Source organism: Cupressus sempervirens, chromosome 1, assembly GCF_028749045.1.
Source record: "Cupressus sempervirens isolate cs-2001-9-10 chromosome 1, ASM2874904v1, whole genome shotgun sequence".
Lineage (NCBI taxonomy): Eukaryota > Viridiplantae > Streptophyta > Pinopsida > Cupressales > Cupressaceae > Cupressus > Cupressus sempervirens.
This window is the reverse complement of record NC_143118.1, coordinates 628,883,576-629,027,754: the sequence shown is the minus strand read 5'-3', so window position 1 is coordinate 629,027,754 and position 144,179 is coordinate 628,883,576. Positions and strand designations below refer to the sequence as shown.

Genomic DNA, 144,179 nt, shown 5'->3' with positions numbered 1-144,179 from the left:
TGTTCTTAAAGTTAAGCTCATAGGCCACCAAGGTGCAACTGATATAATATGTGGCTCTTTCTTTCCCATTTTCATCATATTGTGCCAATAAAGCTCCTAGAGAATTTTTTGTAGCTGAGATAGAGGGGATTAAAGGTTTCCCTTGAATCAGAGATATGAGAATAGGAGGCTTTGCTAGATACTCCTTGATTTGAACCAAGCTTTTCTCACATTATTCATACTTCCATATACATGAAGTACCCTTATGTAGATTCTTATTAAAAGGTTGTGACCTATCAACAACTTGAGAGATGAACCTCCAGATTGATTGAAGGCTTCCTTATAGACTCCTTAGTTTACTAATGTTTCTAGGAGGTGGCATGTCTATGATAACTTGTACCTTTTCAAGATCTACCTCTGTGCCCTTAGCCAAATTATTTACCCTATAAATTTTCCCGATGTGATGCCAAAAGCACATTTTTTTGGATTAAGCCTAAGTTGAAATTTTTCCATATGATCTAGTATCAAACTCAGGTCTAACAAGTGAGAGCTCCTTTGTTTAGATTTTTCTAGGGTGTCATCAACAAAATATTCCATCTATTTTTGCATCATGTCATGAAAGACAGTGGTCATATCCTTTTGATAGGTAGCGCCAACATTTTAAAGCCCAATGGCATTACATTCTAGCAAAAGTTTCCCTACACACAAGTAAAAACCATTTTCTCTTGGTCTTCTAGAGCTATCTTGACTTGATTATACCCAAAGAAACCATCCATTAGGGAGTATGTTTCATAACCCATAGTCATGTCCACTATCATGTTGATGTTAGGTAATATAAATTCATCCTTTGGGCACGCTTTATTAAGATCCCTAAAATCAGTGTGTACACTGATGGATTTGTCATGTTTTGAAATGGGCACAATATTGGAAATCCATTCTGCATAGTCAATAACTTGAATAAATTTGTCACTTAATAATTTCTCGAGATCGGCTTTAACTAACAATGCCACATGAGGGTGTATTTTTCTCAACTTTTGTTTGACTGGATTGACACCAAGAGATATGGAGAGATGGTGCATGATGAGTTATGTATCTAGACTAGGCATATCAGCATAAGTCCATGCAAAATTGATATTATTTTCCTTAAATAACTCTGTGAATTATTCCTCTCTTCTATTGATAAGGATTGAGCCACATGTATTATCTTAGGAGACTCCTTAGTACCTAGATTTATTGGTTACGTTGGTTCTATAAAAAATGATGACCTGTCTTGAAAATAGCTTGGGAGACTACCAAGCACCTCATCCTTAGGCATGTTGAAGTGGTTTTGACCTTCGGATGCATTTTTATTTTTACTAGTTTTAGGTTTAGATACCGCCACAAAGTGGTTTTCACCATCTAAATGCTTGTTTTTTATTCTTATTTTTATTTTATGACTGAGGTACTTGATATATGTCTCTATCATATTAGTCATTGGTTCATTGGTGGAAGACACCATGGGTTCAATAGCATTTAAATAACAGATGATCTCATAATCATTTTGGGAGGATGGTAGCTCCGATCTTTGATGTTGAACAGACCAATCTATGAGATTGAGGTGTGGGAGTGAAAGGGAGGTGGAAGCTTCAAGATTGTTGACACAAAAGGAATCATATCTAGTGATGAGAGAGTTTGAGCCCATATAGAAAGATAGAAAGGAATCTAAATCAAGAGGATGCCTAGAGAGATCAATGTGATCCGCTAAAGAAAATTGTGAGCCGACACTAGACTCATCAACTACATTGGGTTGGGTGACATAGGCATGTATTATATCCACTCCCAATTCACAAGAAGCATCTGAAAGATGCTCCCATTCATAGTCATCAGAATCAATACTTTAGTTTTGGGCTATTAGATGAGCAATATTTTCTCTAATTCAACCTCTATTAGGATCTTTACTATCAGATTCGTTAGATTCATTTTGTCTAGATGTAGAGGCTTCAATATCATTGGTGGTAATCATTGGTTCTTATCCCCAAAGGAGGAAACTAGAGGGCATGAAGTCTTCTTCTTATGTAGTGGAGGTAGCAAAGTGTTGATCATCATCTTCTGATTCACTAGCCACATGGGCCTTTCTATTGAGCCTTGGAAATTCATCATTTACCCCAACGCCTAAACCAATAGTATCCTTGATTTTCCATCCCTTAGTCTAACTTAGAGGTTCCACAGGAGCCTTTTTATCACCATTCAAGGATCCTTGACCATGATAGCCCATTTTCTTCAAAAACTGATAGCCTTTACAGTATTGTTTGGGAGAAATAAGAGTAGTAATAGTAATTTCCTCAAAATATTCTTCCTCACCATAGATCCAGTCTCTTATAGCTTGGTCTTCCTTCTCTTCTTCTAAAGAGATGGATGAGAAAACAAGGTACCAAAGATAGTCATAGTAGAATTTGAGGGCTTCATTTTCACATAAGGTTTCCCATGAGATCATGGAGAAACTAGCAATATAGCAATAGATTTTAAAGTGTACTCTCCCATACTAATACTCATCACTTTTAGTTTTTGTTCCCATTTTCTAAGGGATGGTTTGATCTCACAAGAAGAGTGATTATGTGGCACTAGTGTTTCTGTAGGAGTAAGCATGTTCATGGACATTGAGTTATCTCCTGGAATGACAATCTTTGCACTGTTGAATGAGAACTACATGTATTGATGGTATGTTGATGGTACAACTTGCATTTCATGGATCCATGGTCTTCCTAGCAACAAATTATATGTAAGTGGGATATCTAGGACTTGAAAGACCACATCCTTCTCTACAGGACCCACTCAGATAGGTAGCATAATTAGGCCTTTAGAAGAACATTCAACTTCATCATATGCATTGATAGTGATTTTTCATCTAAGATCAATGGCGAATTCAGATATTCCAAGTTGTTAGATTAAATTGAAGGAAATAATGTTTAGCCCAACACCATTATCTATCCAAACTCAGTGAACTTGAGTGTGAAATATTTGGACTTCAATATGTAGGGCTAGATTATGTGGACAACTAAGAGACTTGTCATCTTCTTCAAAAAAAGTGAGATAATGAGGTGAGGAGATGTGGTTGACCATAGCTTGGAACCTCTTGGCATTAATATTTCTGGGAACCTTGGTTGTTCATAAATCCTTTTCAAGAATCTTCTTGTGCAAAGGAGACAACTCTAGCAACTCAAAAATAGAGATTTGTGCAAGGGTTCGCTACAATTGACTAACAAGGTCAAAACTAGATATGGTCGGTGCAGCCACCTGTTTGGAATTAGAGGCATTCTTGGGATCATTTTCTACTTTGAGAACAACTTTAGATTTCTCCCTAGTGATAATGTTTAAAGTCTCACCATGTAAAGAGGAATATTCTGCCACCTTAAACATCACCCTAGGCCTAGTATCTCTATAGTTTTGCTACAAGTTGCATGTTTGCAAGATTACTTTAGGCCTCTCATTATTAATATCATAGTCTAGTTCCTTGTCAAATTTAGGACCCATCATGTAGATGCTTTCAACGAGTTCCAACATGTTGATGACATTATTTGTGTTGGTGTAAGTATAGTTGATCTTAGCATCATGATTCTTTTTATTAGCTTGAGATGAATCCCCTTTTTCATACTCAGGCAATGGTTGCTTAAATGCTTTGTGATCAAAATTCTTGACTAAGTCATATGTAACAACCTTTCCTCCATCAATGAAGTCTTGGATGACATCCGTAAGCTTGTAGCAACTATCAGTTTTGTGTCCCTTACTACTATGATAGTTGCAAAAGTAATCATCTCTCCGCCAATTAGTCTTGATAGGTGGGTCATAGGATTGGAAATTATCGGGTAGTGTGATAAGCTTGTTGGCAAGAAAGGTCTTTAGGAATACATCATATGAATCAACCATTGGTGTGTAGGCATATCTTGGCTTAGAAGACTTTTTAGTCTTGTGAAAGGATTGAGACTTTGAAGTCTCTTTTGTTTAGCAACATAAATAGCATTAGACAAATGGAAGGTTGGATCTTTCATCTTAGAATTATCTATGACTCCATCATTGGCTATGTATTTATTCTTATTCCAAGGTTTTCCTTTATCCTTTCCATTTCCATCGTCATTCTTGTCTTTGTTGAGCATGATGTCACCCTTCTTGATGGCAACATCCTCAATGCGAAAAGCACTCTCAACCATGTCATTGAAGGAGGCAAACAATTATTTTATAAGATCATAATATAGCTTAAGCACAAGTATGTTAAAAAAGATGTCAATTTTCTCAGTTTCAAGAATCTGCCGAGGGTAGCTAGAGTGCAATGATCTCTGACATTGTAGGTATGTAGCAAAGGGTCCACCCTATTGTTTTTTAATATTGCAAAAGTCTAACATAGTGATGGGATGTTCTATGTTGTAAGAGTATTTTTAATGAAGCGTTGTGAAAGATCATCAAATTACTTGAGGGGGGGAGGGGGGGGGGGGGGGGGGGTGGGTGACAATTTAGTGAATCATTCCATAGCTTGTCCCCTCAAGCTTCTAGTAAACAGTCTCATAAGATAAGTATCTACGTGCATAAAATCCATGCTAAGAGAATATAAGTGTTGTACATGATCATGTGGATCACCATTTACATCATATCTATCATTTTGAGAAACCTCTATATCCCTAGGAAATGGGACCATGTAGAGACTCCTATCGAATGGAAGAGCACATATAGATTCAACAAAAGAAGTCTTAGGTTTCTCTTTGGCTACTTGTAGTTGAGCAAGTTCATTTTTGAGCTCTTGCATCTCTTTCCTCAAGATTTCAGCCTTAGTGGGTTCTCTCTTTTGTATGATCCTCTAAACATCATAGTCACGGGGGAGTTTCCATCCCTTAGAGATCATGTCTTGGAAATATTGGTTGTCATTTTTTTCTAAGGCTTTGAGCATGAGTTTTTAAAGTATTTCATCTTGTTGGAACCTCATGAGGTCTTCACTAGTAACTTCTTCCTCTACCTCACTTTCATGATGTGATTGTGAGTGGTTAAGTGGAGAGGGAAATGATTTTGTGTGTATTCTTAGAGATCTCGGTGGTATATTATTTCCATTATTGTCACCAGATGGGTTGTTCATGAAGGGATTGTTGTAGTGACCATGAGAATTTCTATTCTTAAATTTTTGTGCACAAGTGCTATTCTCAATATGTTGATAAGATGTCTCTCTAGTAGCCATGTGTCTAGCTTCTTCTAATATTTCTCTATCTAAATGTTCTTGTTCCTCCTTTTGTGAAAAGAGTGCCTCTAGGTGGTGATTCCTCTCTTCAGGATGCATGGTGAGTGAAATGTTGTCTATAGCCCTAGGGGTGTGAAAGGGAGTATCATAGTAGTTATTAAAGCTATAGAGTGGATTATGCCAAGTGTTAGCCTCTTCTTTCCTATTAGGGGTAGGTTCTTCATCATAGGTTTGCCTATGAAGACGTCTAGTTGGAGTTGTCAATTATTCAAAAGTGAATGAGGGAAAACTTGACCAACTTGGAGCCTATTCACAACTGACATGTAAGGTTTAGTCTTTAGCATAGCAAGAATAATAGAGCCTTTTAGGGGAAATTTTTATTGTCACAATGATCACTTGTCAAAAGATAATATAGAGCAAGAGGCTTGTCAAGAGTTCTCAAGAATTTATAACACTAATGATTCCACCGAAGAATAGAGAAAGAATCTCAATAGAATTTAGCTAAGAAAACAAGGTAACTAGATTTTTGACAAGTGAATGAGAGTGACGTTAAGTTTCCATCCAAGAGACTAAACCATCTTTTTGGCTTTAGGCTATACCAAACATGAAGATTTTACTCCATACCATGGTAAGACTAGGTAAAAGCTCCCCTAATTCAACTAAGACACAATTTAAACTAAGTTTTGGCAGCAATGAGAACTAGGCAATATTTCAAAGTAAAGTGTATGATACTTGTTTAGCTAATAATGTTGTATGATATTTCTCTCAGTAGTCAGGCGATACTTCTTGGACATACGATACTTTTAGACAAAGGGTGCGATAGACCTCTTAACTAGTGTGTGATAGAGTTTTGTACTGACATGCGATACTTTCTTAGGTGTGAAGTATCACATAATATTTCTCAGGAGGCCATGTGATGTAAAAAGTAACTTAATGACTAGAATGCCTATATTTTAGTTTGACTTTTTTTTGGGTGTTTCAGACCAGAATATAGTAATGAAAAAATAGAAATTCACTTTGCAATAGTAAACACAATGGTTTAAAAATAGTAGAGGAAATAAACATGTCTCAAATAGTTGAACAAGGGACAAAGAAACCTTACCAACACAAGCAATTGTGATATCAAAAATAAAATCCTACAAATATTACCACCATGTTTGATGTTTGAGAGTGTTTAAAAAAGTCTTTTCACATTTGAAAACACATCCAAGAATAACTACCTAAGGTCACAACTCATTACTCAAAAACTTGGCCCATGCGTGATGCCCCCTCGCCTCACACAAAGTGGTTTCCTGCAATAGATGTTGGCTTTTCCATGGAGGTATCATTGGCACAACCAAAGGGACACAAATGGCGAGTGTAAAATCTTGGGGTGACCTGGGTACCAAGATGTTGAGTGGATAAATAAGGCAGCTTCTATTCCTATGGTTTTTAGAAAGAATCCCATTTGCAACACTCCTCTTGCACCTATGAATAGGATACCTATCTTGCAGTAGGTAATGGACCTCACGACCACAAGATTTCCTTAAGCATTCTTCCTTAGTATTTTCCTCATGGTCCCAATCCCACAAGTACTTCTACTAAGAGAAGATAACTGCTACACCCCCTGAGACTTTGGCCTTTATTAAGGGGTTTATGATTATAATGGGTCAGATTAGTTGGGTCTTGCTTGTTCCCACTTTAGGTCATTCCTATTGGTATCTTTCCACCAACAACAAACCCTCTAAAGGTATTATCTCTCTAGGACATAATCAATGTATTATTTCTTCATAGTGGAAGCATCCCCATACTGATCCTTAATAAAATCAAGAGTGGAAACCAAACTTTTTCCTCCTTTCATCTCACCTTTACCAATTTTATGTTTCTTCTTGGTCGGCTGGGCAATCTCGCTAATACCCTCTTTCTAAATATCCACGTCCATTTCATCCCCATCCTCCTCATACTCATTGAACAAAATGACAACCTTTTCTTTTTTCTTGCACACAGGGGTCCTACTATACTTCAAGGTATGCATTGCCTTCATCTTCTTGTCCACCCCCTTACCTTTATTTTTCTTACTGTAGCTAGCCTCCTCATTAGTATCCATGGAATCCTCTTCATAAAAATCATCATCTAACTCCACTATTTTCTTTTTCTCAAAAATCACATTTTTTTTTCAAAGTTTTGACAAGGGTTTTACAAACAAAACCCTTAACCTTTCCCTTGGATTTTGGCACCTTCTCCTTATTCTCCAAATGTAAACCTTCACTTTCTCCAGTGTCAAAAAGGCCCCAAGACTCCTTTGACTCACTCTCTTCCACATCCTCCATCTCTCTCACCTCAAGGAATATGCCAATAGAATGAGCTTCAATGTACACATTAATGAGCAACATTAAGCCCTCATGGAGTGGAGGGTTAGCCAGAGTTTTCTCCCTTACCCCATTAATACTAGCAGTCATAGAAGATAAAAGATAAAATGAAATTGAAACTTTAATATCATGCCTAAAATGATTCAATAGAACAAAATGGTGCAAACATATCCTTGAAAATTTACCATCCAGAGTCACATAGTAAATAATAGCCCATAGGATAAATTGTCATAACAATTTGATGCATTCAAGTTGGAAGTGTGTCTTACCTTCTCGCTTCATCAAAACCTCACTCTCACCTAACTCCTTAGGAAATTCAAAAATGGTTACACCCTAGAATTTTAAATCTCTATAAAAATTTAGCCAACCATTGAAATTCCTATCACCCTAGTGATAAGATCCTTAGTTATACTGTTTTTCCCGTCATCTAAGTCTAGAGCACCATCATTCCTCTTATGCAAAAATAGTTAGGTGGCATTTGGATTTCCACCATGAAGTCTCACCATGAAAGTGGTAAGGCCTCCTATCTCCAAAAATTTCCACACCTTTCTGTGCCTCTTCCATTTGTCACAATTTGATGGTTCACGATGCTTATTTTGTCCCCCCATGGTCTTACTGTAATTATTGAAAGCCAAAGATAAATCATAGAGAAACCTTACAAAAAAAAGAAAAGAAAGATGAATGACAATGGTCCTCAAAATAACCTAAAAAGCGTGCGAAAAAAGGAGTCATTAACACAAGTGTCATCGTTTCTCTCTTCCTTACATCTCAAAATGAAAAAAACAACATGACTTCTAAATGTGCCCATTTTTCCTAAGAATTATGTCATAATCGATATAGGATATGATATTTATTGGTAGGCTATCATCACCCTACCAAGTCATTTTCTCTTCACACCTCACTACCACATTAGCTATCGTGTTAGCCACCGTATTAGACTCACAATATACATGGGTTATATAGTAGCTCTCCATAGCATTTAAAATATCAATAGTTTCCTTAATTATATTTTCAATGTTCCAAGAGGGTTTAGAAACACCATTTAAACAATAGACAATATTCATAGAGTTGGCTTCCAACCATAATTTAGAAATCCCCTCATCTTTACCCAATTTAGTTATTTGGAGGGTGGCAATTGCCTCAACAAAATGGTTAGTCTATATTCCCAAGGGGAGAAACACCATTGCAATACAATGACAATGATGATTCCTTATCACTCCCCAACACCCTACCAACCCAAGATTTTCCTTATCTACCCCATCAAAGTTGGCCTTCCACCAATCCTCCAGGGAGAAAGTGCATTTGCTTTCTAGTCTTCTCTTGTCAATGGAGTTCTCTGAAAACATATTTTCAATAGTCCTCTTCAAATTATTCCCTGAGCCTTTAATATTGAGATTCTCAGCTAAAGAATTTTATAATATTTGAATATACCATTGTAGGGGGTACCTTCTTATCTCTAAAAGTTCAATTGTTCCTCTCTTTCTAGATGCCCCAAAACTATGAGGCAATGACAGATCCCACAAGCATTTAAACTCCTTGGAAGAAAGAAAAGATGAAGAGTGTTGAGAGAATCAATCAAAGATGGAAGCAGGAAAAACTCAGGATATATTAAGCTTGCTTAGAAAGAAAGACCAAATATCTCTAGCAAAGGGGCAGTGCAAAAAAAGATGATGCATAGTCTCAGCCTTCAAACAATAGAGAATGCACATGTTGGGAATTTGGAAGCCTTGTTTGCAAAGATTTTCAATATTCATAATTCTATTTTGAAGGAGAATCTAGAAGAAAATATTAATTTTAGGAATTAAGGTCAGAATCTAGGCCCTCTCCCAACAAGGTGGATCAATAGAGTCTTCTGCCATGACCTGGCAGTAAGAAGATTCATGGTTGTCATCTAGTAAAATAGAAGATAATAGTAACATTAAAGGTCAAAGAGTAGGGAAGACACCTTAGTTAACCCAACTAATTTCCCTCCAATAATTAACCACTCTAACTATAAACCATGCAACACACTGATCCTTCTAGTCTTTATACATGTCAATATACTCCAAAGATTCTGGAGGGAGCCAATGATCTTCCCAAAACCAAATAGAATTCCCATTTCTTGGATTCCATCTAACTTTCATCGCCACAACCTATCTAGCCTTTAGAAACCCATTGCAAATATAAGAGACCTTAGGAATGTCCTCAAATATCAAAAAATCTTGAAAAGAGGCATGATTGAACATGTATTTGGAAAGCAAGATATTGCTTCAGGCCCTAATGCTTTGATAAATTCTCCAAAATTAGTTAACCAACAAGGCCAAATTGAATACCTAGATCTTCCTCAACCCTGTCCCCCCAAACTTCTTAGGAAGGAAAACCTTATCCCACAAAATAAGGAAGATTTTTATGATCTTCAGCCCCAGATAACCAAAGAAATCTTATTCGAATCCTTTCAATTGCCTTCGCAAATTTGGAAGGAATTTGAAATAGATTGAGAGCATAGATGGGAAGGTTTTGGAGAGTAGATATAAAAAAATTGAACCTTTCTTGCTTAATTGAGAATGGTCCCTTTCCAACCTACCAGATTTCTATTAAATTTATCCACCAGACCATTCCAATAAGACTGGTAGTTTTAAGCCAAGAAGAATACTTAGGTAGGTGGAAGGCAATTCCACAATATCACGACCATGAATACCCGCAATCCTATGTTGTCTATCCTTAGGGGTGTTAACAAAAAATAGAGAGCTCTTGTTCTAGCTCGTGAGTCAGCTTGTCACATGACAATGACAATTCAAGATTTCCTTCATGTTTTTTGCTTCCTTAATGGTGGCCACTCCTCGAGGAATGGTGTCATCAAAAAATTGTTGATGGGAGAAAGTTTCATTATTTGAAGATAGTTTAATGCCTTCCAATAGCTTAAAATTAATTCCAGATGAAATCAATCTCCCTAGACATTTTGCATCAATAATAATGACTAGAGAGAGGGGGTCTCCTTGACTCGGGCCTCTAGATGGTTTGAAGAAAGATAATGTGGCACCATTCACCATAACTATTAGGAATAAACCACAGATAGAAATAACAATTACATGCAAATATAACCAATATAAAAAAAAATAGATCACACATAAAAGAACACAAGACACCAAGATTTAACGTGGTTCACCCAATCCCTAGGCTACATCCACCAAACATCAAGTCCGATATTATTACGATCCAGTGATTACAACCTGATTACAATCTGTAATCCCTTACGGCTCAATACTGTCACAAGAAGCAATTTTCACATCACAACTATGAAATAATCCCTAACCCTAAGCTCTTTTATACAATTATTTTTACTGCTTTAGGGTTATAATTAATAATCACATGTCAGTCCAAAATCCCAATAAATTAGGTCCCAATTTTTTTTTTTGAGCCCCAACTAATTTATGAAGTATTTATAGTACTTTCCTGATCAGTCACCACAATCTAACAATCTCCCACTTGGGGACTGATCAGGCTCCACACTAAACAATAATAACCACCAAAGAATCTATGGAGACCAGTTGGGATATAAGTTTAGAAACCTTGTTATCAAAACCAAAATCCACAAGGATCCTTAGAAGTAAGTTCCAATCCACTCTGTCATAAGCTTTGGAAAGGTCAAGTTTAAGCATCATGTAAATAGTATAATGTTCCTCTCTCCATCACCTAAATATATTTTACCATAACAAATATTATCTTTATCGATGGCATTAGCAGGGTTGCATCACATGTCTCATCTTAGCTCTAACACATTCATGTTGTATTAAGTCAAGTTTTGATATAACAAGCTTAACAAACATGAAATGAACTTACAAATTAATTTAAACATGTTCCTTTGCATCTCATTTTCTCCCTATCTTGTAACTATTAAATTATTTAATGGTACATTTGATACCAAAAAATATGTCAATTTTTCAAAAATCTCAAGGACACATCCTCTCTAATGTGCCTCTTACCCCAATATTTGATGTCTAAAAAAACAGAAGATTATAATTTTTATTAATCCATGCTAAAGTCACAATTTTTTCTCCAATAAATCCCAAAACAAGGTAGATCATGCAAAATACTTATTTGGTAAAAATTACACCAAAAAGATTGTTCCATCACAAAATACAAAGACATGACACCTAGATTTACAATAATGTGAGTGAATTGGAAGGAAGCTTAGAGAAAACCTAAGTATTCCAAGAGGCACTCTAGGTAGGCTATTAAGAGGAATAAATTATAGAACACTAAGTATTTCCAAAATAAATTCTTGAAGAAGGAATAATTGGCCTACACAATGTCCATTACGTTATAGGATAAGGGAGTGATGCATGAAGTTCTTACAGCCGCCCTAGTCCAATAGATCAAAAGAACTAAGATTGGATGCACTAATCAACCTCTCTAAAATATAGTCTATGAAAGGCCTAGATCACCAAGGTGGTGATTACATGTCAATCCATTTTCCACTAGTAGAAATGGTTCCAAATCTATTGAGCTACTTAGCTACCCTTTTATCTCAAATTTTACTTGTGAAATGAAATCAATGAGGCATCTATGTCTTCTTAGTGAAAAACATAAAAAATTTAACCTAGTGGAATTCCCATCAGAGTTGTCACCTTTGAACATGAAAAAAGACTTATGTTTTTCCTAGATATCAAAATTTATTCCTTTTGATTCCCAATTTGGTTAGTCACAACATCGGGAGTTTGTTTCTATGAATACCCCTCCATATAAAATTATTTTGTCAAATGTATCTAAAACACATGAAAGACCCATTAGACCTTAACATTCATGTTATTGTGTACTCTCCAAGATATTCCAAAATTCAAGAAGCAATACCAAAATTGTCATATAAAAGCATACATAATGGGTATAAAGGAAGTTCTTTCTTTAAAAAAAGATGAAGACATTGCTAAAATATCTCCTAAGCCCTTCAAGAGGATTATTGGTGTCATACTATTATCTTCCTAGAATATCAATCAATTTGTTTCAATAGTTCATCAGTGACATACTCATAGCCTTTGACATGAATAAGATTTTCAAGCTAGGAAAATGGGATTCCCTAAGCATAAAACAAAATGTCAATGAATTAGTTACACACTTTGTCACATGTTAGATACAAGTTCTCTACTTGTCAACAAGTGAACCTCACATGGTTGTTCTTGAATTATTTATCATCCTCCTATATGCCATTAATAGGAACAAAGAAAAAGGATGTCCAAATTTTACCCTACAAGCCTTATGAAGAGGCTTAATATGAAAGCATGCTAAGAATTAATCGAATTTCCATTAATAGAAGGAGAAAGTTGTATAACCAAAAGGCTTATCACACAAATTTGGTTGTGAAAAACAATAAGAATAATGGAAACAATATATTATATATATATATTATAAGGATAACAAAAATATGGCAACATGTGGTTCATGGACATTCCCCTCTTACAAAATAAAAATTAGGGGCAAGATAAAAACTATTGAAAGAATAAATGTCTTATAAAAAATAATGCAAGCATTAATATTATAGATTATCCTTGCAACAAAAATAGTTTTTACCGAATGAATTGTCAACAACAAGAGAATCGTCAATTTAAGCATGTGTATATTGTTGCCCTTATGACCCTAGCAAATATTATATGTGTGATAAGGAGACTGATACAAAGACATGTTAATTATAATTACAAAAAAACCATCTTGAAATTCATAAGGAAATATACAAACTACTCATGAAAACCCTTATATTTAGGTGATAAAGAACAAAGGCTAGCTAATTATCAACAAAATCAAATTTGACACATTTTTGGTTAGTGTAGAAGTATAAAAGATGCTAGTATACATCACCCCTAATCAATTAGATATCTCTCAATTATCTCTTAGTCATTCTTACAATGTCTCTCTTCCATTCTCAATAATTTTTAATGGGTTAATTAGAGTACACTTGAGATGGCTCATTGATCTTTCTTTTTCAGTTTATGAGTGATTGATGACGGTGAATGAAAAAGGTATTATTTCTCAAACTATCACTTTTTACATTAACATATTATATTTGATAAACCAGTTCATCTTTTAGCTCCAAATGTGGGACAATAATAAAGATACATGAAGTATGGATCCCACAAATATTACCTAACTCCCATGTAGACAATTTAACTAAAGGGGTAAAATATGTAAGCATCCAAAATCATACAAGCCAACATGATAGTTTAACATTAACCTAATGGTCTAGCACGTGATCTATATGGAAATAAATACGACTTTTTCAATATTTTTTAATGTACTTTCTAGCCTTATTTTTTCCATTTCCTATCCTTTCTTCACTCCCATTTTTTCACATAGAATTAGGAGCATTTTATTGGAACGCGGCTATAAGGTCACTTTGGTGACTAAGTTTTAGTTATAGGGTCACTTGATTGACTTTGCCTGGCAAAGGGAGCTTCTTGAACCCTCAAAAGGGTTGACCTTATTATTTCTGGACGATGCATGGTTTCTTCATTTCCAACCATTTCTCTATTTTCTTCTTCTTTTAATTACGAGTTGATCCCAATATTGATTAAACCACTTCTTTGCCTGATAGAATCTCATTTCCTCTTAATTCATAAACTTGCATCTTCTCCCAATCATTCCTCTTGTTTGTATAATCCCCTTGTTTCAAGAATCAATGAGATTTATTTATGCATTCTTCACTTTTTCTCTACAAGAAACTACTACTTCCTTTCTATCAAGTGGATTGTGAATCACCTTTAAGACTCTTAGGCTAACCTTGCCTTTAGTGAACTTGAAAATCACATTTGTGGTCATTACAAGATGTATAAGATAAGATAAATTTATTAATTTCCAACAGGAGACCAACGAGGGTCTAAGGGATTGGAAACTACTATTTACCTTATATTTTCTTAGTTTTCCATACTTAAGCCTCAAAGCTACTATTTACCTTCTAGGTAATTTTCCAATTTTCCTAAACCCAAAGGGTCCATGTTTCGACATTGTCATCAAGTATAAGCAATCATTATTATAGAAGAAGGCATAAGCATTGGACAATACGTACACCAACAAAAAGATTATTCAAAACTTCTACATTCTTATAGGTTGTTTGGTTCTAGACTTGACTTTTTTTTTGCAATAGCTTTTTTTTGGGATAACTATTAATTCCCTTGAGAATTAATATTCATTTTTATATTATTGGATTGGATTTTCAACATTTTATTCTTTTAGTATAATAAGATTTAGAATAATTTCTTTGCATTATTCTTAAATTATAGAGCAAATTTGAAAATTGAGAGATTTCATTATTTTTTCAACCTAGCAAACACATCTAGAGATCCTTCCACTTCACAGGAAAACACAAAAATATAGCAAGTGCATTTAGAAAGCTTCATTTAGTTGCATTCATTGGAAAACTCAAAAATAGTTTATTTTTCTAGTAGATCACATTCAATTTCTACAAAATACAAAAAAGTGTATAAATTTACTTTGCAATCTAGATTAGTTCATTAGACAAATCATCATCAAACTAAGAAAACACAACAAAATAAAAACAAACTAAAGCCCTTGATAACACTATGGGAACCCAATGAGCATCTAATTGAGTTAACCAAATCAAACACCCCTTTAAGTATTCCTTTTATCTCTTAGCATCTCACACTTGTACCAAAATCAAGAAAAAATAGATTGAGATTATGATGAATGAAACTAGAGAAAATTTCTCAATTCAAGAAATAACCACTAAAGGGAAAGCTTGAGGACAACAAGAATCTTAAGGGAGATCCAATGAGCCAATGTAAATTATGCAATGAAAGAGTTTTGTGCAAGAGAACTTGCACTCTTAGAGGAGTGAAGGCTCAATTCCTTCCATTTCTTTATGACAAACGAACTTAATAGAATTATAGTTATAACGCACTAGTCACATTAGACAACTCTTATTCACACTTCAACAAGCAAACATTATATATGTTTAATGACCACAAACGCCTCCCTTATGAAATGAAAAAAATCTATAAATATAGCTTCCACTCCACAAATAATTTCACTATTGTTTGTAATCTTTTTTTCAACATAAAGAGATTTAAAGAGATTGAGTAATATCCCCCTAGGATATTTTCTCCAGATTCAACAAATGTTGCATAGAAATTTAAGTAAACAATATTCGTGCAAACTTATTTCACTTTGTCCAACAAATTATATGAAAATCATATAAAATAAAACTTTAAATAAGATCTAATATTTACCATGATGATGAATCATTATAGCTTAATTTTTAATAAGTGTGAAATACCTCTATCACACATTTTGCCCAATTGTGAACTCCATGGTGAATCCACCTTCAAAGAAGGATTGGGTTTCCATCTAATCCATCAAAATTTCATAAAGCTTTAGTTACTTAAGTTTTCAAAATAGAAAGCCACAACTTCCCATAATTATCCAAGAAAAAACAATAATCAAACATAAACTAGGCATAATGAAAATGAACCTCTAATGTCATTTTAAAGTACATCCCTATGATTTCATTTTTCATATACATATCTCTTCGTATTGTTTTTTCTTGTCACTTTATTTCCCCCTTTAAATTAAAATAACTTAAATAATGTTTAGAGAGTTCCATTAAATTCATTTTAATACTTAATTAAAAATAAAATAAGTCATCATTAAATTCGATAAAATTCGACGACTTAAATTTTAGCTATTTAATTGACTTCTAATGTTCTAAAAAGGGGTATTACAAAATAATTCACTAGCTCCTTCATCAATATTTCCATTAAAGTAACAACTTGATTGACACCATTAACAAGGTTGCAATGTATGCACCATCTTAGACCTAGCTCGTTCATATTGCATTGAGCCAATTTGAGATATCAAAGGAATTCATGCACCATCCTAGACCTAACTCGGTCATATTGCATTGAGCCATGAGCTGTGATTCATGAGCCATGAGCTATGAGTTGTGAGCTATGGTTGTGAGTCATTGCAGAGAGTTGTGATTTGTTGCAGCGGAGGACTGGTGGTCTTGTGATTAAAACAGAGAGCTTGCCCTAGCCATTGTTGACCCATCAATGGTGCCCTTGCCGCTACCTTTGTAGAATTCTGCTCACATGACATATCCAGATGGTTACTTACATCTCATGACAACTAGGGACAATTTGGAGGCTTTTGATTTGGTACTCCATCATTAGCTGCAAGTGCACAGGCCAAGGAAAATTCTTTGTTGTATACGAGCACGGTTGGAAGGATCTTTAGAGGAACGATTGGCTATCTTTGCTCCATCTATCTTGAGAAAATACAAGGTATCACTCCTTCAGAGTTGTTCTTCTAGGGTTCTCTCATCAACTATTTAATAGAATGAGGAGTGTTGTGAGTTGAGGTGCCTTGGGGAAATAGTCTACAGTAGTTGCCGCGTCACTTCCAAGACCAGACAACTCTCTGCAACTACGATTGGAAGGGGCATTGCATCTAGTTTTCGACAATGTCCCAAGCTTCAAGTGAAGAAATTTTATAAACATGAGGGTAGCTAGGGTTTTCTCATCAACTGTTTGATGAAATGAATCCCCCACTTGATCCAATCGCATTTCAACAGATTGTTGACCGTGTAGCAAAAGTGGAGAAGGATAATATAGCACTAAAAGGTATAGTTGTCTCTTTATCCAACCTCTCTCAAAAATTAATTGATTGGGTGTTTAAGCTTGAATCCATTAACATAGTGCTCGCACTCACTGAAACTATTGTTGAATTGAAAACCCAGGTTGATTCATTCTTGGCCACTCTCATTTCGGACATTGTTGTCATCAAGACTCAGCTTGACACAATCATAGAACAACTTGGGGACTTGGACACCTTCAAGGAACAACAGAGCGATCTAGTGGCTAAGCACACTTCTCTTCTATTTGAGACCGAACAGAAGGCCAAGTTATGGGAGTCAGTGTGCACCACTCCCGATTCTACCCCTCTTGCGATTATGGAAAAGATTGTCAGGGGGTAGCTCACCGAGGAGCGCTGGAGACAGGCCCATGAGCTCAACCTCAGAGTTCATCATCTCCCTAGTTTTACCACTGATCCTTTGATAGGTGGGCAATCTTCTCATGGAGTAGCTAGGCATCGTAGATATCACCTTGGATAGTTGTTAGGTGGGACCATATGGGTCTCTTTGTCTACAATTCATCTCTCTTAGATAGATTATGGGCTCTTTGCTTGAAAAGGAAGCTTTTTCCTCTCCCTTCAAATATTTTTTTGGACAAGGATCTTACTACAGCACAAATGGAAGAGCTAAGACATTCTAGGGGGTTAGTTGCAGAGGCTAGATGAGTTGAGAAGTGGGTAGTGATTTGAAACCTCGAGGCTATCATTCAGGATCCCCCCCACCCCCAATGGATGGGAACAGAGACAAGCTCCTCTTGCCAAATGACAATCACTCTAGAAGTCACATGGGAGAGAACCTTGCCCCGCTTCTCTCCATGTCAACTGTTGGAATAGTAATGGTACTCTTTGGTCATTACCTGGCCTACTCTCAAATGTACTTGGCTCAACAAATATTTTGGTGGTTATGGAGACTCATGAGAGTCTAGTCTGCCCTCTCCCAGGGTTCTTGAGCTATCAGTGACTATCTACTTGTAGAGAGGAGGTTCATACATTAGGTGGTGTCCGGGGCTTCAGGGGTGTTGCCTATTTGATTCAAGATAACCTTGCTAGCATCACGACAGTGGTCCCTTCTGACACTATAGCTAGGTTTATGGGGATCCAAATCAACCATACTAGTCATATTGGTCACCATCTTAGAGACATGTTTATTGTAGTTTTCTATTTCCCTCGGGCCACCTCTACTTATGCCATATAGAGCCCGATTGATGGAGACCCCTTCTCTGATTTGTACAAGTATATCATCAAGTTTTGGGGATTTGGTGGCATCATCATCCTAGGAGACTTCAATGGACATACTAGAGATCTTCAAACCCCTCTCCATGACTGTTCCTTGGACTTGACTTGCACTTAGGAAACTGATCCAACAACCATTGGTCTTCAGAGACACTCTCAGGTTGGGCATCTCTCATGCTATGGCCACCATCTCCTCTAGCTTTGTGAGTCAATTGATTTCCTGATCCTGAATGGCCTCTCCTGCTTCCTAGACTCTGAGCTCTTCACCTGTTGGCCTCATTATGGGGGTGCGAGTGTGGTCAACTACACTCTTGTATCAGCTTCCCTACTCCCCTTGATCAACAACTTCATTTTTACCCACCTCCCTTTGGCCGACCATTCCATCCTCAATCTCCTAGCTTGCTTCCCCACCCCCCACTTCACCCCCAATCCTCATCCTTAGGCCCCCATTCCACTTTCTGCTTCTTGAATTGCGACTGCTACCTCTTCACCCTCCACCTTAGATGACTTCTCCCCTTCGACCACTTGTCAGTTATCTCCCATGCTCCTTCCCTTTTCGACCTCATTGCCTCTACTTTATGGGAAGATACCCTCCTCTCCATCCACCATCACATTTCCTCCCACCGCAACCCCACTAGCCAAAAATATTGCCCCATGAATCAATGGTTCAATGAGGATTGTAAATCCTTCCACCACTACCTATGTACTTCCTTTGTGGCACACTCCTCCTCTTACACTCAATTGTTTTCTTCTTACTACAACCTTCTTTGCTTCAAGAAGTGTGTTTTTGTGGCCTCGCAGTGCAGATCTCTTTGCGACACTCTCGCTCATGACCCAAAAACCTTCTAGCGTACCTTGTTCCCCTGCCACCCTCCCCCGCCTTCTACCCTTGACTAGCACTCATTAGTTTTCCATACCTCCACCCTTTATGATATCCCTGGCCAGGTGCCCACTCACCCTCCTATTCCCCCACACTACCAGCTTTTCACCTCCTCCACCATTGGTGAAGCCATTAGACTCATAAGATGCAACAGGGCTGCTGATGATGAAGGTTTTTAGGCATAGCTCTTCAAGCTCGGTACTCTAATCCTTTGTTCTTATCTTCTGACACTCTTCAATAGAATGGTTTGCATTGAATTTTCCTAACTCCTGGTTGAGACACATGGTTTATCCCATCTATAAATTCGGGATGGTTTTAGACCCGACAACTACAGGACCATCATGATTGGACATACCTTTGCCAAGCTCTATGCCACAGTTTTGTATACTGTATTGTCTAGATATCTCGATAGGGGGTACCATGCTAGAGGACATATCACGTTTCTTACCAATTATTAGACTATGGATAACATCTTGACATTGTGGGCTATCATCAAGGAGTTGCGGCATCGACTGCGAAAATCTATTGTTATTTCATAGACTTTCGTAAGGCTTTCAACTATGTTCCTTGTGGAGCCCTTTTCCAACAACTTAGAGAATTTAGTGTTTTAGACATTCTTTTAACAATGGTCATGAGATAATGGTGGACAGATTTTAGACTCCTGAGGATTTTTCCGATCTAATTCACAGTACCATTGGGGTGAAGCAGGGTTGCCCTCTCTCCCCCACTTCATTCGATACACACATTGATGAGCTTGAGACCTTCCTCAGGGAGACTTCACTCCCCAGAGATAGTTGCTACTTACACTAGGTTCTTAACTCCATTCTCCTCTTTGTTGATGATGTGGTTCTCCTTGCCTCCTCTCCTAAGGGGCTCCAGAGACTTATTGATGGATTAGCCTCTTTCTGTGTCTGTCACCAGCTCATTGTGAACCTAAGCAAGACTCAGGTCATGGTCTTCAATTGCTTGAAGACTTCTTATCTTCACTTTACCTTTCAGGATCAGGAGATTAAGATTGTCTCATCATACACTTACCTTGGGGTTAAGTTCTCTAGAGCATGAGGCTAGCTTGTTTGCCTAGGGTTTCCAAGGGGATGAGCTCCCTCGCCCTATTGGAGAGATAGCGCTTCTGGCATCACTTTTAGGACACTGAGTCCAAGTTATCACTTTTGGACTCTCTGGTCAAACTGATAGTTCTTTATGGCTCAGTGGTTTTGGGACCTTCACTTTTGTACTCTGACTGGGCCTCAGTCGAGTGGGTCCACACCCTTCTCCTGCATTAGATCATTAGATGTCACCGGTGCACCTCACATAGTATTATCTTGGCTGAGTTCAGGGCCCATACCTTCAGGCTTAGTGTTATCTTCGACTTGATTTGGTATCTCCACTACCTTAGAGGCTTTGCTGACTCTGCAAATGACCACCAAAAATAGTCCTACCTCGCCTACTGCTCCTCTGTTGATATCACTGGCTCTAATTTGAAACCCAGAGCTCATGGTTGGTATGCCTAGGCCACCGCCTTACTTAGCTTGATAGGGATCAATATTGATCGTCTCCCTCCTTACCATTTCTCACCAAATGCTCTCGCTCATCTACTCCCCTCACATGGTGAGTTGAATGGGCATGTCAGACTCAACATTTACAAATAGTACATCAGCACGACCTGGGTTAACCCACATGGGGGTCTATGCCCGCAGATGGTCTCCTACTTGGAGCATTTTCTTGAGATCCATGAGGGAATTATTGTGCACCCTTTCTACTTGAGCCGATGTTGGAGACACACCCTTTGTATATCCCTGGGGTCCTTCAGAGTGGGTTCACATAGGGTGCGTTGTCAAACATATCACCACTTGGTCAGAGACAATCGGATTTGCCGCCTTTGTACTCTAGCTAAGACAGACACTGAGATCCATTTCATCTTTAGATGCCCCATCTACTATGAGATCAGAGGTAGGTTTCACTGCCTATTCAGAGACTGCAGATCTCTATCAACCTTCTTCAGCTACCCCGACCAGCAGTGTTTAGCCCTCTACCTCCATGAGACTTCACAACATTGTGACCACACTTTATAGCTCATGTTTCCTCAGAGTCAAGCCTTAGATCAGCTCATCATTGCCTTCTTCCCCCTTGTCACCCTCTAGGGCAGGAAGCGATTTCCAAATACATCCGCATTGGGACACAACAGATCTATTCGACCACATCACAAATTCATCAAGCAACAACATTCTAGTCCAAGTGCTACTCGGATTCGAGCTCGGGCTCTTGGTCTCCCCGGGTCTTATACCTTAGTGATAGATTTTTTTGCATCGAGAAAGGATATTTAGTCCTCCTCGTCCATTCATTCTCGTTTCCTCTCTTTGTTTTGTTGCTCGTTTGTTTTCAAACACCATTTGATGCTCTCGTTGGGTTTCTTTTCTGCCCTGTTGTATCTTCCAGTACCTTGGACCCTTCGTTGGTCTTTTGTCAGAAATTAATAGCATTATCTTATCTTATCTAATGAAATATTGATGCAACTATTTTTAAGTGTTTCATCAAGGTATTTGTGTTATCATATATTTGTTAAGAAAAATAAATACCAAATGTATTAAAGAGGAACCACTTCATTCAAATTCCCAAATTTTCAAATTTGTATTTAATGTATTATATCTTCCTCAATTGTTATGTAAATTGTCATAAAATTGTTTCCACAACAAGTCTATTTCATTTTATTAAATGAACAAATATTAGTATTGTTGTGGTTTCACAACACGCACCCCATTTCTCCTAGAAATGGGAACCCCCTTGCATTATTTTTGTATCCCAAACTCCTAGTCCAAGGCCTGGGTCATTTTGGAACTCTTCACAAGTCTGGGTCAAGTCTCAGTCTTTGACTGAGAAAGTTTGGGGTGTCAGACCTGGGGAGAAATTGGAGATTTTTAAGTGAATTAGTGCATAAATGTGCACTATTGCGCATGCGCACCTTATCTAGTTGTGCAGGTGCATAGGTGCACTCAATGCACACTTATCTCCGAAGATGCACACTTATCTCCCTTCGGAGACGCGCACTTGCGCATGTGCACACCTTTGAAGGGTGTGCACCCCGGGCTTCGAGTCTATATAAACTTAGGACCCCTCCCCCTCTACTCACTTGTCTCCTCGTGCTCCCAAGTAACCGCACCTCTGCACATCATCCACTGCGCTCGCTCCCTACAAAACACAAACAACACAGACAATGTAAGAGACTAAAGGTGCGCACATGTGCACCTTTATTCACCTTTGAAAACCTAGAAAACATAATAAAACCTAAGGCAAAGAACACATTAGAAGGTGCACACATGCACACCTCCTCAACACCTAACTAACTAAAGAAAAAACAATCTAAGGGAAGGTGTGCATGTGCGCACCTCCCTAAGGTGTGCACATGCGCACCTTTTTTCATGCTTTTCAAGATATATAAGGGTGCGCACAAGGTATGCATATACACACCCTTTGTGCACAATCAAAAGCATAAAACTTAGTTTTTTTTCCCTAAAGCACTGCCACAAGCCCATGTGTGCACCTCACTTAGGTGTACATGTGCACAACTGTGCCAAAATGGTCATAGAGGGACCATTTAAGCGCACATGTAAGTTTGCACTAGGTGTACTTTTCTACATATTAGGACTTGTGGGGGAAATTTTAGCGCTTCTGATTGTTTTGGGGCATTTTGCTAGGTTTTTTGTCTGTTAGGGTTTGTGTTTAGGTTTGATTTTTAGCATTATGGACAAATGTCTCCTCTTTCGTGCAAATAAAATGGCATCATCCTCATCTTCAATGGCTAGAAAGATTTCTCCCTAACCTGTAGTTTTCAAATACCAAGGTACACCTAGAAAACCTTGTTTCCAAGATAGACATGTCGAAATCAGACACCAAGCTTGGACAAATTGATTGGAATGCCTTCCTCATTATATGTAGCAAGCCTAAGGAAAGGTCCGCTATGGTATCTACACTCATGTGGTCCAGCCTAGTCAATGTAGCCTCACAGTCGATTTCAGTACAATCTTCAGAGTTGATCATGACCTTAGCGAAACACACTGTCTCTGAAGAAAAGGTTGTCAAGAGTGTCACTAGAGAAATAGTTCTCAACCTCCAACCTCGGAATATTGAGAAGGTTTTCCATCTCCCAAGGAAAGACCAATACCTACAGATCACATATGAAGGAGCTAAGAGGTAGTACTGGGAGAATGAGAAGGAAGCCAAAGAGATAATTCAATCATCCTTGTTGATTGATAGAACATTGGTAGGCCGCAGATTCAATAAAGTGGACATGACCCGAGGGTACATAAAGGATGATATTGGCTATGTGATTGTGCTTCTTAGCAGAGAAATGGGACTCCCGGTGGCTGGACATCTTCAAACTTGGATGGTCCACTTTATAGAGACAATCATAATGACAAGAATACCAATTGATTGGATTGCAATTCCAATTGATAACCTGGATGAACAGTTGGTAGCTGTCAAGGCTGGCCCCAAATTCTATATGACATCACTTTTAGTGTACTTATTGGCAGTCCGAACAATAGACTACCCAAGACTTTAAAAGAAGAGGAAAGAAGAAAAAGCTCTACCACAACTCCTCTAGCCATTACAAAAGAGTCTATTCAGGTTTCCACTTCGGAGGATGAGCAACAATAGTGGATTGCCAACATGGAGGGGCAAGAAACAGACATCTTTGAACTCTTTGATTTCGACTTTATGCTAGTGGGCACTGAGATAGTGGGTGAAAAGATAAGGGACACGCCTACCAATGAATCCTTAGGAGAGGATTGGAATCAATTGCCATCTCCACTTCAAGGACCATTGGGTATACCACCACCACCATTTTAGGATTTGTCATTTTTGGACAAAGGCTTAGTCACTCCACTTCCTTCCGTCTCACAAATAGAAGAACATGCAGCAGAGGAGGAAGAGCCCAAACAACTACAAGTTGATGAAGTATTAGACGAGGGTCAAATACCTGAAGAACCCCAACAAACTCCTCGTGATACAAAGGCTAGGACCTTGGCCATAACAGATACAGACTCTAAATGTAGATCTTTCTCAAATGGAGAAGACTCTAGAGAGGAATGATAAGGGGAAGGGGCCTATAGTTAAAACCACCTCTTCAGTGAAATATATGTCTCCATTGGGCACCACACCAACATGGTTGAAGAGGGAGGTAATGTTCCGGCAAAAGAAGCAATTGGACCTAATTGTCAATGGGGGAATGATAGAGTTAATTAAAGCTATCAAGAAGCCTAAGCCACCTATGGGTGATGAACACCAATTGGCCTTCATTATGAAGAATCAAGATCAGGACTTGCTTGCACACATAGCTATCCCTCCTCCACATGCGGACACCGAGGAATTGACTCCTAAGGATTGCCAAATCAAGGAGGTCATGTTAGAAAGGCCCACAATAGATACTATGAAAGTAATGATTACTACAGGCATGAAGGAGGTGTTCAAGCATATGGACAGAGATGAGTCTAAATTGTTTATGCTATGAAAAAAAATGAGCTCCTAAGAAGCTATTTGCATGGAGTTGTGGGCCCAATAGACCTGGATCATCCAGAGATCACTCTTGCTACATCATTAGAGAGAAGAGAAAAGGGCAATGTCCAAGTGGATGCATTTTTTGGAGCATGTCAGCAATTGCGTGACAAATTTGAGGAAAATGGTGTACAAATAATATAGGGCAATTTGAACCTATTACACCATATTCAATCGAGTGCGGATAAGTTGGTGTCCATAGTGAACCAAGATTTTGGTTTCATGGATGAGGTACATACCTAGGCAAAAGACCTTCAAGCTTTGACATCAATGAAAGGTCAAAGGTGTCGTATGCTCATGGAGGTATATACTACAGAGGAGCTGGACAAGCTCAATGACTGGATAGAGAAAATATCTGTTGAGAATAAAGTTATGCAAGAACTACATGAGGATATACAGAGATTGAGGGATCAAACTCAAGAATAGATTTTGGAAGCAAAGAGGTATTACAACGTTGTCGCCCTTGACATTTTTGAAGATGAATAAAAAACCAAGCTCAATTCAATACAATCAATAGTTCAACAATTTCGAAGAACTTTTGAGGATGCTTCAACAAATGAAAATATCAGGAAAGCATTTAAGACTAAAGAGGTATTGCTGGAACTGGACACTAAACTTGAGGATTTTGCGAAAACTCATATAGAGATTAGCAATTACTGACAAACAGTGAAGAATAAGTATGGGGCTTTGGATTTGCTTGAAGTTCCCAAATAACGTAGCTCATAGATAAATTTGAGAATAAGCATCCAAACATTGTTTTGGGATAAAGAAGGAAAAAACCCAAATTTTGGAAATTCAATTTTGACACTTGGGTAAATTTTGAATTTTTGGAACTCGCCATCAAGGTGTGCAGGTGAGCTATTTTCGGATGTGCACCAACAATTTTGAAGTAGTAGTGCACCGACAGTTAACTGCCAGTTGCTATTTTAAGAGCATTCCATGCACTAGAAACACATTTTGACAATAGTTCAACTCCCATAAACATTCAGAGAAGGCCAAGCTTCTATTTTTAGAGCTTCCAGTGACGCTCAGATCTTCTTGCAGCTTCTTTCTTCTTATCTACTTTTTCTTTCATTGTTTTAAGTCATGTAAAGGCCCATGCACCCATTAATTGATATAAACAAGGGTGGAGACCTACTTAGCACTGTTTAGAGAGTCAGTTTGTATATAATTAGATTTGGTTTATTAGTTTTAGCATGAGTTGCATTTTTAGAGCTCTCACTCCTAACACAAAGGGAGGAGATGATTTCTTATAAATACATGGATGTAATATGTACTCCATGCCATTATTTTGATGCAATAATATATGCTATTGGTGCTCTCATTTTGAGTGTAGCTATTCTTGCTGGAGTGTGTTATTCTTGCTAGAGTGTGTTATTTTTGTGAATGCATGTACATGAATAATAATAGAGCCAATGGTTTTATTGTATTGTTATGACTGTGCGACCTTTTAGTTATGGTGTTAAACTCGTGTTAACGAATTCTGTTGACATGTCGAGTTGGACCAAAAATCACCTATTGTTCCTACATAGCTTCTTGTCTCGCATGAATGCTCTTTCCATGGCCTTGTGATTTGATGAGAAGTGAAACATCTTTCTATTATTATTATTTTCCCATCAACGATTGCATCAATGGAATTGAGGAAGCGTTGCTCCTATTTTCATTGGATTCCTACCTGATCTTTTTGACAATCTAACTCGCAAACGTGTTGTTACCGTAGTTTATGTCCGTTAGGAATTTCCCTTTCAAGTTATTTGTTTTAATCTCTTGTTACCTTATCTTTTTTATTCAGTTTGCTCACACTTGGTTAAAATAGGAATTCATATAGTTGCATCGATAAATTGCATTCATCATAAAACAAAAAATACCAAAAATATATCTCTTTTTTCGTTACTTTTTCAAAATAGTAGATCAAACATCTTGTCCGAAATTGGTTGGAACCAGCAAAGGCCTTCTTGTGAACATACACATTTATCTTCAATTGAGCGGATTCCAATATGTCGCAAGATCGCTTGGAACCTTGGAGTTGATCCTAGAGTAGTTTTTCAAGAGAGGAGTTTGAAAGAATTCCTACCATTAAGCATCATGCAAAATAACAGCTCAACAAGTATTAAAGAAATCGAATAATCAATTTGCATATTCGAGTTGGAAAAATAGAAAATTACTAAAACTGAAAGGTGACTCTACTATTTCCAATTGAGTTGCTTGCCTTATTGGAAAAAGTTATATTCCTACTAATCTTTTATGTCATGTTAATTATGATAACATTTTTCAATCATGTAAAAGAATGGTGTTGAAGGCTTGCTCATTTTGCTCAAGATAGTTGAAAAATGTGAAGCTTGTATATTATGACTTGTTCATTCATATTTGAGTGGGTCCTTACTAATAAGGTTTGCTCGAGGATGTAACTATCTTTTGTTTTTCACTAACAATCATATTCGAATGACGTGGATTTCTTTCTTGCAAAAGATATTTGAAGCTTTTGAAACTTAAAGAAGTTTCACATTTAAGGTTGCAAATGAAGCTCAACCTTGAATTGGTACACTTCAACCAAACAAGGCTTGAGAACTTATCTCAAAAGTTTTTGAGGATTATCTCCATCAACATAGTTTTGAGCATTATCTCACTGTTCTAGAACTGCCAAATGAAAATGGTGTCAGTTGAAAAAATGAAAAAAGACCTATCACGCATGTATTTCGGGTCTTTGGGGGCAGAATCAGTGAAAAGCAGCAGTTAATCTGCGCAGCTGATCTTCTCCCTCTACTCTTCGTCATTTCCTGCGCAGCTGATCTTCTCCCTCTACTCTTCGTCATTTCCTCTTAGTTGCTTTTGGCAGTTATGCTGTTCCTTGACTGCCCATAAGTGAGAACGTAAATTCTTATTTCTTCAATAATAAAAGCTAGACCATTATATCCTACTTTTACATCCTGGCCAGAAAACAGTGGATGAAATTAATTCCACTTTCCACTTTTTAAATGTATATCTTATAGCAAGCCAAAGAAACAACATTATGACATCATCTAGAAATCACAATCGCAAGAAATTCCTCTTCTTCAGAATTGAAGAAAAGACATCTGTGCATTCTTGATTAATTTTACAACTCTAAATTGTCAAGGCCATCGGTCTAGGCAGTCCCAATATTTTATTTTATTTTGCAGGGACACGGTCTTCACTTTGCACCTTAATAGCTTTATTGTGCATTTTGAACTTAGTTAATTTCATCTTCTAATTGATATTTATGCCCAGCTTAATGTTAACTGTTATAATGCAGTTTCTTTTGGATATCGGAAGCAGTGACAACTAAAAATGTGTGTCATGTCTTATCCGAGCATAACAACTGCAGATGCGAAATCACATATCTTTAGGGCCTTCAAATGTAATGAATTTTGATCACCATCTTGAAGCAGTTTGGAGCTTGAATTAATTGTACAAGGAATTGCTCCTCTACTATCTTCTTATAATCTCAAGATACACTCATTCAATATAAACCTTGCCATCCATAAAACCCAAGTATGCTTTCAGATCAAGTAGCCGGTTGCATGCTTCCTTCAGATGTTAGCCTAACTTCATACAAATTTTCTCCACCTTCTCCTGCACTCAAAAAAATTCATGAACATATAGGTTGAATGTAGATCATATAATTAACAATCAATGCATAGATTTTGATCAACCAAGCTTACAAAATTGTCAATAGATGCATAGATATTCATACCTATGCAAAATATAGAACCATCATGTTTTTTACTACATTCAAGTTTTCACTAACATTCTCGTTGTTCAATTATATAAAATGAACTAAGAAATATTCTAAAATTTTGTGTTCCATCGAACTTTTGGAAATCTAGCTCATGCAGAAAGGGAATTAGCAAATATACCAACTTGCGCAGTGATGCCAGGCCCAAAAAAGGATGCAAATTTGGCCTGCAGAAACCATTTTTGTTCAGAACAGAAATTGATTTTCTAAAATCCAAAGTAAGATCTTTACTGGAAGTTAATGTATTCCCAAGGGCATCTTAAAACTCAAAGACAGATGCCATGTTGAAAAAAACCTAAACTATGTATACTACACACAAAATCACAAAATAATATATTAAATTCTTCTGGTGACAAAAGCATGCCTGTCTTTGCTCAAAATCTGTCAGCTGCAATGGCTTAGACTCAAACACTAATACCAGAGAGTACTTTCCTTCTGCGGTCACCTGTGACACTGAAATATCCAGTCAGCAATCTCACATTCAATTAATAGTAAAGCAAACATGTTGATAGAAAAGCTAATAAACCCGATGGTATCCAGGGAACAATAGTTAGAATGGCTAGGACTCATATCTTCTAAATATACATTTTTCAATATTTGTAAGTCTCAATCAAGAGAAAATTAAAACCTAATATATTTGACCTAATAATGTATATGCTAATAGCGTCCAAATTCAACAGCTCAGAATTGTAAAAGGGGTCACTCAGCAAATGATTTTGACAACATCCTGAAATATCAAAGAAATTACAGTAATACAATGGATTGTGGAAATTTGATCTCTTTAATATCAAAGAAATGACAGAACTTTTGGATAAGATGAATGATTAATTTGATACAATAAAGAAGATTTTAAATTGTGCAAGTCTCTCTTCATAATTGCTGCAATAACCTCAAAAATCCTAAGAATTGATGGGACTGGGTGGCTGCCAAACTCAGAATGTTTGTTATTGTAATAAGACAATTTCAGTTTTCTTGTCCACTCTTAGGACTGTTATCTGAGTTTCTGCATAAGAGCTGCAACATGTTAAATGTCTACTATTTCTGATTCAAAGCATTCTTCACATGGGATTCTTTTGTTCTCAGAAATGATCTTTTCCAATCCATAACACTGAAAGCACCTTTTAAAATTTCCTATTAAACTGAATACCAAACCCCAGAGAACTGTTTCTGAAGATCCTTCACCCTCTCAAATTTGTACTGATTTCTCAAGCTCTGACAGTTAGCCTAACTGATGTGAACTAATACTTCCACCAGTGATAAGAGAATCTTTACTCATTTGAAAGGGAAGACAATAAAAAAGGGAATAAATCAATTTATTGTACTAGTAGTTACAACTGTCAAATTCATGTGCATGATGAACCTACATATAGACATCCCTGTGGTCAAGATGAAAAAAGGAGAACACGTATGATTATGTAAACAGCTCAGATTTTATACACGTCCAGCTAAGACATCATCGTGCAAGATTCCCATAGCTATTTCATTATGCAATGTGGCCTCAGATCCAATTTCTTCATTCAAATTGTAAACGAATCAGATACAAACCTTCGAGTAATGGAAAATTAAGATCATTTGGCCAGTATTTTGTATTAATATTCCATATTGGAGGAGTTGCTATAAGTTAGAAACTTTATTGGCCATTGGGCCACAAAGTTGGTGAACTCTATGTAATGTGTCACCACATTTGCATTGATGATCTATTTGTGCACAAAACCGCAAGCTCAGTCTTGAAGAATCTTTCTAGGATTGCACTCTTTCAATGCACAAGTCATACAGAAAGCTGAAAATGGCATTAATCTGCATATCTATAAAATTATGCAACCTTGCAGTACAGTTAAGAGTCAGTAAGGTCATCAGCATGCAAACATAAATTACACTTTCTGAATTTATGAGCACAAAAGTAACAAAGTAGCACACAGAAGCACAATTAATTGGATTTGCAGTCAACGCATTAAAAAAGCACAGAAAGCTACACAATGAGGCCATAAGTTCTAGTCAAGTGGCTTCTGAACAAAAATGGTTTCTCCCATATCATTTTACAGTGCTACAAATTTTGCTTTCATCCATCTCAATGTATTTCACTGAGCATGGAAGGGTACTGATTAGACTTCATCCACAAGAAACAGTGATACCTTTGAGAACAAGCGCACTTACCTGCATTCCATTGAACCTACGTTGCCTCAAGTTCCTGGAATGGGGAAGGCAAGGGATGGGGAGACATTTCAGAATCCTCAATTTTTAGAGGAATTTTCAGGGATGGTTAGTGTTGTGAGGTCTTCGCACCATCAGCCCATTGCAAATGAGGACCCCTGCTTTTCGCTTTAGCAGCTAGTAGTTCAGTGGTCTTAGTGGCAGTGTAGCAACTTTTCGAGGTGATAGATCCAAGTCTTGGTTAAGGTCAAAGTGAAGTGTTTGACTTGGGTGAGTAAAAACCTTGTTGGAGGTAAGAGTTTACAATTGGAGATCAAATTCCAAATCCTTAGTTAAGGCTCTTGAATTAGAGAGGGCAAGAACATGAAGTGTTTGGAAAAATGTGAGTGATCTCACGAATTGATCCAACCACCATGAGGGATATCAAGTTTCCAATCAATACCACACTGTCACATCCCCGTCAGTTCAACCTTTGCTGAACCATGTAAGTGTGAAAATAATTGTAAATAAAATATTGAAAAACCTTGCTACAAGGAAGAACAGGACACATGGTGCCAATACGGGCACCATGTTAAGGCATGGACACCCGTTGTTTGGAAAAGACAAGCAACAGAGGATAGCATGGGAAGCCTTCACCATGGTGAATGAAATGAGGTTTCAGAATTTGCAATAATTGCAGGATTCACACAAAATGGATTTGTTGAGAATCTTAGAAATTTCCAAGTGAATGCACTTAGCAATGATTTGGCCTCAATAACTAATCATCTTGTAATCAATGTTATTAGATCTATTAATTAGGAGAAGAGTATTATATAATTGTCCCTTACATAATTAACTAAGAAATATATTCACATGTACATTGTATCCTGCAACCGATGAAGTGGTAGCTTTTAAGTATTATTACTTGATTCTGTTTATGTTGAAAGGGAAAAAAAGTAGGATTTACTCATAAAAGTAGATTCCTCATGTATGGTGTCTTTAAATTTTAAATACTTATTTAGATTGTTAAGAAAATAATTCCATTAAGAATCTCGGTCATGATGAACATGCATCCATAGCCATATTCTTGGATGCCATTTATAAATCCTTTATTGACCACCCTCTTTCATATTATGGGTGCTTAGTATATCATGTCATAATTAACTCAAAATATTCTAGCCAAATGGGGCTTAAGATGTTTGTGTAAAATCATATTATTAGCCCATGACTAAGTGTATTGGACTTTAACCACTAGCATGAAATTAGTTTATCATGTTGTGAGCAGATCCTAGTTGGCTTGGCCTTAACTGAAATGTTATTTAGGATTATGATACCCTTATATTATAAACAAATCAGTCCCAAAAAGCTATTATTCACCTATCCTAAGATTGGTATCATTGTGGCATCTAATTTAGAGAAAAATATGATGAGGCTTTGAATACTTGTAATATAACAAATACTAACTGTAGAATACTGTTGATATAATGGCAAGATGCACATTGTGATGAAAGAATTTAGGAATAGTATTGGTTTACCTATAAGGCTAATACAGTGTTAGATTCTATCAACATTTGAGAATTAGTAGAAGGGATGCTATTGGGTAAAAAGGAAACTTTGACTTTTATTTAAAAGATTGGATATGAAGTGGCTATTAATGTAAGTCAAATTGTGATGTGAATATCAGGATTTAACTGTGTGATTTTTGAGTCAAACTCGATGACCCATGTTTCATGAGTAGTGATTCAACATGAATCCATCTCTCATGATAATAAATGGAACACTTAGCACTCATTGGATCTAGGTGATGCTCACAGGGGTGAAGCACCGGGACTTCCCGGGAGGTCACCCATCCCAGTACTACTCCAGCCTGAGCGCGCTTAACTACGGAGTTTCCTCCACAGTTAAACCCAAAGCTTGCAACCCCATTTGCTAAGTGAGCATCCAATGAGTGCTAAGTGTTCCATTTATTATCATGAGAGATGGATTCATGTTGAATCACTACTCATGAAACATGGGTCATCGAGTTTGACTCAAAAATCACACAGTTAAATCCTGATATTCACATCACAATTTGACTAGCTGTGGAAATCATCTCCTACTTATCAATGTAAGTCAAGTTAAATGTATATGTGATCCTCGATCTTATTGACCTCAAAAGATGATACAAATTGCAACTTGTGTTGGCATTAATGGTTGTAGTATCTTATCTCTTGTGGGAAACTCTAGTTGATTGTGTGCAAGCACATTGTGATATATTCGATTACTAAACATTTCAAGTGTGACATTATTAGATGTAGTTACATGGGACACTAGGCATGGGAAAATCTATTGTAGTGGCAAAAGGTGCAATAAGTTCCTTTAATGTCATGTTATCCTTTTTGTTTAGTAGTATAATATTTTGTGCTACATAAACATGAATGGTATCTGGGAAAAGGGGTAAAATCTTTTATACAACTTATGAGATGCATGGACCCCTTCGTAAAAGAACCTCAATATACTTCAATATTAAATCTATTAGATAAATTTGTAAAGAAGTGTTTCCATATGGGTTTGATAGTTGAGTTAGATGATGTACTAAAAGCTATTTTAGTATACTCATGTTAGATTGTGAATAATTAAGTTAGTGGAGTGTAGACAAACATCTTACTATCCTTAGATGGAATTATTATTTGTTGAAGGGTATCATTTGAATATCTTGTGTATAAGTGTTGGAGTTGAGGAAAGCCAACTCCGAAGACGCCAAGATCACCTGCATGCTAACCTGTCAAAGAGAAGCCATAGAAGGGGAGGAGCATGGAGCACGGGCAAAAACCCTAAACGGACATGAGAGCAAAAAATGCAAACACAATAAGAAATGTATTTACAATAAGAAATGGCTTCGTCGATGTTACAATAAGAGAGAGCCCGAATATAAAGAGCTCATGGAAGCTTGTAGAACAAGCTGGAAGGAGGTAGAAGATAAGATTGACAACTCAGCACACATCCACAAAAAGTGGAATATGCTAAAAAAGGAACAAACTCCCGAGTTGTCAACAACTAACCACTACATGCATTAAATATGAAATATTAAATAAATGCATGACCTAAGTAAACTTAAGCAATAGAATAAATAATTAAATATTAATTATTTACTCTAACAATAAGAACATTTGGGTACGTGTTCCTTGAGTAACCCTGTGAGGAGAACTACGTGTGACTTTGACCCATTTGGAAGCGGGAACTTATGCGGCACTTGGGTGAAGGATACCTATGTGACCTCAAGTCCATAGGGGAGGGTTTATTGAGGGGATAACTCTAGGGATCTAGGTTATTCCTTGTTGAACCTTCCTCTTTAGTAGGCTTTAGATGAGGTTGAACATGTAATAAATGTTAGGAAAAGTCAAGAAAATAAGTTATATTATATACATAATGTGCTTGAATAGAACGTCAAGGAAATGAATTGGGTTGTCTTTTGTACAGTCGATATCAGCTTATGGTTGCATGTTGAGTCAAGACCATAATGTATTGGTTCTATGTAATTATTATGTGTTTGAGATATGTAATTCTAGACAACGATTTGAGTAGGTACTCCTTGATAGTTTGATTGCTATCTACTTGTTTTGAGTTAGGAACCTCTTCCAATTACAATGCTAAGCCAAGTACAGGTTTTGACTTTTACGACTACAAATGGAGTTGGGACCTTACAAGGGCATAGATAGAGATATGCATTCCTCTAGCACGTAGACTAGTCTTCTCTATTTGAGGTGATCACTGAATGATAAATCCTATGACCCGCTAAAGGTAAGCTTATCCACTCAAGATTAACAATAGTCAAGGAGCATACTAAGCTAGTAGATTGCCAAGTGTATCCCCTAGTTAGTCGATGGTTACTACCAATTGCATGCAGGCGAAGGATACCCACATTGATCTAGGGAATTTAATTAATTCTGCCAGAAGCATTTGGTTATGGGGGCCAATTTATGCCGAGGATGGATGGCCTAATTGCTTAGCACCAAAGAGAAATTCTAATGACAAAAAGGTAGGTGATAATTGGACCAGCCTCATGGTATGACTTTGGGCTTAGTTTGATGTGAAATGGTATACTTCCCCTTGTTGGATTGAGGACAGAACCTTGGTGCAATATGGAATGCACCAAATCCTCTTCCCAAATATTTGCTAGTGCAAAAGACTAGGAAGAGGAATGAGATCCACAGTGTAGTGCGCAATATATCGATATTACTTCTCTTTGGGATACAATATGGTAAATGTCACCTCTTTTTTATTTGGTACCCTTACACACATGCCCTTATTTAATTAATGCCCTAGATGAGATTACTATTTCTTTAATGGTTTTGTACTTGTGCCCTAGCGGGAAAGATCTAACCTAAACGGTGGTTTTATTGCCCTATATGGTTTTTGAATATTATTAAACAGTGGATTTGTTTCCCTAAATGGTTTTTGAATATTATTAAACCGTGGTATAACTTTTGTGCCCTAGACGGTATATATGGACTAATAGTGGTTTTGCAAACTTAGCCCTAGGCGGATTCCGATTTCAGAATTTATGGTATTTCTGTTCAAGACTCTTAATTTTGATTGAATTGGTTATACTTAAAATCATGGTTAAAATTATTGGTTAGTGCATTGATTTAACTTAATATTAATAAGAGTTTACTGACATGTTAATATAATCATTGATGAAGGTCTTGCTACTTAAATCGAAAATCAAGGTTTAACCACTTGTTTGGATTGGATGCAAGAAGAACGTGAAACAGGCCCGAAGGGGGAGGAGGCAACACTAGGAAAGGGGATGTGGGATGATCAAGTTCCAAATCCTGGAAATGGAAAGACTTGGAAAATTACACCTAGATGGACATGGTGACTTAATTTGGAGGGACTCACCATCTCATGTTATATAGATCAATGACAATTATTATCCCAAACTAATCTTATCCAATTCAAAGTCATGGGGACCGACTAGTAATCTACCCTATAGTCATTCCAACTCCTCCAATCATGGGGATTTTCTCACTAACATGATTTTAATTAAATTGGACGAAGTCTTAAGGTAGTGGAAACATTAGAGAATTATATTAAACCTACACCAACTTGGCTAGATCCTTATTTCACCATTATCCCTATCATGGAAATTATTTTCCTATTGATATGTTTCCTTCGTTTAATCATTTAATAATTTTCTATATTGATTCCAACTTAAACGTTGGACTTAAGGCTTTCGGCAAACATCTCATTCATTATAAATTCCACCGATCATTATAAATTTCAAGATGTATACAATCAGAGGCAGGGAAGTATTCCATACGTGAACATTAGAATATGGTTTCATAAAACAAAGCCTTAATCAGTTGAAGCCTTGCACGATGGAGATGGCAAGGAATAGAGCCACGTAAAACCTTAGTTACCGATTCTTTGCTGAAATGGCCAGATGCTGGTTTCGATGCGTTCGGATGCTTGGGTGCGTTAGGATGCTGCACGGATTCTCCCTGAAAGCACATCCTGGGACTGTGGGTTCTTGGTGGATGCACTGCAGTGCATCCAGCAAGAATTCACAGGTCCAGGATGTGCTTCCTAGGAGAATCCGGAAGCATCTGGGCCCATCTAGAAAGCACCCGCAGCCAAAACGCCTTTTAGATGTCAATTTTAGGATGTATTTAATTGATGATGATGGGAATGTCGATTTTTTTTTAGAATGCTTATGATTCCGAATGACTGAATTTGATTAGTGAATTTGAAGTTGAACTATCAATGGTGAAGCATCATGCTATGGAATGGTTTATTTTTGTATATTTCTTGCATTTCTTTGCATACATAAATTTTAGTACATATATATTATTATGTCTGTGTGTGTGTGTGTGGACGCACCCAAACACATCCAAAATCCCCAAAAAAAAAAAAAAGTTCTGCGGATCAGCACCCTGCACCCGCATCAGCATCAGAATCAGCATCGGTAACTTAGCGTAAAACAATGGATGGTCAAGCCTATTAGGGGTTCCTAGTTGTTCGAAGGGAGGGAAAGGAGCAGAAGTAAAACCAAACTTAGTGTGTTTGTTGTCATTCACCACCTCTAAACGTCAGAGGAAAACAGTTACACACAATTTCTTGAACGGTATAGCAGATAGGAAAACAGGCTGCCTAGAAAGTAAGAAGACTTCTACAAAACAACTGGAAGAGGGAGGCATCAGTGATAGCTACAGCTATTTCTGAGAAGACACTCGAACAGTCAGGGAATATTACATTAACTTGCAGCTTGCTTTTATGCGTTGCAATGAACTCTTCCTTCCACCTTAGGTGCTAGTTCAAAGAAATGAATGTGTTCAAGCATTTTCACTCCTAACTACCAGATCTGCACTTCTTGTTTGGGAAGAAACCTATGTAAACTTACCATAAAACAGTAGTAATGAAATTATTGTTCTTGGGTGTCTTTTCTTTTGTCAGAGCTTCTTTTTATCTTATTAAGGCCTCAAAAGTTTCGATATAACCTTCAGCTCCTGTGTCTTCTATACTGGTTCTTGCTACACAGTTGATAAAAACTTGGTAAACTTTTCTCATCAAGATGACTCTAACTGCTTGTAGAGAAAGAAAGAACTAACCAGGCCAACCTAGAACAGTAAGGAGGACATGGGAGTAACAATGGACCACCTCATAGTAGGGAATTGCCAACATAAACTCATCTTGAACTGATACTCCAGAAACTTGCAAGTCTCGAAAAGAACAGACTGTTTAAAACCTTTCAAACTTATCAGGAACAGTCATTTTCCAAAAGACCTGGGTTACTAATTCCTTAAGAAACATTCGGAACTAAATCTCTAAGTGACTCAGTCACTGAAAAGTAATAGTATTGCCAAGTGGGCAGCTAATCGAAAGAGTTTTTACAATATGGCTGATAGTAAATCTGAGACATTGTACTCATCAAATAGCATGAAAATATTTCCAGCTTCATTTGTCACCACTCCGACGTCATAGGAAATAATGCTTACAAATTGAGGTTAGCTGAACCATGGTAAAGAGCATACTCCTAGCAAGACTTAGTGACTGTCATAAGGAAAATGTTAACCGAATGTAACCCTGCCACAATCCCACATCTGAACTATACAGCAGACCAACTGACTAGGAAAGAGACTCAATTTCAAATCTAATCAATAACGAAGATTAACTCAAACCCTTAATTAATCGGGAAGGTGAGAAGTTGAGTCCAGATTTTTGATTAATCTAAATCCTTGTCCAAGGTAAGTCTATCAGACGTCAGAATAGTGACACTAGATACATCTGTGACAGAAGTTGTACCAAAGTAGCTGCTGGTTACGGAGTGCGACTGATCATGATGTAAGTGTCCCTACACCAGATTCCCAAGAACTATTGACTTGATCATCCACCATCCCTTGCGGAGGGCCGGGTCTGCTTGGATTTCAAGCAGCCTAGGAGGGGTCAACTTCAATCCATGGTTGGGTGGTTAAACGCCCCAGTTCCCTCTTTTGGTTTCGCAAGCCAAAGACTTGAGTACATTGCCTTTGCAGAGTCATCCCAGACAAACTCAACTTCGTTACATACAAAGTAAGTAATTTAATGTTTGCAGCAAATTTACTTTATAGTGTAGAAGAGAAATAATGTCTTGTAGGAAAATTTCTATATTCTTTCTTGCTTTTTCAGCCAGCACTTGTTGAAAGTGCTTCTTCCATAATACCGGGCATGCAATTTGATTGTAATGAGTTTCCCTTATGCGACGAAGGCTCCCGCTGCGACAAAGATTAACTCCTGTGACATTACTATCTGTCATTGCGTGATCTCGGGTGCCCTCTCACCATGGCGTTGATTTCCACCTGCATTCATTCGTTCGTGTGCCCTTCTTCCTTTGTCGACCTTCACTTGCCTTCAGTGTTTGGTGTTCTTTCTGTTGGTATTTTCTCTCGTGCTTGCTCAGGCTTCGGACTGGTCTTTTCCGTCAGGATTTGCTTCGAACGGATTATGGGCACTGGTTTTTGTTTATGCTTGAACGACTGTGCATTCCTGCCCTACTTCCATCTAAGATAGGTCGTGGTTTCCCTATCTACCGGCAGTTTCTACCTGAGTTGCACACAGGTTTCTTTCTCAGGTTGCTTACCTTGCTGTGCCTGCTCTTCACGGGGTTTTCTATTGTTCACGAGGCCTTTCCTTGGTCTATCCAGTGGCTCTGCTTTCACAAAAAATTCTGTTAGTCTTACTTGTATCTGTGCTAGGGTTTTTCTCAACTCGTTTTTGATAGACGTTACAATGACCACGGGAGATAGTTGCCCTCCCTAGATTCAAACTCTGACATATCAGAGATTGTGTGATAGAGTGCTCAAGTTGGAGAATGTCAATACCTTGCTGAGAGAACAAGTTGTGACTTTGACAACAGCACTTTCAAACATCAAACAGTCAATTGAATTGAATATCAAACGTTTCTCAGACACCTTCACCTCTCCAATCTCAAGGCTGTTGTTGAACAATTAGACGGGTTGGACATAATCAAGGAACAAAAAACTAAAATGGCTACAATACACTCTTCTCTGATTGCAAAAACCAAACAGAAAGTGAAATCATGGGCTTCGATTTGGTAATAGGAATACTACTACACCTAGGTTGAGTATAGACAAAATTGTCCAGGGTAAGATTGATGATGAATGTGTGTGGCGTGCACATGAGCTGAATCTACGGGTCCGAAGTCTCTTACCCACTCCCAATCCTATGGCTGCAGGGCATTAGTTTCTCTCAGATCACCTTGGTATCTCTGATATTATCTTGGACAGGTGTTGGTTTGGTAGGGGTGGTATCCTTTTCATCAGATTCTTCTCTTTTTCTGATAGGCTTCGTGCACTTAGAGCGAAGAGAAAGTTGTTTTCTCTACCCTCTAAAATTTATTTGGATGAAGATCTTACTAAGGCATAGGTTACAGAACTCAAACATGCTTGGGGAATTGTGGCAGATGGTAGGCGTGCTTGGAAATGGGTTGTTATTAGGAATCTTAGAGCTGTGGTTCGTGATTCTCCTCCTACTAGTTGGGTAGAGAGGACAACCTCCAAATTGACATGACAGTTCCGACAGCAATCTAACAAGAAGAAGCCCCCTTCTCTTCTTGTCAACTGCTAGAATGGTAATGGCTCTTTATGGTCATTACCTGGTCTTCTTCATGATGCGGTGGGGTCCTCAGATATTTTGGCCATTACTAAGACTCACGAGAGCCCCATGTGCCCTCTTCCAAGTATATTGGTTATCAGTGGTTGTCAGTTTGTAGAGATGAGGTCCAGACTTCTGGTGGGGTCCGTGGGTCTAGGGGTGTGGCTTGCTTGATACGTGATGATATTTTCAGCTTCACTTCAGTTGTTCACTCTGATGCCTTTGTTAGATTTATGTGGGTTCAGATTGGTCGGTGAAAATACCAACAGAGAGATTTTTATTGTTGTCTGTTATTTTCCACCGACCTCTCCTTATGCCATTAATGACCCAAAGAATGGAGATCCTTTCTGTGATCTTCAGGAGAGTATTTCACAGTTTGCAGCTTTGGGTGATATTATTATTCTTGGAGACTTCAACGCTTGAACCAAGGATATTCAGACTCCTTTGCATGATCATGGTTCTGATTCAAACTGCACTTTTGAGCTAGACCTGAGTAGTATGGGACTTCAGCGCACCTCGGAGGATGTTCTTGGACCGCTCTCAGGTTATGGCCATCACCTCCTCCAGCACTGTGAGTCTTCTAGGTTGTTGATTCTAAATGGTTTACCCTTCCTAGATCGGACCTCTTTACTTGTTGGCTGCACTGTGGTGGTGTGAGTGTTGTTGACTATGTCATTTCCTCTCCTTCCTTCATTTCTTCCGTTCGCAGTTTCACCATTTCACGTCTCCCCTTGGCTGATCATGCTCTTTTTAGCATTTCCGCTTACATTTCACCCCAACTGTTACACTCTTTCCAGCCTTCTCACTGCCCAACTGATACCATCTCCTTTCCTACTCACTTTCATTACCTCGAGAGCGATGGTGAGCTCTTTACTGTCCACCTTAGGAGACTTCTGACACCTGCTAGTTTTGGTGAGTCGCTTGCGGCCTCTAACATGTTTGATTCACTTGCCTCTCTCATCTAGGATTCTGCTCTTCTTTCTATTCTTCACTACTCCCCTCCGTCTCTCAGAGCTAAGCGTCAGAATACTTGTCCTATGAATAAATGGTTTGATACCGATTGCAATGCTTTCCATCATCCTGTTCGTGTTGCCTTCAAGACTCAGTCTCTAAGCCTTCACCCATTTGTGCTTTTCGTACCTCCATTTTCTTCGCCACAAGAAAGGTTCTTTTGCTTCTTTTTAATGCAGAATCCTTTGCTCCACGCTTATTCAAAATCCCCAGATCTTTTGGCATACCCTTTTTCCTCGATGCTCCCCCTCGTCCTCCAATCTCGACTACCACTCTGTCATGTCCCCTCTTTTAGCTCAGTCTAGCAGAGACATGTGAGTCAGCTTATTATGGGGTCTTGTAGGCTGACAGGGTTGGATAGAGACCCAGTATGGTTATTCAGTGTTGGGGACTTGATATTCTAGCAATTATTGATCAATTGGGAAACGTTCCTTATTTTTAGGAGGCAGTTCCTACTTTTTAGGAGGTATGATCTTGCCCAAGGTTGGGTCTCCATGAGATTACTCTTTGGGTTCAGTTTTAGAGGGATAGGGCTTGTTTCCCAAGTTTTAGGAGCATCCCTAGATTTTAGGGATGAGATTGCCAGTGGATCCTTGATTTTCGACTTCAATCACAGACAAGTGACAGGATGATTTTATGGTTTGTGATGTCAGTTGGGCATTTTGTGGCTATTTGGGTTATATTTTTAATATTTCCTAAGTTAGCGTTTAATAATTAAATAAGGCTAAGTTATTAGCCATTCTGGAGTAATAAGGGGTTTTTGGCCTCATCTGGATGCACATCCTATGGTGTGATAGCTCGTTGGAAAGGTCTCAAAATTCTCTAAATCTTTCTCTTTGGTCTTAGGGCAATTTAGTGAACAAATTTTTGTCTATGAGGAAAAAGGTCATTTTCTAGTAACATGACCACTTTAAAATAAGAAATTATAACACTTTCACTACCCAACACCACTTGGAGACACTTAGGGTTCGATTTGCAATTGAGAGGGGTTATAAGGAGATAGAAGCTTCATTCTAAGATCATCTTTTGCATATTTGACAACTTCTTTATGAATTTTCTCTGAATGGGCAATTTCTAGTTTGGGACGCAAACCCCAGGTTAGTGATTGGCTGGGATGTAGCCCTCAGCAATCTTTGGCACCGAATCTCTTAGGTATTGTGCGTGCTGATTAAGGACAGAGGCATCAATTCTTATTGGGGTTTCAGCATGGCATATCATCTTTCCAGTTGGGACGTGGTTCATTGCAACCTGTGGGATGCCATTTGCAGCAAATACACCACGTGGTGTATAGAGTATTGCTTGTATTCACCTCCAAATGTATGCTAGATTCAAGAACAATCTTCACCTTCCAGTTTGACATCAAATTTGTATGTGAGCTTTGAGAAATGCATTGGATTTATTGCTTGTCTCTATAATTCAAACAAATCTACCTAGTACGGTTTGCAATAATTCTTATTTTTTACTGAATACTTATTTATTTCAGTGTTGTTTCAAGGTTGTTGTTCCCTATTCCTTTCTATGTTATAAAACCATTAAAAACAAACAAACCTTTCTGCACTTCTATCTAGTTTTGCAAGAAAACATAAATAAACAAGAAAACAAATTTAAAAATATAAAATTACAGTAGATCAGCAAAAGAGATCCATCAGGGATCTTTCACACTCTCTGACCTCCCGTATCATTACGCTTTACGACATTCCTGGGCAGCCACCTGTTCACTCCACTCCACCTCCATACTGTCATTTGTTCACCTACTCTAGTATTATTGAGGCCATTAGATCGTTGAGATGCAGCAGAGCAGCAGATGAAGATGATTTCCAAGCAAAACTTTTCAAGCTTGGTGCTTCGGTTCTCGGATCTTACCTTCCTACACTCTTTAATAGAGTGGTTTGCACTAGGTTTCTTGAATCCTGGTCTAGACATGTGGTTTGCCCTATTCACAAATCTGGGCCTGCTTCCGATCTGGGTAACTACAAGACTATTATGATTGGACATACTTTTGCCAAACTTTATGCCACTACTCTGAATACCATGTTATCTAGTGAGCTTGATAGAAGAGGTTGTAGAGCTAAAGGGTAGGTTGGTTTTCGGGCAAACTATCAGACTATGGATCATGTTTTCACGCTGCGGGCTATCATTGAAGAGGCTAGGTACCACTCTCAGGTCTACTGTTGTTTTGTGGACTTCCGTAAGGCTCTCGCTTCTATACCTAGGTTGGCCTTATTTCAAAGACTTCGTGAGATTGGGATCTCAGATATGTTGCAGACTACTATTATGAGGCTTTATGAGAAGGTAACCGGTAGGCTTAGGACTCCGGAAGGCTTTTCTGTTCCGATTCAAAGCGCCATTGGGGTGAAACAGGGTTGTCCTCTTTCTCCTACTCTGTTTGGCTTATATATTGATGAGTTGGAGGATTTCCTTGTGAACTCCTCTCAACCGGATGATGGGTGCTATTTGCATCAAGTTTTGATCTCCATTCTCCTTTTTACTGATGATGTGGTTCTCTTGGCCTCTTCTACCGACAGCTTACAGAGACTCCTTGATGGTCTGGCTTCTTTTTGTGATCAGCGGTAGCTTGTAGTCAATTTGTCTAAGACTCGAGTTATGGTCTTTAACTGTTTAAAGACCTCTTGTCTTCATTTCTTATTTCAGGTCACGAGGTTGAGATTACCCCCTCTTATATGTATCTCGGTGTGAAGTTCTTAGGGTCGCGCTTCAGCTTGAGACCAGCTATTCAGCCCAGAGTTAGTAAGGGCATGGGTTCCCTGACTTTGCTAGAAAGACAATGCTTAAGGCATCACTTCCAAGATATTTCATCCAAGTTGTCCCTTTTTGACTCCTTGGTCCGTCCGACTGTTCTCTATGGCTCAATTGTTTGGGGGCCTTCTCTTATTGCTTCTAATTGGGCTTCTATTAAATAGGTTCAGACGTTGATGTTACGGCATATCATAAGATTTCACAGACTCACCCCTCATAGCATTGTCTTAGCTGAGTTTGGAGCACATCCTCTCAAACTTGCCACCATTTTTTACTTGATTTGGTTTCTTCATTGACTTCATGGTTTTATGGATTCGGGTGTTGACCGGCACAAATACTCTCATCTGGCATATTGTTCTTCTGTTGAGATTATGAGATCCAACACTTCTACGAGGTCTCGTTGTTGGTACACCTAGGCCACTTCTTTGTTGGGTTTGATTGGTATTGAGATAGATTGTCTTCCTCCTTACCAGTTTTCACTTGATGCTCCTGCTCATCTTCTCCCCTCACGTTAGGAGTTGAATGAGCATGTCAAATAGGATATTTATAGACAGTGCATTATCACTACCTGAAGTAATCCCCCAGGAGGGCTGTGACCTAAAATGGCCTTCTATGGTGAGCATTTTCTTAAGATTTAGGGTGGTATTATTGTTTGCCCTACTTATCTCTATCGGCGCTAGAATCATGCCTTACGGTTTTCTTTAAGCTCTTTCAGAGTTGGCTCTCACCGCCTTAGGGCTCGAACCAATCACCATATGGATCGGGCTGATCAAAATTGTCAGTTGTGTACTTTGCAAGAGGTTGAGACTGAGATCCACTTCATTTTTCGATGTCCCCTTTACTATGAGATCAAAGGGAGATTTTACTGCCTTTTCAAAGATTGTTCTTTTTCGATGTTCTTCAGCTATATTGATCAATGGTGTCTTGCACTTTATCTTCAGGAGGCCACCCACCTGCGGGAGATTACCCTACAGTCTTTTATACCTTAGAAGCGTACTTCCGACCAGTTCATTACTGCCTTTTTCTCTCCCTTGTCTCCTTCACGGGGTTTGAAAAGGCCTTCCAGTACTTCTCATTCCAGATCAGTTAGACACTGCACCAGTCTCTTTAGGCAACGACAGTCCTACAGTGGTTCTACACGGCATTCTAAGACTTTGGATCATTCATGGGTTTACCCCTCTATTACTTATTTCTTTGTGGCAAGGAAGGACCCTTAGTCCTTACCTTGTCTTCTCTCTTGTTTTGTTTATTGCTTTTGTTGCTTCTCAGTCACCATTCGGTGCTTCTACTTTGGCCGGCTCTTCTGTTTGTATGGTCAATCCCATAAACCTTATTGGTTTTTAGTGGACTTTGATATTATTATCTTATCTTACCTTATCTTATCTTAGTCGCAAAAGTAATCCTTTTCTAATTCGAAGTAAATTAATGTTGGTTAGTTAAAATTCAATACTTTACCTTGTTAAGAATATTATGGGTTATAGTTCTATGCTTGTACTTTTATATCTTGCGAAACAAAAAAACAAAACTTGTCATAACAAGCATATCTCAGATTTCAACTTTTCTTTTAAATTTTTAGTATGTTATAGTAAAGGGGTGGTTAGCCATTGATTATGAGCCTGTTACAATTTTATTTGTGATGTGGCCAACAAGAGCTAGTCACAATGCTATTCATGATACTTATATGAGCCAATCAATAACTCGTCTTGAGAATCAGTTATGTTCCAATCGTTATCGTCATTGTGATGTATGTTGCAGCTACTCATTGTGTATGTGTTGTATGATAAAGCTATCCATCTTGTATACTTGTGACGTGTATCGGCTAGTCTTCTGTGTATATGTGGTGTATGCTCGAGATCACCAAATGTGTGATTTGCATTATGACCCTTATGAATAGGTGTAAGATGATGCAACTAATGATTGATAATGATGGATATGGAACCAACACTTGATGACAATGAGCATCTTTAATTATAATGGGACTATGTTAAAAAATTACACTTAATTAATAGTCATGGTTAAGAGAGATCATAGATCTCATCAAGAGGAGAGAGTGAGCTCTCTCTAACTATGAACTAGAAAGCCTCTGAATTCCCATGAGAGGATATGTAGGAAGGGTCAGTACAAGTGAACCCTCGAGGCTTAGGTCTAGGTCTAAGGATGACCCTAGTTATGGAAACTAAACACTAACATGAGTAAGCATGAAGTGTGATATCAAGTTGCCACCATGGTGAATAGAGGAGTTAATGATTGATGTTTAAAGAAAAAGAATAGCAACAAAAGGTGGTTGTTACACACACATGGCAGCCAAAGCAAGGTGAAAGGTTAGGGATTAAGAAGTGAGGGGACTTGCACGTAAAGTTAACAAAGTTTGCAATGACACAGATTTGTTACCAAATCTGAGATAAATCAGCCTTCATTATGCTTTGCAATACTCAGATGAATTTCAAACCAACTTCAAAGTCAGAAGCCCAACAAACAAACAAGTTCCACATTGGTGTTTTGAAGGCACCCAAGAGGGTTGTATTTTCCACAGTGCACTTGAAGCCCCACGAGTAAGAAAACTCTGCCCAAGCTAAGGTAAGTCAGCCCAAGGGGAGGGCAATTTCCAAAAAAGTAGAAGCCCAACTCAATGACAATTTCTGAACATGTAGGAGCCCAACTCAATGGCAAAATCCAAAATTGTAGGAGCCCAACAATGAGCAAGCTCCAAATTTTCGAAAACCCCAAGGGCAGTGCAATTTCAACTTTCAATCATTCACAACTAAAATTTGTTAAAAGGGAAGCTAATTAGTTTGATCAAGTAAAGTGCAGAGCAGATTTGGGAAGTGAAAATCAGAAGTGAGGATGCAAACTGAGTGTTTGATGGCTGTCAAGATGGATCGTAATGAAATTAAATAGCTTGTTAGACATGTTCAAGTTGTAAAGTTTTTACAAATTTTGTTATAAATCAGACTTAGATTATACCTTCTTTGTCTTATGCTTGCTGCAGATGATCTTCAATATACAGATTTGAGTGAATTGAGAAATATAATTCTGGAAATGTTTTTATGTTTTCTGCAAGTCGTCTTAGGGCAGTATTGATCAAGGAGCAGACTTATATTTTTGTGTGTCCTTAAACTTCAACCACACCCTATATAAATAAATCATGACCCTTCCTAGGTCAGCCCACTTTGCATTCTCATAATCGGCAATCTAAGAAGGTAATGGTTTGTAGACAAACTTAACTAAGATTAGTTAAGTTGATACTTAAACACAGTTATCTCAAGGAGCCGCTGATCATGTCTAGACAAGAAGCAATAGGCCTTCATAAGGCATTTCATGCAAGATAATACATATGTAATCTGCCCAATCAGACCAGTATGGTGATCAAAGTTACAGATTTAACACTCCCTCTTAACTTGATAGTCATACTAAGAGAACATATCTAGCATCATCAAATATGATGAATAGGCATAGATTGATACTCTATTTCTATCTAAATCTTCTAAGCATGTGGTATCTTTGAACACATGATACTATGTCATATTACTATACCCGTGATATGACTTATCACTGATACTAGTGATAACAGTATTTCAAAGCATACAATATACAGGATAAAATCCGAAGAATGATTAAATTCTTCATTTATCCAAGTTGTGACTCATACGTACTGGCAGTCCTACATCACAACATGATCCTAAGTTTAAGATCTACCAGAACATGGGATAAAATCTCAAAAATAATTAAATTCTTTATTTATCCAATTTGTGACTCATAGACATAGAAATGTCTACATCACAATGTGATCTTGAACTCATCTAGATCTAACAATAGATCTCTACTGTACATCACATTATCTAAGAGATCGTCATCTCTCATAATGTCTTTAATACAAGTGTTCATTATCTCAAAGATCGTCACCTCTTAAATAATGAACACAAATGGTGGAGCCCATAACAGTCAATAGCCTAACAAAATTATTTTATTAATAATTTAAAGATTACAAAATGTTTCATAATTCAACCATACCAAGTCTTTTCCTGAAGTGATCTATTTCACTCAAGAGAGAGGTTTGGTAACAATATCTGTTGTCTGATATACAGTACAAATGTATTCTAATTTTACAGTATTCCTCTCTACCATATCTCTAACATAATGATAAGGAATTTCAATATGCTTGGACATGTCATGGAAAACTGGATTCACAGAAAGCTTGATGGAACTTTGATTATCACAGTGAATAATCGTAGGACTCGTGGCTTGACCAAATAATCCCACAAGTAACTTTCTAAGCCAAATTGCTTCCTGAGAGGCCATTGCTGCTGCAATGTATTCAACTTCTGTGGAACTTTGTGCTACTAATGACTTTTTTCTGCATATTCGTGATATCATCGTTGATCCTAAACTGGAACAGCATCCTGAAGTACTTTTTCTATCCTTAACACTTCCACCCCATCTGAGTTTGTGAATCCATGTAAATCCAAGTCACCTTTCTCATATTTGAGCCCAAGGTTAAGAGTGTCTTGAAAGTATCTCATAATGTATTTGACTACAACTAAGTGAATCTCCTTTGGCTCACACATAAACTGACTTAAGGTGTTAACAGCATAGCAAATATTAGGTCTTGTATTTACCAAGTACATAAGAGACCCAATCATCTATCAGTAGAGAGTAGAATCTATGGAAGGTGATTTTGCTGCTACTTCCTTAAGTTTATGTAGATTAGTCTCCATTACAGAAGAGAGAGATCTGCAGTTCCACATTCCAAATCACTTCAAGATATCTAATGTATACTTTCATTGATTAAGTATGATGCTGTCATAATTTTACCATACTTTCAGTCCTAGGAAGTAATGAAGGATTCCTAAATCTTTCATTTCGAATTCTCTGATTAGATCTTTCTTGCATTGATCTATAAGATGATCATCACCTATTATTAGTAAATCATCAACATACAATATCAAAATTACCATATCATCTTTATCCCATTTATAATATAGATTTGGATCAACTTCATTCTTGGAGAATCCTAAACAGGTGAGATACTTATCAATTCTTTCATACCAAGCTCTTGGAGCTTGTTTAAGCCCGTATAGAACTTTCTTAAGCCTACAAACAAAAACTTTAGGGTTATGAGTTTCAAAGCCTTCGGGTTGCTCTAAATATACCTCTTCTGTAATCTTTTCATTCAGAAATGTTGTTTTTACATCCATCTGATGTACTTTTCATCCCTTTGATGTTGCAATAGCTAGGACTGCTCTTACAAAGGTGTATCAGGCAACAGGAGAAAAGGTTTCTTCATAATCAATTCCTTCTTTCTAAGAGAATCACTTGGCTACAAATCTGGCTTTATATTTTTCAATACTACCGTCAACAGCATATTTAATTTTAAATATCCACTTAGAAGAAACAATGGATTTTCCTTCAGGTCTAGGAACAATTTCCCAAACATCATTCTTAATAGTGGATTGGTATTCTTCTGGCATAGCATCCTTCCAAATTGTATGTTTAATAGCATCTGAAATATTGGTTGGTTCTAATTTAGATAAATCACTCATGTTTGCTACATAACTAGAAAATCTTTTGGGTCTTTTGCTTTCTTTGAAGGTTCTAGATGGTGCAACGAAGTCTTGTGCTTCCTCTACTATCTTACTGGCCCAAAGTGGTCTTTTCTTTGGATTTTGAGTTTCCTCAAGATCAAGATTTTAAATTTCATTTTCAATTTCTTCAATGTTCTCCCTTTGAAACTCAGATTCAATATTTTCTTCAAAACTAAGGGAGAGGGATCTTCAAAACTTAGGGCTCTTTTGAATGCTAAATCTTCTTCAAATATTACATCCCTACTAAGTTCAATGTTTTTCTAACCAGGTATAAAAATCCTATATGCTTTAGATACTTCCCTATACTTGAAAAAAATACCTTTCCTCTCGGAGGTTTCTAACTTGGTTCTCTTTTCTTTAGGAACATGTATATATACAGGGCACCCAAAAATCCTAAGATGACTTATATTAAGTTTAACCTTAGTAAAAACTTCTTCAGAAGTTTTATCTTTAAAGTAGGAGTGAGGACTTTTGTTTTGAGTATAGACAGCAGTATAAGAGGCTTCTAGCCAAAGATAATATTCTAAGTTTTGATCAAATATCATAGCTCTTGCTGCTTCCATAATTGTTCTATTTTTCTTTTCTGCTATCCCATTTTGTTGTGGGTTATAAGGAATGGTATACTCCCTCTTAATTCCTGTTTCTTTACAAAACTCTTTAAACAAATCTCAAGTATATTCCCCTCCATTATCAGTCTTAAAAATTTTAATTTTATGTCCTGATAGGTTTTCAGTTAAGGTTTTGAACTCTTTAAATCTCTTAAGAATTTCTTCTGGTTCTTTACACTTAAAGAAGTAAATCCAAGTTTTCCTAGAGAAATCATCTATAAAGAGTATATAGTACTAGAGTCCTCCAAGAGAAGGAACAAACATAGGTCCACACAAATCTGAGTGGATTAATTCCAAAACATTGTTAGTTTTCCTAGTGCTATCATGAAATGGACTTTTGGTGTTCTTACTCAAAGCGCATCCTTTGCATATGCTTGAATGATCTTTATTTAATTTAAATAAACCAATAACCATCTTCTCCATAGTTGATAAAGTTTTGAAATTTAGATGCCCTAACCTTCTGTGCCATATTTCGTTTATATCAGCAACTTCATGAATTAATGCTTGAATAGGTCGACTAGGTTGTGTATTTAATTCATACAAGTATCCCTTTCTTTGACCAATCAACTTTATTTTCTTAAATGAAGAGTTCTTAGACTAGGTTAATACTTTGTCGTCCATAAAAGCAACAATATGTCCATCATCTTCTAAGTGTTGTAACAGAGATTAGATTCCTTTCTATTCTAGGTACATAGAGTACTATTTTGAGATGTAGAACACTACCCAACTTTAGTTTCAGGGTGCAATCTCCTTTTCCTTTGACAAAATGAGTTGAATTACCACCGATGGTAACTTCACCATCAACTTCTTCTGATATAGAGTCTAGTGCTTCTTTGTATCCTGTAATATGTCGAGATGATCCACTATCAATCACTCATGCCTTGCTTGATACTTCATTTGATAGTGTCGAATACAATACACAATTCTTAGGATCATAGTCATCTTCTTTCCTAGTAAAGTGTGTACAGTTTACGTATTGTTTAGAATTCTTAGGGCAATTAGATCAGTAGTGTCCAAACTTTTTGCATTTGAAGCATTTTAATTTGGATAGATCTTTCTTAGGTTTGTCATTGTTTTGACTACCCTTCTTCTTCTTGAAATGCTTCTTCTTACATTTATAGGAATGTGTTGAGAACATGAAGTTCTTCATCTTCAGTTTTCAACTTTCTCCCTTTCTTAGGTTTTTTGGATTCTTCCTGAAGACAATCTCCCTTAAGTCTATTGAAGTCAAGAAGATTGTCTCTAGCACTTACTCCCTGTGCGAATGTTTCCCATGAATCTGCTATTCCATCTATAGCCATCAGTGTTAGTTCTTTGTCATCAATTATGGTTCCTATACTTGCAAGTTCATCTCTTAGACTGGCAAACTTTAGGAAGTAAGAATTCATCGATTCTCCCTTCTTTATCTGTATATGATTTAGTTGCTTTTTTAGTGCAAGGACTTTGGTTGCATTGTTAACCTCTATGCATTCAATAATGCATTCATCATATTAAATATTGTTTGATGTTTCATTAACATGGGTACTATTTCATTTTTTACTCCACCTAATATGATTTGCATGGCTTTCTTGTTTCCTTTACTCTAGATAGTTTTATTAGGTTCAACAGCAAGTTGTTTGGATGCTGAATCAACAAACTATTTCACATCATTTTCTTCAAGAATAATCATGATTCTGAATTTCCAAGCATCGAAGTGTTCTTTCTCATCACACCTATCCTCAGGTCTGATTGTGTATATCATTGAAAATAGAAGACTGATGCTAGATATATTAAGTTTGATCATTTAATTTGCAGAGCCTAGGTTCGACTACCAGAGCTCTGAGACCATGTAAAGTTTCTACAAATTCTGTTATAAATCAGACTTAGATTATTCCTTCTTTGTCTTATGCTTGTTGCAGATGATCTTCAATATACAAACATGAGTGAATTGAGAAATATAATTCTGGAAATGTTTTTATGTTTTCTGCAAGTCGTCTTAGGGCAGTATTGATCAAGGAGCAGACTTATTATTTTTGTGTCCTTAAACTTCAACCACACGCTATATAAATACATCAACCAAAGGGCAAGTCCCTCTAAGGGACATGACCCTTCCTAGGTCGGCCCACTTTACATTCTCATAATCGGCGATCTAAAAAGGTAATGGTTTGTAGACAAACTTAACTAAGATTAGTTAAGTTGATACTTAAACACAATTATCTCAAGGAGTCGTCAATCATGTCTAGACAAGAAGCAATAAGCTTTCATAAGGCATTTCATGCAAGATAATACATGTGCGATCTGCACAATCAGACCAGTATGGTGATCAAAGTTACAGATTTAACACAAGTGAAAGCCGAATCACTTCAAACTAAGGTAATCAAGAGTTGAGACCAGAATCAAAATTTATTTTCATTAAGTTGAAAAAGTTGGTGGATAATGTGCAAGATGTTTTTTTACTAAGTTGATTTCCCTTTAGAAATTCTGATAATTATTTTCTTATAAAACACGTCTCTTCTCTTGTTTTGTAAGGGTTCATAAATTAAGATGAAGATGACAAGCATGAAAATGGCATGGGTCTTGAGTACAAGTGATGTCCAAGGGTGAGCACCTTAAGACTACCACCTCAAAATTGACAAGGAGCATCAACAATTCACAAGACATTCATTAAATAAGCAAGAGGATCGAGGTCCAAGTTCAATTTAAAGTCCACAAAATGAAATTCAAAGAGCAAGTTGCATATGGAAGGTGAAGATTATCACAATTTTGATTTTCCTTTGGAAATCCAAGATCAACTGGAATCATTATGAAATATCCCAAAACCGGATATTTACTCGATTTTTCTTTAAACAATATATTCAGAACTTAACATAGGCAAATGTATTACAAAACATCAATATAGAAACCAGTAGATTCTCAAATAGTTATTAACCCATTCATTTCAAAGTAATATTCAAGATTCAAGCATATGAAAATGTGTTACGAACCAACAATATTAAACCAATAAACTCTCATACAACTCCTTAAAACATGTTATTGCATTATACAACAGCAATACAATAACCAGCAATCAGAATCCAATCTTAAACACAGTTTTACAATCAAATTGGAACACTAAGGGAAGAACTTGTAAACACATACGAGACACCTAAAGTGATGTCTCTACGAACAATGGGTTTGCGTCCATTATTTGCCGGCATGAGGGGTTGCGTCCTCACACTGGCTAAAAGTTGAAGCTTTCCTAACAACTCTCGCAAGAGAACTGAAATTTGAATCATAATCAAGCATGCCCAAATGAAAGAGTCTCTTCTCCTTTTATTCTCACAACTGTGACTCTTCGACTTCTCTCTTGGCTTTTCGTCTTATCTCCCCTTGTACCTTTTTCCCATTTTATAATATTAAATTGACCTTTTATATTTTGAGTCCACGCTCTCCAAGTCAATTTTAATATTATATAGAATATGCCTTTAACATTTCTAATGTTGCAAAAAAGGGGACATTACAAATCTCCCCTCCTTGAAATTGCTTGTCCTCAAGCAATTAGTACCAGGATCCCATACGAATCTGCAGGTAGCCCTGTAGCCCAATATGAGAACAAGTTCAACCACACTACGAAGCAAGGTGTCACTTTGCAACCCATCCATCAACTAGATCCTCAGGTCCCATATAAATCTATGAAACATAGTTCCAAAAATCGCCATGAAATCGCCGAAATCGCGATAAGATTCATGGCTCCCGATTTTTTTGGAGTCGGAAATCGCTGGTGGCGATTTTTTCTTGTGAATCGCCTGAATCGCCAAAATCGGCGATTCATGGCAAAAATCGCCAAAATCGCCATCGTGAATCTCCAGAAATCGGCCGCAGCAGCAAGGATAGAAAGTTCAATTTAAAAAAAAAAACACATGTTTTATTTTCTTTCTAAGTTGACTTTCCTCTTTGTTATAACCCTAAAGAGCCTTCTATTTGCTTAGTATGAGTAGAAGAGAGGAAGAGTGAGAGAGAAGAAGAGAAAAGAGAATCCATAGGTTTCCAACCGGCAAGAAGGAAGAGCACCAAAGAGATCAGAAGTCCATCTGGGGAGGCCATAAATTGCATTGGGAGCATTAAGGAGTCAATATCAACACTCCTCAACTCATTTGCAAGAGGTAAGTGTTGGTTTTTTTTTTGCATGTTAGTGTAGTATGCATTTTTTGTTAAATTTTTTTAGTGTTCATTTGCAAATCTTGAATGTTTTTTATTTTTACTAAATTGCAAACTAGGGTTTGTTGTTTTGTAGTTTTTGTTTATTAGTTGCAAACTTTGATTTTTTACATGAATTTTTTTATTACAGCAGCCCTTTGCTTTCATTTTCCAATTTCCACAATGGGTAAAAAAGATGAATGCTGGAAATATAATGAAGAGTTTCCTGGGAGAACCAAATATCAAACAAAATGTATATTTTGCAAAGAAAAAATAAATTCGGGAGGTATCTATAGATTGAAATACCACATTGTTGGCATACCTGGCCATGATGTCACAGTTTGCACTCATCAAACCGCTGAGGCAAAACGCTCTTGTTTAGTGGCATTAGAAAAAAATGAACAAGACAAGTTGACTAAGAAAATGCAACTTGAAGGGTTAAGAGGTATTGGCTCCCGTGCTCCCACATCCGCAACCGCATCTACATCTGCATCAGCTTCCGCATCCGTAGGTTGTGTTGGAGAGGGTTCTTCTAGGCCTCCTTTTCATCCTAGTGCTAGTGCTCATGTGAGTGTTAGTGGTAGTCGGTCTCATATTGAGACAGAGTCCAACACCAACCTATTGCGGCCTAGAGTGCGGAAAAACAGAATGGATAGTTACTTTGTGCCTCGCACTACTCCTGGCTCCCAACCCACGCTTGAGGGCATGGGTTTGAACAAGGAGATTCATGATGCTGCCAGAAAAGAGATTTGCAAATTCCGGTACTTTTGCAAAATTCCATTTATTGCAGCCAAGTAATTGATTCTTTTTTCTTTGTTATCTTCAAAGTTAAAGTTAAAGTTAAAAGTAAAATTAAAACTTTAATTATATCTACTTGTTTTATGATTTTAGTTTTTGACATCTAAATTTCTAATCAATATCATTATCTATTTCTGACAGGACTCCTTATTGGCAGAACATGATAGATGCAGTTACCATTTGTGGTCCGGGGTTTAAAGCCCCAACTGAGGCTGAGTTGAGTGGATACCTCCTGGAGGAAATGGTTGAGGATATGAGGCATGAGCTTGAGGACAACCGAAAGGAGTGGATCGAAAAGGGTTGCACCATCATGACTGATGGTTGGACAGATAGGAGGGGAAGAACACTCCTCAATTTTCTTGTATCCTGTGGAGGTGATTGATCATTCTACTTTTCTACATACATAATTTTGAATCGTGATTGACTATTTCAAATTTTGATTTGTTGATTGCTAATAGTAATTATAATTCGTTGTTTTGTTACTTGTAGGATATACCATGTTCCTCAAATCTATTGATGCTTCTGCTCATGTAAAAAACGCCGCATACTTATGTGAGGTTATTGAGGAAGTTATAGCAGAGGTGGGGGAACAACATGTGGTGCAAGTGGTGACGGATAATGCAGCAAGTTATGTTGCTGCAGGTAAACTTTTAACTTTTTAAGTTTTGAAAATAAATTTATTTGAATTTTGAACTTTTTCTAATTCTAACTTAGAATTTCTAAGTTTCCTAAGTTCTAACATGTTTGAAATTTGAATTTCTAATTATCTTAAAATTGTTGTAGGCAAACTTTTGATGGAGAGGCACCCCACCATATTTTGGTCCCCTTGTGCAGCACACTGCCTTGACCTCATGTTGGAGGAAATTGGCAAACTTGAGTGGGTCAAGTCATGTGTGGAAAGGGCAAAAAACATATGCAAGTTTATTTATAATCATTCATTTGTCCTTAGCACAATGAGGAAGTACACAGGAGACAAAGAGTTAGCTCGTCCAGGGATTACGAGGTTTGCCTCGAATTTCATCACCTTGCAGTCCTTGTTGACATCAAGGGATGATTTGAGGAGCATGTTTGTTGGGCGGGAGTGGATTTCATCTTCCTATTCTACGACCACTGCAGGGATAGATGTAGTGGATTGCATATTTGATGATGATGGTTTTTGGAAACCTGCTAGAGAAATCCTTAAGGTAATTTTATTGCAATTTAACATTTAATATTTTACAGTTTACTATGCTAATTGTTTAATGATTTAGTTTTACCTTAAGTTATATTATTGAATTATTCTATGTTTAAGTTTTGACTCAAATTTTTGTTTTACTTTATATGTAAGCCACTGAGCCCCTTGTACCTCTCCTACGAACTGCTGATGGGGAGAAGCCCTCTATGAGCTACATATATGAGGGCATGGATAGGGCCAAGGGCCATTAGAGCTCAATATGCAGGAGTGCAGGAGAAGTATGCCTCTATTTGGGACATCATTGATAGGAGATGACAGAATCAGCTCCACAGACCCATCCATGCAGCAGCTTACTTTTTGAATTCGGCATTTCGTTTCTGTCCTGACTTCAAGGCGGATGAGGAGGTTCTCACCGGATTATATACAGTGATCCAGAGGTTGAGTACTGACGAGGATAGCAGTGCTGCAATTATTGAGCTTGATAAGTTCAATAATAAAGAAGGGCCACTTTTCTCTAGCAGGGTAGCCATAGATGCTCGGGAAACAATACAGCCAAGTAAAAATTAAATAATATATTCAATGTTCATGAATCTAGATTCTAAACTTAAAGTTGATTATGTAATTTTAGAGTTAACTTGTAATTTGTAATTTGTAAATGAGACTAATTATTTTTATTTTCCCTTATTTCAGATAGATGGTGGCAAATGTTTGGGGCCACAACCCCAAAACTTCAAAAAATTGCCATTCGTATTCTGAGTCAGCCAAGCAGCGCTTCTGGAGGTGAGCGCAATTGGTCCATATTCGAGCACATCCACTTGAAGAGGAGAAACAGGTTGACAGTGCAGAGGTTGAATGATCTTGTCTTCGTTCATTACAACCTCCGTCTTAGGATCAGACAGATTTTGGGCACTGACTCCTCTCCGATCATTCTGGAGGAGATTGATCCAGAATCAGAGTGGCTCACAAAGGTTGTAGATCCAGTCTTCACTGAGGAAGACCGTGCGTGGATTGACCAGGTGGATATAAAGGCTGAGGCAGCTAGAGCACGTTCTTCAGGCATTGGTAGACGCACACGTGCACGCACAGACACAGGCCCTAGCGACATTCGTGAGCCCATCTTATATGCGGGAGATATGGCTCGACAGTCCTCTAGGACCTACATTAGACACCTTGCTACTAGGCAGACTGGATACTTAGAGGCTGAGGCTGAGGCTGTAGCCGAGCTTGAGGATGATGTTGAGGATGATGATGACTATGAGCCTGAGGCTTGAGCTGGAGCCTTGTTTTTATATTTTGTTTACAGATATTGATACTGAATCATTGATAGACATATGTTTCAAACTTTCATGGATCTTCATCTTAGATTCTTACATAAATTTATGATTTGATTTCTTATGGATCATCTTACATACATTCTATGATTTAAATCATTATGATCATTTGATTTCTATTTCCTTCAGCTAGCCTACAATTTACATTTTAGATAACATAGTTACGTATGTGATGGATTTTATGTTCCATGTTTATGAATGTTAAGTTTTAACTTCTATTTGATGATGTTATAGTGTGCTTAAGTTATATTCAATAAAGGGTGCATGAAATAAGTTTTAAATTGTTAAAATCTTTAAATTTAAAGGATTTTTTCAAATTTGCCGATTCATCGCCGATTCATTGCCGATTCACGATTCGATTCAGCCTTGCCGATTCTGATCCGATTCCGATTCACATTTCTTTGCTATGAAATATCACTATACCTGTAGACTGTACAACTTTGACTATCCTCGCATGCAGTCTCAAACTGAGTAGAACTATAACCAAAACCTCAATAAGCCATAGATACATACTAACAACACCTGGATCCCAAACCCTGTAGTCATAACCATCTAATATGATGAGGTAGAAATATATCAAGGGGCTGTGTATAACCCAGTAGATGGTGACGACCCGTCCTAAATAGATGATGTAAGAAATGAGCTACTCAAAAGCTGAAAACAACACCCTGGGAGCATCAAATATCATACTGTCATCATCAATCTGGAGAACCTCTGGGTACATAGGTACTATGAATAAGGACATTGAAAAATCGTTCCTTGTGATTGAGCCATAACTCTCATCAATACTACACCAAAATCTATCCAATGGTTGATGTATGCAATCCAACCAACTCTTGTATGGTGTGAAATTGGGAACACTATTTGGACTGATCCAATGACGAGCAACCGTAGTCAATTCACCACTCTCATCCTGTAACCCAGATTCACTGCTAGGAACTGTACCAAAATCAAATATTCTGAAATCAAAACCATCCTCTTCATGCAATCAAAAGGAGTTCCCTCATTTATCACAACAAGGGGATTATCGGAAGTCCAATCAGCATCTACTTCCAACATAGGGTTGTCTACAAGTTGAATGTGATCTAAAGTTTTGGTACTTGATCGTTTGGGGCAGCTATTCAAGTCATACATCTGCTGAATGCTATCAAGTTCATCAATCACTTATTGAAAAAATTCCTGCCTCACTTTACCCTCATGTTCCCGAGAGTGATTCGTGACCCTGATCTGATTTTCTGCTTCCTAAAGAGAAAATTGAGAATCCTCCAATGCCTCACGAGCATACTTAAGCTCCTTGTTGAGCTCCTTAGTCTCATTCCTTTCTCTATTCGACTGATTAGCATATATTTCAGCAACCTTAAGAATATAATCCCTGTCGAAAAGCAAACATAAATAATCTGATTTCATAATTTCAAGAGTTGTTTTGATCACCTGCAAATCAATAACAAGCCAATCTCCTTCCTCCCCCTTTTTAACCTTCCTGTAGACGTCCTCAACCATCTTGTGAGTGTTGTCATAACGTACCAAAGATGCCACAACCATGTCTTGACTAACCTTCAACTGGTTCTTTAAGGTATGCATTTCATTATTGTCATGTTGAAGCGGTTCCTTGTCTTGCAGTGTCATCTTAGATTGCTCCTCTAAATTCATGTCATGTGTATCAGAAATATAAGGTTCATCATACAAAAATTTCAATCTACTATTACCTCGTGTGCAACCGACCACATCAACCTGCTTGTCAAAGCTGACCTCCAAATCACCAACATAGAAACTTACACATGTAACATCTTCCATGTGATCACGGGAAGGCTATAAATCAATGGTAGTTGACTGCTCTTCTTTTTTAAGACCCTCTATTAGATGATTTTGGTCTGCTAGAAATTCTTCATACACATTTTTGCACTAGTCCTTTGCAAGAAGATCCTGAACCAATTCCAAATACTTCTTTTTTGCCATATCAGTCTTATTTTGCTACTCTAGATGAAAATCCATGAAATTATTGAATGACAAATCATTTTGAATTTGGGTAGGGAGTTTTTTATACTCTATAAATGTCAAGTATTTATGCTCTTATATCAAATTCAGAATTCTGGACTAATTGCTCTTGTGGCTTCATAGTACCTTTCTTGATTTTATCGAAATCTTTTCCCTTTGCTGAATGTTGTTATCTTGTTATTGTAAGTCTAACAAATAGCTACATTCTGCCCCAGAATTGTCTTGATGTTCCTGAACCTCTAAGTTTTTTAGATTGGCATTGGGTTATTTGTTTTTGCAACAATTTTTGAATAATTAGGAACTTGCCAATAAGCAACTGCCAATAGACTCAATTCCACAATGTAATTTGTTCTATTCTTCATAATATGAATTCTACAACATAGAGTCACAATGACATTTATGAAATCCCAACACTTACTAACCACCCAAAATTACTTCATGGGCTTTTGAATACTGAATGTCTTCAAAAATTAGGTAGATATAATCTGACTCAGATTATATAGAATAACACTTCTCTGTATGACTTCACGGACTTAAGTAATGACAGACCTATTCAATTTTTGCTAAATGATGTTATCCATGTGATTGTAGGTTGGGAGGTATTGGCATTAATGAGAGACTCCAACTAACTCTGCTGACACTACCTTCAGAGATTTACTGAGAACCATGTCAATATTATAGTCACTCAGTACAAGATTTTGTCCCCTTCAGGAATACAATTTGCTAAAGATAATTTCATAATAGTTCTTTGCTGATCTTGCACTCACTCAGCTATACTAATAACTGTGATGGCCCAAACTTGAAGTCAAAATAGTTTGTAAACTTCTTCAACTCTCGTTCCTGGCATCAAATTTGGTAAACAATTATTTCCCCCAAAGGCTCACCTCTTTCAAAAGCAACTCGTGCCGCCCCAGATATAGCAGAGATTCGACAAGGTTGTATACAAACAATATTTCACTTCACACCACAAGGTGGTTCAATTTCATCTTCCAATATAAACTGAGGTATTTGAGTTATTTTGCCTCAGGCAATTTCATCAAAAACAATCAGTAGCAATGAATTTATTTGTATCGTGTTCGATCCTCACTCCATACTAATAATGCCTTCATCCATTGGGGATATCATTCGACACTTGGTTCATCTATCCTTCACCATGGCCCTTATGGTAAGTAGAAATTCGTTAGCTTAATGTTTCCAAATAGAAGGCAAGGAATGCCTGTTTGTAAAAATGTCTAGACTATATTGAAATCGCAAGTATGTATCAAAGCCTGTATTAAAATTTATATTCTATCCATTTTAAAGTGGAAGTCGTGATATGTATTCTCTATGCATGATTATGAGTCTTTACTTCTGACTTGTCATTCTACAGAGCACCATTATTCTCCACCAGCAATAGACACCACTGATAAGTTTCTTTACCGATTACTATCCCACTCCCATTGACCTCCATGCAGTAGAGAAATCCTTTTTTAAACTTGTCAACTGAATTTGAATTGATAACCAAATCTGGTGAATCACGTCCTTTGCCAAGAACAAACACGTTACCTTGATGTGTCTATAATCAATAATTTTGTCAATACTGCCACATATTTCCTAATTCTGGGTAAAGTAATGCTTCTTGTCAGGTGGGCTCAATATTAAATTTCACAATAGAAGGCTCTGTGAAAACCGTCAATGGTCTAAGATGTAACAACTTGAATTCTTATAGCGATTCCAACCCGTGAATGATGTGACACAAAGGAGATTCAGATACTTTCCCTTGGAATGCTTCATGCACCCAAACGTTACAATAATTCTTACACATTTCTTTTGTCTATTCAGATACCAATAAGAAACGACTATGGCTCAATTGGTTACTCGCCAAGAAAAATAAAGAAATTTTGATAATCCAATACACAGGAGCTCGTACTTGTAGAACTCTCCCTCCAGTCCAATCGAAAAGCTCTAAGGTTTAGAACCCATGCGAATGAAGAGAAAAAACTCTCTATCAAAGAACTTCACTGTCTTTGGTTCTCGTTAATCGGTAACTACTTCCATGTAACTGCTCAAGGAATGAATGTGATTGTCAGGAAAGTGAAACGCCCACCTGTATGAAATTGACTCAAGAGAGTCTACATAGTCCCTTGCACTAGAGATTTTCACCGAAGCTTGTCCTTGATTTATCGGCTCTTGGAGCACAAGTCAATATTCCCACTTATATTGGTGTGCTATTAGAGGATTGTTAGTGTTGGAAATATTAGATAGGCAAGTTTACTAAGAGGGGAGAGGTGAATCAGGAACCAATAAAACATTAACTTATTTCACCAATTAATTCTTCATATAATATTTTGATCTAATTGCATGCATGAAAGAATAAAAGTAGTAAAACATTCATAACACTTTGACACAAGATATGGTGACCCAAAAACCTTCCAAATAGAAAGTAAAACTAGGGTGGGGATGATACCCACAAGCTTTAGTATTGCAGTATAAAGTCGGCCTATCAAGGCTTACAATTAATCACTTCTAATGATCTACCCTGTTAGGAGCAATGAGGACTGCTAGGTCCACCTAGTAAAAGGATTTACAAAACATACAATGAAGTATGCACTCGGTAAAGAGATTTGTCAAAGACTATTAAGCCTACCTTGTTAAAGGATTTAACTGATACACCCGTTAGGATGAATTAGTGGCTGATCTCTGATCTGCAACTTTGATTTGTTGGTTGAGATTCCTTTGAAATGTAAAGATCACCTTGTTGTGATAGATAAATCTTTGTTGTCCCTTATGCTGCTTGTAACCTTCTCAATTTGCACTTCTACCCTTCATATTCACTTCATACATACTTATTTGGATATGATACAATTCATTACATATATACCAATCCAAATCACAATTCATCAAAGTCGGCTACAACATAGGTTTCCATCAAGATCACAAAGTCAGCCCAACTGTTGACACTTGGGTTCAAAAGACAAACTTGGTGATGTTCTGATACTCAGCAACCATTGTCAACACTCAACATCGTCATGCATTTGGTAGACGTAGAAGCTCAATTCATACTAATCACTTCCAAGTAGCTTGAACTCGATTAGCACTTGTGTAAATCGGTGAACACTGCAAAACTCGGTATATAAACTGAATCAGTTGGTTGACACTCTATGGCTTGGTCAACACTAACACTGCGAGCTCAGTATAAACTGAATCACTTGGTTGACACTCCTTGGCTCAGTCAACACTAGATTCTCATCACTAATACTACAAGCTCGGTAGATATTGGAGAGCATGGTTGACATTGTGCAACTTGATTAATACTGTGAAGCTCGGTTAGCGTTGTCACTAAACAACTCGGGTAGATACTGCTCGTCATGAACTGTACAAAGATTTAGGAACTCGGTAGCAACTGTAGAACTCGGTAACAACTATATTATTTGGTAGTAATTGGAGCACTTGGTTAACACTGCAAACTAAAAGATAAGCTTGGTAGCAGCTTAACTAATTGACTCAGTGTGAGTCACTAATAAACAAACTTTGACCTTAATGTCAACAATCTCCCCCTTTGGCATTAGTGACAAAAACACTTATTAGTCCAAAACTGAATGCTCAAAATTTCAAGTCTAAAACATTATTTTATCTCCTTTCTGTGTCTACAACTTAGTAACATACTTTGTTTTTGAGATTTTTCAAAATTGCTTTTATAAAAGATGTTTTCTGATTATTTGCACCTGTATTTGTATAATACTATGTTGCTCCCCCATACATATATCTCATATTATACTTCTCCCCAATACTCTTCATATATACATTCATCTTATATTATACTCTTCCCCCTTTTGACATAAATGCCAAAGGTGTATACTACATGTTAATGCCAAAATGTGACAATAAGTCAGAATGTACTTTTAAAATCAATGCCATTGTCTTGTCCCAATTTTCCTGTAACACCTTGCTTGCATGTAATGCAATCTGCACTTCTGCTGATAACTCCATCATGTGATCAGCTATAGAGAAGTTATTGTCATGGATGAGTGACTTGGCATGTGCAATGTGTTTCTGCAAGCATCCATGTTTGGAAGAATCATGCCTTGGATGTCTACAAGTGTGGCCCTGATTTTGACTTCTTTCCTTAATAATTTTGCTTGCAAATTTGTCAGATATCTGATCATTGAATAGCGAGCAGAACTATAGCTTGGGTCAAGTGACAACTGGTGTGCACTTGCCTTTAGGTCTTCATCTATCTTAGATAATTTTTCTTTGATTCCCTAGGTGAAGATAGATGTATCACACAACTTACTATATAATGAAGTTACATTATTTGCAAATATTTCCAATGAACTAAGAATAGTAGACAATTCTACTTGGTTTATTGCAATTTTTTGTGCCACTTGTTCCAATACTTTGTTTTCAAGTTCTCTCTTTGCTCTTTGTAGCAATTTATCTTATCCATTCAGATCTTCATTGAATTTCTGGACAACTTCTGCTAATTGATTCAAAATAGGTTGTGTACTATAAACCTCAATACTTAGTGCACTTACAAATACGTCCTTTACATCTTCAAGCACTTGGGTTTCCTTCCTTTTCTATTCTCTAAGCATTTGTTGCTTAGCTCTTTTCTACAGTAATTTCCCTAGGATGTTCATCTTATCTGTAGTGAGGGTAGTGATATCCCAGTTTGGAATAACAATATCCTCATCTAAATCTATTTCCTCTTCTTCATCCTTTGTTTTCAAAGTAGGAGAAACAATTTTCTTACCTTTGTCTGATACTTCAGTACTCGGATGAGATTGGTTCTCAACTGTTATTGTACTTGCTATTGACACGTTTGGAATTGTAACAATTGTAGAAATTGAGAGGCTAGCAACAAAAGTAGATATGGCACTGATAGTAGAAATACCTTGTTGCTGCATTGTTAAATCTGATGATGGAGGCACTTGCTGCTTGGTAGATGAAGTGTTGATCACTTCAGTCAATGTAGTACTCAGCTGAATAGGTGAAAAGATTGGTTGGGTGCTTGGTGTTGCAGTGGTTACCACAACCAACTTGATAGCAGCTTTTTCAAAGCTTGATGAGTGAGAAAATGAGGCCATGACTGCTGCTATAATCTTTCAATTTCCTCAATACTTTGAATCTTAGGGAGACTTTCCTCTGTAGCTTCCTGTTCTACCTCCTTATCATCCAGATTTACATCGTTTGTTTCCACATCTTCTTCATCATCATTGTCATCATCTTCCTTGTCATCTTCATCATCTTTGTCACTAACATGAACAACAAAATTACTAGGTTGATGCAAGTTGTATATGTTTTTCCATGTAGTTGTGGCTGCCTTTACTACATATTCAATATCTTTTATCAATATCATGCACGTGTTGAATTTAAGAGTGAGCTTTTCTTCATTTTTCTTCAAAGATTCTTTCACCTCTTTTTCATTTAGACTCGACATGAGTTTCCTCAAAGTCTGTTCAAATATGTCTTTTGTAGTCTCCTTTGCATGCTCCCATCTAGGCTTGATTGCTTGCAAAGCTCATTAGGAATGTGTTGTACAAGCTAATCAGGTGAGTACTTCCATTTTCCCAATTTTGTCATCATCATGTCCTCAATCTGCTTTTTCGCATCTGCATACTTGGTTTCATATTTGAGAAATTTGAAATTTTCCATTCCAGCTCCTCCTAATTCCTTTAATTTTTCTTGGAGTGTAGGTGGAGACATTTTGAAAATAATTTTCTCGTCATCCTCTTCACCTGACTTCAATTTCTTCCTAGATTTTGGTGTCCTCCTTGTGAATACTGCAGTGGATGAATTAGTAGCTATGGTTATGATAACCTTACCTTTCTATCTTATAGGTTCTTCTTCCTCAGATTTGGATTCTTCTGCTTCCATCCTCTGCATTGTCTTCTTCTACATCATCTCATTTTCCCTCTATCAGCAAGAGTGTAGAACTTGCTTGTTTCAATTTTTCTATCCTCTTTCTTCCTTTGTTAACTGCTTGAGGAAGTTTAATTTCAAGTTCTATCCTCGCCTTGGCTTCTTCATAAGTTCCAAAATATGGTACCTTAGGATCCATAGACTCGTTCAGCAAAGCCTCAATGATATCTTTTGTATCATCAATGTTAACCTCATATTCAAGAGGCTTAACACTTGCCACCCTTGGTCTGACTACCTGAATGTACAGTCTATCACAGTCTACCATGAAATAGATATCATCTTTGTAGTCCCCTACAAGTTTCTTTGGTATCCTATATCTATTATTCATCTTTTCTTTGAATGTATCAAAGTAGTTATCCATTATACTATCAAAATTTTCACCCATCTCAGCTATGTATTCCTTAATCTGATATAGAACAAGTACATTTTTTCTCCATACAACTATGCCTTTAGAAGGGAAGAATTTTTGTACAAAGAAAAATAAACAAGTTATGAGTGAACCAAACTTACATGAATTGTTCTTGGAACCTCTGATGCTTTCCATGTTCTTATTGAACTGATACAATAAAAACTTGGCAAGGTCGAATGACATATTGTTTTTCACAACCTTGAGGGCCAAATCTACTACTTCACATGACACACTATTGAGATGACTGGAGCTGTAGATTTTGTGGGCAATCACATGAATTTCAAGTTTCAATTCCATGTTTGTGATTCCACTTATCTTCATTCCCCCTACCATCCCACCAGGCAAGAGTTTTCTTTGCGAGTTCAGCCCGACCTAGGGTTTTGGTTGCCTTAGCTTTGTTTAACATCGGAGGGCCAGTGATTTGGTGAATCATCTTCCTTGTGATCAAAATGGGCTGATCCAACCATAACTTCCCATTGTAAACTCAATTTAGTATGAATCTTATCCATTTTGCCTAAAAATCCCTTGGCATGTGCAAAATATGCATCAAGCCCTTTTCTTCCAAATGTCGATGCTCGGGTTTTAGAGTGCCATTCATACTTAACTCATTCAATGCCTCATGCATTTTATGTGTGCCTAGCTCTTGAATAGAATAGTGATAATACGAGCGTATATTGTGCACGAGTAATACCAAGAAAGGAATTTGTGATTGTGCACCTTCTAGGTCAAGTGATTCGGCAATTGTTGGACTGATTTTGAATGCTGGAAGCTTGCATTATGCTCCTCGAATCAACATTCCTGATCCTTTCTTCATTTTGTTGCTGGAAGAAGCCATGCTCAATAGGGTCTTGTAGTGTTTCGAAAAACTTCGAGAATTCTTCCAACAACAAACACACAGATTGCTTGGAAGCACAGAAATCACTCTCCGCAAATAGCTTTCGAAAATTCACAGTGAAAAATGAATTCAATTTTCTTCCTTTTATCAAATTTTCACTTTTCAATCACCATAAATGCTTTGGTATGACCACTCGCTTGGTGATAGACTGTCTTCCACTCAGTTCTATCTTTTAATACTCGGCAATCTCAACATTTCTTGGTAGAGTCTTCAACAACTCGGTGTCCATACACAATACTTCAATGTCTCCCAACCTTGCTCGGTAGGGTCTTGCGACCCGACCTAGCTCAGTAAGATCTATGATTTTCACAACCACTTGGTGATCCTTATGCATCTTAAATGTTGATATGGATCTTTTCTTCTAGCTAGTTGGAACTAATGAGAGATGTCTGCTTCAGAGTCTCTGTTCCAATTATTCCTATGGGAATTCAAGTTGAGATGATTGGGTCACCCAACTCTTGTGTGACATTAGCTTCATGACTTAGACTTGCATTCTCAAGAGATTTTGGTATCCATTGTTGCTTCATCTGCTTTCTAATATTGTCTGCTTTGGCATTCTTTCCATCTTCAATTCTACCTGTGTTCATAGAGTTCTTGGCAAGGTGTCCAAGTTTTGTACAAATGAAACATCTTCTAGTGGTGTCTCTTTTCCTCGTGATGTTTCACACAATTTGCTCCAATGTGCCCAAATTCTCCATAGTAGTGGCATCTACACCATGTGTTGTAGTCTCATCCAAATATAGCTTTTACAATTTGTTCTGCTGGATTCAATATCTTGGTTTTGCATTCAAAAGATTTTGTGTCCTTGTTTCTTGCAATTGTGACATTTACCTTCAAACTTACGTTTCTCCTTACAGTCACTTGCTCTATGACCATGCTTATTGCAACTGTAGCACTTTCCATTGAATTTTGCTTTACCATTACTGCAACATTTGTTTGATGTATGACCTAACTTATCACAATGATTGCAAGTAGGCCTTTGATTCTTTTGAGCTCCTTGCTTGGATGATTCACCTTCTTCTGTGTATCCTATTCTTGTTTTTCCTTAGTGTTTATACTGACTTTGCTTATTCAATTGATTCATGCTTTCTTGAGATTTCAACATTCTTTCATTGGTTTTTTTTTCAGTGTTTAGATCATTCTGCAATCTTTCAATTTTTGATCTTAGATTCATGAGTTCTTCATTTGCATTAGTGAGCTGATCAATGAAGTTTGCTTGTTGAAGGGATAGATGCTGAATTTCATTGTTCTTTTCTTCTATCTCTTCTTTGGCTTTGTCTTTTTCTTCCATAACTTCACATAATCTTACTGATTGGATCTCTTGTTCTCTTTTTAGTTTTCTAATTTCTTCTTGAAGATTGGAATTCGTTTCTAATAGGTCTTTGATTGCTTCATCAACTTCATCTAAATTTCTTTCTGGACAGATATGTTCAATTCTTTCTTCAGTGTAGAGATTGTCATTTATTTGTACTGCAAGATCTTTCCTTTTTTTCAATGATTGAGAGAATTGTTCCTTTGCCTTCTTCAGTTGACCAATGGCTAATTCAAGATCCAACTTTTCATTGTCAATAGCCTTATCTAGCTTGTATACCTCCATTGCCTCTAATCTTTGCTCAAGCTGCTAAACTTCTTCTACAAGAACCACAATGCTCTGATACTAATTGTTGAAAATATTAGATAGGCAAAGTTACTGAGAGGGGAGGGGTGAATCAGGAACTAATAAAACTTTAACTTATTTCACCAATTAATTCTTCATATAATATTTTGATCTAATTGCATGCATGAAAGAATGAAAGCAGTAAAACATTCATAACACTTTGACACAAGATATGGTGACCCAGAAACCTTCCAAATCGAAAGTAAAATTGGGGTGGGGTTGATACCCACAAGCTTTAGTACGGTAGTATAAAGTTGGCCTATTAAGGCTTACAATTAATCACTTTTGATGATCTGCCGTGTTAGGAGCAATAAGGACTACTAGGTCCACCTTGTAAAAGGATTTACAAAACATACAATGAAGTATGCACTCGGTAAAGATATATGTCAAAGATTGTTAAGTCTACCCTGTTAAAGGATTTAACTAATACACCTGTTAGGATGAACCAGTGGTTGATCTTTGATCTGCAACTCTGATTTGTTGGTTGAGATTCCTTTGAAATGTAAAGATCACCTTGCTGTGATAGATAAATCTTTGTTGTCCCTTATACTTCTTGTAGCCTTCTCAATTCACACTTCTGCTCTTCATATTCGCTTCATACATACTTATTTGGATATGATACAATTAATTACATATATACCAATCCAAATCACAATTCATCAAAGTCGGCTACAACATAGGTTTCCATCAAGATCACAAAGTCGGCCCAACTGCTGACACTCGGGTTCATAAGACAAACTCGGTGATATTCTGATACTTAGCAACCATTGTCAACACTCGGCGTCGTCATGCACTCGGTAGATGTAAAAGCTCAATTCATACTAATCACTTCCAAATAGCTTGAACTCTTTTAGCACTCGTGTGACTCAGTGAACACTACGAAGCTTGGTACATAAACTGAATCACTTGGTTGATACTCCATGGCTCGGTCAACACTAACACTGCATGCTTGGTATAAATTGAATCACTTGGTTCACACTCCTTAGCTCAATCAACACTAGATTCTCATCACTAATACTACAAGCTCGATAGATACTGGAGAGCATGGTTGACACTGTGCAACTCAATTAATACTGTGAAGCTCGATTAGCACCGTCACTGAACAACTCGGTAAATATTGCTCGTCATGAACTGTATAAAGATTCTGGAACTTGATAGAAACTGTAGGACTCGGTAACAACTATATTACTCGGTAGTAACTAAGCACTTAGTTAACACTGCAAACTGAAAGATAAGCTCGGTAGCAACTTAACCAATTGACTAAGTGTGAGTCACCAATAAACAAACTTTGATGTTAATGTCAACAGTTAGAACTTCCAACAATATTCTAGAATGATGCAATACAAGTTGGCTTCCAAAGGCAACCGCCAATACTTCACTTCAAACTGTTGCCACTCCCAAATATTCCAAATAGGGGACTCGGCTTCACTATAGATACACCCTGGATCTCTAATGTGCTTTCATCTGGTGTCATGACAAGCGGTGATCATTTTTTATGAAACAAGCTAATACTTCCAGTGCTAATAACTTTTAGGAGTATTAGCGGCTATTTCTCTCCAATGAAAATTTACTTTATTCATTCCTCAATGTCGTGTAGGTAAACAAAATAGGCCAACCAACCACGGTAGGGCTAAGGGGCCTGTATGTTTGTTAATACTGGAAATCTAATGTTGTGGAAAAACTTTCAACGCCCAGACAAGAAGTATGAAACATCCTCAATATTTGTGCTTCTTTAATATTCTGAAATACCATATTCAAAGTATTATCTATCTCCCTCAATAAACAATATCATACACCTCAATAGAAAATTTTCGAATCAAGTACAAATGCTAATTTTGCATGCAATAGTTTCCTCAAAAGATCACGTTTGATTCAAATATAAAGCAGAAGACTACAAATGCTCCTTAGTTCCATTCCCTTAAAAAAACAATTGTTCCTCTTGAATCAAACTTAGATATGCAAATTTGACCCTTCATAAAATTGTCTCTATTATAACTTCACAGGGTGGTAGGAAAACCAGCTCTAATACCATTGAAATATCCCAAACCGGATATTTACTCGATTTTTCCTTAAACAGTATATTCAGAACTTAACATAGGCAAATGTATTATGAAACATCAATATAGAAACCAGTAGATTCTCAAATAATTATTAACCTGTTTGTTTCAAGGTAATATTCAAGATTCAAGCACATGAAAATGCATTACGAACCAACAATATTAAACCAGTAAATTCTCATACAACTCCTTAAAACATGTTATTGCATTATACAAGAACAATACAATAACCAACAATCAAAATTCAATCTAAACACAGTTTTACAATCGGATTGGGACACTAAGAGAAGAACTTGTAAGTGCATACGAGACACCTGAAGTGACATTTACACAAACAATGGGTTTGCGTCCACTATCTACTAGCACGAGGGGCTACGTCCTCACATTGGCTGAAAGCTGAAGCTTTCCAAATAATTCTCGCAAGAGAGAACTGAAGTCTAAATCATAATCAAGCATGCCCAAATGAAAGAGTCTCTTCTCCTTTTATCCTCACAATTGTGACTCTTCAACTTCTCTCTTGGCTTTTCGTCTTATCTCCCCTTGTCCTTTTTGCCCATTTTATAATAGTAAATTGACCTTTTATGTTTTGAGTCCACGCTCTCCAAGTCAATTTTAATATTATATATAATATGTCTTTAACATTTCTAATGTCGCAAAAAAGGGGACATTACACATTAGCAATATAATCTTCTTACTGGCTCATAAATTGGCGTCCAATTGTAATTGGATGGCATTTAATGCTTGTAGTTGGTAGTTGAATTAGGGCTATGTTGGATCCATCTTGGCCATTGATCTTGAGTCAATCTAGGTCATTCATTATAATTGAGCTCCCTATATAAGGTCAAGCCTTCTCATTTGTAAAGGGAGATTTGAAGAGATTGTTGCTATAAAGTATAATATTCCCAACGTAACTGCAAATTCATTGTTCTTGTTATGGTGAATTAATTGTAGTATTTCAGGATATTGCATGGTTTCTACATTTCCTCACTTAGAGTAGCATTTCATTCATGTGGAATAGAAATATAATTAGATGAATCAACGATGTTGTTGGTGAATTATGGTGAAACTATGTTCATACCTTTTGGTACTAGTTGACTGCAAGTAGCAATGAAAGGTTGGGTCTAAACTCATAGCAAGCATTTAACTTAAATTGAAAATTTTCATTTGGATTGTGCCATCATTGTGATACTTAGTATATTACATCATACAACTAAGTTAGGTCCACAATTAGAAGAAACCTTGGTGTTGTATTAGTTGATCACACAATCATTATACATTGTTTAACATCTTAGCTTCCCTATTCAAGAGAGGATTTGATATTTGGTGTTTCATCTTGGAATACTAAGTGTTTTATCTTGCATGTTGTAGCAGTCACAAAACTCACATCAACAATTAGGAGATGGCAAAGGGGATAGCTATGTAAAAAATAGGGAATACTATAGGTGGGTAGCCCAATTGTGCGGAGATGGGTGGGGCTGATCTTATATCCTCCCACATAAAAAGGTTTAGATAAGTAGCTGGATGGGGATTATAGTTAAAACAAAGTAATTGAAATTCGACATGACAGCATTGGTAATGAATTCATATAGACATTATTGAACGGCAATACATAAATATTTGTGTTGAATTGAGAATTCGCTTGAGAGTCGAACAAATTAGCTAATGAAAAAACTTATTCAAATTGCTTTCAGAATTCATTTTCAATACACATGTGGCATTAAAAAATAGCATACAAGTTGCAAACTTACAACAAAATGCCCAAAAAATACACGCACCACTTTCAATTACAATATGAAAATACAAAAACAAGGACAATTGTTGTTGCTAATTTCCATCACTCGACACTACATCAAAATTGGAGTCCTTTGAGTCACTGCCACTATGAGAATCCACCTTATCCAAAAGAATCCCAACCAATTCCTCTAGTGCCTTTTCCTCATCGGCCGAGGTGACATTTCCAAGATCAATGTCCCACCATAAAACTAGAGTATGTCATCCTCTAGAGTGTGATGATCCTAAAGTCAAAGAGCACTATGCATGACCAATAGCACTAACTTCCTCACTCGTCTAGAATTTAGTCTATAGGAATTTGCAACTTGTGAAAGAAGGCGACTAGCAAGCATCTTCAATTGTGGTATATCCTTCTCGTGTCACATACACCGTCTAATATAGTCAATTTACTAAATGTTGGACCATGAAGATTTGTGAAGGCAAGCCATTGTGTGTGAAGTATTGAAGACTTTTTTGAAAACATCGTTTGAAAGGCCTTCATTAGCCATTCTTTCACCTCTTCCTCATTGCATGGATATAGCCTACCACCCTTTGGTGCATTCTATTTGGGACTTAGAGCAAAGACTTCAATATGAAGTGTGGTGTTCATTATGTTCCACCTCCACAACACATTGGGATTAATAGGTTACTCATATAATCCCAAAGAAGATCCTTAGCCAAAACTGTGTGCTTTACCTTTTCAAGCATGTTGTCAAATGTCCAATATATCTCTCCAAGACTAAGAAATTCCATATTAGCATATCTAATGAAATCTAAAACATGTGAGATGAAAGAGAAAACATATCTGCAGAATGAAAAAAAAAAGTTCAAAAGAGTTAATTGACATGTTTAAAACTTTAAAAGTTGAAACATTGAACAATTAAATTAAAATACTATAATCAGAAAGCTAATATAAATTCAGCAATTCAGTTTATGATATTTAAAATAATCAGCAATAGCTAACCTCACAGTAGACCGTCAATTGTCATCAAGGATCATTTGTTTGATGGGTGTCCTTCGTTTGAGCTTGAATTAAATCATCTAATCCACTCTAAATTCACCATCATCAATTTTAGAGGCTCATGCGCCTCAAGCATCCTCTCTAAAAAAGTGAATTAACTGGCATATCTTGTCCCAACAGTTTTGAGGAACACCTTTGAAAATGTCTTGAAAAGGGAAAGTGAGGTGTGGTGGTTGCAAATCAACATTTGAATGTCTCTATTTTTGCCACTATATGCTATGAAATTAGTGTGCAAAGGAATACAATAATAAACAAAGCATTCAACAAACTAAAACAATGCAACACGTATGATAAGACAAAGAAAACAATAAAAGAGTGCAAACCAAGTATGGAGTCCCAAATGCTTCTTTGATGTGTAGATTTTTCCAATGCTTGTGATGTGTGCTAACTCAATGGATGCTCAGGCTTCAACGGATGAGGTTGATTCGACAATGGAGGATGGAAGAGGATTCAAATCATGGAGTTGTCAATAAAAATGGGCATAATAATGGTAATTTGATAGTTTTAGGCTCTTAAATTAGGGTTATAACTTTGCATGTGAAGGTGGATAAATTGTGAAGGGAGAAGGGTTCAATTTATAGGCAAAGGGAAGGGGGAAACAGACATTCAAGATGCAAGCTTGGGAATTCCTTAAGAGTGGTCAAGATGCAAGGAAAGGAGAGCACATGGATTGTGCTTTCTCAAATGCATAGCCTTGTGGCAAGTATCACAAGGAGAGAGATTGAGAGGAGATTAGAGTTTGGAAGGAATGTGAACATTTGGAGGATGTGAAGGGGAAAAAGTTGTAAGAGATGGATGAGTGTGTAAGGCTTGTATAAGAGCATTTAAGGTCAACAATAAATGCATTTGGGTTAAAGAGTGGGAGAATGTGACAAAATTTGACTTGGGTTTGGGCTAGGATTTCTTAATCCTCATGTTTAAAGTTGTGTGAATGACTAGGGTCTGATTAGGCTTGGGTTAGGGACTGATCAGGGTGCAAGTGAGACTTGTAGGAAAACGCAAGTGGGTCACTTAATTAACCAAGCAAAATTAGTCAATCAATTGTGCTTAGTATGCGTGAATGGGTTGGGTTAAGTGTGAACCAGGGGGTTAGGATTGATTAAAGGGTAATTCTTTAATCAAAAGGGATTTTGGGAATTAAATTAAATAGGTTTTGTGCAATTATTTAATTTAATATGGGAAGAGGCATTTAATCAATAATCAGACTATGGGTTGTCATACTGATTTATTAATTGGACTATAGCTAATTTATTAGATTAACTAGGAGGATGACATGAATTAATTGAATGTTAAATATTTAATTAATAATGCCTTAGAAGATAACTAAATAGGATTATTTAATTGTGTAATCAGATTTAGGTGTCTATAGCCACCACTTGCTTCACCTAACCTATTTTCCCTATGTCTTTCAATGCAGTGTTGATGAACACAACATGGGGTCCAAAAGGTGCACTTTTAAGCACCTTCCACCATCATACCAGCCAATTTGCATGTGTTGGAACAATGACCACCTCCACAAAATTTGAGGCCCAACCTCCTTTGTGGCCTCTCAAAATGTTAAATTGAAAGTTCATATCCTTCTTCTCTCCTGAACAAGTCACAAATCTAAGAAAATAAGAGACAACAAAGCATGTGATCACAATATTGATGAGTGACCAGTGTCTGATATCAGTCTATCCACCCATCTCAATAGAACACCTCCATAAGCAAATTAACCTTAGAATATTCTTTGTCTAGGAGGGTATCGCATAGCTTACGATCTCCAATGAGTACACATGAAGGACCAATAGAGGCTACATCCTTGTTTATTTGTTGGAAATAAGAGAAATGAGCCAGATGAAATGGGATGGCAGGGGCATAAAAGAATTTAGCAATCGAAGACTTTGTAGCATCCCTTATTTGCACATTATACATGCCTTCAATTGTCCATAGTCTCTCACCATCACTAATCTTCCTCATTCCTCCTATGGAAATTTCATTGCTACCACTAGCAACCATGGATGCCATAGCCATAGATGATTCTCCACTTGCAAAAGAATGTGCTGAAATTGTTAGACCTTAAGACCTCATTCCATCTCCATGTGCAATATATGAGATTCTACCTTCTCACCCTCTTTTATTTTTGGACAAACGTTAACTCCATAGCTTGTAACACCCAAAAAATGAGACTATATCGTTGTGTGTCTCCCTCCAGATTATTTCTTGCAAATGTGACAAAGCCACACCCTACTTGCCCCGGTACTTGTTCTATTGTTATCTAGAGCTCTCACAAGTTCGAGAAGAGGGCTTTTTTTCATTTTTTGCTAAAAGGACCCTTTGCATAAGATGTCAAGACCTTCAAAGGGCACTCAAATGGATTTGGTGGCTGTCAACCTCCATCCTCGGCACTTCCGTGCTCTGATGAGACCGAAATTCATGCATTTGTTTCATTTCTCTCACTTCATTGCTGCTACTATCATTCTCATTACTACTTGTGTTAGTTTTGTTAGATTTAATGAAACTGAAAAATTAAAATAAAAAATTTATTGCTTCAAGCTTTAAAACATTTGGAAAAAACAAAGGATAAAAGACTTACTCCTCTAAAGAAATTGTAGTCTCACTACGAATGATGACTTGGATCCGATCTCTTTTTAACTACTTAAATCCTTGCTAAAAAAATTGTTCTTCCTTTAAACCCTACTACAATTTTTTTCACAAAAAAACATTCAAATGAAATGAGGCTCTTTTTCCTCATTTAGAGTGGACTGAGGTGTGGGGGGCACAAAAAAATATATTGAATGTTATTTTTATTTCAATTTTTTTATTGTGAAACTCTTAGAATTTGCAAGGGGTGACCAATCATCATTTGCAAGCATTCTCCAAGTCTATATGTTTCAAGGACATTTCCTCTAATTCACACAACTTTGAGGATGGCCTGTGAAACTCTTAGAATCTGCAAGGGGTGACCAATCATCATTTGCAAACATTCTCCAATCTAATTCACACGACTTTGAGGATGGCCTAGATGCGTCCCCAAGATGTCTTGAGAACTGGAACTCCTAAAAATCATGGGGATGCATCCTCAAGTTTCCTTACATTGAGCCAACCAATGGAGATAGATGTAATGTACTCTAGATTCAAATGAATGGATTGAGTCGAAGTTGCTTCTAGTTGTTAAATTCATATGGACACAATAGTTTGAATACTTATGTATCATAAGCACCCAAGTGAGGTGGAAGGCTAGATCTTTGAGTCTAAAATTATAAATTTTTTAGTGCAACTAAACTCAATCCCATGATTGAAAGTGGTGGAGAACCCAACGTTGATCATGATATGATTTATGTTTACTATGAGCTTCGGTGATAATACATTCAATCTCCTTATGTATCTACTAAATTAAATTGTCCTACACTATATTACTCAATGCAAAGTAGCTCAGACAAGTGTATGAGCAGGGTAGGTGATGTCAATGGGTGGTTGAGGCTCAAGACCAAGATAGACTTCAGCAAGACTGGCGAATTGAGCTATGTTGATTGTACTTAGGATCTACTAAGGTAAATTTATTTTCCTTAGTGTTTGTAAAGGGTACAATCATGAACACACAACAATTAAATTAGAATACATTTGACAAATTTAGACAACTCATCACTCTTTGAATGGAAATTTGTAACCTTTCAAATATGGTGTCAAAGCATTGCCTAAAAGACCTTTGAGAACTCAATGATGAACATGGCATCCTAGACACTTTGATTATGGTGGCCAAGACAAAATACTTAAATGCAAGGTATAATGACTATCATTTTAAATAATTAATCAATAGCCATGAACACATTATCACGCTGCCATTTAGAATTTTAGTGTCATTAACTTTATCAAAAGAACAATGGAGATAGATTAGCAAAATCATCTCCCTCCAATATTTTCTTTTAAAGTCTTTTCTAGTTCAAGAGAGATGAAAAGATTTCACTTGTGCTTGTTTTAATTGATGGGTATTTTATATGCATTGATTGAAGTTTTTCCATGTTAACATGGCACAAGTCTGCCCAGCCAGCCAAACACCTTGAATAAATATTCGTCAATTATCAGCTTTGAGAGAGAGAGAGAGAGAGAGAGAGAGGATGATGTCATGGAAAACTCACAATACTAAATATGAAATTACAGTGAGATCACAACAGTAAATATGAAGTAATCCATGTTTTGTTCTAATTTGGAGACTGTACAATTATTAACCTCTCTTTGTAGTGAAGGGAAGTTTGAGACTTTAACACTTGTAAAGGTTTTGCAAATGGGGTTGCAAGAAGAGTGGATTTAACCATGGAGTCAACTCTGTAGTTAAGCGTGCTTGAGCTGGAGTAGTACTGGGATGGGTGACCTACCAGAAAGTCCTACTATTTCACCTCTGTGAGCATCACCTAGAAGCAATAAGTGCTAAGTGTTCCATTCATTCTCATGAGACATGGATTTGTGTGAACCACTACTCATTAAACATGGGTCAATTAGTTTGACTCAAAAAATTACACAGTCGAATCCTAATAGTTGTTAAGATTAGTCTCCTTCAGATTGAAAGTTCAGAATATTGTCTTGAATATTAATATTGTTATATTTACTTGTGAAATTACACACACACATATATTAATCTCCTTAAAATATATATATAGTAAATCAGTTTAATATTGAAATCATAATGGTTATTGAATGAGTTTTGCAAGTCACCCTTCGGTGATTATTAGTTATGAAGAGTCAAGCCACGGAGGGCCATGACTCCTCGTGGCATATGCCATGGGAGAGTCATGTCCCTCCGTGGGTATTGACTCCCATCATAGGTATTAAGATAACCTCGATGACTGCTGTAGAAGACAACCAATCACAAGGTATTATCAACTACCAACAGTCACATAAATAAATCAAGTTAAATACATTTCAGTCATTGCATAAGTTAAATCAATTTCTAGTCACAACATATATTCTCAGTCTGAAATAATAAATGTGACAGCCATCCAAATATCAAACTGATATACAAGATTTCTGATTTCCTCTATAAAGATCTGTATATATATTTTTAACATGGTATCAAAGCCTCGTTAGAGGAAAATAATTGGATATAAATTGAAATAATAAAAAAATTCTTATTATATCAGTCAGATTAAATCAAGGCTATAATGGTGAATGGGATCAAAGTAGAAGATAGATTGGAAGGAGCTGGAAACTTCTCTTCATGGAAGATACGAATTATAGCCTTACTTGAAGAACTTGAATTAGAAACCTTTCTAGAAAAAGATCTAAAGATGCCTGAAGAAGAACCTAAGAGGACAACTTGGAACAGACGAAACAGAAAGGCCAAGAAGATTATAATCGATGCCATTAGAGATCATATTCTTCCTTCAACAGCAAGATTGAAAACAGCTTTTGAAGTATTCAAAACCATAAAGGATACATTTGAAATAAACAATGCAGGCAGAATACTTACATTAAAGCAGCAACTCATGAATATGAAAATAAACAAAGGAGAGGCAATAACATCTTACTTCCTACGAATTTCTGAAATGAAGGATCAACTTGCCACCATTGGAAACAATGTAGACGACTTTGAACTTTCTCTAATTGCTCTAAGAGGACTTCCTATATCATGAGAATCATTCATCCAATGTGTAAGTCACCCTACACTTCCAAAATTTGATCAACTAAAGAATGAATGCACTCAAGAGGAGTCACCACTAATATCAAGAGGAATCTATACAAACAAGGAGGGAGAGATCCAAGCACTACATACAAGTGAATTAAATACAATTAATAATAGTTGGATAATAGATAGCGGAGCTTCAAGACATATAACTAGATTTAGAAATCAGTTTGAAACATTCAGAGTATTGTACAGAAGAAGTCACAATTGGAGATAATTCTACTTACACAGTAAAAGGAATTGGGACTTGCTCCTTACAAATAAAAACAAGATAAAGTCTTCAATTAAAAGGCGTTTTATTTGTACCAGGGATAAAAAGAAATCTGATCTCCATTTCAAGACTAGCTGAACGAGGATATCATGTCACCTTCAATGAGGATAAAGTGTTACTATGGCCTAAAAACTCCAACATAAAGAACGCCATTAATATGGGATCAAGAGATGTAAGCCTATACAAATTAAGTACTAAAGCAAAACAACAAGCTCTAAATCATGAAGTCCATAAATCAATTGAACTTTGGCATAGAAGATTAGGGCACCTTGGCTTTAGTGCCCTTCCTACTATAGGAAAAATCACCACAGGTATACCTAATCTCAAATCTGATCATACTAGTATTTGTAAAGGTTGTGCACTAGGAAAAAATAAAAAAGGGGTATTTTCCTTTAAGTAAACACAAGTCCAAAATGGTACTAGAACTTGTTCACACTGATTTGTGTGGACCCATGTCAACACCTTCTCTAGGGGGATTGTTCAACTATTTGACCTTCATTGATGATTATTCTAGAAAAACTTGGATATACTTCCTAAAATTTAAAGAATCTAATGAAGTTTTACAAAAGCTCAAAGAATTTAAAGCTCTAATGGAAAATCATACTGGAAAGAAAATAAAAACTTTAACATCAGATAATGGAGGTGAATACACTTCTGACATCTTCAAAGAATTATGTATTTCTCTTGGGATTAAGAGGGAGATTATAGTACCTTATAATCCTCAATAAAATGAGGTTGCAGAAAGAAAAAATTGAACTATTATAGAAGCAACAAAAGCCATGATTCATGATCAAAATCTGCCTATGTCTTTTTGGGCTGAAGTAGCAAGTACAATAGTATAAATACAAAACAAAAGTCCTCATGTAACATTAGAAAATGAAACTCCCGAAGAAGATTTCACAGGTTACAAACCAGACCTTAGTCATCTAAGAGTTTTTGGTTGTCCAATCTACATTCACATTCCCAAAGAGAAAAGGTCCAATTTAGAACCTTTCGGAAAGCAAGGCATATTGGTTGGTTGCAATGAAACAACTAAGGGATACAAAGTATATATTCGAGGATAAAAGTCTGTTGAAATTAGTAGGGATGTTCTGTTTGATGAAGATATTGCTTTGAAAGCATCCTTAAACAAAGAAGATGAGGAAATTGAAAATCAAAGGGAGTACATCATAGAAGATGATTATAATAATGAGAATCAAAGGGAGAACACTATAGAAGATACTTCAACTAGAAATCTGAGGAAGAGTCTTTCAGAAGAACAAGACACATTTGCACCTAATGCTGAGAATGATGAAATTTTAAATCACAGAAAAAGACCACTATGGCGTAGAAAAATAATTGAAGAGAACAATGTCGACCCAGATGAGATTTCTAGAGAAAATAAGAAAACAAGAAATCACAAATGTTATGTAGCCTTAATAACAGAACTCACAAAAGCAGAGCCAACTAATGTTGAGGAGGCTTTAAAATGTCAAGCATGGAAAGATGAAACATAGAAGAATATCAATCCATTCTAAAAAATGATGTCTGGGATATCGTGCCCAGACCTAAAGACAAATTAGTTGTATCTTCAAAATGGTTGTTTAAAATCAAGTATGCACCTAACGGAAGCATTGAAAAACAAAAGGCCAAATTTGTTGCAAGAGGTTTCCCTCAAAAGGCCAAAATTGACTATGAAGAAACATTTGCTCCAATTGCACACTAACCTCAGTAAGAACGATAATCGCCATTGTTGCATCCAAAGGATGGAAAATATATCAAGTGGATGTAAAGACAACATTCTAAATGGTATCATTGAAGAAGAAGTATATATAGAACAACCTGAAGGATTCACCACACATGACATAAAGCTTTATGTATGCAAATTAAAGAAAGCTCTCTATGGCCTTAAGCAAGCTCCCAGGGCTTGGTATGAGAGGATAGACAGCTATCTCTCCAAGTTAGGATACTCTAAAAATGAAGTTGATCCTAACATATACTTCAACATATCTAACAATGGTATATTAATTCTTCTTCTTTATGTTGATGATTTATTGATGACAATTGCAGACCACCTTATAGCCAAATGCAAACAAGATCTCATAGCTTAATTTGACATGAAGGATCTTGGACTTCTACATTATTTTTTAGGTTTAGAAGTGAGGCAGAAAGAGAAATATATTTTCCTAAACCAAGGAAAATATACTACTAATCTATTGACCAAATTTGGGATGATGGATTGTAAGCCTCTTTCAACTCCAATGGAATCTAACCTTCATAAGCTTAAAAGTGAAGCAGCAGATTCAGAACCTGTAGACACACTCACTACTGTCAAATTGTTGGATCTCTTATGTACCTAGTAAATACATGACCAGATATCTGCTATGCTACAAATGTGTTAAGTCATTTCATGTCTGAACCCAAGAAAATTCATCTAATGGCTGCCCAGCATATTTTAAGATATCTACGAGGAATGATTGGACTCGGACTAAAGTATACAAATACAGAGTTACAACTTCGAGGGTATTCTGATTTAGACTGGGCAAGTAGTTCTATTGATCATAAGAGTACTACAGGATGTTGTTTTAGTCTTGGATCAGCTATGGTATCTTGGTTCAGTAGAAAACAATCAGCAGTTGTTCAAAGATCCACTAAAGCTGAATATATGGCTGCCTCTATGGGAGCACATGAAGCAATATGGCTAAGGAAACTTTTATTTGGATTATTTGGTAAACCTCTAAAACCCACTATAATCTACTGTGACAATCAAAGCTACATTAAACTATCAATTAACCCAATATTCCATAACAAGTCCAAGCACATAGAAATTCCTTACCATTATGTAAGGGACATGGCGGACAGAGATGCTATCAAATTGATCTACATTAGCACTGAAGAACAAAATGCAAACATTTCCACTAACCCTCTTGCAAAGTTGAAAATTGAGTACTTCGAGAACAAACTTGGTATGATTAAACTGTAACCTGAGATTAAAATCTCATATTATATAAATTATTCACGAATATTTAATATTGCAATATTGTGGATGTATTGTAGCATAAGAAATGACAATTTTTTATGCAGACATGATCGCTATTATAAGGTGACGATCTTATTAATAGCTTGACCTGTAATCATGTGTCAATAAATTGATTTGAATACTTGATGACGGATCTATCAAGGTTGACTACATTGATATGAAGTCCCTGTGTATCTTGATACTAGTGTTATCATTGGATCTAGTTTTGAACTAGTTAGAGATTGTGATAACTGCTGTGTTAAAATTGAGGTAGACTGAAGACCTTGTTATCCTCAATTGGTTTCTTGTGCACTCTCAATCCTTTGTTCATCTAAGAGTGAGTGTTAAGATTATACTCTCCTTTGGATTGAAGGTTCAGAATATTGTCTTGAATATTAATATTGTTATACGTACTTGTGAAATTATATATATATATGGTAAATCAGTTTAATATTGAAATCATAATGGTTATCGAATGAATTTTGCAAGTCACCCTTTTGTGATTATTAGTTATGAGGAGTCAAGCCATGGAGGGCCATGACTCCTCGTGGCATATGCTACGGGAGAGTCATGTCCCTCCGTGGACATTGACTCCCATCGTAGGTATTAATATAACCTCAATGACTGCTGTAGAAGACAATCAATCACAAGGCATTATCAACTACCAGCAGTCACATAAACAAATCAAGTTAAATACGTTTCAGTCATTGCATAAGTTAAATCAATTTCCAGTCACAACATATATTCTCAGTCTGAAATAATATATGTGACAGTCATCCGAATATCAAACTGATATAAGAGTTCTGATTTCCTCTATAAAGATCTGTGTATATATTTTTAACAATAGCAATATCACGATTTGGCTTGTTGTGGAAAATATCCCCTACTTATCAATTAATAAGCATAAGGGGCTTTCTAATGAATGGTTCATAAGGCACACCACTTGTTGAAGGTTTTGCAAATGGGATTGCAAGCAGTGCGGACTTAACCATGGAGGAAACTCTGTAGTTAAGCGCACTCAAGTTGGAGTACTACTGGGATGGGTGGCCTCCTAGGAAGTCCCAGTGTTTCACCTCTATGAGCATCACCTAGATGCAATGAGTGTTAAGTGTTCCATTCATTGTCATGAGAACTGGGTTTTTGTGAACCACTACTCATGAAACATGGGTAAATGAGTTTGACTCAAAAAACTTATCAATTGAATCCTCGTAGCAATTTCACAATTTCACCTGTTGTGGAAAATATCTCCTATTTATCAATTGATGAGCTTAAGGTGCTTTCTAATGAATGGTTGATACGGTACAATATTTTTTGAAGTTTTTGCAAATGGAGTTGCAAGCAAAGTGAGTTTAACCATGGAGGAAACTTTGTAGTTAAGTGTGCTTGAGTTGTAGTACTGGGATGGGTGACCTCCCGGGATGGGACGATCTCCCGGGAAGTCCCGTTACTTCACCTCTATGAGCATCACCTAGATGCAATGAGTGCTAACTGTTCAATTCATTCTCATGAGAAATGGGTTCATGTGAACTACTACTCATGAAACATGGATCAATGAGTTTGACTCAAAAAACTATACAATTGAATCCTGGTAGCAATATCATAATTTGACTTGATGTGGAAAATATCCCCTACTTATCAATAACCATACAATTAATATAAATAACTTTAGAAGTCAATACATGAATAGGATCTGGAGTCTGGACAGAAACACTTCTAATGCAACCCAATGTACACTTTAGCATGTTCAGGAATAGAATTTGACAATGGAAGAAACATCTACACACCGTGTAAAAGACCTCTGCATAACCTAGAAAACTTCAACATAGCACAATTCACCCATCAATTTGCGTTAAGGTTTCTTTGCTAAAAATATTCAAAGAACATGTTCTTGATATGCACTATGTGCTAGATTCTGTTACATATATTAGATACAAAAGTCACAAACAAGTCAAAGAAATAAGATATTCACTTGACAATTGTATATAAAAAAGATCAATGTTTCAAACAAACCAACAAATTTTCCATTAATTGCGATTTACTGGTAAGTTGAAGCACTTGCAGCAACCGGACATCAGGTTCAAGAACTGATGAACATGCTTCCTGAGTTAAGACAGTTGATGTGTACACAGTCGCAGTGATATTTATAATAAATTATAATATTAAATAATGGATGTAGAGGCACCTTCCAAAACAAGAGGCTGTTTTTCAAACAGGTAAAAAATAACCATTAAATGTCAAAAGTTAGTAATCTGTTTGCTCCCTCTGCACCCATCACAACCAAAAAGTTGTTTCAACAGCTAAACTTATTCATAAATCCTGTGCTTATTGTAATGTTTCTTTAAAAGAAAAGGAGTTTCGTACACCTCAATTTGATTATAGAGAAAAAATACATATCCCGTATTATTTGCACAACAGACAATTATTCCAAGCATGTATACATTCAGTAACATAAGGATCATAGCTGATTTCTCAACTGACATTAAAAAAAATCAGTTTGCTGGGGGAGAAGCACTTATAAAATCTTCTCCCTTTATAAGGTCCAACAATATTAATTAAAAAAAATTATGTACATGATTACATAAAGGTAGATGTCATCATAATCATTCAAATAATATAAACAACATAACTATTTATAGTTCTTGTGTATTTCTTTCCACATTAAGCATTTTTTAAGACAAGAAAGTAATTGGTAAGTTCTCCTCTATGAAATTCGTTATCTTGTCATGGGAAAGAAAAGTGACAATATTTGTCTAGTGCTAGAAACTTCTAAAAATACTGAACAAAGTACTGTACCCAACAAAAAAAAAGAATTGCTAACTTCTCTTTTTGGACAAGTCTGGCTACCATGCTTTAGTTTAATTGACAGGAACATATCTGCCATTTAAAAAAGAGATGGACGTTTTCAACCATTGAGATGCTGAAACACAAAACCAGTTTAAAATTGAGATTTTCTTATAGGGAAACATACTTCTTCACGAATCATATTTAGTCGGGGAGCATTACGTCGTTGGATGCCTCCTGCCTGTAGATATATAAAAATAGCATATTTATATTTTATAATGCAAACAGAAAACATACAAGACTAATTAGAAATTCTCAAAAATGCCACCACTTAGCTATACATTAACACCATAGCTGAGGAATTATATGCATTGAACGTGATACAATATAAGATCCAACACTTCACCCTACATATAACTTGAAATTGAAGGATGATGTCTACTAGTTATCCTCTTATGTAATGAAGTTCATGAACATCAGAAGACAAATACATGATAACTTATAACAATGAATAGGATGCCTGAATGTCTCACTATGTGCTGTTATGCATAAGGACTTACTATTTCATAATTATCATCTTTAAGTGCTGCATAGACTACATGTGAAAACAAAAAAAATTTACTTAAGAACAAAGACATATGGATGGATGTAAGTAGTTTCAACTCAAAAGCATACAAAATAAGTTGAACAATCCCATTGTCGGCAAACAAAAAACCTAATTCATCCACAGTTCTTGGGCAATCACCATCTCAGAATGCTTCAATTGTTTATGCATGTACACATGTCTACTTGCAAAAATCCAATCCTTGATAAGCTTCAAAATGCTTTTGACAGCACTCTTTCTTATTTGACAAGATTAAAAATCCGTGGAGACATTTTACATGTTAATATGCCTTTTTAATACTGTAATGCCTCAAGTGAAAAAGTGACTGCCAGTTTAGTGTAAGGAATTTTATGCATTTCTATAACCAGAAATGTATTTATTTCAGCTGATTATGAATAGTTTTAGACCTAATGACTCACAAGACACCTTTGGGGTCTCAAGGACACGGATCTCAGTCAACCTCATCTTTTTCACCCTGTGATACAATGTGACATCTATGTAGAGAAAAAACTCAAACCACAAGCAAGCAAATTTAAAGACCAGGAAAAACTATAAAATAATAAAACCTACAAACTAAGTTACCTGTCCTTCATTAAGAATAACATGATAGTAAACTGAAACATAAACAGATGTCTCAAGTGTAGTTTTGTGTGAACATTTCAAAATAGTGATCAAACTGGAAGAGATCTGTAAAACATTTGAAAATATAAAAATAGATGCACCAAAAGTTTCCTCTATGAGATATATGATCTCCACTTACCTGACCATACCGGAATATTCTTTTTAATGCTTCATCTAAGTGTTGTTCATCTCCATAGCGGAACCTTGTAACATCTTTTCGTACCTAAGAATTATTGAAGTATTGAGTTTTAGTCATGATGTGTGGTTTAAAAAAACAGATCTAAGCTACAAAACATTTGGATCTAATGTGTTCATCAAAACTTACAAATAGATCATCATTTACTTATCAAATTATCCAGGAATTATGGATCTCACATACCATTAAAGATTATGACAAAAAAATTATAATTGTTAGTCAGTGTACTTTAGAAAGAAAATAAGGAAAGAAAATGAAACATAATAATGTCCACAAATGAGCAAAAAATGATCAACAGATCTGGGACATACAGAAGATAAAAAAAGCTAACGACTAGGACAAAAAAAGGATTACACTCAATATGATATCAGGAGTTCAAAGGTACAGTATGGCTATCAATTAAAGAATGTTATTCTACAAACAGTACTTCAATAGAGGATCAATAACAATGTGATATATATGACAGAGAGTTCAACATCTAATGGTGGCATTGACGTCAGCCCAAAATGCATATCTAGTGAACCGAATGTAACTCTTAACAAGGGAAAATTGCATATGATCAGAGCATAATTTTATTCTTAAAATGATATGATATGACTAAAGCACAATTATATTCTACAATAATAGGTTGAAAATTTGCATATATCTGCTCCAGGAAAGTTTTAAGAAAAGAAATGAATCCATGCAAAAGACTGATACTTTTAGGAAGATGAAAAAAATTAAGCCATGCAAATGCATAGTTACTAGAAGACTCATGCATAGTTACTACGAGACTCATACCCTGATGATTGATAGTTATCTCCAATATCAGGAATGCATCCCCGTCTTAAAGACTCGTATGGTAATTTCTCCAAACATTAGGAGACTGCAGATGAAGTTTGTTTTCATCTCTAGTCTTCTAGAAACATCCCTTAATATTGGGACACCTCCTATAGAGGGTACTTAGAGACATACTATGCCTTCCAAAAGTGCTGATATGAGGTTTAAAAGAACTAAAGAAATACATTAATAGACTTGTAATTTTCTACTTTCTGCGTGATATTTTACAAACTTTTTGTAGCAGAAAATTTTCTTGTCAACTCCCAAATAGGCAATAATGTGAAGAGAAACAATAATAGAGCTTAACATATATATGCATCAAGTATTTATCGATTGATAGAAAATATAATCATCTCCACAACCCCCGGACCATGCTTTTAAAATTATGGCATTTTTTTCCCCATCTCTGTCTGCCATCAACAGGTAATTATGGTTTAAAACTTAATTTTCTATATCATGATGATGATTATGCATATAATTGATCTTTGCTTTCATCCATGTCAATTGGAAAACTTAAATGTTAATTTCTAAATTTTACAATTTTCATATTTTACATTCTTTATAGTTTCGTATGCGTTGAATGATTATATCGTTCTAAATTTAAATTATATGTAAATATTTTTTCCACTTTTTTGTACTCCCAAGTATCCATCTCCAATTTTTTTGAAAATATGCATCCCTCTCTCACATACCAGTTCCTTGTCTCCAACTCCTGTTAATTGTCTGCAGATGCAAGAATTCAATAAAAACAATTAAGCAATTACAGAGTTCTTTTAAGGAAGTCTATCAGCAGACATTGTCTAAATATTAGGAGAGGAATTTGTTACCTTTTATATAAAAGAGCTTACTGTAATCAGGGGTTTTTATTTATGCAAATTTGTCCAGTTTGTTGGATCGGCACATGAAATATGGATATTGGCTTGTTTTTCACAAACGTGAGTGGCTAGGTTGAGTGCTTAAGTTTTACTGTTTATAAGAGGTCTCTAAGAGACCAAATTTTCTTATTTATAATTTTTATGATGGAAAGTTCAATATTATAAGAGATTAATAGTTAGGGCTTATGAGACATTCATATTCATATTTTCCACATGATTCCTGAAATTTTAGATTTTGTTTTGATTATAGTTAATTTTAAGAAATGTATTCTAGTAGAGACCTGTTTACCCCTTTCTAACACAAACCTGATTCAGAACTGGAGTGGCCTTTGTTTCACGTAATGCAATGGCATCAGAGTATGAAATACAAGACACCGGCTTGAGCTCTGCATACTGTAAGACATTGGAAAAATGCAATAAAGATTAGATAAACATGTTCTTCAGCCTTGTGTCACTCATTAATTTAAGCATGCACATTTACAACACATAATGAAACAAATTGTTGAAATCTAATTAATTAAAAACTTCAAAGGGCTTAAAAATGAAGGCATAAACAAGAAATTAGAAAATTTATCACAAAACAACACATCTAAAAGAATCGGTGATTTTTTTCAGAATACATTCCTTGCCAAGTAATTCCATACCCTCCCTACATTCTCAAGATTGTCAACTTGCCAACTAACAACATATTTCATTAGATTCAAATGTTATCATTCAAACAATATGAAAGCTCAAATTTAAAAACCACTGACTTGGGAGACTGGATCAGGGAATTTTTTTTGAAAAATCTATAACTATAATATGTAAAGGAAGTTGAACATTCTACAATTTAAAATAACAGAGAAGTGTTGAAAACACCATGTATAAGAGATATTTGAAAAAGGAAGGTACATCATTATTGACAGTTTGATCAAAATAAAGACTCTTGAATATGAAACAATGAACAACATAACACAACCATTATCTAACTGCTACTGGTATTGAAGAGTTTAAGAGAATATTGTGACATATAATAGGATTAGATTTTACAGTGACATGTGAAATATTGTAGGATTTATGTGTGCCTTTGTAGAACAGCATTTTTAATATATATATGAAAGAACAAACAAATTGAAGGCATTTTTGCAATTCTAGAAGCTTATTCATATAAGAGATTAACCCAAATAAAACTACCATATGAGAGCATTTATTGGATCTTCTAGAGACAGGAGGATTTCTCATACAATATGCAAACTACACTAGTAATATATGTATGCATTTCAATTAACCCCCAGGTAACATGAGATTTTATTTCTTCCAGGCCACTAGAAATTACTCTTCTTTTAGGGAAATCCCGGAGACAAACCACTGAATATCCAACAATACACATTAGAATTATAGTCAATGCGCAAAGATAGGACTCATATCTAAAGGCATATGCAACTGAGGATTGCTTCAATTTACTGGATTTAACAACCAATCATTCTGGACAGAATCTAGCATATACATGCATGGAGCATTAGTCAAGTTGACAGCATTTTTACCATTGACCAGGATAGGATGAATCATTGTAATCGGATTCACACATCCATATATCAGCATATAATTTCATTTTCTAGTGGATTGCAATCAGATAAAAAAACACATTTGATCATTTGAAGACTTTCCTTCTAATCAAGAGAGCAGTCAACCAATTGAAATCATTATGATAGGCTCAAGTTTCAATAATTGTTTGCATGGCATGATAGACTATATATGTGTCTGTACATGTAACTGTAAGACTATATGTATATGTTTATATGTGCATATATGTAGGTGTGTATATATGTGTATGTATATATAACATCTACACACATTAAGATACAGTCAATATTTACATTTAAATTCATGAAAAATATTAATGCCCAAGTAAACAACAAATTTCAAGACACCCCATGATTGAAAGAAATAGATACATGTCAGACAAAAGGAGAAGAAGAAAAAGCATCCAGCCAAAAAAATCAGTATTTTATTTGGTCACACAGTGGAATATCTAAGCTAAAGCACAAAAGCTAGAACAACACAACAAATGTTGCTATGTTATATATAAGATGATCAAAGTAAATTGACATGAAGTAAATCACTAATAGGAAGGCTAGAATTGCGCAACTATGCATGATCAAGTAACTAAGATTTACCTTTAGAGCCATGCCTATAATTGCCAATGGGAACCCATATGTCAGCATTAGTGCAGACCACTCTGATCCTGGAAAAATGTTGAAGTAAGCTCCAAAGCCATACCTGTAATTTTAATTTAAAAAGAAGAAATGTAAAGCATCAAGCATAATAACATCTACAAATAAAAGACTGAACTAGACAAAGGAGCACTTACGAAAGTAAAGAAGTGCCCGCTATTAATCCAACGACACCGAAAGATACCTAGATATCAGAAAAAACAATTAGAAGATAACTTTGAATCCTTAAAATTAATAATGTCATAAATCACATCACTTGCTAACTTTAAGCGAAATATACAATCAAAACTCACACAAGTAGAAGGTAAGCAATGAAATTTGTGTATACGCCCAATTCAATTTGCTATTTATGTGAATTTTTTTTTCTAGTTTCACATTGTTACTTATGAAGAAACCTCATATATCTGTGGCGCTAATGTGCTATCCAGTGCGTACACTGCATAGGCTAGCCTTTCTATAAATGTTACACAAACTAAGACATGAAAATGCATCCATTTTTTGTTCAAGTTGCATGAATCACTAGAAAGTCTTTTCAGCAGCATCAGATTGACATTTTATTTGGTTATTGATATGGTCAATGTCTAGAATTCAACATTAGAAGTGCACTATTTCAGTTTTAAAGCCTTTGGATAAATAAATATACCGCCCATGATATGTGCAAAGCATAAAAAATTATTCTGCATGAAAGATATGTAATTTTGCTAGGTCAGTGTACTTGACCTACTGAAGAATTATGATAGGTTAAATGTTATAATCAGTAAACATTACATTACAACACTAACACCATGATATAAATATTACAATGGAATTAATAAAATAAAAATATGGCAACTTAATGCAAAACCTAAAAGTAAAACTAAACATCCAAGTAAAAGTACAACAAAGGACCGTGACATAGTAAATTGGGGAGGAAAATGATGCCACTTGTCTTTCATTCAGATCAGCTCTTGCATGCAAACCATTCTGTTACATAAATATCTTGTTTTTCGGGATTTCTTGCCATTCTATCAAGCAAGAATTTCAGGAGATAGAGTTCTGACAAGAGTTACCAGTGCATCTAATAGACTAGTAGTTTTTTGCTGCCTGTATGAACTAAGGAGGGCAAACCAGAGCCCAAGGCAAGAGTCATGTTTTTCAGTTAGTGACAATCAGTCATTGCTAGAGGGCCTTTAATAGCAAGCCAGATAGCTTTCTCTGTTGGCAGAGATAGAAGGTTTTAGTTATGGCATACTGGTGAGAGTTTATTGTAGCAGTTATCCTGGTATATGTATTCTTCTTTTAAAGTTTAATCATTTTCATCATTGACATGCAATACACTTGGCAGATGGAAGTGGGTTTGAAGAGCACTACGGCTTGAAGGGGAATCCTAGAGAAAGCTGAAGGTTCTCTCCTAATTTCCCATGCTTGAACTAAATCTGATGACAACTTGTGAGGTAATGAATGATATTGTCTTATATCATTGTTATGTAATGCCACTCCTATTGTATAAATTTGTTTCACGAACATAATGTTTTAAAATCTGCTGCACATTAAACAATGAGACCTACTGTTGAGCTATAAGGTTTTCACTTTCTATTATTTTCTCAAGCCTCTTCCTAAGGAGATCCCAAGAGCTAAATATCGGTGTCAAAAGTTTTCTCAATAGGCATTGAAACAAAGCTGCCGAGTGCAAAGAAAAAGCTTACTGCCAGAACAAAGAGCAGCAAATCCTCAATAGAACAATCTCAAAAAAATAATGCCAACGCAAATCTGCGAAGCCCTGGGGGAAGAAATTGGAAGCAGATCGGGGAAATAACTATTCCTCAAGCACTAATTATTGCTACAAGCTAAGTTAACGATTCTGGTTCTGATGCTGATGCAGGTGCAGGTGCAGGGTGCTGATGCGTGGATGTGTGGATTTTTTTTTGGGGGGATTTTGGATGCGTTTGGGTGCTTCCATACATAAGTATATATATTTTTTAATATATATATGTGTGTGTGTGTGTGTGTGTGTGTGTGTGTGTGTGTGTAAAGTTGTCAACTATAATTTAAATACAAGAAATATTAAATATACAAAAATAAACCATTTATTGAATCATTATCATTATCAAATTGAAATAATAGTAATGTCTAATTAGTAAATTACTCAAGTTCAAGATTCCAATGCAATTCAAATTACAAAATCAAAACATAGTTCATGGTTCAATGTTGATCAATCAAGAGTCAAGGTTCAAGATTCACAAATCACATTAAGTCATTCAGAATCAGAAGGATTCTCAAAAAAATCCACATTCTCATCACAATAAGATCCTAAAGTGTTGCATTTAAGTCTGCAGATTCAAGGGCTACATCCCAAAGCTTGGTTGACCTTTCCTTGTATTCATCCTCCTTACGTGACAAAAGACCCAAGTTGGTATGTATATAAACCAAGTCCTCAGCTTTCTTTGAGCCCAACTGGTTGAGCTTCACTGAATGGATATAGGAGTATGTACTCCAATTCCGTTCAGTAGAAGAACATGCAACCTGAATAGTGTTCATAAAAATTTAAAATTTTAAAATTAAACATGCAAATGTGGAATGAAAAGAAAATTAGAGAATGTTAAACACTAAATTGTAGAATACAATTGCTAAATAAATAAATAAATGAACACTTACTTGTGAGAGGATCTTGATTGCAAGAGGTTGTAGATGCTTGAATGGTTGACCATACATGTACCACCATGTGATAGCTCCCATGTCATTTTGGTCCTTTATTGCATATGGAGTAAGTTTTGATCCTGAAGCAAATAAGCCAAATTCTTGCCTCACCTTTTTATGCATTTCATCATCTGGGAAGAGTCTTGCAAATGCAATGTAGCACCTAGTAGCAATTTCTTCATCCGCCTGGTGCAATTCTATCCGGCATAGCAAGTATTTCCTAGCTATAGTACCTTGGAGATAAGGCACGTGCAAGGAGGTGCAATGGGGTAGTCATCCTCTCCCAACGATTATGAATGATATCCTCCACCTTTTTGCACAGGGCTTCACATTCAAGAGGATTAGTCTCATGTGCTTGTATGGAAAGCTTTCCCTTTTCTACCATGGTGTCCATGCCATCATACACATCCCCCGAGCAAGGTGCATCTGTATCGACAAAGTGTAGCATAGTCATGATAGGCTCAGTGAAATCCAATACAAATTGCACACAAGCCCATCAATGCTCATCTAAGATCATACCCCTGACCTTCAAGGTTCTCTTTGATTTTGAAACCTTCCATATAGCCCATCGGTTACAAATAACCATTTGGCCCAATGTTGATTGCACCTTGAGGAGTCGTTTCAGAACAACAATATGAGATGCAAATCTAGTCTCAGCAACCTATAAGCAAGTTGACAATATGACATCAAATATAAAACGAAGTTATAAACAAGAAATTTGATATTGAACATGAATATGAAACTTATTCAAAATAAATAAATAAATGAAAGTAAGTAATTACAATTTTAAATCTACCTTCAACAACTCCAACTTGGAGAATGATCTAAATATAGATTGTGACGTGGTGGTTTGTAACAAACATTTGTATCTCCTCTCCCTCTTGGTATATTTGCTTCATCCAATCCATTTGAGTGCCAATTTGTTGCATGATCAAGTTGAGAGAGTGTACGGTGCATGGTGTCCAAAAAATATGGTCATATCGAGACTCAACCAAAGCACCTGCACCCCTACAATTCGTAGCATTATCTGTGACCACTTGGACCACATTCTCACTACCCGCCATCTCTATTGCCTCAATGAGAATTCTAGAAATGAATTGTGAATCCTTAACTTGTCCTTCACAATCAATAGCCCTCAAAAACATTGCCCCTTTGGGGGACATTGCAATCACATTTATCAATGGTCGGTTTCTTATGTCTTTCCATCCATCAGACACAATAGTTATGCCGGACGTTTTCCAAGATGTCCTAATTGGTTGAAGTGCTTTGTCTATAGAAATCTTTTCTTTTTGCAAAAGAGTAGTACGCACCTTTTCATACCCGAGCTAATGTAATCAGTTGGTGCTCTAAGGATGGCTGCAACCATTTCCTTCCAATATGGCGATCTTACCAAATTGAAAGGAAGACCATTGGCATAAAGGCAACGTGCAATTGCTTCATCAGCAATCTCTCTTGCCTCCATTTTGAATGCTTGATCCAACGAACCTCTTTTGTGGGTAATAACTTCTACTTCATCCTCCTCCTCTCTCACTTCCAAGAATGGATGTTTGGAGGATGCAACATGATCAATGGGCACATTCACTTTGCTCTTTGTAGATAAAGATTTGTACAAACTTGTTTTTTATTTGCTCACAAGACGATCAGCAGCCTCTTGTTCTTTTCGAATCCAGCTAACTGTGCATCACTCAACCTTTTTCCATCTTTACTTCCCTTGCACAATGCTATTCCTTTACCAGTAGAGCCCATAAAATGAGCTTTGACCCAAGAATATGAGTTGTTGAATGGTTTACTATGACATATATTGCATCTCGAAATGTATAACCCACCTCCGGAAACCTGCGATGATCTTGTGGTGTGTCTCCATAACATCCATTCTTGCACAATAGAAACTATGAATCTAATAAGAAAATAAAAAAATTAACTTAGAAATGTTTAAAAAAACATTGAACATGAAACATACAAGTGCAAATATACAATACAAAAATGCTAAAAAAAGATGGCTGCACTTATTCCTTCATTTCTTTATAAAAAAAAAAAGAAATATCTTGAAATTTTCTTCTAAAACTTGAAAAATTCATGAAGATCTAAAAAAAATCACTAAAAAAGCTCATGAAATGGATTGAATGCTTACCTTAGATGCTTAATCGTCCTTTGCGGAAGCTCAGTAGACATCCTACGAATGATCCTCTTCAAGACTAATGACCTTGCTTTCAGAATGTCACAATGGAGACCAAATGAGAAGAGAGCCCAACTAAAACAAAATGGGAAGAATGGGCAATGAATGGCCTCTTTTAGGGCCGTTTTAGGGTTGTGAGGCAAATAAGAGGAAAAAAAACAATAAAAAAATATTTAAAGCACATGTTCTACTAAGTTACTTTAGTGGTTGCCACTGAAAACAACCGGATGCTCATGGGATGCTCTCCGGAGCACCCCGTGCACATCCGCAGGAGAAGATGGTGCTTCCTGACAACACCCCCCACACATCCACTGGCATCCGCGCACCAGTCCGCATCCACATCCCCCTTCAGGCCAGACGCATCGGTAACTTAGGCTACAAGTTACATAAATTACCCAATAAGAAAGAAGATAAAGCTAAGGAGACCAAAACAGCTTGATCAACTGGTATTTTTTTCCATTTTTCCAATTGGACTCTTTAGTTTGTAAAGATTTCTACAGCTTTCTAATTATCTTGGTAACACACTAGCTATTTCACTAACTTATACCTTAAAAACACGAGACTTCGAGTCCATGATCTATCCTTGACAATGGATGGCTTTTGCGCCTGCAATGGTTGCAAGCTACGACTTGCGTGCCCAACACACTTGTGATCCTGTGTAGCTTGTTGGTCAGGCTTCCTTACGGCAGTTGGAGATTTTTGCATAGTTGGGAGGGGGTGTCATCATGTTCAAGAGAGAGTTTGTTGTTGCGGGACTTGGAGGCCATCTTATTCACAAATCTTATTCACAACCTGGGTCCTGTGCAGGTGTTTGAAGGTCCCTGGGGATCGTGGGTTTCTACCTCGTCCCACTCCATTTTCATTAGGGGTTGGTTAGTGCATGCATGGAGAATTGAAGAACTGTTGTTTCTTAGGTATCTAGGGATTCGAAGATGGCTGAACCGTCTCTTTTATTGCATGACTGTGGTGAGCAATTGGATAGGTCTGAATCCAAAGGGGATGGCACCTCCTTAACAAGTACACTTCGAATCATAAATGTAAATGGATGTTTGGAGAGGTCTAAAGATCTACCGGTTTTAGTGATTCAACTCAAGAAAGTATCGGAAGACATTGAATATTGGCATAATCATACCCTTATTTGCAAGCGTTTGGGTCTACGTCTTTCACTACCTGTGTTGGAATCCCAGGCACACTATGCTTGGAATCCTAAATGGGACATGGAGATTCTTCTTGCAGCCAATAACTATTTTCTAGTGATTTTTTCGAATATGTCAGATAGGAATAGGGCTTTCAAAGGTGGCCTTACTTTTTCAACCAGGGGGGCTCTTTATTAAGCCTTGGCACATAGGCTTTAACTCGGCCAAGGAAATTCCTTCTCAAGTACCTGTGTGGGTTCGATTGCCGAGGCTTCCTCTAGAATCCTAGAGGGAAGATATTCTACACTCAATTTCACTGCTTGGAATCCCAGTGGGTTCAGCCTCTCAAACCCAAGATCGCAAGGAAATCTGTTATGCTCATATTTGTGTTGAGGTTGATTTAAATAATCCTTTACCAAATTCTATGCAAATTTGTTTGGGAAATTCTTCTTGGATCCAACAGCTAGATTACGAGACTCTACCATTTAGGTGTCGATTGTGTCATGAATATGGTCATCTTCAGCGCAGATGCCCAAAAACAATTCTTCTCCCTTTGTAGTTGTTGGTTCTCCTTCAACTTCTAAGGAGGAAAACGAGAAGGCCCCTATGGCTACAAGGCCTACAGATAAGGAGGGTTTTATCCCTATCAAATCCTGTAACAAAGGCAAAGGAAAGAAGAGAACCTGGTTGGATAGATAAAATGACAGCACCTTTCACAAGTTTGATGTTCTTGATGAATTGGTTTATGAGGAAGGGATTCTAGTTGACCTTTCTTGAAGGATTAAGATTCAGTGTGAAGTGCACAATGTTAGCACAAGGAAAGAGGGTCAGCCCCTACCTTTGGGAGAGCAGCAAGATAGTCAATGGGTGTCAGATATGTCTCCTCAGGTTTAGGATAACATTGTTTAGGGAGACTTACAAGCTTCTGTGGGTACCATGGTGGTGTCCTTGGTTCCTTTGGCATCTAAAGGAACCTCATAACCTAGGAAGGGTAACAAAGCCTTTCCTACCTTGGGTCTACAACAAAAAACATTTAAAAAGGGACCTTTGGACAAACCTCCTAAAATTGGTAGAAAGATTGATCAAGAGAAAGTCAGGATTATGGGTGATACTTTGGTTAGGTTGGGGTCTATTAGATCCATTGATTCCCACTTTTCTCAACCCCATAAATGATTGTGCTCTAATGGAATGTGTGGGATTTGAATAGCATCCCTAGACAAAAGCTTGTTCACAGATTAATTGAAATTCAGTCACCTAATATTGTTTTCATTCAGGAGACTAAACTTTTAGTGGATGGTTTGAATGAGTGTACTCGAATATGGCCTAGGGCTACTGGCAGGGGGTGGGTTCCCAGGGCAATGAGAAAATGCTTCTTTCTTTTGGAATCCGTAGAAGGCCTTCCCCTTATGTTGGATTTCTAGTCAGTTGTCTATTTCCATGTTTGCTTCTAGCTTTGAGACAGGAAAGAGGTACCTCTTCTCCAATATTTATGCTCCTACTGATATCTCAGTAAGTCACATCTTTGGGTTCATATCAATTTTGTTTGGTCCCTTGATCCATTTCTCCCTTGGATTATGGCTGGTAACTTCAACACTGTTACTAGTTTGGATGAGAATCAAGGTGGGTTAGCTAAGTTGAATCCTGCTTCAAATTTACTTAGGGATATTATTGGTTTCTTGAATCTTATTAATGTAAAACCAGCAAATAGTGTTTTTACTTGGAATAACAGGCAGAGTGGTGTTGAGGCCATTTCAGAAAGGCTTGATAAATTTTTGGTATCTTGCTACTGGTGATAGGTGGACCATTTTCTCAGAAATTCTAGACTGGAGAGGTTCTAATCATTGGCTATTAAGTTTTCTTCCATTTCTTACAGGGTCACCAAAAAACCTTCTTTCATATTTCATTTGATGTGGCTTTGGGATCAACTTTAAGGGATCTCATGATGGTATGGTGGTATGAGGGGTTGTTTACCCATGGTATTGCTATGTATACTTTTGGGAAGAGGCTTTAACATGTGAAACACAGGCTTAAGTGGTGGAATAAGCAATGTTTTGGGAACCTTCATGCTCAGAAATTGAATGCTCAATATAAGCTAGATAATGTTACCCGGCAGATCCGTGATCATGGGGTGTCTTCCAATCTGCGCTTAGTGAGTTTGTGGCCCTTAAGGACTTAGAGGAGTGGGAGATTCGTGAGGAGATCTTTTGGTCCCGGGCTGACTGGCTTCAGGAAGGCGAAAGGAACATTGTTTATTTTCATAACTCAGTTAAGGCTTGTAGGTATGAGAATTCTATCTCATCTCGTCTCCTTTGATGGGGCCCAACTATCTTCCAGGCAAGATATTTACAAAGAAGTTGCCAGGTATTTCTCAAATTTGTTCTACAGGGAGGAATCTACAACTATGGCTGAGAAGAGGGCCAACTTGGATTGTATCCCCTCCCTAGTCTCTGCTGAGATGAATGAGGCTCGCTTGTGCCCCATCCTATTATCTGAAGTTGAGAATATTGTGTACAATATGAAAAAAGGTAAGGCCCCTGGCCCAGATGGGTTACCAATTGAGTTTTTTCAGGAATTTTAGGAGATTGTACAATTTGATCTTCTAGAAGTGGTTCAGGAATCCCACGGGAACAAGCATATGCTCAAGTCTATGTATTCCACCTTTTAGCCTTATTCCTAAGAAGGAAGGAGCTAACTGTTTGGCCCAATTCAGTCCCATAGCACAATGTAATGTGATCTATAAGATCCTCACAAAATCGATTGTTGAGCATCTTCAGCCACTTCTGGGTGCTTTGATCTCTATTCAACTTGTTAAAGATGGCCTCTTCTGGATATGTAATGGAGGGTATGATGCTCTATTTTGGTAGTATTCTTGGCATGGCCATCCTCCTATTCTAGCTAGTTTTCCTCAGCTTCAACCCGTTTGCCATATTTTTACTGAGGCTGGGTGAATTAAGGTGGCTCATTTATAGTCTGTTGGATGCATTGGCCAGGGGGAGGTGACTTGCTGGAAGGATCCTTAGAGTGGCCCCTGGGTGGTTCAGAGCAGGAGTAGGCTCTTTTGGTTACAGTCTTGGAGAACAGATTTTGCAGTTCCCTTACTGGGAGAGATACTTTGGCCTGGAGTCCTAGCCTGAAAAGGAAGTTTACTGTTGCTCAAAGTTATGTTGTGCTTGATGGGCGATTGCATGGAGTGGGTGATGCTCCCTGGTGGAAGAAGGTTTGGAACAATTTCTCTTGGCCCAAATGCATTTTTTTTCTTATGGTTGGTTACTTAAAAGAAATGTCTCGCTCGGGAGAATCTCTGAAAGCATGGTTTCCTGGGGCCCTCTATTTGTTCTCTTACTATACATAGTGAGGAGAGCAATTCTCGTATGTTCTTTCTTTGTCCCTATTCTTGAGAGATCTGGCACAGGTGGTGTGAGGCTTGGCAACATGGTTGTATTCATTCCAACTCCTTGACTGAGTTCTGGGAGAGCTTGGGCAGGCCTCCAGCGAGGACATACTTCCTTCTGGTGGCCTGGGCTATTGGGCCCATTTTTATTATATGGAACCTTTGGTTGGAAAGAAATCGTAGGATTTTTTGTGACTCCAAATTGGAGAGTTTTCAGTTGTGGAATAGGATTGTTTGCAGGCCTCAGGAGACTATTTCTACTAAATGTGATATGTCTGAAATTTATTGACCGGGTGATTCTGATATTGTGAGGAACTTGTCTTCGGGGGGTATTAGAGGGCGTTGAAGTGCTGATAAGAGACCCCGACATGTTAAACAAAGGTTTGTTAAAAAAAAAAATTCTTGACAATATCTATGGATTTGGCTATTTAAACTATTTTCTCATCGTCACTTCTCTTCTTTATCTATTAAATAGAAATCAAGCATGATTTGAAACATTGACGAGCAATATTAATTTATTCCGGGATGGTGACCTATGATGGACGGTTTGCCACAATCTTCTGACGAATTGACTGAATTTAACTAAAGGACAAGGTGTGTGTCCGTTTTCTAAAGAATTAGACCTGCAAAATTCATTTTTACCACACCACTAGCTGGGCGGTTTTCCTATTCTCTCGGTGTATCAAGATTAAAAATTTCCCCTCATTCTACAATCTAAATATTGGGTGTTGTAATATCAGTATCATATTTACAAGTTGGCCATAAAATTCACATTGAAGTCCATAACTGTGCGTTTTCGATTTTTTTTGTCTAATTTCAAGAGAACTAACGGTTTGGATGTTGTATAGTTTCAAACTCGCAACCAGCATTAATCCTGGAATCCCTTGCTTGACCATATATACCCAGTTTCATCTCGTGTATCAATATAATGATCTGCAACATCAATTCGCAATATCCTCAATTCAATGAACTATAGCCTATTTACTCAGTTTCATGAAATTAGACAAAACGACACCCAATGTCCTCAATAAGGAAGGTTCGGATATCACTGATCGTCCAAACTAACAATGTAAGGCACGATGTAAATTGATTTAAAAATTCTCCAAACAGTGTTATAATTAATTACCTTGCCGATGGAAAATTCTGAATCTGTAACAATTTGTTTGTCCACCATCGTCGAAGGCTCGGGGCTTGCATCTACCTGACTGGTTGCCCTCACAATCAGAGACCTTCCATAGCTTCCAGTCTTACCAAATTTACATACACATTTATAATTGGCTCTGAGAATTAGTCGTGCACAACTTGGGTGAATGTGTGGTGACTGTAGCAGTGGTTTGTGGGGTAGAAGTAGAAGGGAGGAAGCCATGGTGTTTTGAGATTGTTTCCTGTCTCAGAGTGATTACAGAGAAATATTTATCGGGATCTCCTCGGAAGGTTGCTCAAGGCAGGAGTCAATCCGCTGGAAAGAGATAATGAAGAGAAAAAATGACGCTACATTGCACCAACAAATTCAACGAATTTGAGCTTCTATAATATGTAAGATTATCTCAAATTCAAAAATTGAAAAACGTGGCTAAGCCACTCCCACAGAGTCCATACCCATTGAATTTTCTTGCAAATGTGGACCTCAAAAAAGTCGAAATATAATAAGAGAATGGACAGATTCCTTGATTTTCGAAATCTTCACTCAGTTTGGCCTGAACTCGATTTAATTTAGTTAATAAATAAACTATCCAAAACTTTCATCAAAATGATTTTTTTCTGGAATGTGAAATGTGCTGGCTATTTAATTTAAGTTTTTCCCTTATTAAAATACAACTTGTATATTGATATATAATGAAAAGATTCATGAGAAAATTTATTTTATAAATAGAGGTAAAATTGTGTGATTTCTACGTACATGCATTGCAGATATGTACATGCATTGCAGATTTGTTTGTTATATTTATTGATCTATTGTCCTTACTTCATCTTTGTAATCTATTTTATTTTTCCTATTAGATGTAATTGTTTTGTTGATTTTATTCAATAAAAAAAGTTGATTATGATTTAGATAACTAGTATTTTTATTTATACACATTTATAAGAATTAATCTTAATTCTTAATCTTATCCATTTTTTACCACAACTTTTACTTGCACAATATCCTGATGCCTATTAAAAGTTAATTTGTTCTCTTAATTATATCAAAGAGTCATTGACTCAATATGCTTATGAGGTTTGATAGAAGGGAGATAGTGTCATTATTATGTGGATACTCTAAATTGTAAAAGCAAGGTTTTGTATGGAATTGCATATGAATAATAAAGACAAATCAAAGGCAAATATTTTAGGATTGACATGGATTATATATACAAGTCCAATTTGGATTTGCATTTTTCACAAGTAATATCAATGAGTGAGTGACCAATTTCATTGTAATAGAAGTGGTCCATAATATATGCCAAATTAATAAAAATTCTAAATTATTTTTCTTAGTGTCACTTAATTTCTCACGAACAAATTTATGTTTCTACTCATTTATCACATCTAAATTATAAATTATATCCAAACATATCCATAAACTTTTAAACATTTATTAGTCCCGCCTATCGATAGACAAAGACTATAGTTTTTGAGCCTCTTTTTTCAATAGTTCATGCTTTGGAAACCGTAAAAAGAGTAAAACATTTGTTATATACTATGGTGGTTGAATTAATCTTGATTAAAATGAATTTTCAATAGCAAAATTTCTTATTTTCATTGGTTAGGTTATTTTTTCCTAGCAATCTTTTTATTTTCTTACTCATAAAATTCTGTCGAATATTGAAATTAGAAAGCAGAGACATTGCAAGTGGTGGCAGTGAATGTTGACACATTTCTCCATAAGCGCTTGCATTACCATGTGTATTGTGCATGCACAATACCAGGTAGTGTCCATGAGTTAGATATCTAAGAAGATTCTTAGATTGCTTTGTCTTTACTTCCACCACTTGTATCTCACGTGCATTGAAAATTTTAAAAGCTAGTGAATGTGGTCAAAACCGTATTAGTTGGAAGCATACAACATTCACAAATGTGCTGAAGATTGACTTAGCAACGTCAATGAAAATAAAGTTAAATATTATATTAAAAAAGTGTCACAGTTGTATGCACTCCTTTACATTTTATACACTTTCCATGCCCCTCTTTGTATATTCTCTCCTACCAATAGTTCATTTCAAGGTAAAATTATTTTTTCTTCTCTTTTTTGTCATTAGCATTTGAGACTTTCTTTTGTTTGTTTCGTAGGTTTAATTATACTATTTCAAGGATGTGTCATAAATTATACAGAGCACAAACAAATCAATGAGAATGTCACTAAATTGTTTAACGTGTCTATTTTTTTGGTTCTGAATGTCACAGCACTACAATATTGTATGGTCATCTCTTCTATGATGGCGTATAATGGGATAAGGCAAATGGCCAATGTCTCTCCTCTTTAAGTATTTAGTGCATGCATCACTTCTAGGAATCATGCACCTAAGAATGTGTTCAATGGTTTCATATTATTGTGATTGTCATTCATTTTGCTTAGAAATTTCTAAGAGGAAGATTCTAGAGTAGTGTCGCTTCTCATGTTTGGATTTTCCTAATATAAATTTGTAGACCATAAAGCTATAAGTATAGCCTTTTTTTAGTTTTCCTTCAAAACCCATCTATTTCAATTAATATTCTCTAATTACCTAGCTATTTGTAGTCTCTTAACATTTTTTGCTATGGGGATTTGAAGTAGTTTGACTGAAGACGCATATTTTAAAAAATCTAATTTAATTAAATTGATTTTATTCATCTTCTTACATTGATATTCTGGTTAGTTTTCTCCAAGCCCCATTCATCGTTATTTCACTTAAGTTTCTTCTGAATTTTTGTAGATCTTCTTCAATACCTTACATATCCATTTATTTCCTACATATGCATGTTACAAGTCAATGACTAGATGAGTTATGTATCTAAGACTATGGCTAATGTTGACATTGTAATTTTTATCACTGTTCAGAACTAAAACCAAGTCTTTTGTATTTGTAGATTAATAGGCACAATGTGTTGTCCCTTGAAAACTCTAGATCTCACTTTCTTTATTCATCTGAATTTGGAAGAATGAAAATGCATGGTTACAATGTGTTAGATTGATATCACAATTTTATGTTGAAATTCATGCATCAAGATTCAAAGGTATAGATGAATAAGCTTCAAACTTCAAGTTTGTGTATGTTGTCACAACCATATACCAAAAAAATTTGGTGTAACATTGCTTAAAATGCAACCTACATTCCCTATCTCTCCAAGTTCTCCACAATTTTTTGGTGATAGTTGTCTCAAAATGATCTAAGTATGTTGGGGCCCAATAATGAACATTTGCTAGACTTTTTTGATTGGCATTCACTCTTAACAGTGATTCAGGTTTCTAACCTACACTAAATGGTTTAGATCATAAGATAGTTTATTGAAATATAATCTTGTTATGGTAGCTGGGGACACTTTGGTCCTTGTGGGCTTCTCAAGTTTTATGATGTGTGCATGTCATCTAGATAACAAGATTGGTTATTGTAATTCAATATAGATGCATCACATGTTCCTTGGGATCATCCCAAATGTTTCAAGACGTAGTTGATTGTCTTAGGTGTCCTCATTTTTTTCTTATTTGGAATCTCATGTCTCCAAGATGCTTTGGAATCTTTTGGTTGTCCCATTGACACTTTGGGATGTCTTTAACCCTTGGGATATTGTGGACGCACAATATACTAAAAACATCACATGGACAACCTTTTATGACTCATGTCAATAGTTGTTTAAACAGTAAGAAAAAATACCATAATTATAAATTCAAAGAATAAAAAAAGGGATTATTTTAATATTTATTTGCATGATTGTTGATAAAATAATAAGAAGATTACATATTTGATTTATATCTTTGCACTTAAGTGTTTAATGAAAAATTGAATGCTTTTTATTTGTCACCCTCTTCAATATTTCTTACTTTTCTTTCATGTACATATCATCTGATGCAGAGGCATCTCTGGAAAATCTAGGAGGGATTAAACACTCAACTAGATTACATCAAAGGACTCATACATCACAAATAAATTCATAATGAACTCTTTTAACCAAATATATTTTTCTTATTTTGCTGTCATAAAAACATAATATAGGAAAATGTGCTAAAACATGCATTTTTTTCTGCAAATCTGTAAAAATTTAATTCTATCATAAAATGACAAGAATCTTAAATTCTTCCTGCAGCCAATCGGTTACTGTATGACAACAACCTAAGGACTCTGAAACATATGAATTCCCATATAAATGAGGCTCTAAAATGCAAATCCAAAACTGATACATAATCAGAAACATCTCCATATACAATCGGCATCTTTTAAACCATTCCACATAACTAAACTAGAAACTATGTTAAAACCCAATAAAACAATGAAGCTTCCATAACTGACGGCATGGATTGAGGATCATACCAAGGAATAATAGAAACAAAAAGACTGAATCTTTATTGAAAACTAAGAAAACTACAACAAGGGCAAATGACTGTTGACAGCCCAAAAGAACTAAGAGACTACATTTTTGCTATTCCTTGGTATCCCTTTGTTCAAACCACTCATGCCTTTTTATAATTGCATTTTTGGGCAGTTACAATGACTCTTCCTATTCCTATTGGTTATATGATTATGACCTTTGATATTCCATCGGTTATAATGACATTGGGTTTTTTTTTTGTTTTGCCATAAACAAAGAAAACTGCCAGGCAATGAGAACTTTCAATCTTCCTGTCACAACATTCAATTTCTTGTGAAACACATACATCTGACTATAATTTGTTCTATTTGGATTGTAATACGTGGAAAATAGGACTAATCTTGGAAATAAGGCCGAAAACCTTAAAAACACAACCCATCAATTATCATTTATATTTTATAATAAAATTTTGCATTTTGGCATGCTATATGCCATCTTCCTATTCCCAACAAACTTCCCGTTGCACTGTGCTCCTACACCATACTCCCAAATTTGAAAATTTTCCATGTCTCATGGAAATGTGATTTCATTTAGCTGCAATAAAGATTAGATTAGAATATTCACCTTCTCTTGCATTTATATCAATCATCATCATCCTTGCCTCTCGTGATTCTCTCCCATCTCTTCTTCCATCAATGAACCATTTAAGGACAAAGGACTGCCCTTGTAATCATCCTTTCAATTACTCCTATCAATGGAGCATTCAAATGGCTGCAATTCTAGGGTGCTTTAATCAATCAAAAATCCACCTTTAACCAAAGCTTCATTAACTTACACAAACAACTCATAGGACCACTCCTTGGCCCTTGACCATTCATCTTACCCAACATCAAATCCTAGAAGATGCCTCTCTTTTCACATTGCACCTTCTACCCAGCTTCATCTCCATTGGAGAATGGTTATGACAAACCTTCTCTTGTCTGTCCACAAACACACAACTTCAAACTTTCTTCCTTTGTAGCTGGTGGATATGCACCTGCAACCAAATCCATTACTAAACCAAACACAAAACATCTTTACTACTTCCCAAATCTTTTACTGAGCTCTGATACCAAAATTTTGATGCAGAGGCATCTCTAGAAAATCTAGGAGGGATTAAACACTCAACTAGATTACATCAAAGGACTCATACATCACAAATAAATTCATAATGAACTCTTTTACCCAAATATATTTTTCTTATTTTGCTATCATAAAAATAGAATATAGGCAAATGTGCTAAAACATGCATTTTTTTCTGCAAATCTGTAAAAATTTAATTTTGTCATAAAATGACAGGAATCTTAAATTCTTCCTGCAGCCAATCGGTTACTGTATGACAACAACCTAAGGACTCTGAAACATATGAATTCCCATATAAATGAGGTTCTAAAATGAAAATCCAAAACTAATACATAGTCAGAAACATCTCCATATACAATCGACATCTTTTAAACCATTCCACATAACTAAATTAGAAACTATGTTAAAACCCAATAAAACTATGAAGCTTCCATAACTGACGGCATGGATTGAGGATCACACCAAGGAATAATAGAAACAAAAAGACTGAAACTTTATTGAAAACTAAGAAAACTACAACAAGGGCAAATGACTGTCGACAGCACAAAAGAACTAAGAGACTACATTTTTGCTATTCCTTGGTATCCCTTTGTTCAAACCACTCATGCCTTTTTATAATTGCATTTCTGGGCAGTTACAATGACTCTTCCTATTCCTGTCGGTTATATGATTATGACCTTTGATATTCCATCGGTTATAATGACATTAGGTTTTTTTTTTTTTTTTTGCCATAAACAAAGAAAACTACTAGGCGATGGGAACTTTTAATCTTCCTGTCGCAACATTCAATTTCTTGTGAAACACATACATCCGACTATAATTTGTTCTATTTGGATTGTAATACATGGAAAATAGGACTAATCTTGGAAATAAGGCCGAAAACCTTAAAAACACAACCCATCGATTATCATTTATATTTTATAATAAAATTTTGCATTTTGGTATGTTGTATGCCATCTTCATGTTCCCACCATACTTCCTGTTGCACTGTGCTCTTGCACCATACTCCCAGATTTGAAAGTTTTCCATGTCTCATGGAAATGTGATTTCATTTAGCTGCAATAAAGATTAGATTAGAATATTCACCTTCTCTTGCATTTGTATCAATCATCATCATCCTTGCCTCTCGTGATTCTCTCCTACCTCTTCTTCCATCAATGAACCATTTAAGGACAAAGGACTGCCCTTGTAATCATCCTTTCAATTACTCCTATCAGTGGAGCATTCAAATGGCTACAATTCTAGGGTGCTTTAATTAGTTAGAAATCCACCTTTAACCAAAGCTTCATTAACTTACACAAACAACTCATAGGACCACTCCTTGGCCCTTGACCATTCATCTTACCCAACAACAGATCCTGGAAGATGCCTCTCTTTTCACATTGCACCTTCTACCCAACTTCATCTCCATTGGAGAATGGTTATGACATACCTTCTCTTGTCTGTCCACAAACACACAACTTCAAACTTTCTTCCTTTGTAGCTGGTGGATATGCGCCTGCAACCAAATCCATTATTAAACCAAACACAAAACATCTTTACTACTTCCCAAATCTTTTACTGAGCTCTGATACCAAAATTTTGATGTAGAGGCATCTCTGGAAAATCTAGGAGGGATTAAACACTCAACTAGATTACATCAAAGGACTCATACATCACAAATAAATTCATAATGAACTCTTTTACCCAAATATATTTTTCTTATTTTGCCGTAATAAAAATAGAATATAGGAAAATGTGCTAAAACATGCATTTTTTTCTACAAATCTGTAAAAATTTAATTCTGTCATAAAATGACAGGAATCTTAAATTCTTCCTGCAGCCAATTGGTTACTGTATGACAACAACCTAAGGACTCTGAAACATATGAATTCCCATATAAATGATGCTCTAAAATGCAAATCCAAAACTGATACATAATCAAAAACATCTCCATATACAATCGACATCTTTTAAACCATTCCACATAACTAAATTAGAAACTATGTTAAAACCCAATAAAACTATGAAGCTTCCATAACTGACGGCATGGATTGAGGATCATACCAAGGAATAATAGAAACAAAAAGATTGAAACTTTATTGAAAACTAAGAAAACTACAACAAGGGCAAATGAATGTCGACATCCCAAAAGAACTAAGAGGCTACATTTTTGCTATTCCTTGGTATCCCTTTGTTCAAACCACTCATGCCTTTTTATAATTGCATTTTTGGGTAGTTACAATGACTCTTCCTATTCCTATCGGTTATATGATTATGACCTTTGATATTACATTGGTTATAATGACATTGGGTTTTTTTTTTTTTTTTTGCCATAAACAAAGAAAACTACCAGGTGACAGGAACTTTTAATCTTCCTATTACAACATTTAATTTCATGTGAAACACATATAGCCGACTATAATTTGTTCTATTTGGATTGTAATACGTGGAAAATAGGACTAATCTTGGAAATAAGGCTGAAAACCTTAACAGCACAACCCATCGATTATCATTTATATTTTATAATAAAATTTTGCATTTTGGTATGTTGTATGCCATCTTCCTGGTCCCACCAAACTTCCTGTTGCACTGTGCTCCTGCACCATCATCTTCCATTGTAGAAGGCAGAGACTCGAGCTCTTGCCCTTATTTTAATATATTTACTAGAGACAAATATAGGATAAGTTTCAATTTCAATTATTTATTTGTACCCTAGATTTTATGCAAAAAGAATTTTATTTTCAATTTTCATTTTAGTACACCTCTTCACTCTTGCACCCCTTTTGGGTTTTAACTTCTATTTTTTTAATTTGATGTTGATTATATTTCTAAGATTCATACACAATTATTGATTATCTTCCTAAAGTTTATCTATACCAAGAGCCAATACAAATTCTACTTTACCTATATGAAGAAATGCTCATCTAAGTGACTAAGAAATATAAATTTTCTTGCATGACACATGTACAATCAAATAATATATTTCTCTTAATGGGTCAATGCCTTTTGAAGAACCTGTTAAGACCCTCTTCTACATAATAATCCATTTTTTAACATTATCTATTGATTGGATCTTACTCTTAAACTAATATTATCCATGGTATTGGTTTTGAATGACTTCTTCTAATACTTTGTATAGTGCATATTATTATTTTCCACCCACTTCTCCTATTCTAAAAATCCTTCCTCTTCCTAGCCTATAAGAGATCATCCACGTTGTCCCTGTCCCCTTCTCACTTGCTCTTACTCACCATGTTTCATCTAATTTCCTTATCAACTCTCCTTCTACCAATATACCACTTACTTTTATCCTAGTAGTTTGTCCTTCTTATGTACCTACTATTTTTATAACCACATGTTATTCCTTTATCTCATTGTCATTAGTATTGCACCTTCTTCTTTTCCTTATAATGTGATCTCTACCTCTATTGGTGTCATATATTTACCTGTTTTATCCCATCTACTCTTTATATCACTCCTCTTGCTTGGCATGCTAATTTTTATCACCATTATCCCTGTAGAACCAGAATCAGTATGCAAAGAACATTAACAAATAAAGTAAACATTCACAAACCAACAACTAAATTCACATATATGCTTAGACAAAGGAAGAAAACAAGAAGTGCAAACCTCACAAGAAAAAGCACTCCATGCTTTCTTGATTCTGTAGATGTGTCCTTTTGTTGTGGATGTATGCTCAAGATGCTCAAAAGATGCTTCAATGGAGATGGGTAATGGCAAATTGGTAGCTTTGTGAGCTCTCAATTTGGCATTATAAGGGTATGGTTGATGGCTTTGGTTCTCAAAATAGCATGGTAACTTTAGCTCAAAGATTGTTGATGAAATGGCTTGGGATGAGATTCAATTTATAGGCTAAGGGGTAGAGGGATGGAGGGCTTAGATGCAAGGATGGATGAAGGCTTAAGGAGGGCTAGGATGCACTCAAAGGAGAGCACATGGATTGTGCTTGTTTAGCACCAATGGGAAGGTGAGACTTGTCACAAGGAGGATGAGTGTGAGAGGGTAGGGTAAAGGGTTGGTTAAAGTCATGATGAGTGGGGTTGAGTATGTAAGAGGGATGTAAGAGGAATGAGTGTGGAAGAGGGAAGAGTGTGGAAGATGGGTGTAAGAGTCATGAGTGGGCTTGTAAGAGTCTTTATGTTTTGTAAGAGCACTCATGACTTAGTGGTTGGGTTTTTTTGAGGGGAGACTTTGGTTTGGATTAGGAAATTCTTAAACTTGTTTAAGGAATGTGACAACATTAGGGGGTGGATTAGGCTTGGGTTTAGGATTAGATTAGGGATGTTAGAGATGTGCAAGTGGATGACATTAATGAGGGTGGGTGAGTTAGTGGCTAAGCTTGGTTAGTATGGGTGGATGGGGTGGATTAGGCTAAATGGAGGATTAGAGATAGGTTAGGGGTTTTTGAATTTGAGGATTTCATTTATCAAATAGATTTATTTAATAAATGGGGATTTTTGGAATTAGATAGAAGAATAGGATTTAATTGATAAATAATAGATTATTTGATTTATCAATTAGGACTATAGATGATTAATTAAATTAATCAACTAGGGGATGACAAAGGATTAATTAAATAGAAATTTAATTAATAATGCCTTTTTAGATAACTAAATAGGATTACTAAAATAGTGTAATCAAATTTAGGTGTCTACATTTTGCCCCTCTTTGACATAGTGTTGAGACAACATTATTTCAAAGAAGTTTGAATGAAGACGACATGAGGAAGATGTTTTAGCAACAAGGTTGCCCCAGTCTCGGATAAGAAGAGGAGAGACTAGACTTAGACGATGCCCCCTCAAGAAGGCGACGGGGAGAGAAATGAGGCTCGACGACTTCTTGAAAAGTACACAAAATTGAGGCGAGCTGAGATGCAGGTTGGCGAAGAGAAGGGGCTGAATTAGCTCAAACTCTCACTACGGGAGAATGATAAAGGGAAATTAGAGGCACAATAGTAAAGCAAGCTTAAGACTTTCCAGGATTGGGGGGGGGGGGGGGGGGGGGGGAGATGGAGGAGTGGAGCGCTATAAAAGGAATCCATGGTAGGGAGATGGATGATAGAATGATAAAGCTGATGCAACAAGATTTCAAAGAGTCAGATTGGCGAAAGATGGGTTTCGGGGATCCCTAGGACTAGGATTTTGGATCTCGAAAGATGAGGCTTGGTGGATTGATTTGATTGGTGGATCCCTAAAGCTAAGCGTGAGGAGTGATTCAAAGAGATACTGATGCATAAGATGGGGTAGGAGCGACAGATGTAGGATATGGATGGGGGGGATAATGGAGATGAAGGGAATCCATTGAAGCTTTTTGAGCGGGGGGATACTTCAAAGAGAAGTACCACCATGTAGTTGAGCACTAGATTTGCTATAAGACTGTTGGTTAATTGCCAGGGTTACCAAGAACATCAAGGCCTTTTTACCAACCGTCCAGAGGACTGACGAACTGACTCAAAACAAACACACAAGGATTGCCCCAGTATCACACATGAATCCCAGAGGAAGCAGCGTGGAAACGACACTAGGTAACCCACAAGCAGAAAAAGAAAACAAGCAAAAGACCTGATCAAGACCTTACGCTCTAATTGCCCCATTCGCAGCATACCATGATATGGAAGATCATGGCAACCTTGAGAAGGGAACAAGGAGATTGCTTGGAAAAGATATTTCAAGACCCAAAAGGGAAGATCCCAAATCAAAAGAAAGTGAAAATCCAAAAGAGAACTGTTTGCCAACGAGATGGGTAGGACGAGGTACTAACGGACCAAGATTAGACATGAGGAAAGCTATATCCTGCAAGGACCTTTTGGAGAGCACCTAAGCTGATGGATCAGGATGAGTGATGCATCTGGCAAGCTGAACTAAGAAGGATAACACTTTGGTGACAGGAGATCTAGCTAAAGGATGCATTGGAATATCTAACCAAGGTGTGCGATGTGTGCAAGATGTTGACCAAGGATGAACTAACACGAAAGTCGGATAGATACAATGATACTAAGCTAAAGAGGATGTACAAGCTGGCAGACCAAGATATGTTACAAATGTACAAGTTTGTTCATGTTTTGGTTTTTTGTGAGATGGAAATGTTTGTGAAGGATGGGGTGTCTATAATAGTTGATAGGTGGATAGGTAGATGGTTTTTGAAAAGCTTAAGGAAAATGGGATTCTGTGTGTGCATGTGATAGGATACAAGCTAGGATACAAGATCATTTACAAGATGGAATATGGTACAAGCTTTGGACAAGATTCAAATATATACAAGGTATGGTACAAGATTTACAAGGTATAATACAAGCTTTGGTACAAGATTTACAAGTTGTACAGGAGGTATTGACAAGCTCCATCAGATTTTGGATATTTGATTGGAACACCAAGGGAACAAGCAGGTGTTTTATGGGATGGTGGGTGGATGGATGAGGGATAGGATAGTGATAGATAATGGATTAGTCTTTAGCACACAAGGCGCCTGAATTACCAGGTTTTCACGAAGGTACCTATCCAAGGTGCTTGAATTGCCAAGTTTTCACCATTGGACGCTTATTTCTCTTTACTATTTTTTTTTTTTGTATTTTTTCAAAAGCTGGGTATACCAAGGATCTTCAAGCATAGAACTTCTTGAGATGAATGATGTTAGTGGGATCATTCAAGAGTTCTCCTTCTGGTGTAGATAATTGATAGGCTCCAGAGCCAAAGGAGGCAGTAACCACATAGGGACCAAGCCATGTAGGTTCAAACTTGCCTTTCTTTTCTCGATCTGCTTGGACTTTCATATTTTCTTTAAGGACCATGTCACCTGGCTGAAAGTGTCGTGGGAGCACCTTCTTGTTGAAATTCCTTTTGAGACGAGTTTGATAGACTGTGAGATGGTCATAGGCTTGTTGTCTCTTCTCGTCTAAGAGATCTAGCTGGGTGAGTCGAGCTACTCTGTATTCTTCATCTGAGATTTGCCCTCGCAAAGATATGCGTAGTGAGGGAAGTTCAACTTCTATAGGTAATACCACTTTGGCACCATAGACTAGGGAGTATGGAGTTGTGCCTGTGGATGTACGGAAGGAAGTTCGATAGGCCCATAGAGCCGGATTTATTTGAAGGTGCCAATCACGGCCGGAATCATTGACAACTTTCTTTAGGATTTTGAGGAGGGTTTTATTAGTTGCCTCTGCCTGGCCGTTACCTTGTGGGAAATATGGGCTAGAAAAGCGGTGATGGATGCGAAGGGAAGTGCATAATTCTTCCATGTTGAGATTTTCAAAGTTACCTCCGTGGTCAGTGAAGATGGTGGATGGGATGTCGAAGCGGCAAACAATGTGGTACAAGATGAACTTGGAGACTTGAACTCCTGTAGCTGAGACTAGGGGGACTGCTTCCACCCACTTAGTGAAATAGTCTGTAGCTGTTATTATCCATTTATGTCCATCAGATGAGAGAGGGGTGATAGTTCCAACTAGATCAAGGCCCCGACAAGCGAAAGGCCAAGGTGGTGCAATAGGCTGTAGATCCTGTGCTGGAGCGTGCACAAGATTTGCATGCTGCTGACATGGGAGACACTTTCTGACAAAGTCACAAGAGTCTTCTTCAATGGTAGGCCAATAGTAGCCTGCTCTAAGGATTTGTCATGCTAGGACAATACCACTCGTGTGGGCACCGCAAAGTCTGGAATGTACTTCTTTTAATGCCATCGCGGCCTCATTTTCATCTAAACATCGAGAGAGAGTATCGTGATAACCCCGACGATATAGGGTATTGGCTATGATAACATAGCGGGATGATTTTTGGATGAGGTTCTGGCATTGGGTACGTGTGAGGTGAGGGGATATGATACCATCATTAAGGTAAGCATGAATTTCATGGTACCAAGGGGATTGGGGACCAACCAAGATACAAACACGGTTTGAATCCTCATTCGCATAGGCAGGTGTGAGGAGCTGCTCAACTAAAAACTCATACTGCATAGCTTCTTGGGGAATTTCCAAGAGCGAGCCGATAGTGGCCATGGCATCTGCTGCCTTGTTCTGCATTCGAGGCACTTGTGTAAACTGAAGCTTTGTAAAATGCTGGGTCAGCTGATCAACTAGCTCTTTGTAGGGTAATAGCTTTTCATCTTTGGTTTGATATTCATTTAAGACTTGTTTGATGATGAGTTGGGAATCACCAAAGACTTGTAACTCAGTGATATTCCATTCTGCAGCTATCTTTAATCCTGCTACAAGAGCTTCATATTCTGCTATATTGTTGGTGCTAGGGAATTGTAGCTTGAAGGCTTTTGGAATGTAATCTCCTTGAGGTGTAACTGATAATATTCCTGCCCCTGATCCATGAGAGGTGTATGAGCCATCAAAATAAAGCTTCCATGGGGGTTGTTCTTCAATTAGGCAGATATGCTCATCTAGAAACTCTGTGAGCAAAGGATATGCATCTACTAGAGGTGCATCAGCTAGGTGATCTGCTATAGCTTGCCCTTTGATTGCCTTTCTGTCCACATACTGGATGTCAAACTCACTTAGTAGCATAACCCATTTGGCCAAACGGCCTGTAAGTGCTGTTCTGGAGAGCATATACTTGAGAGGGTCAATCTTGGAGACTAGTTGGATGGTATGACTTAGCATGTAGTGGCGAAGCTTTTGAGTTGAGAAAACAACTGCCAAACAAGCTTTTTCCATAGGAGTGTAATTGAGTTCATAACCAACTAGGGTTCTACTGATATAGTAGATGGCTCTCTCTCTGCTATAATCATCATGTTGTGCTAGAAGTGCCCCTAGAGCAGTAGGTGTTGCTAATATATACAAGATCAAGGGACGACCAGGAACTGGTGGAACCAAGATAGGGGGATTGGTGAGATACTGCTTGAGCTGATCGAAGCTGCGCTGACATAAAAGATCCCACTTGAAGTTCTCATTCTTCTTTATCAAGTGTGAAAATGGTGTACACTTATCTGCAAGTTGGGAGATGAAGCGCCAGACAGATTGAAGTTTTCCCTGAAGAGAGCGAAGCTGTCGCAGTGTCTAGGGAGGAGGCATGTCTAAGATAGCCTTGACCTTTTTGGGGTCGATCTCTGTACCCCGTTTAGAAACTATGAAGCCTAGAAGCTTGCCAAATGTGACCCCAAAGACACACTTCTTGGGATTTAGCATGAGATAATATTGGGCCAACCTATCAAAGACTTTTTCTAGGTCAGCAAGATGATCCATGAAGGTGTGAGATTTGACCAGGATATCGTCCACATAATCTTTCAAAATGCTATGGATAAGATCATGGAAAATGGCTGTCATAGCTCTTTGATAGGTAGCCCCAGCATTCTTTAGGCCAAAAGGCATCATGGTGTAGCAAAAGGTTCCCCAGGGGGTAGTGAATGCTGTCTTATGCTGATCCTCTTCTGCAATCTTGATCTGATTATACCCAGAAAATCCATCTATAAGGGACAGGATTTCATGTCCAGCTGTAAGATCTACAATCATATCTATGTTGGGCAAGGGAAAATCATCCTTTGGACAAGCTTTGTTAAGATCTCTAAAATCAGTACAGATTCTGATGTCATCGGAAGGCTTAGTGACAGGGACCATGTTGGAGATCCATTCTGAGTAGTCGATAGGTCAGATAACCTTAGCAGCTAACATTCTTTCTAGTTTAGCTTTGACTAGTAATGCTACCTTGGGGTGCATTTTCCTAAGCTTTTGTCTGACGGGCTTGATCTTTGGATTGACTGCAAGATGATGAACTAAAAGCTTTGGATTGAGTCCTGGCATGTCCTGATATGACCATGCAAATCGGCCAATGTTCTCTCGTAAAACCTCAAAGAGGAGGTCAGCTTGGTCTTGTGATAGGGATGCAGCAATGTGAACAATTCTAGGGATCTCTGAAGAACCAATGTTGACTTTTCTAGTATCCTCTATTAGAATAGAAGACACCTCTGGTCGATTATCTTGAGGAGGCAATACTAAATCCTCATGTTCTGCTTGTGGCTCTGGATTTTCTTGCTAAGGGGTTCTCTTCGCTGCCTTAGCTAGTCCCAGATTTACCTTAGTTCCAGTTTTGGGTGTATCGAAACTAGGTTGGGGATTTTCTCCAAAATACCCCTTGGGATCTAGCTTGTAGATGTAGGCAGAATATGGCTTTGTCTTCTTATGAGGAGTTTCAGCTCCCATGAATCTTAGAAGCGCTTCCTCTGATGCGAACTCATCAATATGTATGACACTTGGTTGGTCCCAATCTATGAGTTGTGGATGAGCAAGTGGTAGGTCAATGAGATGGATGGATAGTTCTCAGAGAACAGAGTCTCCTAGGAAGATTTGGTCTAGGATATCATCGTAGGCTCTCTTTTCAACTTCCTCAGGAATGTCTTCGATTTCGACAAGGTCGCGGTGGATGTTCGAAAAAGCGTGACCATTCTCGTTGGTGCCCCCAGTTGTGGGTATGCCAAAGCCAAGACCTAACTTTATTTCCCAATCATGTGCTTCGATGGGACATTGCATGCCCCTTTCTTCTGGTCCTAGTCCACCTCCTTGATAGTTCCATTTTTCAGTGACGAGCTTATGTTGTTGGGGATACTTCTGGCTGAAGTGATCAAGGTTTGCTTGATTTCTTGGAGGTGCATCCTTATGTAGCCAATTGTTGATATCTGGAGTGAGCTCCTCATGAAGAGGGGTTTTTGAGGACACAAAGGTGGTTGGGCCAAACTGTTTGTATCGAGGAGGTGGAATCTCCTTAGCTTTGTGATATGTTGCCCGTCCATGGGTATGTGGATCAAGTGGGATTGCTCTGACAGCAAATGCATCTGATAGACTATATTCTCCACATCCTTTGTTGTTGATATTTACAATAGATAGGGTGGAGGCAAGGATGGTTTCTGTGTCATTACAAGTGTGGGATGAGCTGGCGATGGCTATGCCGATGTCTATTCCAGGGCAATGGCTTGTATATGAAGCTTCAACCGCATTGCAGTAAGCAAAGGGTTCTGGATCGGCATGGATGGTTACCTCAGTGCCTTGATGCAGAAATTTGATGCACTGATGGTAGGTGGATGGAACGACCTTCATAGCATGAATCCATGGGCGACCAAGGAGGATGTTAAATGGTAGGTTTAGATCAACAACATGGCAAACTATCTCTTGAATGACTGGCCCAACCTTGATTGGTAGCAAAATAGTCCCTTCTGTGGTCCTTTCCAAGTTGTCATAAGCTTTGATGGTGATAACCTCACTGATCATATCTGCCTCAGTATACCCAGCTTGTTTTATGAATTTTAGGGTGCAAATGTTCAAGGCTGATCCATTATCTATCATTACTCTTTTCATGGCAAAATTGGATACCATGATGGCTATGCGAAGCGAAAGGGTGTGATCTGGCTCAACCGCGGGTATGTCGGTGGGTTTGAAAGATAGGGCACATGAGGATGAAAGGTGTCCAACAAGATTACGAAAATCAGTAGCATTGTTATCAGAAGGGACACGGGATTCTATGAGAGTACTGTCAAGGATGTCTTTGTACACAGGACTAGTGCAGAGAAGGTCTAAAATGGATATTTGGGTTGGCATGTTCCCAAGGTGTTCCAAGATATTGTACCAGCTTTTTGATGGAGCTGATGGTGTTGATGAAACTGGTGGGCCTGCGATGTTAAATTGCGCTCTTCGAGTGGTGACCGCACACTCATTGTCTAGTCCTCGGATATTGATAACATTGACAGAAGGCTCTTTCTCAGATATACAACCTATAAGGCTACCATAGTCTATATAGGATGAAGTGTGGTCATTGTTCTTCCCATGCTGTTGGTTTGGCTGGCGGTTGTTGGTGTTGTTTTGGATAGGTGCTTTTCTAAGATTTTAGTTGTTGTGTGGAGGAAAAGCATTTTGATAAATCTGTAAGCCTGGATTGGGAGAGGTTTGGGCACCAACAGTGATTTCCTTTCGATCAATGAGGTCTTGCACATAGTCTTTCAGTTTCATGCATCTGAGGGTGGTGTGATCGTTTACCCTATGGAACTTGCAATACTCATTGTCCTTGTACCATGCAGCTTTGGATTGGCTTGGATCAATTTGCTGGGTAGGAGGAAATTTGATGAGTTTTTCCTTAGCCAATTTCTCAAAAATAACATCCAATGGCTCACCAAGGGGTGTATAGTTTCTAGGTGCAGGTTGGAATCTGGGCTTTTGCCCTGCAGCTACATTGATGGCATTAGCTTGATTGTTAGACCCTTGAAAGTTGGGTCTTGTATTGTGGTTTTGATAGCTTTGGTTATTTCATTGTTGGTAATTGGTAGCTTGTTGGTTGTTTGTTTGATATGGTGGGTTAGACTGGTTTTGAGAAGGACCAACGATATTCACATGTCTGGTGTCAGTAACCCCATCTGTTGCAACATGCTTGTTTTTGTTCCAATACCTAGACTTGTCATTGGAATGTGATTGATTTTGGTTGGCCTCTTTGTAAATCTTTACCACACCATCTTTGATGAGTCCTTGCTCAAGGATCATTCCTTTCTCTTTGATATCCTTATAGGTCTGCAAACAGTTCATGGTCATGTGGTGAGCCAAGCTGGGATGTGCATTATCAATAAACATTTTCACCACATGGCGTTCTGGCAAGGTGCAGGATATGCGGGTGGTAATGGTTTGCCATCTTTGCAGGTATTCGGCAAGGCTTTCTCCACCATTTTGCTTGGTGTGGACAAGATCAACTATTGATAGCTCTGTTTCAACAAGATGGGCATATTGGGCTACAAATGCCTCAGATAATTCAGCAAAGTTTTTAATTGTGCCATAGGGGATTCTATAAAACCATTCAAGAGCTGGTCCAGCCAAGCTTTTGGGAAAAAGGCGCAAGAGGAAGACATCATTGTATGCCACCTCCTGGCAATGCATGTAAAATTCTTTGATATGTGTGACAGGGTCTCCTTTTCCTCTGAATTTGTCAAATTTAGGTACCTCAAAGTGTTTGGGAAATGGTGTCGTGGTAATGGCTCTGTCAAATGGGTAAGGACACACATTCTCAAACTTGAATGTCTTTGGATCATTCATTTCTTGGATGGCTTTCAGAGCTGTCTTCATTTGCTCCCACTCTGAATTGATAGGTGATGGTTGGGGTGCCCCCAATGTAGGAGTTCCTTGAGGTAGGTATGTGCTGGATGGGGCCACTGAATATGGATGGTTATGAGGGATTTGCTGATAGGGATTGTACATTGTTTGGGCAGCTGCATGGTGGATGACAGGTTGTTGAGGGGGAGGTGGCGCATATTGCTGCATGTGCTGCGAGGCTTGCTGTTGATATGGGATTTGAGGTTGGGATTGAGGAACATAAGCTGGCTGTGGGATAAATGGATTGCTTTGTTGAGGTAAGGTATAAGGTGGTTGTGAGGCTTGGGGAAAGGATCGAAGGGCTTGTGGGGTTTGACCAATGTATGTGGGTTGTGCCCCCATTTGGGATGGTATCTGCAAATAATTGGTGGTTGGCTGGGGTGGTGGATTACCTCCTAGAAGTGGCATTGAAAAGTAGTTGGTAATTTGAGGTAATGGATTAGTTAGTGGTGGAGGTGGTGGGAATTGAAAGCTTGGGAATGGAACTGATGGGGTTTGATAGCTTTGTGGCTGGATTTGGAAGCTTGGTAGAGTGGTGGTGGGAGCTGGGGTCACTTGGGAGCTTGGTAGAAGATTGGTAGTAGCTTGTGGGTTTTGATAGCTTTGTGGAGTGAGGGTAGTAGCTTGTGGATTTGTGGCTGGTGGTATTGAGCTCCCGAGACCTAATGGAAATGATGGGATTGTGCTTTGGGCTGTGGTGAACAAGCTGGGGGTGATGAAAGGTTGATTACTTGGCCCCATGGGTGACATCCCTATTGTATATTGCTGAGGTTGGCCAAAGATGCTAGCACTGATTTGGGAGATGGGTGGATTGGGAAGGCTAGGTTGGGGAGCAACAGCAATAGTGAAGGGGGTGAACGGTGAGGTGTTTTGGGTAAAGGGGGTTTGGGGCGGAGAGGTATGAACCAAGGATGGAGTGGTGGTGGCTGGGTTGGCTTGCGGCATGGAGATTTCAACTTGGGTGGATGATGGTATGTTTGGGTCTGTTGGGTCATATGGATTGGCCGGAGGCTCTTCTTTTAGAATAAATTGAGGATAATTTGGATCATAAGAGCCTATGGGTGGTGGAAGCTGCCCAAACAATGGGTGAGATGGATCTGATAATGGAGGGGGTCTTCCAAAGTCAAAGGTTCCTACATTGTCCCTTCAAAAATTAGCCATGATTGTCTCTTTTTTTTTGTCTATAATGGCGTTTACCAATACTGCATTTTCTGGTTGGTTCATGAAAGCTTCAATGTCAGTAGGTGATGGCATAGCTTGCTCTGGGCTGAAGGATGGCTGAGTGCTCAAGGGGGGTGAGGTTGTTCGATCCAAATGATAGGGGTCCATTGTTTCTTTCTTCTTGGCTAAGCGAGTGATGGGTGGCATGAAAAATGCTCCTAGGGATGAGATGCAATAATGCTGATGGATGCAAAAGGGGGAAGGCTTTTCTATGCAAATGATTTCCTAGGTTGAGGCAAAGCTATATGACAAAACCTAAGGAGGATTGGGTTGGGGATTCTAACTTCAAAGATATGTTGTCAAAGCACAAAAGGTCTGCTTTCCTATGTGCAAGCTTGGTGGTGATTGTGTCAACTTAAGGATAGACTGATGATCCTTTAGGAAGAACACGAGATTGACCACTTGTGGATCCCAACCTTTAGCTCAAGGTGATAAGGGATAACAAGTGACAAAGCTAGATTACCCTAGACAAAGCTCTGTCAAAGGGATAACCTTGGTGAGATTGGTGGATTTGGAAGATTTTAGGAATGGCAAACTTTTAGCAAGGTGACAACAATTTTGAAAGCTTAGATGTGCAGATTGTCGATTACTAACTAGATGGTATGATTCTAAATGAGATGGATGAGCTAATAATGCTTAAGGGGATAAGCTAAGATGGCTGGCTTTTCTACAAAGATGACTCTAAATTGAAGCTTATCCAAGAAGATGTGGAGAAACAAGGGTGTCTAATCATAGAAATCATGCCTAGTTGGTAAGGCATAAGCAGGATTAACTCCTGGATGTTGGCTAAATTTGATGGTGCGCTCTAACCAGGCCTCTTGAAGTGCTTCGTCGGTAGCTTTGTCCTCTGCTTTGTGGAGTTTGGAAATTCGTGGGCTTGGTGTTATTTCTTTTCTCTTGGCTGAAATTTCTTGGTATGCTAGAGATGGCTTGAGTTTGACCTTGTGAAACTTCTATTTGGGTTTGGGTTGTTCCGACATAAATTCCTGAATTTGCTTGGCTTTGGGAAAAATCTCAGTTGTTTTGCTTCAACTTTTTCAACTTCCAAAATAGGCAGTGACTACGCTAAGTGTGCCCTAAGCTAGGATTGGCCATGTTTGGCAAACATTCATTCAACAAGTAAAATAAAAACAAGCAATAGATAGGAACACCCAGATAGAAGTTTGTGGTTCTCAGAATGTGATACTTGTGCCAAGGAGTGTGTATGTTCTACAAATGTTTCGATCAGTCACTCCAAACACATTAACATCCTAGATGGTTTTCTGCAAGGCTGACAATTGGTTTAGCTAGGGAGTCCTCGATATACGCAAGGTACGTGAGGCCCAAATCCGTAGATGAGACCAAAAGGATGTCACACAGCCGAGAGGAGCGGTAACCCACTTCTCCTCTTTCACTTCTCAAGGGTATAAAGTTCCTTGAGGCTTAGCCCGGATGACAAAATCTTGATCCCAAGAGAGGTGTCTTTCGATTCACCTCCCGATTCTTATACTCCGCCGGAGCGCTGGAGTTGAGGTCATCCAAGGGGTGATGAAATCCCCAAGAAGGCCTCCTAAAAAGAAACAAGGTTTTGGATCCTAATCTTATGCACCCAAGATGGCCTCGAAAGACGACAAGGGGAGAGAAGACTCGGATGACCTTGGGCTAAAAAACACGCTTGTTCTTTTACCAACTGACTCTTATGTGTGCTAATCTAGACTTTGCAAGCACTCATGTTTTAAGAGACAATGTTCAATTCCAACTTGAAGTGCCAAAAAAAGTAAATCGATCGAAGAATGCAAACAATAAGAAGAGTTAGGGTCAACAAAAGCAAACTCGCGCGCCCGGAGGCCCTCCACGTCAAGTATCGATTAATTTTCTTTAAGGCATTCAAGATTGAGTGTGAGTTTGTTTTAAGCCCAAAACAAAAGTGTGTGAGATTCGATTTCAAGCGCGTGCCCGGAGGCTCTTCACGTTAGTTGTTGTTCAATTTTAGTGCCCAAACTTGAAGTGTGATCGATTTAATCTAGAGTTTTGGCCATTTAAGAATTTTGATAAAGTTAAAGCAAACATTCAAAGACCAAGTGAGTGAGTTAGATTGTGAAACATTTAACACCTTTTTCAAGTAGACCCATCCCCATAAATGGCGCTGAAATTGCAACCAATGGTTAATATTTGATGGGTGATTAGAAAAGAGGTGAGTCCAAGGAACTACTCAAATTGATTTTTGTAAATTTGTATTTTAACTTAACAAAGTTTCTTAAATGTCCAAAAATCAAACTTTACCTAGATTGCATGTGAAAAAGAGATTTGTAATGGTTAATTGATCCTTGGCATTCAAGATTGGATTTTTTGTTTTAAGCATGCATTCCAAAGAAAGTTGATTTTAATCCATGACATTCAAGAGTGTGTTTTGAGCAACATTCATTCAATGGAAAATGTGTTTAACCATTCAAGTTCATTTTTTTTTTTTAGCAACATGCATTCAAAGACAAATGGTTAAACATTCAAGTTCATTTTTTTAGCAACATGAAAACCTACAAGAAACATGGTTAGTGGTTCCATATGTGCTCCAACCTGCAATGAGACAAAAAAAAAAAAAAAAAAAAGCAATTTAGTTAGTTAGCCAAAATCTTCAAAAATGAGAGCTTAACTATGGGAAAAAAAAATTTAACTTTTTTTGTTAAAATTTTAATTTTAAATTTTAACTATGGGAAAAAAATATGAAGACGCTGAAATACAGAGACGCCAAAATACGAAGAGGACAAAACAGATTTGCAGCACAGAACACAGGTGAGACGCCGATTTGCGCAGATGCGGATTTTCGCGGACGACGATTTTCGCAGACGCGGATTTTCACAGATGTCAATTTTCGTAGATGTTGATTTTCGCAGACGTCGATTTTCGCAGACGCGGATCTTCGCAGATGTCGATTTGCGCAGATGCGGATTTTTGCAGACGTCGATTTTCGCAGACAGAACAGGTTGCAGATGCCAAAATTGCGCCAAAAAAGCTGAAAAATGCGAAATTTTTTTTTTAGATGGTATTTCTTCTTCCTAAGTGCGTTCTTTAACCTGCAAAAACAAGCAAAACACCCTCACAACACACTCAAACAACAACAAACATTAGATGGTTAGAAAAATGACATATAGATGAAAATAGATGATTAAATGACCCATAGTGGGGTCCCACCGGGCGTGCCAAAATGTAGAACCAGAATCAGTATGCAAAGAACATTAACAAATAAAGTAAACATTCACAAACCAACAACTAAATTCACATATATGCTTAGACAAAGGAAGAAAACAAGAAGTGCAAACCTCACAAGAAAAAGCACTCCATGCTTTCTTGATTCTGTAGATGTGTCCTTTTGTTGTGGATGTATGCTCAAGATGCTCAAAAGCTACTTCAATGGAGATGGGTAATGGCAAATTGGTAGCTTTGTGAGCTCTCAATTTGGCATTATAAAGGTATGGTTGATGGCTTTGGTTCTCAAAATAGCATGGTAACTTTAGCTCAAAGATTGTTGATGAAATGGCTTGGGATGAGATTCAATTTATAGGCTAAGGGGTAGAGGGATGGAGGGCTTAGATGCAAGGATGGATGAAGGCTTAAGGAGGGCTAGGATACACTCAAAGGAGAGCACATGGATTGTGCTTGTTTAGCACCAATGGAAAGGTGACACTTGTCACAAGGAGGATGAGTGTGAGAGGGTAGGGTAAAGGGTTGGTTAAAGTCATGATGAGTGGGGTTGAGTATGTAAGAGGGATGTAAGAGGAATGAGTGTGGAAGAGGGAAGAGTGTGGAAGATGGGTAAGAGTCATGAGTGGGCTTGTAAGAGTCTTTATGTTTTGTAAGAGCACTCATGACTTAGTGGTTGGATTTTTTTGAGGGGAGACTTTGGTTTGGATTAGGAAAGTCTTAAACTTGTTTAAGGAATGTGACAACATTAGGGGGTGGATTAGGCTTGGGTTTAGGATTAGATTAGGGATGTTAGAGATGTGCAAGTGGATGGCATTAATGAGGGTGGGTGAGTTAGTGGCTAAGCTTGGTTAGTATGGGTGGATGGGGTGGATTAGGCTAAATGGAGGATTAGAGATAGGTTAGGGGTTTTTGAATTTGAGGATTTCATTTATCAAATAGATTTATTTAATAAATGGGGATTTTTGGAATTAGATAGAAGAATAGGATTTAATTGATAAATAATAGATTATTTGATTTATCAATTAGGACTATAGATGATTAATTAAATTAATCAACTAGGGGATGACAAAGGATTAATTACATAGAAATTTAATTAATAATGCCTTTTTAGATAACTAAATAGGATTACTAAAATAGTGTAATCAAATTTAGGTGTCTACAATCCCCACCTTCACTCTTGATGTTATATTATCAAATCTAAGATAGAATCGAGAGAGAAATTGATTCTACAATTAGAAATTGAGATGTGGGTACATATGATCTAGCAAATTTCACATATAATACATTGAAAGTTTGTGAACTATCTATTGGCTATTGGTTTTTCAAAATCTTCCTTTAAGTTGTAATATAGAAAAGGTGACACGTGCACTCACTTTCAAGACTTCAATATACCATGCCTATTGTAGCAACTAGAAAATGGGTTAAATGCATAACATACTATGAGAAATCACAAAACACAATCAACATACGTTAGCACCCACTTGTCTACCATGAAAGCCAAACTAATAAAGAAAGCAATAGAAACCCCCTCTTTCGTTTGTAGCTCCCATGTCCTTCTTTCTTCTCCAAATGATTATAGCTCCAAAGTTGCCTATAGTGCACACAAAATTGAAGCAAAAGCCTATGATATGGATAATGCCATGAGAATACTTGAAGTTGTGTGAAAATGCAAAGAAGCTAAGGATCTAAGGACTTCCAAGACAAAAACTTCCAAGGATTCAAGGACCAAAAATGAGAGAAATAGTGTCCATTTTATAATGGGCATGGAGGCTGAGAGCATTGGATTTGTCACCCATAGATATGCGATGTGGCAAGAGATTCCTTTGAGAATCCATGACGCATATGAAAAAATATGCCAATTGTAAGATTCTATGACACATGAAAATCAAACTTGGCTAAATGTGGAAGAGAATCTATGAGGCATCATAAGACACGTCAACCCACTTAAAGCCAAGAATCTATGACAAATAAGCCAAATAGAGATATGCGTAAGAGAATAAGAATATTTGATTATGACATATCTTATCCAAGTGTCAAAGGAGAATCCACGAGGTGTCATATCCAAGTGTCATGATGATGCAATAATTTATGGAATATTTGAATTAAAAATCCTTTTATTCCACAAAATAAGAATAAGTAGAAAATGGAATTAATGATGGAAAATGGAACTTAGGAAATTAAGAATTTCCATGGTTTGCGGACAATGAATCAATTAATTAATAGAATTAATTAATTGATGACGATAATTAGGAAGAATAATTAGAAAGAATAATAGGATTAAATTATGGGTTGTTTAATCCTATAGGGAAAATTAGTAAATGATTGGCCAAATTGATTAAATGAATGCAACTGTATCCTTTGATAAAAATGTGATGATGATATAGATCGAATGAGATGATTTTTAGAATTCTTTAGAATAACTGAGAGGGGGGGGGGGGGGGGTGAATCAGTTATCCAAGGTCCAAATGCCCTAATAATACTTTTTCACAAATTATAGTGAGTCCATAAACTTTTCATCCATCCAAGCTAAAATCAATCATCTTAGCAAATTATAGTAAACCAATATGCAGGAATAAAACATGCAAGATGAACACATGACACAATGATTTATGTGGAAACCCAATTTGGGAAAAACCACCAGTAACATGCTACTTAATTCTCACAATTCTAAAGTGATGCCTTGTTAAAAGCCTACCCTGTTAAAGGCTTACAACACATTGTTAAATGTGACCTTGTTAGAGGATTTCACCATACTGTTAGGAATGGGCCTGATCAAAGGACTTTAGAACATTCACTTGGAATGTCACCCTGTTAAAGGATTTACAACATGGCTATTAAACCAACCTAAGTCCATAGGATTTAAACTATCTGTTATAATTGCTAGAAAGTAACAATAATGGCTTGTTGATCTGATACAACTTACAACATATTTTGCAAATTTTAGATCACACTTTATTTTAGTCCTTTTGCTTGGCATTGATCACTTTAGCTCTAACAGCTTGTCATCTCAAGCTTCACCTCCTTGAGTCTTCTTACTCATCATACCAATGCAACCATATCTGTGGTCATCTGTTGAAGCAGAGTAACTGTGCTTTCTTACTCCTTAGCACCTCCTTCAACACTTTATGCTTTCATGCTTGACCTTCTCTCTCTTTTTGCTTCGTGACCTTATGACTCCTTAAATATAAATTTGGATTATCTTTGTCACTCGATTCTCCCTCTCCAATTTTAGGGTTTCAAATGGATTAGGTAGGATATAATGTATCTAGCCCATATCTTGCTCTTATCTAGAAACTTCGTCTAGAGTCCAGTTGTATTCTCCAAAAATGTTCTACATGGTGTTCTGTGCCACCAGCTCATCATTCTTATCTTCTATTTAATTCACAGAATTCAAGATAACAACCTTGTCGGCTTAGATCTGACAAATCTTCAATTTTTGAAATAATGCAGCAACTCGGCACTATTGGTTTACTGATGCTCGACACCTTTGTGTTACTCAGCACTTGTATTTGCTTGGCACTTGTTTTTGCTCGGCACTTGTATCTACTCAGCACTTGTATCTGCTTGACACTTGTATCTACTCAGCACTTGTTGAAGTTCACTTGGCATTTACTGAAGTTGAACTTGCTCGGCTTCAACTAGGAATCTGTTCAACACTTACTAGCTTGCTTGACTCTCTCTTTCTAATGAACTTAGTTAGGCTTTACAAATGACTTAGCTAAAAACTTACATCTTTGATATGTTTTAGTGTGCCCATTCTTTATGTCTTAGAGTATGTCATCAATACACTTTTTCATCAATGGCTTAGCTAATCCTTCTACTTCATTACAACATCATAACTTCAACCTTTCTCTAGGTGTTCTAGTTACATCTTATTGATTGCCTCCTCCTTGTCAATCAACCAATTGATAGTATTTGGATCACTAAAGCAATTGTCATTCCCGCAAGTAGCAAGTTTGACATCAATGACAAAACAATGATTGAGAACATTCTTTACCAGTTCCATTACTTTTTATGTATGATCTCTTTAGTCATTTCCAACAATCTCCTTCATGATCTTTTCAATCATTTCCAACAATGATGACACGTAGACCAAAGCCATGGTTAGATTGACTGATTGAAATTGATAACATGCCAAGGACACATGACATGAATTGATTGATATGTGACATTTAACTGACATTGTAAATGCTACAAGATTGAAATTGATTGAAAAGGTTTGATCATAATAAGATTGATGGACACTGTCAATATTATTAAAATTTTTGATGATTCCATGATCCAACATTGAAAGCCTCAACAATGTTAAAGATCAGATGACATGAATGATAATTTGACCTAGCATTGAGAGCCGCAATAGTACTAAGGTCAAATTGATAAGATTGATAGGTTGATAGGTTCCCAAGGCACTAAAAGCCACAACAATACCTAGGAATCAGATAAATGATGATTGATTTGAGATGTTAGATATGTTTCAGGTTGATTAGGATTGATTTCGAGTGATTCCAAGTTGATTTGGATTGATTTTGAGTTGACATGAAATGGTTTTGAGTTGATATGAACTTGATGTGAAAGAGGATGCAAATGATAAAGTATGATCAATTTGGCCAAAAGATCAAAGTTAGTAGAATGCAAAAATGGGACAATTTAGTATGAAGAAGCGATGAAATCATAGATGTGAACCATTTTTTAGCATCTACATTTTGCCCCTCTTTGATACAATGTGATTTAGAGCGTTGTGTCAAAGAATAACTAGTGAGAAAGCCAGAACATGCCCTAGTAGGGATGATATATATGGGTTCCCCCTCGAGAAATTGACTAAGATAAGCATATGATAAGTCAATTTTTCAACAATGAGAAGACAAAACCATATCAACTAACAGAATGAAAATCAAAGCTAAAATGTGAAAGTTATGAGGCCCAAAGTGCAGAACAGGATCAACTATGAGCCCGAGAGTGATTGCATGGGTGACCACTTAAGAAAGAAACAAAATGATAAAAATGATAGTTCATTTTGTCCAAAATGAAGATATGAATCCAACACAACTGACAGATTGCAAATCCGAGTTAAAACACAAAAGTTATCGCCTCTGGAGTGCAACATAGGGCTTTCAGGAGCAATTCTAGGGATCCTAGGTCCCCAAGTTCATCAATGATGTAGTTGGCATTCCCAAGTGTGTCAATGATGTAGTTGTTATGACTAAGTGTGTCAATTATGTAGTTGGGAACCCCAACTACGCCCTAGGATGCCTTAGGGCTCTGATCAGGGTCCGAATGGTCCTGGATCAAGCTGAAACTTGGTATGGGTTAGCATAATTTTTTGAGCATCTACACCTATATTATATTTATGGTGATAATATTAAGGGTACATTTTTCCCTTACACACTTCATAATTTTTATTGTTACACAATGGTTCAAATTATTACTCCCATTTTTTTATTGAAATAATGCATACATTACAAAATAATATTACAAGAAGGGCAGCAAAGGCTGCCATAGAAATATAATTTGTTGTCACATGAGTGTACTCATAAGAAGACAACAAGTAGAATACCATGTTTATAGAAACCTACACACCAAGCACTAAAATACATGAAAAAACATTGCTTACAAATTAAATTTGAAGTAGTATTTTAGCTGGGCAAAACAAAAGACAAATTTCCTATGAACTATGAGAAGTTAAAGTTTTATCATGTCCAACAAATTTCAGAGCCTACGCTACTATTTAATGACCCCCTACTATTGAAAACATGGTGAGACAAATTGAAGCAATATGTCCAGTAAAACTTTAGCATTTCATTCCCCTAGTGAACTAATTGATTAGAGAAAACATCCACACAAATGTGTTTCCAAATATTAAGTAAAATAGAATGTCTTAAGGTGTTAGCAACCACATTATCATGTACACCCAAGCCCATAATAGAAAATTTCTAGCTCAAACCATGCTAAAAAACCATAGGCAAGTGAGTGAGGACAACCCTCCATTTTATTTTGGCAAATGGACATTCCCAAAAAATATGCTTTAAGTTCTCAATGTCATGACAAAATGGACAAGTGTTAGGTTGAATAATCAAACATTTTAGCCTGTCCCCTATAGGAAGTTTGAAATGATGGATCTTCCAAGCCAACATTTATGCATCAGCATTAGCATGAGATCTCCAAATTTGCTCACTTAGCCTCCTCCATGTTTTTTTAGGTAGTCTACATTTCCATTTTTTTATCAAGCCTTGGATTTAAAGTCATGTTGGAAAGAACACATAAATAAATAATTTTAAGGGGAAAGTGATAGCAAGGAGACTTTGTTAGCCACACCCAATCTTTGTAGAACTTGCATTGTATAGGGGTACAAAGTTTGATAGCTAGATCTATAGGCAGTAAAGAAATTAGAAAAATCAAAAACCTCTTGGAGTTGGTGTTTAGTTGAAAAGTAACCTTGGGCTGCTCCCAGGAAAGCCAGTCTAAAGAATAAAAATCTCATATGTCACCAAATTGTTGAAACTAGTAAGAGTACTTGAAACCTTATTTTCCATCCCATTTTAACCACAAAAAGTGTCAGATGATTTTAATTAAATCCTCATATATTTTCTTGGAAGGAATCTAACAAGAATAATAGTAGACACAGCAAGCCAAAAATCTAAGGTTGACAACCTAAACTTTTCTAGCTAATGACAAAAATTCATTTCGCCCAACTCCACAATTAATTTTGCATCTTTGAAAGAAACAAATTCCACATTTCAGAGAGGGGGACTCCTCGACCGAAGGGAACACCCAAATAATGGATAATTTGACCATGTTTAATGTGATTCCATTCTTTTGAAATCCAAAAAGGGACAAGATCAAACCTTATCAAAAGAAGAAAAATCTTATGATGCACAATCTTTGAATGGAAATTGAGTAGTAAAAATTTAACACTTCTAGCACATTTTTTATCTTTAGTTCAAAATTTTGAAGAAGGAGCATACTATCATTAGTGGAGTGGGAATTAAGAACACTCATATTATTTGGAATAAAAATGTTAGACATCAAGTTCATTTGATGGTAAGTATGCAACAGATAATCCAGAGCATCCATGACTAAGATGTAGAGAAATGAGGCTAAAGGACAACCTTGTCTATTTGACTATTTAAAAGAAAAACATTTTGTAAGTGATTTATTCATAATCAAATGATCATTAACATCTTGAAACAACATTTGAACATGCTTACATAAATTAGGACTGAAACCCATCCACTACATCATATTAAGAATAAATCTCCACCTCATTCTATTGTAAGCTTTGTCAAAATCAAGTTTGTCAAGCACTACATTTTGGCATATTTTTTGGGCCGACTCATTAACTTCCCAAGCCAGTATAAGGTTATCTAGAATGAATCTTCCTCTAAGGAATCCTATTTTCTAAGTTTTGACAATTTATTTTACTATTGATCTTATCCTTGTAGCTAAAGCTTTAGCTATAATATTATATGAAGTGTTAAGTAAGGTAATAGGTCTCCATCCAGCAACAATGTCTTCATTTTTACCTTTGAGGAGAAGCTTCACAAGGCCTTTGTTAATATTGGTTCCAAGAGAACCTCTATGAAAGGCCTCTAGATATAATAGATATAAATTTTGTTTAATATGATGCCACATGGCTTGATAAAACTCAATAGAGAGCCCATAAATCCCAAGGCTTTTGTGAAGGGCCATAGAGAACACAACACGTTCCAACTCTTCAATGGATAGAAGATGATCTAAGAAGAGACTTTTCTTAATGTCCACTTTCCAAGGAATATATGGTTTAATGGTATCTTCCAATAATAATTGAGCATCTTATCAATGAGAATCTTCTGTAAACAATTTCTCATAAAACTTATGAAAAATATTCTTGATCTCATCAAGGTTTGTGTGAATCTATCCTAAATCATCTTGAAGGGCCCCTATATATTCTTTTTTGTGCTTATAGTTTAGATAATTAAAAAGGTATTTGGAGCCCCTATTACCATCTTTTCACCAATGTAGTGTGGTTTGAATTTTAGCTCCTTGACCTTTCTAAATGTCAAGCTTTCAAAGTTGATTCTCAATCATGGCAATAAAGGATTGATATTTATGATTACTTGGGTTGGAGTCAAGAAATTTTACGGTATGTTCTAGTTTCCCTTGGAGAGATTTTTCAGTATGCTTTCACTGCCAAGACATCCATTTCTACCAAAGGCACAAAGGAATTCAACACATTGAGAAATGACATGTTGCCATCAATCTCTATACGATGCACCATCTTTGATTTTAGGAAAGGAATTTCGCATGCCCAGTAGAGAAGCCAAGAACATGAGGTTTTTAAGATGGGAAACATTAAGAATATAAGGTAACTGAGAGTCATTACTTCTTTGATCAATCTCCAAAATAGAACAAATAATAGTGAAATAGTCTGAGAGAACTGTAGAAAAATCCACCTTAACTTCTTCATTGATTTGATCAAGTAGCCATGATTTTCCTAGGCCATTTTTAATATAATTTTATTAACTCTCCTTTCAGTAGGTTTTTATTTCAATAGGTTATTAAAAACTCTACTTTGGGATAGTGTTTATTTCAATAGTTGAGGTTCTTTTGTACACCTTTTTGCTCAAGTTAATAATTAGACATTAAACTAGTTGAGCCTAATGCTTAAAGTGTGGGACCTCGTGTGCCTCTTTTAAGTTGTTTCATTTTAAAATTTTAAAATGAATTTTTTTTTTTTGTAAATGGTTGTCAAAACAGAGATGAGAAATACCACTTCTAATACTTTTTTTGGATCCCCAAATATCCATTAGTCGTACAATACAAAATAAATCTCTAAATAATTGATACAAAATTTATAGAGCGTTAATTTGATTTGTACTCTTACATTTATTTATTAGTTTACCAATCTAGATGAATCCCTATGCTAAGATTGTAAAAATACATTTTACAATTAGCAAAGTAGGCACCTCATAAAAAAATTCATGGACTTAGAGAATAAATCTTAAGACTTTTGATTGATGGATGGTGTTAATGTTGAAGGAACCACTTGGTTTCCACCATCTAAAACAAAACAAAAAATTACACTTGAAACCATTTCCTATAAATTTTCACTCTATCAAGGAAGATTTCCAATACCTGTCCAAGAATCTTGAGAATTATATTTCACATATGTAGAGAGTTGTTATGATTTTACACCATGTTAGTTAACCTCCTCATTCTCCTCTATATACTTTTATGGGATTGACTCATGCTAGTTCTTTTTCTACCATATCCTTTTAGTAATTTCATTTTTAAATGAGGAAAACTCACAATAGTTACAATGATCCAATTTTTGCTAGAGGTTTCCTCCATAGTTATCCATGTGTATTTGGTTGATCTTTAGTGGTCCAACTAATCAACATAATATGTGTATGGAATAATTTAATATGATTGTTTATAAAAGGATGATTATTGTAGAATTTAAAATGACCAATGAAATTCTTGCTAACTCCATAAGTGAAGTATAATCTAGCCTTTCCACATGAATCTTAAGTAGAATATTGTTTGACACATTTATCTTTAAATATATTATCTGGACAACACTTAAGATAGTTTGGTTAAAATAGAAAAAGATTATTTTTCATTATTATATGGACCATAAATTTAAATATTCATGGTGATTGAATTATAAAATAGAAAGAATATTCATTCCTAACTCAAGTCATTCACATGAAAATTATAGAGAAAGAACATGCTTTTCATCTATAGTTGGTGAAGAACATTACATGAAAAATTCCAACAAAGCTCCCTATGAATGCCAAATAAGATAAATTTATAATAGATATAAAATTAAAAAATAATTTTACAGTGGGAAATGGTATAAATCAAATTACTCCCCACTTTGCAATATGCACATTAAGAAGAAAGGGTACCCTCACTAGGATCAAGGGTTGAATCAAACTCATAATGGGAATAAGATTTTCTCTTCCTTGGAATGTTTTAATGGTAGAAGTGGAAGAATAGTGAATGATTTAATAGAGAAGACACTAAAAAGATTATTAAAATAGACTCATACGATCTGGTATCAAGCTAAAATTGATAGAATAAAAACTATAAGATAGAACTAACATGTACCAGGGATTTCAATAAAAATAGTACCTAGATAGGGCAAAATTTGATTCATTCCCAAAGATAGGGGAAAAAATGATCTACACCTAAAACTTTCACATGAAACTTCCATGAAAATTGTAATTGTACCTATACTTCCCAAGAAGAATTTCCTCAATCAAACTCATGTTTAGGAATCAACCTTGAAATGGAATGAAGAAAATCATGTTATTATGTATTAGACACTTGATATAAACAATGAAGCATGTCATACATTGTAGATGCAATTACTTCTTTAATTGTGGTCATATATGTTGATGCAATATCTTTGACTAAACACAAAAACCCAAAAAGAAATAATGAAATGAGAAAAACCTTAAAAAGTATATGTATAGTTTTGCCACAATGTTTGATTTAGGAGAAGAATAGAACTTGAATGATGAATGTGTATTACCTTCCATAAAAATCCTTTTCTTGGGCTCCAATGGGGGAAAGAAGCTAGATCTATGGAAGAGAACAACTTGATTTTCTTGAGAAGAATAGAAACTTGAATGCTTGAACTTTATGGCTCTTGAATGCTTGAATTTCTTGGAAATAATGAATTTTTAATAGTATATTCATGATGTAAAATGATATGATATAGGGGGTTTATATACCTTTTTGCATGATTTTAAAGAGTTAAACCTGAGAAGGTGACCATGGTTCACAATTTCCCTCCCAAATCCTACCACAAGGCTTCAAACCAAATTTGGGCTTATTTCTCTAGGGAAACATTCCCAATGGTCATTTATACCTAGGAGAATGGGCCCAAATTTGATTTAGATGTCAAGATGCTAGAGTATCATTGTAGAGTTAGAGCGAGCCAAAAATCCTAAAAATAAGTGGAGAGGTCTTAGGTGAGGAAATGAATTATGGTACTGGATGAAAAATTGGGGAAAAAATCTAGAAGTATGGGCCAACGTAGAGTTAAAGTAGGGTTGAAATAGGTGGATGGGTCATATTTGAAAGTAAGTACCTTTAAGTTTTACATGTGGTCCTTCCATAGAAAAAAACACTAAAGAGGCACAAAACGATCCTCAAATTGAGCACAATTTAAGTGCTTACAATTTAGGACTATACAAAAATGAAAGAGATAAAGTTGATTTAAAAATAAAGATAAGAATCAATGAATGCCTCTTTAACACCCCTTATCTTTTCCAATCACATAAATGAATTCCAAAATTAAAGCTAAAGCAAGAAAATTATTATCCTTTGCGTATACTAAATCAAGGAAGATTGCATTCCTATCCTCTAAGGAAAAAAAAGAAAGTAAGATTTGGTAGTCCTATAGCCACTTATTCTAAAGACACTATCTCTGTATGAGTACCAATATATATATAAATTTGAGTCAAAGGAATAATAAAATTTATTCGTAAAGTATATGTATAATAGATAACAAAAGTTACCACACATATGCTATTCATATATAGAGTATATTAATTGAATTCATTGTCATATTATACTAAAAAATAGTTATTTGAAAGTAATTGAAAACTACATGGTTGGGACTATGTGTGTGTAATTCAAATCATTACAAATTACTAGTTTGATGAAGGGTACTCCCCTTATTAATAGGAATACATGCAACAAAATAGAGAAATAACAAAAAAATGCAAGAATAGGAAAATTGGCTTCTTATTATCTCCACAAAAATATTACTGCAATATCCAAAAATATGACATGAAAATTTTCCTGGGCATTTTTTTGACAATATTATGCAAGTCAAAGCCACAAAAACTGTCCTAGACAACCCTATATGCACTTCTTATATAAGAAATTTTTAACTTTCCAAGAAGGTTCTAGAAACTTTAACCCTAAGATTTGAAGTCGACTAATCCTAAGATACTATTATTCATATTTTATTACATTAGAGTAGAGCCCAATAACTTTTGGAACTCAAAGTAGTTTGTGGTTAGCACCTCCTTTAGGGTTCACAACATGGCTTAGCCGCCTCTCATAGATCTGGGTAAGTCTACTATTTGTGACGTTCATTGACAACTCGAGCTTTTGGTGCAACGACAAACATACCAACAATTGGTATCAAAACCTTGGGTCATAGGTTTGAATCTTGGGAGGTCTCTTTCATTCTATCAGTGTGGAACCCTCAATCGGTGTTGAGGGGGAGATTTTTGATTTAGTGGTCAGCACCTCCTTCAGGGTTCACTACATGGCTTAACCGCCTCTCATGGATTTGGGTAAGTCTAATGTTTGTGATGTTCATTGATAGCTTGATCTTTTGGTGCAACGACAAACATACCAACAAGTAGGAATGAATGATGGATCCCAAAGGGTGGAAAGGCAGAGAAGGTCACATAATAGGTGAGTGTAGGAACAATGGGGGATCTAGTAGGTTTGAGACATATGATCCATTATAGCCACCACATGTTAGAGATCATGGCTAGAGGTTTGTAGACTCCATTAGTGCTAGTCTACCTCACAATAGGTATGTGATAATCATGCCTAAAGCCTTACTTAGGAATAATTTATTCAATCTAAGGATTACTTCTCCCACCATGAGCTGCATTTGATTTGTCAACCCAGGGATGTATACTTGAAATGGTCGGCATGGTATGTGCACTAGGTTCCTTAAGGAGTCATTATGCTTATGTTGTAGGAAAGTAAAATGCAAAGAAAGAACCTATACTAGTGCTATAGGAAACTAACACACTTACCTCTTTACTAAAATGAATGTTAAAAATACAACTATACGCTAACTTATATTTCAACTCAAACCATCCACTATAACTTCTCTTGCAGGTGTTGTAGGAACACTCACAAAGTATGATGCTACATGAAGAAACTTACAACTTCTACCTAAAATACTAGGAATGCTGGAAGTAAATCTACACTACTCTAGTCTAATCCACCTCCCAAGAGGTCCCCCTTGGTTGGCTTCTGCTAATCTACTAACATAGAGTGTAAACCAAGAATTACTTCATTATATTCCAAAAATCCTTACATAAGAACAATACATAAAACTATAAAACAACTCACTATGAGAGTTAACAATGTTTTTTCATAACTTTTTTCTCTAACAACAAAACTATCGATCCAATCCCTATAAATAGAGGATCAACACTTATTCTAAAATAAGAAAGAAAACAAACTGACTACAAATCTGCCAGAAGAAGAAGGAAATATAATAGATCGCGATACAAGCAATAAAGTTTGGATAACCAATTCAACATAATAGTAAACACAAAGGGAATATAGCATCACTTCATCCCTACATTCCTAGAATAATAGCTCCTCCTTTGTAGCAATCATGTCTCCTGGTATCGTTATGGTTCTTCCACCACAGCTGGGCCTTAACGCTCCTCCTTGAATGTTGTTGACCATCCTCAAATTAAATCCAAATATTAGATCACACATTCTAATGGTTATATGAAATACTACATTATATGTATAATATTGGCAAAGTACAACATATCTATCTACCCATGGGTTAATGATTCTATCTTGGACTTATCATAAGTTCACAAATGTCTTGGCAGTATTAAAATTAACATAAAATAGAGGAAATAATTAGCCTCATCAAGTGTGGGTCAAGGGTAGAGCATCAAGCAAGAAGTAGTCGGTGAGACCCAACAATTGGGGTTTTTCCAAGATCTTTGATCAAATCTTGGGAGGATTAAATTGGTGGAAAAAAATATGTGGAGACCAAAGCCCACCATCATTAAAGATAAGATAGTTACCACAAATAACAAGGTAATCAACATTCATATTGACTCAAAGGCATGGATAGATTCAGTCGGTCTGTTGTGTGCTAGGGATTTCTTCCTGAAATGGGTAAGGGGTGGAAAACTTTCTTGAAGTTGAGAAAATTAATTAATGAGGAATAGGGATCTCATTTCAGTATCAAAACCCAACCAAATGGTTTCTTCTTAGTAACTGCATGGTCAAAGAAAGAAAAAGTGAGAATTGTTTTTAATGGTCCTTATTTAATGCATGGTGTGGGCTTCTATATTAGGGATTGGGTTGCTAACCTTGATCCTAAGAGGACTTCAATTGTGGAAGTCCCAATATGGATATGTTTGTATAATTTTCCCCATGAATACTAGAGAGAAGAAATATTCAAGGCAATTGACAATAATCTTGAATCCTACATAAAATTAGATGAAGCTATTACGAAAGATGACTTCAACATGTATGCATGGATTTGTATCCTCTAGAAACCTCACCCCTTACTTTTAGAGGATATTGAAATCATAATTATGGAGGGCATATGGTGGCAGGAACTAGAAGTAGAGAAAATTTGGGAGAAATGCACTTCCTACAGGGAGTGGGGTCATCAAAAGAATAAATGTACAACTTCTTCGAAAGGAAAAGGGAAGACAGATTGGGCTTTGGAAGACCATATGGTTAGAGCTTTAGAAGCATGCTAGGAAGAGATGAATCCTAAGGCTTTAGTCCCATTTCTAGCTTAGTAGACAAAGCCACTAGATACTCACACAAATCTAAGGATTGAGGTTAACCTTCCCATTTCAAATAATATCAATTTATGCACCACAATAAGGGGAGATCCTGAAAAATCCTTGGAGGGATTATGTTTAGCATCTCCAAGGACAAAAAAATTGGACCCATTGGAATCTCCTTCAAGGATTAGGTTGAATTTAGCCAATGTCATCATTGTGCCCTTCTCCATATTAGACGTGGATATTGTGCATGATCCTAATTGTAGACCATTAGCCTCTTAGGAGAACTCCAAAAGTCTAGATTGTGAAGAAAACCAAACTAAGAAGGATGACATTAGTATGTTCATAAAGGGTCAAATGTCATCAACTAATCTCATTAGCAGAGTGGATCTAGTAGGTGACTCTGAGGAAGTCCTCACATATTCTAAAGATCCCTTTGAGTTGGAGGAAGAAGTCAATATAATAAAATCCAGAACCATGAAACAATTCATGGCCAAAGCTTCTAAGGAAACCTGGGTGGCCAATGATCTATGGGTAGGAAATCCATCCAAAAACTATTGGAGGATGATGGAAACATGAAGGAGCAATCCAAGCTTTGACCCAAAAGGGACCTAACCTCTCTTAGGTAGCCATGGAAATCATAACATGGAATGTTAGGGGCTATAAAGCCCCTGACAAAAGATGCTTGATCAAAAGAGGCTTTGATCAGGCAAATCATGATGTCATATGCATTTAAGAAACTAAGATGGCTTTAGAAGGCATGACAAGAGTGTTTGGAGTTATAAAAAGTGGTTTAACTTTTTTGTTGATGTGTTTGGGGCCTTTGGCAGTCTTGAAATTTTGTGAAACCCCAGATTGGTTAGAGTTGAGGTGGTTTCATGCACATTTTATTAACAATTAGCAAAGGTTAGATCTTTACTTATCAACTTTACTAGGTTTCTAGTGAATGTGTATGAATCAATGAAGACAAAGGATAAATGAGGGGTCTGAGATGATATTTCTCATACCTTGGAAGGATTAGATACTCAAATAGTGATCTTTGTAGGAGATTTTAATGCCACTCTCTCCCATTTATAGAAGAGGGCCAACTTAGGAATTCCAAATAGAATATAGCTATATTTCCAAAAATGTGTGACTTCTAATGGATTGTGGGAAGTCAAAACCAAATAAATTTCCTTCACCTAGACAAATAAGAGGCTTGGATTCTTAAACATCATAGAGAAACTAGAGAGGGTTTCCTAGAAGACAATTAGAATTCTCTTCCCTTTGTTTTTGGGGTAGAGGTGTTCGGTATTTCAAGCTCAGTCTATTTCTTGTTATCAAAAAGGATGGGATTCCCTTGTGTTTCCCTTTCAAGATGGAAAATATGTGGTTGTGGAAGAATGGATTCTATGACATGGTTGCTCAAATGTGGAAATCTATGCCTAAGATACATGGTAACATATCCTACTAATTCTTTAAGAAATTGATTTTGATAAAGACAAATCTTAAATCCTATAATAGACTTCACTTTGTAAGTAGATTTGAAGGAAATGCCACACTAGAAAGTCATTTAGAGGCTTTAAACAATAAAGTTTGACATGGATGAAGTCAACCACCTCCCATTAAAGGACCTCCTTGGGAGATATAGGGAAGTCCTACAGAGGGACAAATTGGCTAAGCCAAGGGGACACAAACACAAATTACTTCCATAGTCACTATAACATTTGGGGTCAAATTGTGACGACGATGTAATTTGTGATGGTTTTCATGTATTTTTTTGCAATTGTCCCCAACGATGTCACAATACCGATGTTGGTATCATAATTGAGATCACCTCGTGAGCATGAACAAAAAAAAGGAAATACAACAATCATTTTCCATTTGATTTTGATTGTGGAGAGTTGTGTTAAAGAAGTGGAGTGAGCTTGGCGCGGAAGAGGTGTAGTGTTGTAAACTTGTCATGGCCCTTGTGATCAATGCATTTAGTTGCTATTCCCTCATGATCTCTACATTTCATTGTCATGCCCTTGCTCTGTAATTTCATTGTGTTGTGCCCTTGTGATCTATGTGCCCTTTCTCTCTGATTTTCTTCTAGGGCGAGAAGAGGTGCGTTTGTAATTTTTTTTTCTTTCCTTCTAAACATGTATGTTTTTATAATTCCTTCTAAACATGTATCTCTTTATATATTTAGAGAGATCTTTTTAAGATGCTTATTGCATATTATCTACTCAATAAAAAAAATGATCCAGCTACATGCATATTCCAAAATCCAAATAATAAAACAATTAAACTCACTCAACTTGTGCTAAGTGACTTACCTCAAGATACTGCATAAAAATAAGGCAGACCAGGAAAAATGGACAAAGGTCGCAAGAAATTTTACAAAACATATCATAGTAGATATCTTTATATATTCAGAGAGATCTTTTTAAGGTTCTTATTACATATTATCTACACAATAGAAAAAATAATCCAACTGCATACATATTCCAAACTCCAAATATTAAAACAATAAAACTCGCTCAACCCATGCTAAGTGACTTGCATCAAGATCTTGCACAAAAACAATGTAGACCAGGAAAAATGGGCAGAATTTGCAAGAAATTTTATAAAACCATATCATAGCAAATATCTTTATATATTTAGAGAGAACTTTTTAAAGGTGTTTATTACGTATTATCTACACAATTGAAAAAATGATCCAGTTGCATACATATTCCAAAATCCAAATAATAAAACAATAAAAATCACTCAACCCATGCTAAATGACTTACCTCAAGATCCTGCATGAAAATAATGCAGACCATGAAAAATGGGCAGAGTTCACAAGAAGTTCTACAAAAACATATCATAGCAGATATTACAAAATATACAAAATACATAAGATGATTTTTTTACTATACAAACTCTTCCTATTTTGTTGAATAGAAAAATAAATAGAGTTGAAAGCACAAGCTATGCAATATTAGTTCAATTTTATCAACCCTAGACTCTTTTCTTAGCTCCACCAAACACTAGGTGATCTTCTACTTCTAAGATATACTCCATTTTTTGTTTTCTTAAGCCTTTGATTTCCTTGGTCATTTTGGGGTATGGATGAGTTTTTACTCTCTAGCTTATTGATGTTGATCAAGAAACACATTCACTCCAATAGTTTCCTTTGTAATCATAAAAAATAAATTCCACCATTAATAAAAAGAATTGCAATGATCTCAACGCTGAATGTAATTGATTCTTGAAAGGCATGTGGGGATTAAGTCTTTTTTCTGATTTAATCAAAGGAGAAATAGAATGACCTGGCTAACATCCCAGATAAGATAAGGCTTAGAGTGCTCATGGGTTGAGCACCATAACCCAAATTCTTATATGATTATCTGAAATAGAGAGATCTAACGGTAGCAACTTTTGAATTGGGTGTGTATGAATATCCAATGGGTCTATGAACAACAATTCTAGGAGTTGTTTATGCTTGTCCTGATACTACTTGGATAGAAAATGTGGTATGCCCAATTCAAGGGGATTACTACCCAATTTTTTTTTTTAAATAAAAAAAAGGTAGTTAAGCGCGCTTAGGCTGGAGTAGTACTGGGATGGGTGACCTCCCGGGAAGTCCTGGTGCTTTCACCCCCTGTGAGCATCACCTAGATCCAATGAGTGCTAAGTGTTCCATTTATTCTCATGAGAGATGGATTCATGTTGAATCACTACTCATGAAACATGGGTCATCGAGTTTGACTCAAAATCACACAGTTAAATCCTGATATTCATATCACAAAAAAAAGGTTATTGACCAACAAAAAGTTTGTATAGTAAAAACAAGGTTATTGAATTTTTTGTGGACTAAAAAAATACACATAATGATATTACATTGTAAATAGGGTTGTATTTGTTGGTGTAAATAAGTATTTACTTATTACACTTTATTTAAGTTTACTTAGGTCAATGCATTATTTTATTATTTATTAGTTTGACACCTAGGAGTATGCGTACTCTTATGAGTTGTCTTGTTGACAACATAGGAGTTAGTACTCTAATTTAAGCACATGGTGTCTACAACATCTCTATATGAGATACACCTTGTCATACTTATACTCTCATTGATGCACATATATTCATGCACAATGGAAGATAATCCACTTCTAGTGGATGTATGCTTAGTTGTAATGCTTATCTTCTAGCTCGTTCTAGAGACATTCTAGATGCATCTTAGAGGCCTTTATATACAGACACTCCTAGTTTGTATGTACATGACATTACATGAATACAATTTCATATTGTTATTCTGATCATACTTTGGTCTATTTTGTGCTTGTGCTTGAGTTCCTTGATCTTGGGTGATTTTTCCCTGAGGCAAATTCTTGCACGGTATTAGAGATGAGGGAATTTCTCTTCACATAGCCATTGGAGACCATTTTCTTGCTTCAGCTCTTGGAGGACCTCGGCTCAGATCTAGAGTATTGCAGTCATTGGGAGTGTCTAGAGCCAAAGTGAACCTTGCCATTGTGTCTGGAGCATCGATTCGGTAAAATTTGACTATAAATTTCCTACCCTAGGCCAGAGTTGAATTTGAGGCAATATTTTTTTGCAAAAATATTTTTTTGTAAACTAGCACTCGAAGGCTTGATTTGCAAATTTGATATGATCACTTTTAGATCTGTTTAATTTAATTTCAGATCGGTATTTATTTTCTCTGCTTGCAATTTTTGGATTATTCTGCAATTTTTGAAAAAAATTCAATTTTTTTTTGGCCTACTAGGCCTATAGAGAATTTTTTTTGGTAGGAACTAGGTGGTGAAACCTTGGCCCCTGTAGCGAATATTCACTGTATTTGCAAAATATTCCTTATATTTTTGGCTCAACACAACACTGGTTGGTGATCACATTTTATGACAAGTGGCTTTGACCATATGACAATCTCCCTAACAATCTGACAATGGTCACACAAAATCCAGTGGACTTCTCTTTGTTTTAACATCCATGGGCTTCACATTTTAAATGCTAAAGACATTTTTTGTTATGTAGATGTGGGACTAATACACCACCTGTTGGCACCAGATACTCTTCTACTAGATTCCTTACTCTAGCCATCGTTGCTGACCATCTCCCATCACCGACCTATTGTGATTCTCCACTGGCGATTGCAAAAATTTGGTGACTGCTATCATACCCCTGTCCACCAGTGATCTACATTTCTCTAGCTAGTAAACTTCCCACCATTGTCAATCACATAGATTTATGCTGCCAAACACCATATCTGGCACATGTCTCACCTTGCCAGCACTGTCCTTCTCACCAGCCCCGACTTCAAATCGCATGAGCCACGTTTTCCTGCCATGCAATGCAACACATGTCCTCAACACTAGCTCGACCTCCTCCAGTTGCTACACGACCCAATGATAGTTAGCCACGTCAGACATTGACACGTCATAGCTTCCATGTACCCTGACTCATTAGCAAACCCGTCAACTATCCATGTCATCATAGGTCATACAACACCATACAATTGTTGACATCACCATTGACATCACCTACCATGTCACCTAGGGGCATCTTTTTTGCTAACATCACCTTTTCACTATGTTAAAATTGATGACTGTTTGACCATCATTTGCAGCCTAGAATACACTATTACAATAGTCATTTGGACGTCAAATTTAACATAGTGTTTTGCTGATAAGACTCCTCTCTAGATTTTTTTTTGATTTGACAATTTGACTTTGGGAGGCCATAACTTAGTTATTCAGACTCCAAATCAAGTACTTTAAAAAAAAAATTGGGTAGAATTTCCTAAACATTTTAGTGGTGCTATTATTTTCTGGTTTTGGTGTATGGATTTGTTTGAAATTGCACTTTTTGGTAATTGTACCTATCCAATCCTGCATTTTGCAACTTCAATTGCTTCGTATGGGCTCATCTGGACTCTAAATCATGTTTCATTTTTTTTGAAAGTGAATAATTTTTTGTCTACTTTCTATATTTGCAATTAGATTATAGGCTTGTGTGGACAAAAATACCACTTTTAGAATTAGGTCCTTTTCTACATTGTAATACTTTGATATAACTTCAGGATTTTTGTATATCTGAGATAAATTATAAAGTTCTAGTTTTAAACTCCAAAAGGAGGTTGTAAATAGAAAATTAGAAGACCATAAAGGCCAAAATATTTGATTTGGGGGCGGGGGGGGGGGGGGTGGTTTATTGATTGAGTGAATAGGGGGGTGTCTCTTGGTGTTGTGTTCCTCTTTTCCTATTG

At 36.7% G+C, this 144,179-nt stretch overlaps 2 protein-coding genes across 2 annotated transcripts; one reads left to right on the top strand and one right to left on the bottom strand.

Moving 5' to 3' along the window:
* Nucleotides 1-27,748: 27,748 nt before the first annotated feature.
* On the bottom strand, nt 27,749-100,856 carry APE1 (acclimation of photosynthesis to environment). The gene is made up of 9 exons (XM_089833160.1): nt 100,482-100,856; nt 90,114-90,160; nt 89,920-90,022; nt 88,070-88,156; nt 86,013-86,096; nt 84,836-84,889; nt 28,921-29,001; nt 28,678-28,723; nt 27,749-28,393 (listed from the first exon to the last, which is right to left on the bottom strand). Exons 1-9 carry the CDS (start codon nt 100,719-100,721, stop codon nt 28,326-28,328), a joined length of 810 nt encoding a protein of 269 aa, XP_089689286.1. The 5' UTR covers nt 100,722-100,856; the 3' UTR covers nt 27,749-28,325.
* Nucleotides 54,862-55,979, top strand: LOC149579491 (uncharacterized). The gene is made up of 3 exons (XM_089809330.1): nt 54,862-55,103; nt 55,219-55,371; nt 55,513-55,979. Exons 1-3 carry the CDS (start codon nt 54,890-54,892, stop codon nt 55,938-55,940), a joined length of 795 nt encoding a protein of 264 aa, XP_089665456.1. The 5' UTR covers nt 54,862-54,889; the 3' UTR covers nt 55,941-55,979.
* Nucleotides 100,857-144,179: the final 43,323 nt, after the last annotated feature.

Bases quoted from the DNA above. Each gene is read 5' to 3' on its own strand.
- LOC149579491 (XM_089809330.1), top strand. From the start codon at position 54,890: ATGATAGATGCAGTTACCATTTGTGGTCCGGGGTTTAAAGCCCCAACT. The intron at 55,104-55,218 runs GTGATTGATCAT...TGTTACTTGTAG, and splicing joins TTTTCTTGTATCCTGTGGAG to GATATACCATGTTCCTCAAA. The intron at 55,372-55,512 runs GTAAACTTTTAA...AAATTGTTGTAG, and splicing joins AGCAAGTTATGTTGCTGCAG to GCAAACTTTTGATGGAGAGG.
- APE1 (XM_089833160.1), bottom strand. From the start codon at position 100,721: ATGGCTTCCTCCCTTCTACTTCTACCCCACAAACCACTGCTACAGTCA. The intron at 84,890-86,012 runs GTAAGTGGAGAT...ATATATCTACAG, and splicing joins GAATATTCCGGTATGGTCAG to GCAGGAGGCATCCAACGACG. The intron at 29,002-84,835 runs GTATGTTTCCCT...TCAGTGTCACAG, and splicing joins TAAATATGATTCGTGAAGAA to GTGACCGCAGAAGGAAAGTA.